We start from the raw sequence: 120296 nt of genomic DNA, 5'->3' as shown, positions 1-120296 counted from the left end.
ATAGGAAAAGCCCTCCTGGATCAGGCCAGTGGCCCAACTAATCCAGCACCCTGTTCTCACAGTGGCTGATCAGATGCCTGTGGGAAGCCCACAATTTAAGAAGGATGTTGACATTCTGGGATGTGTGCAGAGGAGGGCAACCAATACGGTCAAGAGTCTGGAAGCCAAGCCTTATGAGGAATGGGTGAAGGAGCTGTGTATATTTAGCCTGGTAAAGAGGAGACTGAGAGGAGATATGCTAGCCATCTTCAAATATCTTAAGGGCTGTCATGCAGGATGGAGCAAGCTTGTTTTCTCCTGCTCTGGACGCTAACCAATGGCTTCAAGTTACAAGAAAGGAGATTCCGCTGTTCCTCTGGCATCAGGGAATCTGGTCCCCCCCATGGTAGGTGCCAGGAATAGATGAGACAAGGAAAGTTACCAATGTCTTTTATTCAATATTCACAGAGAGAGGCTTAGAAATGCAGCCTCTTGGAGTAATGGTGTTGCTCCGAGTAAATCTCCACGCACACACACACCTTTCTCTCCACTTCCTCAATCATCAACAGCACCACTCATCTTACAGTGGCTGATTAGGGTCATTTGTCTTGGAGCCCTTTGCTCTCCTACTTTCAGTGCCCGCCAGGTTCTGGGAGAAGGGGGGTCTGGAATGCTTTCTAGTGATAACGTGTCAGCCAGCTGCTCCAGTTCTACCACCTCCTCCTCCTCTCCCACTATTTCCCAACTTTGTTCTTCATCTGCCTCTGAGCTACGACCTCCCGCAAACCACTGTTGTAAATCTGTACTGTCTTCCTCTTTTCTGGAAGGTTCAGGCTGCAGAGGCAGCCTCCACCACTCCTCCTCTGTCCAGTCCCTGACAGCCACTGAAAGGCACACACAGAGTAACCTAGTGAGCCATAAAAAGAGCATAAATTGGTGCATATCATTGTTCCACAGTAGTTCAGTATGTTGCAAGAGAAATGTGGTTGCACAGGCCATTGTAAATGGTGAATTGTCATTGGTAGGTGAAAGAAACTATACAGTCATACCTCGGTTTGAAGTAGCTTCAAGTTAAGTATTTTCGGGTTGAGTTCCACAGCGACCCGGAAGTAACAGAGCACATTACTTCCGGGTTTCACCGCTCACGCATGCGCAGACACTCAAAATGATGTCATGAGCATGCACGGAAGCGGCGAAACGTGACCCGCACACGCGCAGTCACGTCTTACATTTACTTCAGGATGTGAACGGGGCTCCGGAACGGATCGCATTCATATCCAGAGGTACCACTGTAGTTGGATAGGGTTAAATAATGACGATTCCCTGGGTAGATGGGCAAGTTGGAAGTGAAGACTTATTTTGTTAGATTGATCATGCAACATCATGCTGAGGGGCAAGCTAACTTCTTTCATTGCAGGAAGTAGATGACTAATAATGACACACCATTCCAAACATAAATTATCAGCTTCTGTATCAAGGCCCAGTGGCAGCACTAGAGAAAAAAAGAACTGAAGGATTGGAGAAGATAGATGGAAATAACAAGTGACGTTTATTAGAGGGCAAGCTCTCTTTTGCATGCATGGTGCTCTGCAGTGTAGGCAAAGGGGAGTAGTGATTTATTTCAGTGGTGCTCACCCACAGTTAGTCCAACACAGTAGCACCTCAGATTGCCTCACTCTCCAACAGGTTTTCTTGGAATCAATCACCACAGTGCAAGAATAGTAAATCAGATAATACTGTTAGTTGTGGATATTCTAAAGACCAAGGCAAGGCATACAGAACATCAGGGATTACTCTGAACAGTTGAGAAAATTGCCTGCTTCATCCAGCAGCTGGGACAACTTCCTCTTAGCATACATAGTGACTTGGAATATTAAGCTCTGCTGTAATTGGCCGTTCTCTATTATCTCCATGCCTCCTTGAGTCATGCCTGATGTTTCCCTGATTCTGTTTTCCTGGAGGTTGCAGGCACCACTCTTGCTTGCTCAGGTGATTACTAATAAATAAGCCTACTGAAATGGTATGCCTATCTGACTTTGGGCCTTAGGAAGAGCTGGGGTTGGGAATTCAACTTTATGCTTCTTTATACACAAGAAACGGTTTTGCAAATCCAGCCACCTTATTCTGCAGGTTGAAGAGCAGAATAGGAGACAAGAGGGCATATTTAGACAATTTATATGCCACTTAATTAAAACTGTCTCTTAAGTGATAGCTCAGCAAATACAATATAGATAAAAATCAGTTAAAAACTTAACTATGCAATCAGAAATAACTTTATAAGTCTGCTGCAATAAAGCAGTCTTCAATAGGCATCAGACATCCAACAGAGTGGGGTGTGATCTCAGCTGGATGGGAGGTCCATGAAATTGGGCCCACAATACGGAACACAGCCCTTGGTGGATGCAAATCTTGCATCCAAGCCATGAGAGGCCACTACAGCAACTTCCCCAAAGACCTCAGTGACTGGGTAGAGATATAAGCCATCAGGCAGTTGCTAAGCTATCCTGGACCCCAAGTTTTTAAGAGCCTTGTAAATTAATACAATAAACCTGAACCTAGACCAGTCGTGTGTGGACAGTCAGTGCAGGCTTTTAAGCACTGGAGTTAATATGCTGGTGATAATCTGTCCCCAGCAGCAAAAGCAGAAACTACTAAACAAAGAGTCTCTAGCTGGATGCTGAAAAGATTAGATCATTTCCACAAACACCATAGACAGGACAGGGGAGTCAGGCAACCACATTAATGATCCTTAAGTAAAAAAAGGTGGTTTTCAAGTCAGGTCGGAGCCTTTTTTTTTTGTACAGACACAGATATCTGTAACTATCTTAGTGCCTGCAGCTTAACATGCACACCAAGCAGCTTGTGAGCATCTGCTGCAGTAACCTTTCATCTCTCTTGTATATTTCAAGATGGATTCAGACATTTCAATAAGCAAGGAAAGGAGAAGATTAAACTGTAACGAGCAATGCAGGGATATCACATACTGGCAAGATGTGTCACCTTTACCAAATATGATAGAGGGATTTTGCCACAAGGACACTTTCCAACAAGTGTTTCCCACCCAACCATGCGTTCCGAAGTAGTTCTCCCTCCTGTGAAAGGACTGCATTATGCACCTGTCAATCTTATAACCACTGAAAAAGCAATAGACAACTTAATGGAAGACTGGACGAAATATCACTAGGCAGCCGCACCTTCTAGTATGGAACAAAAACCTTATTCTCAGGGGTAAATTGTTGGCTGCAACATACAAATGGTAAGAATAGTACCCACCCACCCCCATCTCATACACACAACCACATCCATTTACAGATGCAAGGCTCCTGGTTGGTGTGTGTGTGTGTGTTTGTTGGTAAAGTGATGATTTCAGCAGAGGTCTGTCTCCATGTTCTGATCCAACCCGTGAATTTTAATGTTTGGGCAAGTGGTCCAAAGCAGAGCACAACGGCCAGCTTTTTCTTGACCAAAGCTTTATTAGTAGTTCTTTATTATCTATGTGTTTTATCCGGCTTTCCAAACAAATGTTGTCTCTCAAACTGTCTCACAACAAAGGGGGAAAGGAAGGAGACAGGACCTGCCACCAACATTACAAACTAAAAAGGCAAAGACACTCAAAGTGGGAGAAGCTGCCTTTGACAGTTTTCTGCCCGGCAGAAACTGAACAGGTGCAACTTTCTTCTCGCCATCTCTGCGTCTGCACCTGTTGAACTTCTGCCTGGCACGCAGCTCCTAAAAGACCTCTGGGGCCCGGGGGTGGGGAGGGGAGATGTAAAACCTAAGAGGCCGCCGTCTTATTATACACGTGTCCTCGGGAGTGCGCTCTCCACTGACTCCAGGGAGACCTGCTTTCCAGCAAACGTAGGCGTTGGCTGCACGCCGCAAATCCGACTGGATGCGTGGAGCAGACTCTGCCTCGCGAGGGAGAGAGCGCGCGCGCGCTACCGCCGCCTCCGCTGGCTTCCCGCCTTCTGCAAGAGCAGCGAGCAAGCCCACCTTGCCGGCAGTTGGCTAGTTCCGCGCGGACGAACAAGCAACAGACTCCCTTGGACAACCGGGGGCCGGGGAGGGGGGGGGGACCAGCGGCGAGGCAGCGGGTCCTTGGAGCCCGAGCTCAGCAGCGCGTGGGTGGCGCGCCCAAGAGGTGGGTGAAGCCGCCCCAGCGCTGCTGACAGCCGCCTCTCCAGAGCAGGGGCGCTGCCTGCCTGCCTGCCTGCCAGCCGAGCGGAGGCGTTTCTTCCCCCTTACTCCCCTCTGTTGCTTCAAGCAGCCGCCGCCACTGAAGAACTAAGAAGACCTGAATTCCTGCGCAGAGAGGAGCCCCCGCGCGCTAGAGAAAGCAGCTCTCCCGCTCGGCGTCCCTCAGCTGCCGGCTCCTCGAGCAGGTAAAGCGGGCGGAGGGGAGACTTGGAGAGCGGTGGCTTGACCCCGGGCCGCTTGCCTTCCTACCTGAGGGCAGAACAACTTGCCTCACCCAGCGGTGCCTTGGTGTGGTGGCGCCGCTGCTGCGCGTTTTGGCGAGCGCGCCTGGCGACTCTGCACAGCTACGCCGCCCTGGGCGAATTTTTCCCGCCAGCGACGCGCCCTTCGAGCGTCGGGACGGCCGTGCGCGAGAGTGAGGGGTCTCCCGAGGGCGTGCAAAGGGGCCAGGCAACAGGGAGTAAGGGGTGCAATCCGTGTCCTTGTATATTGCCTGCCGGCTGTTAACCTAGGGTCCTAGGCTCACTTATTTGGAAGCACGACCCATTGACTTCAGTAGTAATGGCTCCTAAGTAGGCACACAGTCTGGAATAGGCTCGCTGCTGGCTTGCAAAAGTGTGCAGTCTTTACTAGCAGTGTTCGGATTCCCAGTTCCGTTTTTGCGACCACGCACCTCCGAAATATTTTTAAAATCGCAAATACTCTGGACTAAAATGAATGGAGTTACTTCAGAGTGCTGCTGGGTTGTTGTTTTTTGCACCGCGCGGTCACGCTGACATGCAGAAGAGCATACAAATTGCAGTGTTCCAATTAGCAGTTAAATTTAACTAAAACGAAATTACTTTTTATTGTTTATGGGATGCAATGGTGAAATGGAGCAGACTGTTGTGTGGTACTGAGCAAGGCTGTTTTGCCAGGTTACAAATTGGGTGGAGAATTAATTTTCTGTAAGAGTGCCTCTGAATTTTTATTTCCTAAGAAAACCTTGTATGGTGCACACAGCTTACTAATGATATGTATTTAATGATAAGGAAGCTCTAGGAAGGCTGCAATATTATGCACATTCACCTGGGAGTAAGCCCCACTTAGATAGGTCCCTTCAGCCGCCCAATAAAATATTAGATGGGGTCACTCACCGTGTGCTGTGTTAATTACGCAGGACAGGGCTTACCTGCCCCCTCCTCAATATTTTATTCATGTTGGCACCACTGTCAGTAAGTATGCATAGATTTGGGCTGTGTATTTGATGGGACTTACTCCCTGGTATCCCCTTCATGGATCACTGCCTTGCCGTGGCGAAGGGGCTTGAATAACTCAGAGAAGCTATGAGCTATATGTATGGAAGTGAGAGCTGGACCATAAAGAAGGTTGATTGCCGAAGAATTGATACTTTTGAATTATGGTGCTGGAGGAGACTCTTGAGAGTCCCATGGACTGCAAGAAGATCAAACCTATCCATTCTTAAGGAAATCAGCCCTGAGTGCTCACTGGAAGGACAGATCGTAAAGCTGAGGCTCCAAAACTTTGGCTACCTCATGAGAAGAGAAGACTCCCTGGAAAAGACCCTGATGTTGGGAAAGATGGAGGGCACAAGGAGAAGGGGACGACAGAGGAAGAGATGGTTGGACAGTGTTCTCAAAGCTACCAGTTTGACCAAACTGTGGGAGGCAGTGGAAGACAGGAGTGCCTGGCGTGCTCTGGTCCATGGGGTCACGAAGAGTCAGACACGACTAAACGACTAAACAATAACAACACTCCCTGGTATGCGTGCCTTAGAGCATACTGGGTATATTTATTTATTACATTTCTGTCCCACCTTTCTTCTGAGGAGCTCAAAGTTCTCCCTCCTCATTTTATCCTCATAACAACCCTGCATGTGGCTTAGGCCAGGCAGAGAGGCAATGACTGACCCAAGGTAACCCAATGAGCTTAGAAAGGGCTGTAGTTCAGTGGCAGAGTACCTGCTTTGCATAACAAAGGCACCAGGTCCAATCTCCAGGAAGGGTTGGAAAAGCTGGAGGGCTGCTGCTAGTCAGTATAGATGCCGAGCTTGATAGACCAATGAGCTGACTTGGTATAAGGTGGTTTCTTATATTCCTATGAACACCCATGGCTGAGTAGTCTCCCAAGTCCTAGTCCAACACTCTAACCACTACTCAGCTTCTCTCAACCTATGCTTTACAGGAGCATGTTCTTCTGGTTTCAGTTGGGCTTAGTCTTAGATAGGACTGAAGCCTCACAAGAGAGTAAGGATGCATCCTAAGCTGGTTTCTAGATGCCAACCAAGAGGTATGAGGTGGTAATTACAATGAGAACCTGTTGTTCAAGCACCTTTGGGTTGTGATGTGTGGTAGCATGGCCCATCACCCCCACTCCCTACTTAAGTGGTCCTCTAGTAAGCAACTTGCTGACCACAAACATACTAGAAACACTCAATGCATCCTCTCTGGGTTTCCTTATTCTTCCATGCCTTCCTGTCAGTTTTAACATAATTCACGAGAGTCATGGAAACAATTATTAGATAAGAAAGCAAACTCTGGGTATGACTCAGGCCAAAGTGGAGTACTAATTTATATATTCATTTTTTTTTAGTATGAGAGCTGGAGTTGCAATGGGAAAGTATCAGGTAGAGAAAGATTTAAGCAACCTCCTTCCTGATATTTCTCCAATCTAAATAACTATACAATATTCCAAAGCTGCTTTTCCTGTCAGAGTTTTGTTAAGTACATATAATGCATTATTTCAGCCTTTAGTGCCAGGTAAACTTGAGGAATACAAGGTATATGCACTGTTTCATGCAGACAGGTGTGTGTGTATTGCAAAATTAGAATGTTCTGTTTAATAGAGGCTCCCAGTTTTTCAGCTTCCTGTTACTAAATGAATATATATATTAGATTCTTAATTATCTTTCCTGTTTGTCTCCAAATTAGGCAACATTTTCAACAGCTGCAGTCTTCAAAAACAGAGAAGATGGAAGAAGTCATAGAGCTTTCACCTGATGGAAACTCTCTGATAAAAGCGGTCTATCAAAGCAGACTTCGTCTCACAAGGCTGTTGTTAGAAGGTGGGGCCTACATTAACGAAAGTAATGACCGTGGTGAAACCCCTTTAATGATTGCTTGTAAGACAAAGCATGTGGACCATCAGAGTGTTAGCAAAGTCAAAATGGTGAAGTACCTCCTGGAGAATAAGGCAGATCCAAACATACAGGACAAAACTGGGAAGACAGCCTTAATGCATGCTTGCTTGCAGAAGGCTGGCCCTGAAGTGGTTTCTTTACTGCTTAAAAGTGGAGCAGACATAAGTCTGCAAGACCATTCTGGCAATTCAGTTCTTGTTTACTCAGTGAATTCAGAGGACAAGGAAACCCTCAAGGTTCTCCTTGATGCTTGCAAAGCAAGGGGGAAAGAAGTCATAATTATTACGAAAGACAGGTCTCCATCTGGGAGGCAAAGAATTAAGCAGTACTTAAATGTTCCTCCTCCTGACACTGATGAAGCTCATTCTTCAAGTTCCTGCACTTCCCCATCAGATGTAGAAATCAAAACATCTCCCTCACCACAGTCAAATTCAAAGGAGACAGAAAAGGGTCTCTTTAACTTTAAAGAACCTAACCATCCTGGAAGAAAGGAAGATGCCCCTGAACCACATTCTCCTTCAAGAAAACCCAACTTGGCACACACAGGACCTCAGATGCAGCACGTATATTCTGAACCTTGGATGAAGCCTTCCTCCTCACTTTTTGATCAGAATCAAATATCCCCTTTACAGGAAGAGCTTCAGGACATAACTCCAGAGGAAGAATTGTGTTTTAAAATCAACAGCCTGGCCCTGTCCAAGAGATTTATCACCAGACACCACAGCATTGATATAAAGGATACTCTTAATTTCTTGAAAAACTTTGAGCAAACTGCCTCAAGAAAAATGTCATATGATGACATAAATTCTCAGTCACTCTTTGGTGAGACTTACCACAATAGGAGCGAAGCTGCAGCAGATCAGAGCGAAGCTCCTGTAGACCAGAATCCAGATTCCACCCAAATGACCTTTGTTTCCACCTTGAAAAACATTGTCCAAAGAAGAAATCTGGGGGCAAATCACTACAGTTCTGATTCACAGCTAACAACTAGCTTAAGCCCTCTTACTGAAGACAGCAAATCGCTTCTAGGGAAGAAAAAGCTGCTCTCCCCGTCTCCATCGTTGTCACTGAGTTCCAGAGAACTGATAGAAAACATGCCTCCCAGTTTCTTGAGCAGGAGAAATCATGCCATTTTAGAGAGGCGAGGTTCAGATCACACTGCCCTGACCAGACCTTGTTTTCTTCCCCCTTTAAATGTGAACCCTCATCCCCCAATCCCTGATATCTGTAAGATTAATACAGTGGTTTCTTGTGGACAAAAAACTCTAATTCCAACAGCACCCATTTACCCCAAAGACTTCAAAAGTAAAACACTCTTGACAAGGAGGCAATCATTACAAACTGAACAGATCAAACAGTTGGTAAATTTTTAGTTGATTACTGGGGAACAGTGGCATACAACTTGTACACACTAACAAGTATTATTTTGGAATGTGAGAGTGGCTGGACTGGACTGTAGCAACACCCCCTCCCCAACTCTTCATTGAACATCAGCCTTCAGGTTGAGCTGCAAAAAATGTTCTGGTTAGTTGCTGAGGAATAATTGCAAAATATTGCTATCTTCATTGTAACTTACTATGGAGAAAACCATGAATATGGTTCTCCATTGTCTGCATAGATAATACAAACCAGAATTTTCTGATAAGGCATTCTAGGATTTGCAAATACTAGGCCCAGTCTCTTATAGCAAGTTTACTAATGCCTTATCTACAGTGTGTGACTATTTTTAAACAGCTGTTACAGAACTAAATCCTATATTGTGCAACAGACAGTTCAGCTATACAATGGGAACAACCCAGTACATAGTGGGAATGTGTTCAAACCCATTGATTTCAATAGGTTTAGTCATGCCTAATTCTGTGCTGGATTATGTCTAGTGTCTATTCTTACATTAATGTATCCTCTCTTGAAAGATTGCAAACATCTAAAGAGAAGTTAATGAATTGAATGAAGGAAAAGTATAAAGTTTTAGCAACAACTAGGGGGGGGGAGGCAGGACACATACGAACAATAGAAAACACAACATTTTAGAAAAGTATTTCATCCAATTTATAACAGATGGTAGAGCTGCTGTAAAATCCAACAAACATCTCCAGTTTTGCAGAGTGAATGTTTTTCTGTTTAAATTTTGGAAGCTTTTGTTGTTTGTTCATCTTGAGTATTTAATACATTTTGGGGCAGAGGAGCAACCATGGAAGTAATGAAGATATACTGGTGTCATTTTACTGCATTGAACTCTAGCTTTTGCTGCTTTTTTGGTTTTTTAATCCACAAACACTTTCTTTCCCTCTGGCCACATTCTTGAATTTATAGGATTCGATGGATTGTGGGAATCTTTTGTGATAGTGCCTAAATAATATAGTCGTTAGGGTGAGGATTCACTATGAGGGGGAAAGTGGGACGAAAGGGAGCTCTACGTGCACCAAACAGTAATTTATTATAATTATTATGTTTCAATTAAAATATTTTTCAGGGTGCTGTAATCAGAAAGTGTTCTCAAAGTGTTATTTGAGAACATAAAGCATTATTGTTTTACTGTATCCCTGACTCAGATTTTAATCAAAACATATTGAGGCTGTTAAATGTATTGTTTTGTGCACTTAGAGATATCTCCTCCACCAGGTCTTGCATTTATTCCTTCCCTTTCTCCCTTAAAGTCTCAAAGGCACTGGGGAAGACAGAGAGAAGCAGCAACGGCGTGAGACAAAGAAGGGAAAGTGAGTCCCCTCCCCATTACTTTTGCTGCTGTCATCTACCTCTTCTGAATTAGCAAGCTGCTCTTTGCAATGACTACTGATTGTATGCAATCAAATCTCATGTGACTTCTCTCCAACTGTGTGTATTTGTGTGTGCATGCATGGATCATTAAAGCAGGATCTTGGCAAAGTTGGGCGTTATCATGGAGTGCCTGGCAGACAAGTTTCTTTAATGTGCACGTTGGCAGGGACTATGTAGTCTGGGATTATGAAAAAGAAGCTGCCACCAAAATGTCAGCTAGGGTAGAGACGAGTCAGAAGGTAACAGAATAAAATGGTGAGAGAGACAGTATTTCTGTTTGGGACTGTGGGAGAGATTCCTCCCATGATCCATTGTTTCTGGGACAGGAAGGGCTGGTCCAAGACATTTTGGCACCTGAGGCAAACTGTAAAATGGCGCTTCCCCTCCCTGCAAGGGAAGAAGAAGGAAGAGAAGGTCAACATCAAGAACAAGTGGGGAATAAAGATCTACATCACTTATGGATCCTACCATCTGAGGTGGTTGCCTCACCTTGCCTCATGGGTGGACTGGCTTTGGGGATGGGAGTGTGTTAAAAAAATTAGTCAAAACACTGGCTATAGACCTCCAGTAGTTATTGTTACAATTCAAGTGTGGTAAAGGCATAATGATCTCACTTTTGTCTCCTTTGAATGCAGTTACACAGCCCACCTGCCCCCAGTTCTGGTTTATGTAGCTTCTGGTGCCTGTAAATAGGGATGTGCATTAAAACACAAATCCAATTCAACATACCTGAAAGAGTGTCTCCACCCCCATCATTCAGCCTGGACACGGAAGTCCAGTTCTGAGGGCCTTCTGGTGGTTCCCTCACTGAAGTAAAGTTACAGGGAAGCAGATAGAGGGTCTTCTCGGTAGTCGCACCTGCTCTGTGAGCACCCTCCCATCAGATGTCAAAGAAATAATTACATGGCTTTCTGAAGACAGCCCTGTATCGGGAAGTTTTTAATGTTTGATGTCTCACTGTGTTTTTATGTTATGTTGGGAGCTGCCCAGCCAAAAGGGTGGGGTATAAGTAATAAAGTATTATTATTATTATTATTATTATTATTATTATTATTTTGCTCATGCAGCATAGATCTTGCTAAATTGGGGCAGGTGTTTTTTTTATCTTTGCTCCAGATCTTTCACATCCTACAGACATTTGCTATGAAAAGCAGCTCTGTTGTTTACTTGCGTTTTATTGGAGTGGGAAAGAGTGCTGATATTGTAAATGTCAGCATTAGTGTTTTGTACTGGAACAGTTCCTGTGAAACATTTATCAGATTTCTGTGTTCGCTGATAACTGGCACTATGTTGTTACTTGAAAATGTTTTGTGGCTTTAATCTTTCAGTAATTTCTGATCTAATCAGAAAGCAAATGTTATTGACTGAAGGCCCTGAATAATTAACAATATTCTGTTCAGGGTGGCTAGTAGTGCTTTGGCTTACTCACTTATACAAAGACAGTAGATCCATAGTAAAGAAGACAGCTATTCTATACTAATTAATATGCAGCTATACAATGTTTCTGTTACAAACAGATTCTCATCAGTATCCAGGTTCTCACTTATAGCCTCTTCACCTGTTACTTCCACCAACTCCAAGGCTGTCTCCAAAACAGTGCTTTACCCAGCATCCCATGCTATCTCATGTTATTGTCTTCCAACCTCACCCCCATTCTGTTTTCTTACCTTCCTGCAGATGAGGAGTTATTGTGGGAATTAATATTCAAAAAAAGTTCAGGTATATATTTTCCCCCCATGTCTGCCATCTCAAAAAGAACAGGGTGATCTGAGGAGGGAAGCCATAAATGAACCTTCACCCCTGGTCTCCATACAACCCATAGCAGAAAACAACAGCGCTATTGAACAAAATGGGGGAGGTTGTAAGGTTAGTGGTGCTTCTTATCCCAGGCAAATCTGCTTCCTTCCTAATAAAGTAGAGTAAAGCATTCCAGATAGTAGTGCTGAATGAATTATAAATGAGCATTTATAATTATGACTCATTTCTCTAATGAGTTTAATAGTTTTTTATTATTGGAAAAGATCTGATATTGCAACGCATTGTGCTATTTATAATATTTTGAGCAGCGTTCTGTGTTTTTTGTTCTTTTCTATTGTACTCCTGAATGATTGGCAATGGCCTTTGGCTTAGCAATAGAGGGGAGCTGAACCATCAAATATCAACTGGTACCACCCAAATGGGAGACAGTAAAAATTGTATTAACTTCCTAAGTACTGATATTGGAAAATGACACCCACAGCCATTAATTTCAGTTAGGCTGACTGTTCTTCCATGGTATGTTCATATTTGTTCACTGACATATGTCCCATTATTCAGCCACAGATGTGAGTCAATCTGCCTTGACTTCCAGCTGTGGGTGTCATGGGCTGAGGCAGTCCTATGACTGCTGATGACACACTTGTATAGCTCAGCTGTTTACATGCTGGGCTTGAGAAGCTACTCACAGCACAAAAACATACAAATAATGCCAGACCTCATAGATACCTGCACTTGCCACCAACATTTATAAGAACACCCTAGTGCATGGCACCCACAGTTGAAAATAAGGAAGTAATAGATAAAAGCGGTAGCTACAATGAGCAGATAGACTAAGAAAGGTACCAGGAAGCTAGTGAAACTTCTGGCATTGGGCAAGAATTTTCCCTAAGGGGTGTACCACCAAACCCGGTGTCCAACCCAAATAAAAGCATTTGGTCTGGGAGGAAAACTCAGTAGTGGCTCATAACCCCTCTTAAAAGTTAGCAACTTAAATAATTTTTACATTCAGCTGGTAAGTTCCATATTACATCTCAGAAAGATGAGTATAGACTTGAGATTGTCTCTGTTGCATCTACTTGCTTTTGGAGTATGCAGCCCAAGCTTTCAAAGAAACATGATTTTGAGAAAATATTGACCAGGCACCCTAAGTCGCCTTGCAAACACAAAACAGTACCCTCCTTGAAATGAAAATCATTGTTATAATCTATATTTTTCATAATCAAGGTAGGAACATATGCACTGGAAATTATTTTTGTTTGGGAAGTTATTTTATATCTGAAGCAGTCTTAAATGCTCCACTTTAGTTTGTTTTCTCTCTCACTAATAGAATAGATCATGTTGATCTAATCACGATAAGTAAATGTTTTCATGTCATGCCAGTTGCCTCATTTGAGGGCTGTTAACCTGCAAGTTCTCCAAATGCACAGTATGTGTAGATATGACAATCTTACCCCTGGCGTCCACATGTTGAGTGGATTGTGGCAAAGGAGACTACCTGATTGGGGTTTCATTTGACCAAGGACCAGACATGTGTACAACTGCAGCACATGGGCTCCTTTTAAAATGGTCTGCTGAATGTGTGGACAACAGGGGGCAACTTTACCTTTCCCCTTCATGCACGTATCATAGAGTGCTTGAAGTAAACATCTCTTTGCCCCCCCCCCATATTGTACAATATTTATATACCTGTATCTGATAAATTTTGTAAAATAACTTCCTTACAAAGACTGAAATGTAGTACCAGTAGCTTTCAGGAAATTTTCTCATGCTTTTATTTATATGTAATTTATTTTTATAAATTCAAAATTGTATATCCTTTTGGGTTGTTTGATGTTTTGGGATAAACCTGTAATTCCACATGTAAATAATATTTGATATGAATTCATACATGGGTTCTCTACTGCCTAACCGCCCCCTCCCAACATTTATGTAGAAGTATGTGCATTTTTAAATGGATAGGCATATTTTTAAGAGAAAAGAGCTTACCTTGACTCATTCCAGTCTGCTCCCTGAACACTGTGTAAACAGATGCAAATGTGGGCAGTTCAATGTCATCCAAGGGTTTGACATTTCAGGTTATAAGAAAAAGGATTAAGGGAATAATGAGTTTTCCAGTATCAAAACCACTGTCATAAAAAGAGATGGGAGAATTGTTCTCTTTGAAAGAAAGATAAATTCACCTTGCAGAGAAGCAAATGTAGGTTGGAAATTGCCATAGAATTTATCAAATGCATTTCAAAATGAAACAGTATGAGTTCCCTTTTCAGGTGTAATTCTAAGCTTCAAAACCCATCCAGAATTTTAAGATGTAATGGAGAATTAGTTTGGCATATTCCTTAATGCTCACACTGTGGATTTCCTTGCATTGTATACAGGCAAGCTGAGCAATATATGGAAGCAATGTGACTATTGAGACATACAAAGATTCAGCACTAGATCTTTTGGAATGGTTTTCCTTGATGATGCTAGATTAGCATGATGCTAATCTGACAAGATTTAGTTCTATACATGTTACAGCTATCATCTATCTGATTTTATCCTCATAGACTCATAGAGTTGATGTCATACCAGTTTAAGCAAAATGTAATGACTTCTCACAGAAGCTGATGTATTGGCAATCCTGCCAATATGGAATCCAAAATGCACTGAATTAATTCATAGGTTGAAAACAAAGCAACAGTGGTGTTGATTCCACTGCAAAGCTATTTCCCAGTGGTACCTCGGTTTAAGAACAGCCCTGTTTACGAACTTTTCGGTTTACGAACCCCGCAAAACTGGAAGTAGTGTCCCGGTTTGCGAACTTTACCTCGGTTTACAAACGGAACCCGAATGGTGGAAGGGCACTGGCGGCGGGAAGCCTCATAAGGGAAAGAGTGCCTCGATTTAAGAACAGTTTTTATTTAAGAACGGACTTCCCGGAACCGATTAAGTTCGTAAACAGAGGTACCACTGTACAACCATTTCTTTGTGCAGTCTGGCAATTTCTCTAAGCTTTTGTTACACTCTTCCTCTATACACTAGGTTGCAACTTTTAACTTTTTATGAGATGATATATTCAACAGACATGAGATACATTTTAGCTTTCTATTTACAGTGGACTGTGACAAAAACAAATTCCTGTTTTCCACCTACCAAAGAGCTGGTGTGCTTTGCCTACTTAATATTTTAAAAATATCTTCCCAAGTTTGGTGGGACCATTGTATGTTCATTCTTCCCAGAAGCCTTTGGGCCAACCTAAAACCTGCATTGCACCTAGCAGAGCCTAATCATAATATCTGCTGCTACCTCCGACCACCACGGCTGTCCAATGGGACCTGGGCCAAATCAGTGTGCGCCCCATCCCATTGCCTTAATCTCCCCACTGTCTCTGCCCACTTTCTCTATGTGGTGGCGCTCCTCCTGCTACCACCACCCTGACTTTCCCCCATTATGCTGCTGCTTTAGTGGTGACAGCTTCTCTCCTTTCTCTCCTCAATGGTTCATTTCTTTCTTTCTTTCTTTTTGTACACCTGCACCCTCCCTGCCAGGCTCCAGGAAAGGATGTGGAGAGCTTTCTGGGGTGGGAATTAGAAGGGCCAGCCAGGAACTGGGCTGCTGACCATCATTGCAGGTGTAGGGTGTGGGGGGACAGGAATGCAGGGCATGAGGTAGTTACCCCTAAGGAAAAACCCCAGCACCGTTCCTTGGGCACAGTTTTGCCTGCATTCTGTCTTGAGTCTGTGACTGGACACAGATTCCATGGCTCCACCACCAGCAAATTTCTCTCAGCCATCTCCATTTGTTTATAACAACCTGAAAAAGAGGTCAGGATAATTTGAAAGTTTGCACACTGTTTGGTGACATTTTGGTTAGCCTAAAAAAAGGTATTGCCCTAATAAGAATTTTGAAAGGTTATTATTTACTTAAAGATCCTTAAATGTTAGTAAATTAGAATCTCCTTCTGATAAAGTGAACTCTTATCCTCCAAAGCTTATGCCATTATTAGTTTACTAGTCTATGATGTGCTATAGAACTCAGCTTGTAAAAGTCTTGTGTTGGGAAGCTTTCTTGCATTTGTCAGCTTATCAAAGTAACAGCCAAACTTTCTAAATCTAACTCCCACAAGTTATTTGTATAATTTTGCTTTAAATGTTAATAAAGTTATTACAGAAATAAGTAGCTGTCTTTTAACAATGTAGGAGAAACTGTATCGAAGACATGCTGGTAATTTCAAAAACAGTTTTATTGAGTCTGAGGAAAGAGATTTCTGCAACATCAAATCATTTTAGAACGATTACAGTTTCATTTATGTATTTTCTAGTGCACACAAATGCTGGTAATATAAAGCAAATAACATGCACCCATAAGGATAACATTCTTCAGTTTCCAAGCACAACAGCTCAGCTTTGTATGGGAGCTCTATGAGATAACATAAAGTAGGTTTATGGAAAGTACAGAAATAAATCTACTCAAACTGTAACCAAAGGCTCTGTGATTACAAATAGGTGGATAATGAAGAAAACACAATAAGCTTAACATCCAGGTAAGAAAAAAAATGACATTTTAAGTGGATGGATATGAATTTGCCTTCTGTAAAAGTTTAAAAAGCATGGGACTTGAGCATTGAAGACTAAAAGGGAATACATGTTTGAGAATTATGTACTGAAGTGGCAGTTGCTTTCAATGAAACATTAATTTGAAGCAGAATCAAACTAAAACCAGATGGTGTTGCTGCTAGTTGGAATTGAGGCTAAGTACTGCTGTTTTATAATGGATGTATAATTTTATTTTGTTTTTAGATTATAGTACTGTTTATACTGTATGTTGTGTTGTAAACCACCCTTTGCTCTAGTGGAAGAGCTGGGTACAAAAATTCTGAAATAAATAATAGAATGAATAAAAATACTTGTTGTAGTTTCATTATAATGCTAAGTATAGTATGATGTTTATCTAATGTTGCAGCCTGGTATGTAAAAGATTAAGTATGCCAACTCTTGATTCAAATGCAGATACACTTGCATTGACACTGGCAGGGTGATTTTTAAAATGTTTCCACATTCAGGTCAAAAAAATATACCTTTTGCTTTTAGGAGTAAGAAATGCTACTGCCCGATCACAGCTACACTAAAATCCTGGATATCTGAATTATTTTTGAGAGGTAGGAATCACTTCTCTGTTTAACTGAATAGATCCACTTTCTTAAATGTTAGTAAATGCTGTAACTGTCCCCTTCGCTGACAGCAGCCAACAGCAAAGTTAGGAATAAAAATGTATCTTTTGGGGGCAAGGGAGACCAGGCAATAATTTCCCACATGTGCTTGATAAACTGAATGACAAATAGACTACCTTATGTGCTTTAGAGGGGCTTTTATGGGCTGAGTAAGAGTTTTATTCATCAGTTAATTTCATTAATCTGATGAAATAGGCTTGCACTATAATAGTTCTACCTGCTCCATCACTCTTTTCAATGCACTAGGTGAGTATTGCAGAATCAAAAGTGCTGGCTGTAAGACCTTCAGGTGTGTTTCCATGACTGAGGCTAAGATGGGTATATTATAGCGCTCCACTTTAGGCAATGGATCATATATACATTGAGTTAACATGGCGGTAAGTATAGCAATCAATGGATTTCCAGTATATTATACTTCGTGTATTCATGGGATAGTGGCACTATGGTATCCAGAACAATAATTTTTTTGCATAGATTAGGTCAGAGATGGGGAGCTTGTGGTCCTCCAAATATTTTGTTTGATTCCCAGTTCCCATCAGCGCTGCAAGCATGACCAGTGGTCAGGGAATATGGGAGTTAAGAGTACAACTACTTCTGGAAAGCCACAGTAAAAGTTCTATTTGATGTCCAGGTGTAACTCTCTCAACTCCCATACCATCCTAAGAATTCCCAACGCCGAGAAGAAGATTGGGTGAGCAAGGAGCATTGCAAAGAGAAGCGGAATATGGAAAAGCCCCGTTCCATAAACATTAACTCTGATCACAGCCAGTTCTCTTTATGCCGCAATTTGCATTCCTATGGCCTTTCTAAACTCAGACTTTTGTGGTTCTAAGATATCATAAAAAACTCTACTTTTATCAAAGCTATCTCTGATGAAGAGCAGATCTTCTACGGAATAGTCATCATGTTTTCCTGTCCAAATTGTCAGAGTGTATCTGGAATGAAAGTCACCAAAACTTTGGTTTAATTTTATAGAAGTCTACATAAAACTTAAGCAAATAACATTAATATTAAAATTTAAGATAGGCAGAATCCATTATTAAAATGATATAAGTGTCTCTGTTAATATTTTCTCAACATCATTGCACAGCTCCTTCCTCTAGCACACCAGCATCATGGTTGACTTGCATTAAGTCCAAGTTCCTTTTTATGTCCAAACTGGGAAATTCCAACAATGTCAGAAACTATATACCTGACACACTGATTTAAAAAATGAATGGGTAGTTAACTAGCATTAATGCTAAGCTATTGGTGTACAGAAGCTTTCCATTCAGTTCTATGAGGGAGAAATGCTCAGTGGACAATGAACATACTGTTACATGCCACCCCAATCTCCCAGTTGGTCTCCAATATCCAAATCACCCCAATTGATGTTAACTATACCTGTTTGACTGCTGTAATAACCACAGTAGTTCAGGTATTGACTGACGGACCAAAGCAGCTCGAACAGGAAATGTTATTGGCTGAGTAAGATCTCTACATATCTTGGCCATCTCTTGCACCATTGCTAAACTATAGCCTAAAAAATTAATAATAACAAAACACATAATTCTTTCAATAACTTATTTTGCCATCTCAGCAGCATGCATGGGTTTTTTAAAGTTACAACCACAAAATATTAATGATCAGAAATAATTTTTCAGGAACTAGGCACCAGGGGAAGAGACAATGAGCACCAAGCTGTGAAATGGGCTCAGAAATCTTAAATCCAGACTCAAATTCCTGTTGGCTTCAGAGCATACAAACCTAGAACAACATTTATTTTCAAATAGCTGGGAAAACAGGTTTCATAATGTGCTGTGTGTACAGGCATATGGAAGATAAGAGTCCTGGATTTTAACATGACCCAGGCACACTCCACACGTTACAGTAATTCACAGTAAGTTACTTTCACTTAATTTAAGCAGGCAGCTCCGCATGCTCATTCTTTTGTACACACAGAGCAGCTTTCCTAATGTTATTTAATGGGGAGAAAGCATAACAGCATCAGAGGTCCCAAACCTGAAAGGAGCAGATAGAAAACTAGGATGACCAAGTACAAGGAAACACAAATTAAAATATAAACTATGTCAATGATAACAGCTTGACATAATTTCCTAGAGTGCATACTGTTAGGTAAATTAACTGCATGATATTGTATCTTGCAAAGTATTAGGTGGATGAATTCTTGTGAAGCATTCCAATATGAATCTTACCTTTATTGCATTTTAGATTAATCCACCCAGTTGTCCATCCTAATGACAAAGTTACATCTGGAAAAAAGGTTATCACAGTGTCTAGAAACCCCTTTGCATCTACTACACAATTACTTCCATTTGGTCCAGGAAGGATGTCTGCATTAATCCAAACCGGTTGCCTGAGTTTTATGTCTCCAAGAAGCTTCATTGATGGATTAACAGCTGCTAGGCTGTAAAGACAGAAAAAGTAATCTGAATACATCTTAGTAAAGGTAAAGGAACTCCTGACAATTAAGTCCAGTCACGAACGACTCTGGGGTTGCAGTGCTCATCTTGTTATACAGGCCGAGGGAGCTGGCGTTTGTCCGCTCCACAGACAGTTTTTCTGGGTCATGTGGTCAGCATGACTAAGCCGCTTCTGGCGCAACGGAACACTGACACCAGAGCAGTGCAAGGAAACACCGTTTACCTTCCCGCCAGAGTGGTACCTATTAATCTACTTGCACTTTTGGCGTGCTTTCGAACTGCTAGGTTGGCAGGAGCTGGGACCGAGCAATGGGAGCTCACCCCGTCATGGGGATTCGAACTGCCAACCTTTTGATCGGCAAGCCCAAGGCTCAGTGGTTTAGACCACAGCGCTACTCGCTTATCTGTAACACTAGGATTGATTCATATAATGCTCTTTATTGTCAGCTTCTAAAGATTCTTACACCATGAAATTCCAGCTCAGTAAATTAACCATGATAAACTGACTGTAAAGTGATTAATACTTTTGTACATGTTAAATTAAACATCATTAAATATAGTGTGATGCTTTATGGTTCGAGCTCTATTCTAATATCTATAACAGCTGCATTGTAACATCATATATTCTATCTGCATGTGACCATTTCTTAACGTCTTGTTGGTCTTGCTTTTATCTGTAATTTTAGTTTTTGTAAGCTGCCTTGTTGTACTGTATTGAATAAGAAGGATAAGGTATAAATTATATTAAGAGAAAATGCAATGGACTAAACCTGAGGTTGCAGATCACATGAAAGTGGGAAAGGGGGGAACTGAGGAATTTTGCAGGGGGAAATGTTTAACCTAAGCAAAATGCTTTCTTTTATTGTATCCTAAAATGCTTTAAAACTTAAGAGATAATAACGGGTTTGCTGTTCGCTATATCTAATGTTATAATTACTGTTAAGACAGAACTGTAGAATTGTAGTTGTGCAATTCTATGCAAGTTTACTGGGAAGACAGTGCCACTAAGCTCAATGGAACTTACTTCTTAGTAAGCATGTGTGCATTTAGGACTGCACCCTTAATCTTACAAACATTTATCTATATATAGATAATATATCTATATATATTCCAAATACCTTTTAAAATCAAGCTTGATGCCCTTGCTAGTGTTTTTAATTTCATTCAGCCATTCCTTTAATGTATTATCACTACTGGTTTCAGGTGGATGAGCCATGATGGGCTCACCACTTCCCTCTTCTTCACAAAGAAGGACATCAGCTTCTATCATGTGAGCTGGACCTGTTTGTTTACAAAAACATGAACAGAAAAAGTAAAACAAGTAGTGTTGTGACATTTAAATTTGTCATGGATAAATTGTATTGCTATCTAACATTTATGTATCACTTAAGAGTCAGTTTAATCCACTTGAAGGAGATCACTAGACACAGACAGTGGAAACATAGATTAATATCTCTGTTCACATAGCTCATCTGGGAGGCTTGGGGAAACCAGGACTATTGCATTCACTTAGATAGACTTGTCAGTGTTATTTTAAATATATTCATAAATACAAATATTTCCTAATCACACTATAGAGCATGGTTGTTTGCTGAAATAGAAGTATCTAGCTGAAAACATTAAGCTTAACAATCTTTGCTTTAAAAAATCAGTTGACAAGTTAATTTGTGAGTGGGCAGTAAATTGAAAGGCACACTAATTGCATTCTTCTTCTCATTTTGTACTCCACAGAAGCTACTTAATTAATTTCTCATGTTTGTGCTTTTTAAGGCAAACAATTTAGGCTCCAATCCTAACCATATCTACAAGTCCCATTGGATTAAATGGGTCCTATTCCCAGGTCAATGGGATTAGGGTTATAGACTTACAGTGCAATTCCAACCCAGGATCTGCCAAAATGAACAAATTTTAATCCGGCAAATATTGAATGCAGCTGGGGCTATGTTGGAGCAAGTCCCTCAAACTTGCTCAACTGGGACTCAGCCAGAACTTAAACTGGTGTAATTTAAAATGGTATGTCCCCACAAAAAGGGAGTTCTGGAGTAGGGCAGGACAAGGAGAGACTTGCACCTATTCCAAATTATAAATTACTTGAATGAAGGTATTTAGGCGATGCTCATCAAATATGCAGATGACACCAAAATGGGAGGGGTAACTAATGTTGCAGGACAGAATCGGGATTCAATATGACGTCAACAGATTGGCCCAAACTAAGGGACAAATACAAGGTTCTACACTTCAGCAGGAAGAGCCAGCTACACAAATATAAGATGGGGGGCACCTGGTCTGCATGTGAAAATGATCTAGGGGTCTTAGTAGGCCCCAGGTTTAACGTGAGTCCACAGTGTGCTGTGCAAAAAAAAAAAAAAGCTATTGCTATTATTGGCTACATCAGCAGAGTTACAGTGTCCTGATCAATGGAAGTAACAGTCCTGCTCTATTCTGCCTTGGTCACACACCTGGAGTACTGTGTCCAGTTATTGGAGCCACAATTTAAGGAGGATATTGACAAGCTGGAACATGTGCAGAGGAGGGCAACCAAGATGTTGAAGTGCCTGGAAACCAAGCATAATGAAAAATGGTTGAGGGCATTTGGTATGTTTAGCCTGGTAAAGAGGGACTTAGAGAAGATATGATAGGCGTTTTCAAATATCTACCGTAATATCCCTGGTTTCTTTCTCACCTTAACTGATTTCCAGTGTGTGTGCTGCTGCATGCTTATCCCAGAGAGCAAAGGCCATCGACTTAAGTGCTGCTTACTTCTGAGTAAAGTGTGCAACCTCCAAGTTAGTGCCTTTCTGCACTAAAAGGGAAGTGAGGCATTCTCAGAAGTTCCTGCCTCTGGCATGCCAGATTTAGGCTGCAGTCCTGTGTACCCACTTTCCTCAGAGTAAGCCCCATTGAACTTGGTGATATGTACTCATGAGTAGACATTTATAGAATTTGCTGTTAAGCCCCCAGTTTAAGTCTTTTGTGATTATTTAATTACATCATGCTTTTTTATGGAGATGGGGCACCAAGGGCGCAAGGGAACCTAGGTATGCCTCTACCTGTAGCCGAGCAGGTAGGATACCTGTGACCCCTCTAAATGTTACTGGACTTCAGCTACCATCAGCCTCCGTTACCATGGCCAATGGGATGACAAGAGGTATACTCTAGCAACATCTTGAAGGACATTGGTTTTCCACCACTGCTGTCACATACCTAGACTGGGGGTTCAAATATTTTACCACCATCACTTCATGCAATCTCTTCTCTGCTGTTTAGGATGGGCTCGTGCCATAAGGTTCTCTGCCTTTTCCACCTTGGAAATTTGCTTAAAGGCTGTTATATAATAAATAATTGCAGCCACAATGGAATGCCTTCAGAAAATGTTGCATAAAGCTTATGATGCACTCATATTTTTCACATATTGTCTCAAAACATAAGGGCTAGAAATGCATTTCTGAAGTGGCATGGCTGCCAGGCAACTGAGTAGCTCTCTGATTTGATGATCACAAAAGAAACAAACTATTCTTCTAACAAACCACATGCAACACTCTGGTAATTCAACTCTGGCCTCAGAAGTGCTTCCATGATACATTGTGAAACTAAAATAAACCACTTTTATCATATTCTCAGTTAACAGTTAGTCTGTTTTCAAATATATTGTCCAGCAAATACTTACTCTGTATCGCCTCTGTCATTTGTAACTTATTATTTGCTCTATGGTACCAGATGATTTCAGCTCCATCTCTTGTTTTAATTTGTTTGGCATTCAGGAAATAATCCAATATATTTTCACTCCAACACCCTATGTTGAGAACATTGGAGGGAATAAATGTCAATGGTAGACAGCTTACAAAAGCTTATTAAGCCGTGTGTGTGTGGGAATAGAGACAACTAATGTGAAACAGAAATAATATCTAGCATCAAAGTAGGAATAAAATAAGCTATTATTGACAATAAAGGACAGATTTGAACATAAAGGCTGATCAGTCAGTCCTTCATTTCATTTGTATGTCACCTTTCCAAACTTAAAACCACACTCAAGGCTGCTTACAACATACAAAAAACCCACACAATTACAAAAAACAGTAGTTGTAAACAATTTAAAAAATAACATCAATAGCAGCAACTATCCCACACCTCAACAAAAGCCCCTAAACACTATGCCAGCTCAAGAATTCAGCAGCTTTTGTAGTCAGTCAGGGCCTCACCCTCCTGGGCCAGGTGGGAAAAGGCCTGCAAGGCAGGGAGCAGGGTCTTCTAGGAATCACAGTCAAGTGGAACCTCTGAAGGGGAAGGGCTACAGCTCAGTGGCACAGCATCTGCTTTGAATGCAGAAGGTCCCAGGTGTAATCCTTGGCATCTCCAGGTAGTGCTGGGAGAGTGCCATGCCTAAAGTATTAGAGAGTTGCTGCCAGTCAGTGTAGATGATACTGAGATTTCCCAATGTGTGGAAATTAACAACAAGAAGTTATTATTTGTACCCCACCCATCTTACTGAGTTGCCCCAGCCACTCTGGGCAGCTTCCAACCTATATAAAAGCATAAGAAAACATCAAACATTAATAAGATTAATATTTATTTATTATTTATACCCCCTCCAGCTGGGGTATAAAAACTTCCCTATACAGGGTTGCCTTCAGATGTCTTTTAAAAGTTGTATAGTTATTTAACTCCTTGAAATCTAATGGGATAGCATCCCATAGGGTGGGCACCACTACCTAGAAGGCCCAATGTAGCACTATGTGAGGTATGTATGCATGGAACAAGAGATCCACCAACCATCCAGATCAGAAGTTGTAAGAGATTAATCTAATCCAGTAAGTGGCAGGTTTTGCTTTTGTCGACAGAGGCATGGGTTTGTCAACAAATGGAACCAGGTTATTCCAGGCAAATTGCTCTTCAGTCATACATGCTCTTCAGTTTTATATCATTAAAAAGCTGTGGGAGCATTAGCAACATAGCCCTCAAAACAAATCAATAACCTTAAGAGGTGGTAATGTGTTTAATTTCTGAAGACACTCCATTTCTTTCTCTGTCTGTGTTTCAATTAAACTATGTGACACAGGGTCTTGTATGTAACATTGCAGCAATTGCTTCTTTGATTAGAAAAACAGCATCCTCTTGATTTATTCCTCTCTAATAATCAAAATAGCTTTTTTAGTCTTCCAGTCAAGTCTCCACAACAGATGTTACACTTACCCACACAAGCTGACCACAGAGGTGAGCAGTGATTTATGTATAGAGAACAAAAGGTTAATATTTGCACCAGCACACCTGCCCTGCTCCTCATTCTAGCAGGTGCACCCAAGAAGCAACCAATCAAGCATGTGCATGCAAAAAAAGAAGAGAAACCACAATGCATGGTGGCTGGAAGGAAATCTTCACTCAAAAACATGTGGAAGTTTCTATTTCAGCCTTTCTCAATCCGTTGCCCTCCAAATATTATTGGACTACAACCCTCAACATCACTTTGGGGAATTGCCATAGCTCAGTGGCAAGTTCCAGGTTCAATCCTGGGAATGTCCTGTCTGAAACCCTAGAGCACCAGTCAGTATAGACAGTACTGGATAGATCAGGTGTCTGACCTTGCCTTTACTGTATTTATATCCCATCTTTCCTCCAAGGAGTTCAAGGCAACATACATACTTCTCCTCCCCATTTTATCCACACATGCCTGTGAGGTTAAGTGAGGCACCAAGGTCGCCCAGTGAACTTCAGTGGCCGAGTCAGAATTTGAACCCTGGTCTCCTGGGTCCTGAACCAGCGCTCTAACCACTATACCACACTGTCTCCCCTATTTTACCACTGGCCACGTTTGCTGGACCTAATGGAAATCGGCGTCCAGAATACCTGCAGGTTAACAAGCAGGAGGAAAGACAGCCCTAGTTTAACCCTGGCAGCGCTTTTTCCATGTTTCAAAATGGACACCACCAGCCGTTGCTTCCCTTCTCTCTCAGTGGCTTCATATTGTTTCTCTTTTTGTAACGGATACCTCACTTTTGCATCAGGGGTGTGCGGAGGTCAGACCTTTGGGAATCTCTTTTGGCTTTCTTTCTACTAGAAACCCCCTCAAAATCCGAAATATTTGCACTTCCCACCGAGGAACTTGAGTTTTTTCTCCATACTGAAAAAACGGTTTCTACAACGCCCCCGCCCCCCGCGCTTTTTTTTTCGAAAATTTCAGCAGTAAAATGGAAGGGAAGGTGATTTTTGTTGTTATTAAATGATTGGGAGCCAGACGGCGGTCTGCCGGCGCTCAACAGGGCGGGACCAACCCGGCTATGAGGAGGGAAGAAGGGGCTGCTAGAGCCTCTCTCTCCCCCCTCAGCTGCAGCGAGCGCGCAAGACTCTCCGCGAGGGGCGGCGCACGGACCTTACCCGGCTCGCGCGCTTCCATGTTCGGCCGTAGCGGGAGGAGGGAAGCTGCCCAGATACTTCCAGGCCTCGAGAGCGCCTACGTCGAGCACGCGCCAAGGCCGCTGCGGCACAGCGCCAACGTATCCTTCCGCCGAGCGGACGGGAGAGAGAGTCCCACCTCGGGATGCCCTCTGCATCTGCCGCTTTGGGATTAAATCTTTCGTGCTCCACTGCCGCCTCGATATTGCCCCTTTTGGTTTTAACAATGCATTGGGACGAAGGTTGTGAGGTCCATATGTGCAGAGGGGGGCACAAAAGGGGAAATGTATTTCTAAGTGGGCAAGCTGTGTCCTACGTTAAGATCTTTGGAACAAATATAACACTATATTCGGAGTCCAAAGCACCCATGGGCGCAGCCAAGGGGGAGCAGGGAGGGGCAGTTGCCCCCCATCAATAAAAATCCAATACCAAACAGGTTCTCCCCCCCCCTAACAAAAGGCCTGACCCCACCCCCACAAAAATCCTGGCTACACCCATGCAACCACCTAGGAGTGTGTCCCACAAATACCTTTGGTGCAGGTATTTAAAAGTATATATCCCATGTTTCACCTTAAAATGCTGCTCATAGAGCTGTATTACTACATGTTTCCTTTAAGTGCCAACCTGCACAAAAACACCCTGCAAAAGCAAGAGCAGTAAGTTTAGTTCTTAAACAAAGTCAGGCAGGAGTGCAGCACACAGCAAGTGACATTACTGTTTGGGAGACAAGAAGTCAAGGGCTGCATTTTGGCCTATTAAACACACAGACGCTCCAAGCAAGTTTTGTCAGGATTCTGAAGGACACAGATAACACTTAGAAGCAGTAGTGCTAGTGTAGTGGATGACTTGCATAGAAGTGAAGGATAGGACTGGCACCTTTAACTGTAGGAGAGCTACCCATCCAATCCCTACACATACAGTGGTACCTTGGTTTTCAAACTTAATCCGTTCTGGGAGTCCATTTGACTCCCGAAACTGTAAAAAAAACAAGGCGTGGCTTTTAAATGGCTCTAGGAGCTTCCTGCACTCAATCAGAAGCCGCATCAGATGTCCGGTTTCTGAAAACGTTCGCAAACCAGAACACTCACTTCTGGGTTTGTGGCGTTCGGGGGCCAAACTGTTCAAGTACCAAGGTACCACTGTACTTGTTTTAGTACAGGGAGGAGGGTTAACAGGCCTGCCAAATCCAGTAAATAAGGCTGTGAGAAGTTATTTGGAAAGGGCAATAAAGATTGATTGGTGCAACCAGTGGCGGAGCTTCATGCTCCAGCATGGGGGGGGGCAGGCAAAGAGCAGGTAGGGGGCGAGGCTGGCACGCACCCCAGGGGCGTGGCACACCGCCTGCAGGGGTGTGGTGTGCGTCCTGGGGGCGTTGTGCACTGCCCACAGGGGCGTGGCATGTGTCCTGGGGGCGTGGCACACCGTCTGTGGGGGCATGGTGCCCAGCATGTGTGGGAGGCAGCTGCGATGGCACCCAACCGGGATCGCGCTGCTGGGGACGGTGTGCTCCCCCCGCACTCCTCTTCCTCTGCCAGTGGGCGCAGCCCTAGCCAAGCAGAAGATGTAGGGAAATGGAAATGTGAGGAGGTAACGAAAAGTATACTCAGGAATAGAAAAGGACCTTAAAGCATAAATAAAGGATCTTCAGCTAATTGCAAGATATGGCCATGAATGAAGGTATTATTATTAACAACATTTCAAAAACACCCTTCATTGGAGGATCACAAGGTGGTTTATAATACAAAAACATGCATTTTTTATTCATTCGCTTGCGGTCTGTCAACACAAACACAAGAATAAGTGTGAGCATAAATTTCACAATGTATCTTATAACATTAAATCATTCTTCAAGGGACATAAATTAAAAGGTAAAGGGACCCCTGACCATTAGGTCCAGTTGTGGCCGACTCTGGGGTTGTGGCGCTCATCTCGCTTTATTGGCCAAGGGAGCCGGCGTACAGCTTCTGGGTCATGTGGCCAGCGTGACTAAGCCGTTTCTGGCGAACCCAAGCAGCGCACGGAAATGCCGTTTACCTTCCCGCCAGAGCGGTACCTATTTATCTACTTGCACATCAATGTGCTTTTGAACTGCTAGGTTGGCAGGAGCAGGGACCAAGCAACATGAGCTCACCCCGTTGCGGGGATTCGAACCACCAACCTTCTGATCGGCAAGGCCTAGGCTCTGTGGTTTAACCCACAGCACCACCCGCGTCTATCAACACAAGCACAACAGGTAAGAACAAGTGTGAGCATAAATTTCACAATGTATCTTATAACATTAAATCATTCTTCAAGGGACATAAATTACTTGCACAAAAATTGCTGGTGTAAAGAGACAACATCTCCTACATGACCATGTTCAAAGGAAGAGGCAGTATAGATTGGGCAACTGCCTGAACTTAAAAATGAGGAAGATGACAGAGTCAGCAAGCCTTGGTACCAAGGGGAAATGGAAGAAAGGGGGAAAGATTTTTTCCAGTACTATGACAGTAATGGTAGTCTAAAAGCTGCTAGTGATTTATAAAGAGATCATTAAAGTTAAATCTGTGCAATAGCATTTGTATTTTACCTTATTAAAGCCAACCCCTTATTAAGGCATTAAACACAAAATATACTTGTTTATTACACCATTTTAATGTGAATTAGCATATTTTGCTCAAATTCTATTTTTTATTGTTTTCCCTTCAGGTCTGTGGCTGGATATTATAATAAAAAGACAAGCAGTTCAACTTAATTGTAGTGAAGTGTCACAACATACATTTTAAAATACTTCTGTGTTTTAGTCTAGAAATATTGTACAGATAACCCTTAAAGACTAACAGGACCAGAAATACTCCAGTTTCCTTCTCAATTGACAATTTGTTCAATATGTGAAACACACATATTTTGACAATATCTGAAGAACTACTTTGTGCATATCCAAGCACCTGGCATTCTCGGTGGTATTTTTACTTGTCTTTTTTCAACCCCCACAATTTGCCTCTAAAGCAACCTGCTATGTAGCGTGAGAATATTGTCTGAGAAACACAAACATAGAATTAGTTAGGCACACATAAGTTATTGAAATCCCAGTCTTTATTTCTCTACTGTGCATTTAAGAACATTGAAAATCAGATTTCTTATAGCAGGTTATTTAGCAAGTTGTACATGGTCTGTAATACTATAAATAAGACCACACACATTTTTTATGGCCAGAATGTACCAAAGTCAATAAGCTTAACATGTTCACTTTTAAAACAGAGGCAGAAATCTTCATGGTTACTCTGAGGAACTTTAAATAGATTTCGGAACCGATAAAGTTCAACTTAAATAAGCAACTGAAAGGGACCTTTAAACAATGTATCACAGCTTTTAAAATGTTGTTGTGTCATTTGTTAAGTACTTGTCAGCTTCATTCATGAAGATTTTAATAATATTTATACATTTTATAAGGCCTAATAATATTGTTCTAAAACAAGTGTTTATAAAATGCTATTTGTTATCTATAAACTGAAAGGATCAATTTCCAAGAGAACATAAAGCTATTATGACAAAATGGGTTACAATTGCTTTTACACAATGTAATGTTGTACAAGCCATGGTTACATATGATGGGTCAATATTTGAAACACTTAGCATTCTTTGCTGCAGCTGTCTTCCTCTGTTCACCGATACAAGAACCTAGATATGGTATTATAATGAATGTTACTGTAAACTTTAGCTTGCCCACAGAAATTTAATTCTGAATAGAAAGGAGTGCATTGGTTCAATGATAATAGTCTAATGGCCAGCAATTTCTCAACGTTTCCAAAATCCTGTGCCACCATAACATAAACTGGCAAACATTTTAGTTTATAAGCTGTATTTTGATACAACATAAATATACCCCAGTGAATGTCAAGAAGGCATCTAGATACAATTAGAATGCAATAAATTCAGTCTAATACTTTAATCAAACAGACACATAGGCACACACAATTTACTTCTGTGCATAACAAACAGGAACATTATGCAGGCATTATAAAAATGTATTTAGAGTTCTCAGGTACTAATATCAATTATCCTCATATATAAATGCTTATTTAATGCAAATACCCCAGTATAAAAATAAGTACTGTATACAGGAAACCGTTCATGAAAATTCACACTTAATACATTGTTCTCCCTGAAAATAAACAGGGATACCAAGAGGTCTCAAAAATCAGAGAATGGCGCACAGGCAGGCTTTATGCCTGATTTACTGCTACAGGATGACTACTTTAAGGGTCATCTGGCTTCTTACTCATTCTTGGAAAAACCAAGAAACTGTACATCTGAGCATAGAAGAAAAAAGATTAGGTATTTAATATAAAGGGTATTCATCTTTATGTTCAATAAATTCATTATAAACATATAACAAAATTAGCCATTCAAAAAAGTAATTCCATGAGAGCTGACAAATTTTGGAAAAGTGCATCATTATACACTTAAAAAACATACCATTAAAAAAAAAATCAGAGTTATAAAATTATTACAATGGTAAGAAACATGCCTTGTTTCTAGGTAATATTGATCTGTTCAAACATATCCCACTTTAGCTTACACTTATCTTTTTTAAAACAAGCAAACAAACAACCCCAAAACTATTTAAGAATAGCCTATCAGACTTGTATCTAATTTAAAAAAACCACCTAAAACATCTGCAAATGATAGATGGATATCCTTCAGTATTTTGCACATACAAGCTAGTTTTAATCCTTTCTTGCCTTTTACTGGGCTGTATTAAGTGTAAACTTTCAGAACATTAGATAATAGTCAGGTTTTTAAAATGATATTCCATGTTGACATTAAGGAGGAACATGCTCACATTTTAAAAAGGTAAAATGTTATTAAAGATGTGTTACTAAATCATTGGCTTTTAAAAAAATAAAACCTGAATATTTCATCCATAGTGTAATCTAACTGCTTTGGTATTGGTCACTGCTAGCAATTCAGTCCACTGCAGTATAACATACATGCCTGTTATATTAAGAGAGATTCAGTGATGAAAAATATTAATTCCATTTCCATTGGTAGATTTGTAGCATTTGATGTCCCACCATGAATCACTGGGATCAAAGCACTATCCAGATCATTTAGGTAATGCTGGGGAAGAAGCTTGCCTCCAGATCCTGCCTGGTATTCCACCTAAAATAAAATAAAAACGTGTTTGATTTACCATAACAAACAATATAGACAGCAACACAATAATTAGATATATATCCTATTCTAAAATCTTCAGGCAGTTTACTACCATAATTTAACATTTAAAAAAGAAGTAACAACAAAGGAATCAACCTTTCCCGAACCATTCCACTAAGTTCTGCAAGGTGTGTTCTGGTTTGCAAACTATTTTTGGAAGCTGAACGTCTGACAGGGCTTCCAATTGGCTGCAGGAGCTTCCTGCAGCCAATCAGAAGCTGCACTTTGGTTTCTGAACGTTTTGGAAGTCGAGCAGCCTTCCGGAACGGATTTTGTTCGACTTCCAAGGTACGACTGTATCAATAACAGTATTAGCTTTATTATCTACTAGCGATCCCCTCAGACTCAAAGTTTGTCATACTTTGTAAAAATGAAGGTCAATTAGGGTTTCTGCTTTGGATCAATATTTTTATGGTGCTGATAAGCACCAGATCTGTTTCTTTTTCATTGTGCAGTCTAATTTTAATTTGATGGTGGTTTTTGGTGGGACTCTTATGTGAAATCATGGAAATTCAAGAGGATCTATTTTAATTCTACCTTATCTAACCTTTACTTCTGAAAGATCAAAAAGTGGGTGTGCTCTCTTTTTCTGTCTCTCTGGTGGAGGGAGTGGGAGGATAAGGACAGAAGGGATGGGGCAGTGCTTTTTTCCTAGAAAAATAGGTGCCAGTATTCACCATGAAGTAGTTACAGTAAGTGTCATACTTTTTAATCAAGAGAGAGAAAGAGAGAGATGCCAGTACTGCATACCCTTGAGTACCTCCTGAAAAAAAAGCACTGGGTAGGGGGATATACCGTATTTTTCGCCCCATAGGACGCACCGGCCCATAGGACGCACCTAGATTTTTTTGGGGGGGGGGAAATAAAGGGAGAAAATTTATTTCCCCCCCCCAGGCTTCGTCATCACTGTGGGAGCTTGCGCGGCTGGGGTCGGGGGAAGCCCGAGCTTCCCCCAACCCCAGCCCCCAGAACGGGAGCCAGAGCCATGCCGAAGCTGAGCTGGGAGCGCAGGCAGCTCTGCGCAACCCTCCGGAGCCCGGCGCGGCTTCACGCTGGGCTCTGGAGAGTTGCGCAGAGCTTCCTGAAGCCTGGAGAGCGAGAGCCTCTCGCTCTTCAGGCTTCAGCGAAAGCCTGTATTCGCCCCATAGGACGCACCCACATTTCCCCTTCATTTTTGGAGGGGGGAAAGTGCATCCTATAGGGCGGAAAATACGGTAAGCAAGCAGAAAGGGGTGGTGCCCACAGCATACTATCAAATTCCAAATGTGTCCGCAGATCCAAAGGGTCAATGACACCTGCTGCAGCTATTTATGGAATCTGCCAAAGTGCTAGCTATAATTTATAATAATAATTTCTTATTTATACCCTGCCCATCTGGCTGGGAAGATGCAAGCTCCCAGTCATTAAAAATACTATGGATTTGGCCCATTTCAGGCTGTCTTTTCACTCACTGATGCAGGTTCCTCATCTCTAAGATGAGGCAACAAGTGCTTTGGTACAGCAAGAACTTGACTGTTTTAAATCTCATCCAAATGAATGCTGGTGAGTTATTTATATAAGAACTGATATTAATTGACATGAATACATTTTTATACCACATTTGTTCCATTTCCCCCCAAGTTCATATAGGGCATATTCCATACAGTGTTCCCAAATGTCTGTATGAGCATCACATATATGGATATATAGCTGCAGCTTTTAAAAAGTTACCCTATCCGTATCCATTGAGACTCTCAGGCCTATCTTGTTCATTCCATGACTTTTCAGGGTTTTGAGATGTTGGCGAAGGGCCATACAAGAAGCCAGTGCAATTTCTTTAGCAAATTGATGAGCATGACTGGATACCTCACTGGCCTTTAAGAGATAGAACACCTGAAATGTAATTAGAGAACAGTTAGCTATAGTGATTTCTTCCCTAAATAGCAGACTTTTTCACGCTAAAATTAAAATGACTACTGCAGCAGCGATAACATTCAATGATAGGTATGTTGGATCAATGGTGTTCACTAGAATTTGCAAAGGGACAAGATAGATGCAGGAATTAATAAAATAAAATAAAACAAAATGTGTGAAATCATCCAACTATTGGAGAAGAAAAATGTATTCAAAATGCAGATTAACATTCTGAAATATGGAAGCAGAAACAAATGCCTTTCCCAAAAGGCCAATTCCAACTGTTAGCTCTAAGCTGTACTTCCTCCCACCCCTAATTCCGAGACTATCTGTCCCATTCCCTAACTCAGACATTTATGCTGCTATTAGCAAGAGTTTGTCTAACAATGGAGTAGATCCAAAGCCAGTATAAACCAAAGTATTGGGCTGAAAGGGAATATAAGTCTAAAAGAATTCAATGTCTGAACCTAAGTGATCCTTATCCTACAAAGATTCTAGAGTGGTGTTTTTAAAAAAAATATCCCAGACCCAACCTCTACTCACTTCTTAAGTACTCAAACCTGAGAATAGATAAGTAAAAATGTCTCTGAAAGAGTAAATGGATAAAATATCCTTCCAACAGCTTTTGTTTTATGGTAGAATCTTTTTTAAAACAAATTTTCTGATTTAAAACCATAAAGAAGAGCAATACAAATAACAGCTGGTCTTTCTTTACATACACCACATACTCTATCATACTGAAGAACCTGCCTGGGAATCCACTTCCATATGAGATAGAGATCACTACAAAATGATCTCTTCGTGCCTGGTAAGACAAGCCTGGGGGATCTGTACAAACTAAATTTTATCGTTCCCTACTAGGGTTACCTACCTGTGTCTCTAACACTGCCGTTAGGCTGGAGGTTGGCCAACTCCCTATTAATGCCAGGATATGGATCCTGAAGATTCATTTCTGGCTAAAACTCATATTTTTCCCAGTGGGAGTGGCTCCATTGACTCTACTAGACCCGTTCCAGTCTAAATGGAGATTGTCGCTCTATGAAAAACTGAGGGGCCTGGGGCTTTCCTCACAAGAACTCATAGCCTCAGGCTTTGAAAAGGCTAAAATGATGGTGAGCCAGCGAATAGGAGATGTAGAGCTTCAGGACCATATGAGCAAGATAGATAAATATCCAGCTATCCAAGATTATGGAAAAGGGTTTAATCTAACCCCATATCTGATGGACCTACAAATCGCAAAATATAGGCGGGCGTTTACCCTTACTAGATTTGATGTATTGCCATCTGCCTTACTAAAGGGCAGATACGAGGGCACACCCTATGCTGAACGAGTTTGCCCATGTGGTCTGAAGGAGGTGGAAACGGCTTCACATGTGCTGTTACACTGCGACCTTTACGGGGATATCAGGTTACTGTTTATCTCCCCTATCGTTCAGAAATTTCCAGGTCGATCTGAATCTCAGCGGCTGAAAATCCTACTAGGAGACAAAAACCCAGAAGTAACATTGAAAGTGGCCAAGTTTTCTGCGGCCGCGATCAAGCGGAGGGCATTAGCTGTAAAAAAGTAAAAGATCTGACCCCTGGATAAGCCCCCCCTTTTTTAAGCCCATACATATACTGTAGTGCATATATGAGTATGTATATGTGTGTGTGTGTGGGTGTGGGTGTATATGTGCATTGTTTTTATGTATAATTTTACAATTTTTAACTGACACCACCATTCCCTTGTAAATTATTGCTGCCTTTTATGTTTTTTTTTTGTTTTTTTTTCCTTTCTTCTGGTCTATGACCGTAATAAATTTATTCATTCATTCAAGCCTGGGGGATCCCTTGCATATGTTCTTCCAGAACGTGAAAAGGCAGGTGTGCTGCCTTTCATCAGTCAAAATACTAGTGGCTGAAAAAAGTTTCAACTTCCATGTCTCATGGCCGAGTAATAATCTGGTGCTTTCCTGAGTAACTGCAAAAACTGCATGTAGTGTGAAGAATTCAGCAATCTTGTATCTCTTTGTCACACAGATACCTTATCAATGTTGCAAAAGCTTCATTTACTATTGTAGCAAATATTTGTTATTTTGAGAACAGCAGCATTTACTTACTTCTGTACACTTTACAAGTTTATTATCCATTTCAAAATATTCTTCTTGGACAATTTTTTCGCTTGGAACTCCTTCCATTGATTTCCCATCTATTGGGCTTGTAACTCTATGAAGCAAGATTAATACTGCATTAATTGCACCAGTCAGACTCTTTCCCTACATAATATGTTACTGGAAGCCAGCCCAAATAGAAATTAATGTAGCATGTCACATTATATAGAATTGTATCTATTACTGTCAACCATCCTGAATTTGAGATTGGATGGACCAAAAATGTAAGTCTGAAATCCAAGCAGCTGCTTAAGCACTAGCTGAGCAGAGTGTTGAATCCAGAAGAGGCTGCTGGTTCAGGCCAAAGGCCCATCTAGTCCAGCACCCTGTTCTCCCAGTGGCCAACCATTTGCAAGAAGGACCCAAAATACACAAGAGCAAAGGCAACTGTCTTTTTTGATTCTTTCAGGCTTTTTACAATTTTTTACGTAGGCCACCTAGAGAACTTCAGTTCTGCGGCAACACAGAAACACATTTAATAAAACTTAATTCAAGTCACCGTTTACCACCAATTCTGAATCCACAGAATGTTGCAAGTGAGAAACATCAATTACTGAATTCACCTTGTTCAAACTGGACTCCTGGACGGTTCCTCTGATCTGCAGCATGTGACCAGTTATGTGTGCATGTTCTAGGGCTGTTGCAATAGTACTGTGCCATCACCCAAATTTCCTACACAGCACTTTTGCTAAACATTCAGTCTCACTGTGCAGCTTAACATTTTCTAGATTTCTCGTCCACCTCCTTATTCATGTTTGCTTCCACATAAAAGGATAAATATCCATAATATCTAAATTCATAAAATATTTAAAATGTTCATAGGGCAGCTCTGAGAGGCTCAATAATCTACAGACCTTCAGATAAATAATTTTTTTAATAAAGCATGGCCAAAAGATGTTAGAAAAAAATTCTGTAGATAGGAGGATTATGCAAATAGTTGTCAATATCAGACCTTTTATTTTTAAAAAAAACTGATGACATTTTGCAGAAAAATATTAACATACATTTTGACTTTTGTAAAAACATCATACCTCACATTTGTTTTTTCTTCATTTTCTACCCAACAAATTTCTACATATTCCCTCAGATCTCCAGAGTCGACTTTGCCACACGTAATTCTAAAGTCCTTTTTCCCCCTTAAAGCTTGACGCAAGCCATCCATAATCTCTGGAGTTATTTGAACCATTATTCCATCTATAAGAAAAACAATTACTTTAATAAAAACAAAGCCAAATTATTTTACTACAGCAATGGGCAAAATCTTGTGCCTGAGATCCATCAGGGTGTAAGATTCAGCTGAAGCCCAGTTTTGATGGTAGGACACCAAATACATATACAATAATGATAAACTTGCAGAACATGTTTCAGCAGAGCCATTCTGCTGGCAAAGGAACACCTGTGGAACAGCTGAAAAAGGAGCAGAGTTGTGAGTGGCACAGGGCACACTTCAGCTGTATCCTACACCAATTCAAGGAGGCTGGACTGCTATAGTAGTGGCTTTTCTGCATCCAAAGGAGGCCTGGACCAGACCTTTGGGAGTACCTTTTAGGATTCTAATTCACTATCATGCCCTCACTGCATCTCTGCTCCAGCATGACACCTGGCACAAACAATTCCCCCACAACTTCAGCAGAAGAGGGGAACCTAAAAAAAAAAGGTGCAGAGGATAGGATATGCAGCACTTGATTCTAGTTTTGTTTTTTGTTTTGGTCATGCGCACTAAACTCACAAGGGCAACTTAAGTGAGAAATACAATGGAGCTACAGAACTTTTGCAAAAAACAACAGCCATACAACACTCTTGGGAACATGAGTACAATGCTGACACATCTCTGCCTCAGGGACTCCTCCTTCACCTCTGGCATGACTGCAAAAAAAACACACCAAAATACAAACAAACACCACGTACCTTCAACAATACTAGATTTAGCAAGGAATCCAGAAGATGTTTTTAGGGCTCCATTGAACACAACAAAGCTTGCACCTGTAACTAAACAAACATCATATATGTCAATTGCTCATACAAACTTAGAAGTATTTTAAACATACGGTAATTTGAGTAGGTATTTACATTCTGTGTTATATTAGAAATGCACACAACTTATGAAGTTCTAGAAAAACAGTGTCCAGCCAATCCGTGACACTCACATACCAGACTAAAAAACTGACCACATGCGCCAATGGACACAATACTGTGGAAGACACTTACTTTTCCTAGGCTGTCCAGTAGCACTGTTTGCTTGTGTCTGATAGGCTCCATCATCATTCTGTATACAGACTAAATGAGAATCTGCTTCAGGACTAAAACTGGCTCCAATGCTAATGACATGCTCATTAGAAGTATTTATGACTTTCATCACCTGTAATTACAGAAATGTCATTAAGAGAGTGTGTGTGTGTGTGCGCGTGTGTGTGTGAGTGAGAGAGAATATGAATCCTTGCTGCTTCTTTTAACTCCAAGGCTTAAGCTATGTCCCTAAGTATAGACACCTATCTAGAAATAAGTCCAGTCGAACACCACAGAACTTACTTATGAGTACACATGGATAGAATCAGGCTGGAAGTGAAATTCTGATAAAATGTTACCGACCTTCACATAACCCTCACCATTCTGCCTCTCTCTCAAATTCAGCACTTCCTCCTTAGCACACTACAGCTGCTTCAGAAGGCCAAAGCTGCCACTTTAATACTTTGTATAATGTCCTACCCACAAGCCCCTTTTCCTACAATTGCTGTGAGTTTGGCTATAAAGCACATAAGTTTAGCCCCACAAAACCTGGGAAAATATTGCTTAGGACCCAGATTACAACACATGTAAATGGAGAAAATTCTATTATAGGGCCTACAAACGTTTCTTATTCAAACAACTAATTCTTACATATTAAGATGTTAATAACTTCGCAGGATGAAACATTTACATGCTTTACTCGATTTTATCCTGCCCTTTCCCTAAAGATAGCAATTCATGATAGTTAGGATTTAATTACTATGCCAAGATCACTCAGCAACCTTCATGGCTGTGGAGATTTGAACCTGGGCCTCTGTAGTCTAAATCCAACATTAGTCATGATGCCACACTGGTACTATGTAGTCTGTATATAAATTTTTCCCAAATTTTTATTGCATCTGCACCAGCCCTTACGACAAATTGTTCTTACCTCATTATATCTCCTCAGAGGTATTTTAATGTAGCTTCTACCCATTTCCATATGAATAAATAAATTATCTATTGTATGCAATGTATATTGATAATTCCGAAGATCCTGCAATGCAATAGAAAGTTGATTAATTTATACATTTAATTTTCAATGGTATGCATGTCTCATGACTACCGACTGTAGAATAAAAAGGAATTACCCAAAATCTAGTACCAAGCTATCGATAAAATATGTATATAAAAAATGTATTAAATGTGAACCGACTCTTCTTTGACTCACTTATTACAATAACCAGTCACCCACAAGGTAAACTGAACCAGTTTGAGAAAACAAAGTTAGAGAACATACTACCTGCTAATTATAGTTAGCTAGCCCATTCCTTTTTTGTATACAAGTTGTGCAGTATAGAAATGATTAAATAATAAGCATGAGAATTAAAACAATAGCATAACTAGGCAGATGCATAAAATTACACTTTTTGTAAAGTTACAGAATAATACTCACATGCCCACCAAGTGTGAATAAAGCCCACCAGATACCTTTCTATGTTATACTTCCAACATTTAATTAACATGTATGTAACTTTCATAGGGCAAAATGACACATTCTGTTTACAGCTCAAGCCAGTAGACCCCAGTTGCACTGAAAACAGTGAAAGGAGGAACAAAACGCAAGGGGTAAGTGATGGACAGGAAATGTGCTTAACAATTGCCTCTGCAATAGTTCCCGATACACATTTGTCATGGGAACATGGACCCAGAACACATTTCCTTTGGTCACCAAATAAATCTATTCAATTCAGCTCCTCACTGTTGTTTTTGTTTACCTAGCAAGCCACCCAAAATATGGTTAGCTGGTATACAAATGGTCCTTATTAACTTTTCTGGTGTTTACTACAACAAGGAACTTGATTGTTTTGCTTAAGGCTAATGACAGACCGCGTTAACTGCTGGGTTTTATTTTCAAAAATGAAAAATCTACCATTGTATGTTTCTTCATCCAAGCATTCCTAGGTGTAACCTGAAACCTGCAAAGTTTAGTAGCCTAGGAGAGTTTAATCTGTTAAAAGCCTGCTACCTCTTTCTAATACTCCATCTTAAGCCAATGAAGACTTTACAATTTTAATAACAATAGTTCTCCCACTTTTGCCCCACTGCTTCACTTAACATTTAGCCTGATGAACTTAGGGAGAATTTTAATTTTCTCATTATTTTGTGACATTTTGGTTGTTCTAAAAAAGGTATCATCCAATTCTAGATTCTGAAATTTATCTTACTGTCAGTTTCTCAACAGATACTTAGGCAGCATTAAAGAGTACAGAGATCTTGATTTCATTTCTGACTATGCAATTTTAGTATCAGCAACAGGGCAAGAATGAAATACAAGCAAAAGCATATACTCACAACAAGTAAATTCATGACTGTGTGTCCTATTTCTCCAAACAATGATTTCCTATGTCTAATACTTGTCAAAGGAGTTGGGTACACTAGCAAGAGAAAAGGGGGGGAAGTAAGAAACATGCAGAACAGAATAATTTCTAAATAACCCAATCACTTTAGAAGTTGATACATTATGGTTATTGGAACCGGTATTTATAATTTATATATAAATATATAATTGCTGGGATCCAAAACACTGCAAAGGTAGTCCAATATACTCATGGGTGTTTTGTCTTTTGTTCTCAAACAGCAGCCTCTAATGTTATACAGCAAACCATTTTGAAATTGAGGATACTTTCAAAACTAGTTTGTAATACAACATGGAGGTGTTCTACCTGGGATTGTTTACAAAACAGATGAAGACGGGTGTGGATGTGACTAGTCCCTCAATGCGGTGGTGGTGATGATCAGTGGAAGTCCCATGTTGCATTTATGAGCAGGGAAAATATGCTATTTAAAAAATAAATGATTCATACATGAGGTTTACAGCTATAACTGTCCCCAGCTGTTCACATGTACTTCCAAACGTAATTGAAGTACAAAATGGTGAGGGGAGAGAATTAGTAAAAGAATTAATAAATAGGGACATATAGATTTGGACTATAAGGCTCACTGTCTTGGCAATGAATTTCTTTAATTTTAGAAAGAGATTGCCTTCAATCTTTCTGGCATGTCTTTTTAAACTCAACCCATGGAAATTGACATCACATAAATCATTTATACTCTTCTCTTAGCGAACTGTACAGGAGGTCCAGAAGCCTCTAAATAAGATCCTGTACTGAATTAGCTGAAGAAATATCCAAAGAGAAAGCTAAGAACATAATAGAATGGCCAGGATAGAAGATGAAGGACATTTACATGTAATATCTCTGTACTAGATTCAATAGTCACTGGGAGGTAGCAAGCAGCACATTCTTGTTATGAAAATGGCAGCACATTCTAAGGGCAGAAATGTATTTTAGATTGTGTTGTATATGTCTGTAGTCTACACAGCAGTCATCGCTAACCAATGCTACAGATTTGTACTACACAGAAACTTTCATACCACACATTTTCAGTGAGTGGAAAACATGTCATTCATTCCAAAAGAGAAAATATTTCATATGTTTTCTTCAGTTGTTCCTCAAATTTCCAGTTTTTCCACTGGAAAATAGTCCTTGCATTTTCCTCTTAATCCCCACCCCCCAGATAGCCTTTACATCTTTACTCATATAATATTGAAATGTGCTACCAAAAAGACCCATAGGAAGACGAATAAATGAAACTGACATTTGCAACCACATTGAGGTCAAAGACTTGATGTCAATACACAATGGATCAGTTTAAAGCACTGGTCTAAGTATATGAAATAATATGTGAATGAAACTCACCTCCATATTCTGCCCCTAATCTCAACATTAAGCGAATTGGAAACACCTTTGCCCATGGCACCTCTTGCTTCTGAATAAGAATACCACATAAAAAAGGATTTTTGGGTAGTATGAGATCATCCAGTTTCTGAAAAGTTGGTGTAACAAATAGGAATCCACCATTCTCCTTGCTTCCAAGAAAGCCTTCAGTGAAAGTAATATTTTCCAAATTTCCTATGAATTTTCCTGGTTAAAAGAATACATATAGTCAAAATCATCATAAAAGCACACTCCTGATGCATACAGCCATGGACATAATCATAGCTTCTAGGGCAAAATAAGACAAATGACTCTGGCCCCAAATATCTGAAAGATCAGATCCTTTCATACAGGTGTTAAAATCAGCAGAAGGGGCACTCTTTGTAGTTCCATCAGCCTCAGAAATCTGGGGTGGTGGTGGCCTGGGAGGGGGAACTCTCAATGGCTGTTCCTCAGTTGAGGAATTCCATTCCCAGAGATGTGCCTGGCATCTTCATTATAGTTTCTGCCATGTGCTGGAGTCACATGTCTTTACCCTAGCCTTTGACACCCGAGATACATATTTTCAGGACTCATCCTGTATTATTTTGACTGTAATTTGTTTTAAACTGTTTTTAAAATTTAATTAATATTATGGTGAAGGGTGGGTAATAATAATATCAATTTTTTATTATAAGGACCATATGCTGAATCCAGATAAGAATGACTGTGCTTGGATTCCTGACACTACTGCCCCCACCACCTATAGCACCATGACATAACACATCCGAACAAGTCACTCATGAGAATTAGGGGACCATCCTGAACAGCTAGCAGGGGCTGAAACAGAAATGGATTATTAATGGAAATAGAGGGGGGGGGGGAGAGACTCCCTAAAATGAGATCAGCAACTAAGGGTGGAAAATTTCCCTGAAATGCCTGTCATTTTTTGAGCAGCCCAGCAAAGAACATTGGGTCAGTTCTTATTATTTGAACAACACCATTAAGATGAATACAGTGGTACCTTGGTAGTCAAATGCCTTAGTTGTCGAACAAATCGGCTTCCGAACGTTGCAAACCCGGAAGTGTTCTAGTTTGTGAACTTTTTTTGGAAGCCAAATGTCCAATGCAGCTTCTGATTGGCTGCAGCAAGCTCCTGCAGCCAATCAGAAGCCATGCTTTGGTTTTCGAACCTTTTCAGGAGTTGAAAGGACTCCTGAAATGGATTAAATTTGAGAACCAAGGTATGACTGTACTGAAAAGGAAGTATTTCATGAAGTCTGATATGTTCAGCTTTCAAATTATAGCAAAGTTTCATACCTTTCATGGCATCCTTATATATATTAATAAATAATTTGAATATTTCCTCAGGAACATCATCTTCATTTGGCAAACAAGGTAACAGTATAATAATTTCTGCCTGCCCCAAACCATGCAGTCCATTGGTTGAGAAGTACCAGCACCTTTCTGAAGAATCTTATTGAGAAAAATAAAATTAAGCAGTAGAATATTTTATTGTTAAATGAAGGATAATATATATATATATATATATAGAGAGAGAGAGAGAGTAACTAAGACATTAACATTAGGAAGTCTTAGGCTATATTCATTGTTAGGGAAGTGTAAACTCACTGAAGTATTTCCATTTATTTCAATGGGTCTTTTCTGAGTATGACAGTTGTATAGCACCATCTGTATTGAACTATTTACTTGAATTTATAAGATTTTTTTAAATTTAAAAGCCCTAGTTTAGAGATGGTTGCTATATTAGCCACAAAGATTCAAAATAGAAAGGTGATACCTTTTATTGATGTGATAATTAAGCATTAAGGCGTTATAGGGAACACTGTAATTCATTATTGTATGTAAAAATATTTACAGCTGACATCATCTGACTTTCTATACACCTACGAATCTTACTTCAGTCTAATGAAGAATTTGAAAGGTAGTATAATCCAACTTCAACCAATATTTGTCACTACCTATTCAATGTATTCCTACCAAAAATCCCTAGAACACTTCAAAATTATACATGACATGCCCCCTGGGCAAGTGTTATTCATTTAAGGTCAATAAAATATGTCCATGGATCATGCCCCAATAAAAAAAAAGGGGGGGAGAATGAGGTTTGTGATACCTATTTCCAAAATAACTTAAAAAGGTAGAAGGCAAGAGTAACGGGGGGAAAGCCTCAAGTAAAACTAAAGATTTAAGCCTACAGGTTGGTTCATATTTCGTAGCAGCAAACAAACACATTTACATGCCATTTTCCTTGTGTACCACTTACAAGGCAGTATCTTGACATTCACAAGAAGATTTGCATTCAGGATGAATGTTAGTGGATTGGGTTCTTCAAGTAGTAAAGTGACTTGCTTATGAGAAGGATGTTCTTCTATTAAGGATTCTAAAGAAAATTTAGAACATTATTAGTTCAACAGAAGGTATTTTCTTACAGTGAACAGGAGGAAAGCAATTTTTCATTGCAAAATACAAGACTTTAATCAGAAAAATGGTCCAGCAGTAGATGTGAGCATATCTGGATTTGATGGCAGTCAGCCCATAATGCCAAGACAGACCATGGCTTATTGTAAACAAGCAGCCATGCAAGCTCCCAGAGAAGAGATTGCAGACTCTCTATTTCTCCCCATTCATCCTGCAGCTGTGTTGTGAGAAGCCATGGTTTGTCTTAGTCTGGGCTTGTGGCTTAGCTTTCTCCAGTAAAACGAGCTGCAGACTAAAGTTTGTCCCATGATTTATAGTTCATGATTTGTCTGGAGAGCTAAGCAACAAGCCCCAGTTCTGATGACATGCTAAGCTAAACCATGATTTAGCTCAGCACAACAGCAGAACAGAGGAGGAGCAAAGCAGCTACAATCTCCTCTCCAGAAAGCCCCACCTTTTCCGCATTCTCACTAAGCCAGATCATTATGTGCCAATAAGGACAATATTATTTCTTTATATTTTAATTTCAATGTTATACATTTACCTTTTAATTGATTTTATTAATATCTTATGATTCTCAATATCATTATACACTTCTAAATTGCAAAATCAATGCAATGTAGCACATTACACTGAGAAACATTCCCATTTTTAGAAAACACACGTTTCCCAGGAAAACTACTTGGGCAGAGGAAACTCACCTTCTCCTTTTTCTCCTCTTGCAAGCAGAAGAGGAGGCAACCCATTATCCTCAGGAATAAGGCTGATCTCCTTGCTAACACAGTTTTCAACACCACAAAGCATCCTGTAATCTAATGGACTAACAGCTACATCACTAGCTTCATTTGTTGTGGCAGGAACAGGCTGCTTTACTGGTTCAGCAATAGTGGGGAATTCAGCAATAGCAGGAATCAGACAGTCAGAATTACATGACAACTCAGGTTGTCCTACGGGGGACAAAATATCTTCTTCTGGAACAAAAGAAGTAGGAGAACTGAAGTTCTCAGTTTGTCCAGCAATATGCATTTCATCCTTTGGTTTGATATCAGTTGCACAAACAGTGTCATTTGTTGAACTTTCAACCTATGAAAAAAGTTATTCAATTAGATCTAACATTCACTTAATTCAAAAGTGTGAAATCTGTACAAGCATTTCAAACAGGAAAAAATGAAAAAAGCATTTTTACATAACCATTTAGCAACAAAACAACTTATGACGTATTTTTAAACACAATAAAAATGTTATCAAACAGAGAATCATCATGAAAATCAGTAAAACAGGAATTCAGTAATAACAGGGTGCATTTTTCTTACAGACATTTGAAGCAATTGACGGATGATGCTTCATATATGGCAGAGGGAAGGGTATTCTAACATGCAGAACCCTGGATGGGAAATGTCCACTTCTTATTTTTAAGAACACATAGGAACAATTTATGATAAATTGTGGCTTACGGGATATGGTTCCTGTGGGGATCTTCTGACTCCAGATGACAATTTTGTTGTGTCAGCTACTTCCCCATTAGGCAAAATACCATCTGCAAACCAAACTCTTTTCTGTTCTTTAGGGCACAACCCTAAAAGGAGGAGGAGAAATAAATGAGGATCCCTTACTTATTTTTTATAAAACAAAACCACCTAACACTTCCAAAAAAGTCCTGCCCTACCCTGCCCACAATAGCAGCCCACTTAGAATCATTACTACAATACATAGCAATCAGTGTCTTCCCTCAATAATGGAATGGAGACTTAATGAAAGTCAATAAACTGAAGCTTTATCCAGGTAAGACTGAGGCACTGTTAGTGGGCAGTTTCCTAGAACAGTTGGATGGGAACTGGCCTGTTCTGGGTAGGGTTACACTCTGAAGGAGGTGTGTAGCTTGTGGGTACTTCTGGATCCATTACTGTCACTTGAGGCAAGGCTCAAGTGGCCTCAGTAGCACAAAGTGCCTTCCATGAGGCAGTCTGAACATATAAAACCAATGCTCCATGACTGCATTGGCTACCAATTAGTTTACGGGCTCAATTCAAGATGCTGGTTTTCACCCAGTATCTCAAGGACTTCCTCTCCCCACACGAAGCAAGCCAGACTCTGCAATTGTCATCTGAAGTCCTTCTCCGTATGTCTACTCCAAGGGAGGCATGGAGTGGAGGAACACAAGTACTGGCTGTTTCAGTAATGGTTTCCCGCTTGTGGAATCATCTCCCCAGAGAGGCATGCCTGGCACCATCTTTATCTACTTTAGCTGTCAAGAAGGAAGGTTTATTTTTACCCAAAATAAAAAATTCCTTCCAGTAGCACCTTAAAGACCAACTAAGTTAGTTCTTGGTATGAGCTTTCGTGTGCATGCACACTTCTTCAGATACAATGAAACAGAAGTTGCCAGATCCTTCTACATAGTGTGAAGGTGGGGAGGGGTATTACTCAGAAGGGTGGTGGGAATGGGAGATTGGCAGATAGCTGAGATGAGCCTGTTGACGACTCTTAACGACTGCAATAGGTCTTACAGGAAAAGGCAAGGGGTGAGAAGGTGAAAAATGGCTTAGTCATGTATAATGAGATAAGAATCCAATGTCTTTGTTCAGACCAGGTCTCTCCATGGTTTTAAGTTTGGTAATGAGTTGCAATTTTTACCCAGGCATTTGACACTTAATTTGGAGGGTATTAGGTATATATGTGGCATCTTCCTTGCTTATTTTTAGTGAGGTGGGTTGAGTGAGATCTTTGTGCCTTCTAGGTTTTCATTTTATTCTGGTGATTATGATTACGATTATGAAGAGGAAGAAAAGATCAGATGAACAGTTGTATATCTCAACACAAATATACCAAGACATGAGGTTTCTGCAGTTAGTAAATGTAACTATTGGTGCACAAAACTATCTAGAAAAAGATGTACACAGGTGTACAAATAAAGAGGCTTGCATAGAAGACTTGTCTCAAGACTAGCCTAGAGGAGCTCTGATCACCTTTTCCAGGTTATGTCTCAAGGCAAAGTCTGGAGACATGGTGTTAAAGATGTGAGATAATCCAACAAGGGGCTTATTGACATTTTTGCCTCAAAATAAAAATTCTCTCCTCTGCAAGTTCAGGTTAAAACATAGCATGGGTCACTCTTTATCAGTCATCACTTTGCTGACATCACTTCAAATTGCAGCAACACTGCTAGCAAGAAATTTCATTTCCTGCTCCCTGTCCCTCACCCCTAAACGTATCATGGTTTGAGTGTTGAGAAAATGAAAACCAAACCCAAACAGAGTATGCATATCCCACACAAGTGAACATCAGCTGCAAGTTTGTTGTGCTATCCTATAATTGTCTAGAGAGGCCCCGATAGTAAATATAGTCCTTCAGGTTACCATCACCATTTGGCTGTTTAAATACAGACGTGGGTAATGAAACAGAAGGAAAATTAGGTGTACCGGTTGTCTGTGCTTCCTGCAGAGGTGAAACAGTTGAATATTCAGAGGTACCAGAATTGGGCACAAGACCCGTTGGGCTCATCATCCTTTCTAGGGCCTGTGCTAACAAACAAAATTTTAAAAGTTTAAATGTCACAAATGTAGGATATTTCTCCTTTCTCCCTTTTTCTCACACACAGGCTTGAGGGGTCCTGAGAGGTACCCCAAGGTGAGTTTAGGATCACACCCAGTTTCATTTTAACTAGGACTGCAAAATTTACTGGATTTGAAAAACACAGTCAGTAGTTCTATACAGGTTATTTCCTCACTACGCATAGGAATTTATCTGTATCATACTACCCTTCTTGATGTTGGTGCCTTATACTAAATATTTGCATAGGGAGGTCTCTATGTGTACAGCCCAACATGTTAAATTGAATAGATCATTCCAACAAGGTCTACAGAGCACAAGAATGAGACCTATGCAGACTAGGCAATACAGTGCAAAACTGCTATAGAAAGCAAAGTCAAGGGCATCAGTATCAGGTAGGTGTAGGATAATTTTCATAACAATCTATGAGGTTGCGGGGGGGGGGGATAGGGAAGCAAAGAAAATGTATACGGACTCATTCTCTCTCCAACTATCAGCAGCCAGGAAAAAGCAACAGAATTTCCTTCTTGGGAAATTCCATAGGACACCTGGTTGGCCATTGTCAGAATACCAAACCAGATAGATAATTGCCTCATCAAGCATAATTATTCTTATGTTCTAAGAGGCAGTATGACAAATATATTCATCACTTAAAAATTATTTCTTTTAAAAGTTTCTAAATATAACATATGAATGGAACTCCTGTTAACTTCATCCTATGCAGTGTTCAGATATATTACAAATGTTTCTGAGCACAATTTATAATAGAAATATTGTTCAAATTGGGAAGACTGTTTCAATACTCAGGAGTTATTCCAGTTACCTTTTCTCTTCCTCCTAATTTTATTAAATCATTTTTACCTTTGTTAATGGACTCATAGCAGCTTATGCAGACTCTTGCTTCTTTATCCAGATACTGAAGTTTGCATTTCCGATTACAACAGGCTGTACAAAAAACCTAGATTAGAACAGCAGCTATATTAGTATGATGAATCTAAAAAATAGTTAAAATAATATATTATTAATTAGACAAGACACAAACAGGTGGGGGAATTAATACTATATGAACAATCTTATTTTGCAGTTTTAGTACCTGTCTTTCCAAAGTGCAGTTTTTGCAACGTAAAGGTCAAGGGACCCCTGACTGTTAGGTCCAGTTGGGGACGACTCTGGGGTTGCGGCGCTCATCTCACTTTACTGGCCGAGGGAACCGGTGTACAGCTTCTGGGTCATGTGGCCAGCATGACTAAGCCGCTTCTGGTGAAACTAGAGCAGCGCACGGAAACGCCGTTTACCTTCCCGCCGGAGCGGTACCTATTTATCTACTTGCACTTTGACGTGCTTTCGAACTGCTAGGTTTCAGGAGCTGGGACAGGAGCTCACCCTGTTGCAGGGTTCCAAACCACCAACCTTCTGATCGGCAAGCCCTAGGCTCTGTGGTTTAACCCGTGTCCCCTATATAGAGCACAATAAATTAACTCTATAGCACAACACTGACATCTAGTGGAGGTTTTTTTAAAAAACCACCACCACAACAAACCTTACATTTGTGTAGAATCTATTTATGCCCAACTCACACAATTAGTAATAAAATTGATTTCAGGGTGTGTGTGTGTGAAAAAATAGGAGGAACAAACAAAAACTGAAGCATGAATTGCCTTACTCTGATCTCTGAACAATTCTGAATCACTGTAGTGCACCAAGATGAATGCTATACTATGAACAAGTTAAGGTAAAGGTAAAGGTAAAGGTACCCCTGCCCGAACGGGCCAGTCTTGACAGACTCTGGGGTTTGTGCGCCCATCTCACATCTATTGGCCGGGGGCCAGCGCTGTCCGGAGACACTTCCGGGTCACGTGGCCAGCGTGACAACGCTGCTCTGGCGAGCCAGAGCCGCACACGGAACGCCGTTTACCTTCCCGCTGGTAAGCGGTACCTATTTATCTACTTGCCCCCGGGGGTGCTTTCGAACTGCTAGGTTGGCAGGCGAGAACAAGTTACCTAGAATCAAATCCCTACCTAACCCATATAGTGAGCCATCCATTATCTGCATCTGACTACAGAGGTGCTGCTGTAAAGGATAAAGTGGAATAGCTTCAAATTTGCCAGTCTCAACCCATGGGGAGGGGAAGGAATGGAAGACACATTTTGGAAAAAAAATCTCTTATGTTCTGGTCTAGGAAAAGAGATCAGATTGTACAGAGCTTATCTTGAGCCAAAACCTGCCTAGATAACTTCCAAAATATGAATTGCCTTGAGCAAGTTCATAGTGCCTAATCATTATAAAATACTACAACGTATTTCATACATCTGTAGTCAGAAGATAGGATTTCTTAACTCTGGGAAAATTTGTCAATGGGCTTGGTCACGCTTCATTTTGAGAGCTCAACTCTATTTTAATCAACTTTCAAAAGCCAGGCCAAGAATGAATGGGGATTACTTTAAAAAAAGGTATATTCTTGTGCTGAGGACACTCATCCTGAAGGGCTGGGGTGAGAAGGATTTTGAATCTGGGTGATGCAATCATTAAGAACATAGTTGAGTGTGTGATGGGCATGCAGACAATAGGGAGAATTGCCTGCCTGAAGCGAAGTGTGTGTAGATGCAATTTGTCATCTAGTCAGCCTGCTATATAGTGCTAGCAAAAAAAAAAAAAAAAAAAAGGACGCCTGCTCCTTAGGAGAAAGGCGATGGCAAACCTAGGCAACATCTTAAAAAGCAGAGACATCACCTTGCCAACAAAGGTCCGTATAGTAAAAGCCATGGTTTTCCCAGTAGTGATGTATAGAAGAGAGAGCTGGACCATAAAGAAGGCTGATCGCCGAAGAATTGATGCTTTTGAATTATGGTGCTGGAGGAGACTCTTGAGAGTCCCATGGACTGCAAGAAGATCAAACGTATCCATTCTTAAGGAAATCAGCCCTGAGTGCTCACTGGAAGGACACATCCTGAAGCTGAGGCTCCAATACTTTGGCCACCTCATGAGAAGAGAAGACTCCCTGGAAAAGACCCTGATGTTGGGAAAGATGGAGGGCACAAGGAGAAGGGGACGACAGAGGATGAGATGGTTAGACAGTGTTCTGGAAGATACAAACATGAGTCTGACCAAACTGCGGGAGGCAGTGGAAGACAGGAGTGCCTGGCGTGCTCTGGTCCATGGGGTCACGAAGAGTCGGACACGACTAAATGACTAAACAACAAATATAGTGCTAGGGAGGGGTCAGCAATAGTGCTGCATGCTAGCACCAACGACATGGGGAAATGTAGTTGGAAGGTCCTGGAAGCAAAATCGAGGTTGCTAGGTAGAATGCTGAAAGCCAGGACCTTCAAAGTAGTTTTATCTGAAATAATACCTGTGCTACACACAGGGGCAGCTAGACAGGCACAGTTGTGTAATCTCAATGCATGAATGAGATGGTATTGTCAGGAGAAGGGATTTAGATTTATTAAACAGTAGGGAACCTTTGGGACAAATCAAACTTGGATGGGCTCTACTTAACCAGGATGCAACCAAGCTGTTAAAATCAAGAACAATTTTCAAACTGATTGTGGGGTGAAACCGACAGGAGCCAAGGAGGGTCGGATTTGGAACAAACCTTCCCCCAGGATGGTGAAAAGGTTTATTATCATTTAAATGGAGGAGTATAGAACTAGGCATCAAGAGTGTAGGGGCACATAACAGCAATTCAGAGAGCACAAAGCAACACAGACTAAAATGCAAGGGCCACAGATAATGCTGAGACTGAAACTGTGTTTTTCTAGTAATGCTCAAGGCCTTGGGGCCAAGATGCGTGAGCTGGAGTGCTTGGTTTGAGAGGACAGATATAGCAGGTATAACAGAAACTTGGTGGAATGAAAACCATTGAGGCACTCATCTATGGATGCAAACTTTATAGGAAGGATATTGAAGGGAGTACTGGAGGTGGTGGTCAAAGATTACATAAGAGACGAAATCCTACAGAATCTTGGATACCAGACCACTGGTTGGCCACTATGAGAACAGTGTGTTGGACCAGATGGGGCATTTGGCCATATCCAGCAGGGACCTTCTTATGTTTCTACCAGTCTACGGTCTCCCCCCGCATTTAGCTTTTAATATATGGCAGGGCAAGGTGTGCCCAGATAACACAGTTTTCTCTCTCCCCAGCACAGGCTGGATTTTCAAGACTGCACTGGGTAGCAAGTACTGGGACATTTATATGCTGCTTTTGATCAACATTTTCCACTTTTACTTGCAAACTAAAGATTGTGTGCAAACCTTAATGATTATCTAGAATACAGATTGTGTCTTTCTTTCCTTCTATATATTATTTGTTCAGTTACCAGGATCTGAAGCCTGTTTGACTGCATTTTCAATTAGTAAAACTTTAGGCTGATAACACTTAATAGTGCCTGTTTCCATCCCAACTAAGCCAGTTTTGGAGGAGGGGAAGGATGGGAATGGTGTTAATAAAAGCAAATGCTAACCTAGAAGGGTAAATACTTATTTCTAACTTCTATGATGAGCAGACATATGGACTAGGATAGATATTTTAAAATGGGTTTAGATTACTTACTTTCCCACAAGCACGGCAATGGTGTCTTCTTTTTGTAAATGTGAACCTGGCTTGACAATTCATGCAGTTTGGTGCTTCTGAATCAGGAACCCAGGATGGCTGCTTGTCCCCTGGGACTACAGCTTGTTCTACTACTTGAGCAGGTTCAGAGGTCACAGGTGAGACACTACCTTTGTTTTCCAAGCTGCTTTGTGTGTCAGCATTATTAAATCTGAAGCTTGACTCAGAACAGGTTTTAGTATCTGAGAGAGAGGTATTTGAGATTGTGGAATTTATCACTTGGGGCTCACTCTCAAGTTTATTTGGACTACTAAGCTCAGAAGAGAGTTTGGATTTTGGTGAAAAGTTTTGCAACTGTTTTGGCCTTGCACCTCCACTGTGCACCATCTGTTGGCTGCTTGCGAGGTCTGAAATTTCACTTGCAGTTTCACTTATGTGATCTGAAGTCTCTTGTTGAACCGGCTGTGTTCCTTTTCCCACCAGAATCCCCAATCTAGGTTCAGAATTGGAAACTATACAATTGTTATTGACAGAAGCTTCCCTCTTCTTAAATTCCGTTTCTACTTGTAAACTATCACTTCTGACATTCAGTTTGTTAACATCTATTAAGTTATCATAAATCACATCAGATTCTGACAGTCCATCATCAGTATCTTCTTCCAGAGGCTTTGAATGGCTCACTTCAGAACAATGCTCAGTTAAGAAGGCATCAAGTTCAGCATCACTAATGAGCATATCACTTCCAATAATGTCTTCTTCGATAGCTAGATCAATTGAAGCTCTATCACCAATGTCAGCGGGCAAAACACTGCTGCATGTTTCAGTAACCAAAGAACTAGAAGTAGCAGCAGAGTCTTGATATTGGAAAAGATGACATTTACTAGTAATGTTGTCAAAACCCACATTCTTGCTATCTGTAAAGGCAGGCTTCTCTAGGCAGCACTGGGTGGGTTTGTTTACATTTCCATCTTGTTCAGAAGCTTCTATTCTGTGAAACAATTCTTCTTTAGAAAGGCCATTGTTATATTTTTCTGTGTGCACAGTTACCTCACTAATGACATCTGCTGCTTCACTCTGATCAGTTTTTCCACTTGTGTCATCAGTTGAAACTAGTGACCCACATATAGAAACAGCAAGTGGAAGACAGGACAATGAAGTCTGTACATCTTCAAAGACCTCTGATGTTGAAACTATATTTGCAGTTGCACTGGTTTTCTCTTCTGCACTAGATATATTTTCCTCAGGGGTGGGTGTTTTATCCAATACCAACATATTATCAATTTGAAGTGGGGAGGCACATAAAGTCTCTTCTTTTGGCAATATTAAGCTGTTGTTATTCAACCCATGTGTCTTTGGCAGGTTAGAGGTTTCAGATTCAATATTATCTTCTTTTGAAATAGTTTGCTTGCCACTTTCTCCATGTATCGTTTCACTTTCTGCACTATTTTCATCTACTAACAACTCACAAGGCAGCTCATCTTTGGAACTTTCTACAGTTGGCTTTAGTTGGGCTATTAAAGCTGATACTCTCTCAAGGCCTGTAGTTTGTTCTACCTGATCAATTACTTCATTGTTATCCAAAGTTCCCGTCTTTTCTTGAGCCCCACCAGATTCCACTACATTTGCTTCAGAAAGGCTGTCTGTCTTTAGCATCACTTGGCTCTGTTTTTCTGTTGTGCCATCTTCCTTATTATACAGTGTTGTATCTTCATCAGTCAGTTGATGTGTGCCAGAATCCGCACTATAATCAACAGACAAGTTACAAGCAGTGGCTGTTACCAATGATAAATCAAAACCAGTAAGAGAGCTTGTATTGGTCTGAAAGTCACCTGGCTGCAACTTTTGAATACACTCCGAATTACTTTTCACATGGCTCAAATTACCTGTGTCACTGATAAGATCACAGACGGGTATGCTACATCGCCCAAGGCAAGAAGATTGATTTTTATCCGAAGAACCACCATCCACCATAGACAAAAGATCTAACCCAGTGACATTTTTCTCATTCTGTTCAGTGTTCAGTTCAAAGTTTGCTACATTTGTAGTTTGACTAGACAATGAGAGCTCAGTTGATGTTGTACATCTACTAATATTTTCTTGCACATTTGGTCCCAGGAATTTTGGCTGCTGGTAATCTAATTCTGAAGAAAGAAAGTGAGATTTGGAATCATGTGGATTTACAATTTTGTTGTTTTCAAGTTCATCTGAAATTAAAATAAAAATTGTTAGAAATTCATTACACCTCTCCCTCTCTCCCTCCCTCTCTCTCTCTCACACACACACTCACTCATCCCTATGGCATCAAAAACAAATATTAATAAAAGGCTATTTTTTGCCCACATTCTTCCTGTTCTTTGTCTCCCCACGCCTCCCCATTGTCTGTTTTAGATTGTAACCTCCTTGGGAGCAGGAACACAGTAATATGGTGAATGAGGCTCTGTAAAGCACCATATACACCAGTGGTGTCCTTCATTATAATCCACTTTAAGCATGCTGTTCTCTCACACAAAATAGAAGCATTAAGTAAAAACTAACCAGTATTCTGCTCAAATTCATCAAGTAGCTTGTCCAAGTCTGAGACTGCTGCTTTGAAGTAACTGTCCATTCTAAGGCTGAATCTGGTAAGAGTTTTCTCCTCTTGCGCCTATGTAGAATACCGTACATTGAATTAAGCAAGGGAAGATCTACTGGTAGATCTTGAACAATTTGTAGTAGATTTTAAGAAATTTCTACCAATTCTTTAAAACAGTAAAGAGGGTTGTATGCTTCTATCAAATTAGGCTGCTGAAAAAGAAGAAGTCAAGGCCTGATTAAACCAATGATTTATTAAACTGTGGCTTAGAGTTGTGTGAGTCCAGCAGCTTAAGTATGTTTTGGTTTGCTTTTACTGCTAGCAAACTATTATCTGAAGCCATAGGTTTTTTTTTGCTTATAAACTTGTTTTAACTATGGCTTGGCATTATAGGTGAACTGAGCACTCTTCCTTAACCATGGTGTATCCGACTAGCCCCATTACAAAACTTGCATAAAGTCACAATCCCAAGCAAAGGTGCTACCTTGTGCCAAAGACTGGGGGTGTGTCATGTGTGCTATGACGATGTCACATGATGTTTCGGGAGGAGCACTCAGCAACCTTCCACAACAGGAAGAGAATGAGCTGGCCAGGGAAGACACACTTGACTTCCTCAACCCCCAAACACTGGGGGAGGGCCAAAAGAGCTCGGCCCCCTGGAGTTGGCATCCCTGATCCAAAGCATTTCAGACTTACATAATCCTTTCACTGTGAATTTTACAACTCCCGTGATGTGGGATTTTCTAAAACAAATTCCATTTTAGAAATGCATAGCTTCGTAAAATAAATTAGTAACATTTTTTTATTTAGATATTTTACGCTGCCTTTCAAAGCACTTTACAGCATAAAGTCATCATAAAATGGGTAATAATTCAAATAAAATAAAATAAAAACAATTCATTACATTAAAAACAGACTGCCATAAAAATAGATGTTAACACCAGGACTATAGATTCTGTTTAAAAACCAGCCTAGGAGGCAGCCAAACGTACTTCCCATGGGGGGAAGTACCACAACAGAACCACGACTGAGCCCCTAGCTTTTGTCCTCCCCTCCCTTTTGTTTTTTTTTTTTATTTTATAATAATTTTTATTACATTTTTTACAGAAATAACAGAACAATCAAAGAATAAAAAGAAAAGACAAGAAGAAAGGAGATAAAAAAGAAAAGAAACACAACCACTTCAATGACTTATTTCAAATTTCCATTGGACTTCCCCCGTCCCCCGCACAATGCATTCTTAACAATAAATTTATCAGCAAATTATACCCTTATTTCGTGTATTTCTTTATATTTTCAATTGCAATTTAGATTTAAATCTCTTGGTCACCATATACTCTAAAAATATACCATAATATCGTTTTTACCCATTTAAATCTTGGTTTTTTCATAAATCTTATCAAATTTCTTAAATATTCAAGTTTCATTACTGGAGCTAAGTTCCCAATCATACGACATCTTATGTTTCATATAACTTATAATACTTTTGCAAATAGTCTTTAAATTTTTTCCAGTCCTCCTCCATTGCTTCTTCTCCCAAGTCCCGGATCCTTGCAGTCATCTCGGCTAGTTCCATGTAGTTCATCAGTTGCGAGTGCCAGTCCTCCAGTGTGGGCAAATCTTGGGTCTTCCAATGCTTGGCGATAAGAATTCTTGCTGCTGTTGTAGCGTACATAAAAAAGGTTCTATCCTTTTTAAGCACCTTCTGGCCGACAATGCCCAGAAGGAAGGCCTCTGGTTTCTTGGGAAAGGTGTACTTAAACACCTTTTTTAACTCATTATAGATCATTTCCCAGAAGGCCTTCAGTCTTGGGCAAGTCCACCAGAGGTGAAAGAATGTCCCCTCAGCTTCCTTGCATTTCCAACATTTGTTATCGGACAAATGGTAAATCTTAGCTAGCTTAACCGGGGTCATGTACCACCTGTATACCATCTTCATAATGTTTTCTTTCAAAGCATTACATGCAGTAAATTTCATACCGGTGGTCCATAACCTTTCCCAGTCTTCAGACATAATATTATAACCAATGTCCTGGGCCCATTTTATCATTGCTGATTTAACTGTCTCATCCTGAGTATTCCATTTAAGCAGCAAGTTATACATTCTCGATAATAACTTGGTCTTTGGTTCAAGCAATTCTGTCTCAAGTTTCGATTTTTCCACCTGGAAACCTGTTTTTTTATCTAACTTAAAAACCTCATTAATTTGGGCATAATGCAGCCAATTTTGCACCTTATCCTTTAGTTTTTCAAAGCTCTGCAGTCTCCAATTACCTCCAATATTTTCTATTATTTCCCAATATTTCGGCCAATATGCCTCCATATTGGTTGTTTTCCGAGCTTTGGCCTCTATTGGTGAAATCCACCTCGGAGTTTTACTCTCCAATAAGTCTTTATATTTTTTCCAGACCATATATATTGCTTTTCTGACAATATGGTTTTTAAACATTCCATATGATTTACCCTTGTCATACCACAAATACGCATGCCAACCTAACGAATTGTTAAAGCCTTCCAGATCTAGGACATCAGTGTTTTCTAGTAAAATCCAATCTTTCATCCAGCAGAAGGCCGCCGCTTCATAATATAACCTTAAGTCCGGCAGGGCAAACCCCCCTCTCTCTTTTGCATCAGTTAATATTTTGAACTTTATTCGGGGCTTTTTGCCCTGCCAGACAAACCTAGAAATATCCTTCTGCCACTTTCCAAAACATTCCACTCTGTCCACAATCTGCAGGGCCTGAAACAAAAACAACATCTTTGGCAAAACGTTCATCTTTATAGCTGCAATTCGGCCTAACAAGGATAATTTCAGTCTTGACCAAATTTCTAAATCTTTTTTAACTTCTAGCCAACATTTCTCATAATTGTCTTTAAATAAATTCAAATTCTTAGAAGACAAGTTCACCCCCAGGTATTTCACTTTTTTAACAATGTTTAGCTCTGTCTCTTTCTGAAACCCTTCTGTTTCCATAGCCGTCAGATTTTTCCCTAACACCTTAGTTTTTTGCTTGTTCAGCTTAAAACCCGCCACCCGACCAAATTTCTGGATCAGATCCAAAACTCTTTTTGTACTGGGTTCTGGCTCCTGTAGTGTTAAAACCAGATCATCTGCAAATGCTTTCAGTTTATATTGTTTCGCTCCGACCCGTATTCCTTGTACCTGCCGATCCTCCCTTATCATGTTCAGCAAAACTTCCAGGACCGAAATAAACAATAAAGGGGATAGGGGGCACCCCTGGCGTGTTCCTTTTTCAATATGAAGTTCTTCTGTCACCACATTGTTCACTATCAACTTAGCTTTTTGTTCAGAATAGATTGCCTCTATTCCATTCTCAAACCCCCTTCCCACTCCCATCCCTTCCAAGTTTTTCTTCATAAATTTCCAAGAAATATTGTCAAAGGCCTTCTCCGCATCAATAAAAATTAACACTGCTTTGGTGTTAATATTTGTTTGTAAAAGTTCCAGAATATCGATAATATTCCTGGTGTTGTCAAACAAATGTCTACCTGGGAGAAAGCCTGCTTGGTCCTTATGGATTACTTCATTTAATACTTTTTTAAATCTGTTAGCCAAAACATCCGCAAATATTTTGTAATCCACGTTTAGGAGTGAGATGGGGCGGTAGTTCTTAAGTTGAGTCTTTTCAGTTTCCACTTTAGGTATCAGTGTGATGAATGCTTCTTTCCACGTATCCGGTGCCTTCCCTCCCCCCATAATCTGGTTACAAACCTCCTCTAGTGGTTGTATCAAATAGTCTTTTAACGTCCTATAATACTTGGAGGTGAGTCCATCCGGTCCTGGAGATTTGCCCAACTGCATATTCTGAATGGCATCCTCAATTTCCTGTTGTGTTATTTTGCAATTCAAGATTGATCTCTTCTCTTGAGATAGTTCTGGAAGGCCATTTTCTTTCAAAAATTGTTCTATCTCGGCTACATCCTCGGATCCTTGTGTGTATAGTTTTTTGAAATATTTCTGGAAGCACTTTCTAATTTCTCCGGGTTTCTGGATGTTCTTTCCTTCAACTTCTAGATTGGTAACATAATTTAATTTTTGTCTCTTTTTCAACTGCCAAGCTAGCAGTTTCCCACATTTATTTGCCGACTCAAATGATCTTTGTTTCATTTGTTTAATTCTCCATTCCACTTCTTGGTTGATCAGTTGCGCATATTGTGACTGGTGGAATTTAATTTCTCTTAGAGTCTCTTTTGATTTTGGATTCAATCTTAATTTTTTCTCACCGTCTCTTATCTTCTCCAATATCTTGTCTTTTTTTCCATTCCAGAGTTTTTTCTTAATCGTATTCTGTTGTATCAGAAACCCTCTCATAACAGCTTTACTCGCGTCCCAGATTGTTCTTTTTTCCACCGAGGTATTTAAGTTGATTTCAAAATAGTCCTTTAAAGCTTTTTGGGCCTTCTTTACAATCTCTTGATCTCTTAGCAGGTTGTCATTCATTTTCCATCTGAAGGAATCGGCAGTAGTAAATCTCATTTCCATTTTCAAAGCGTTATGGTCGGAGCAAGTCTTTGGGCAGATTTCTATTTTTGTAGTCTTAGGTGCCAGCCCTCTAGTTGTCCAAATTTGGTCGATTCTTGTCCATGACAGGTGGGCTTCAGAAAAGAAAGTTCCTTCTTTACCTAGGGGGTTTCTCGTCCTCCATAGATCGATTAAATCCATATTGTCAGTTAGTTCAAAGAAAGTTTTTGGTAGTCTTCCATCTTTAGTCAAGTTCTGATTCTGTGACTTATCCATCAAAGTAGAGACAACCCCATTCATATCTCCCATCATAATGATGTTAGAATAGTCCAGATAGTCCAATAATGTCTCATGCAGCTTCTTATAAAATTCTGATTTCCCCTCATTTGGTGCATAAATTCCCAATATCAAAACTTTTTCTCCTTGGGTCGAAATTTCAATAGCCAGGATTCTTCCTTGTTCATCTTTAAACAAAAATTTTGGTGAAAGATTCTCTTTGGCGTAAATCACCACGCCTCTCTTCTTTACTCTGTCTGATGAGATAAATTCTTGGCCTAATCTTTTATTTGTTAACACCTTCCTGTGTAGCCTGGTCACATGTGTTTCTTGCAAACAAATTATATCCAAATTCTCTTTCTTTAAAATATGGAAGATCCTTTTGCGTTTTTCAGGGGAATTCGCGCCGTTAATGTTCCAACTATACAGCTGCAGAGACATCTTGTGTCAATCTGTTGTTACTCTTGTTGGGTATCTTCTTTTTTGTCCGAATCCGAGGGTGGTAACTCTTTTCCTAACTCTGGTGGTGGCCAAATAGCTGCCGCTCCTTTCTGTAAGTCTTCTCCGTAGTCGTGTAGAAACTTCTGGCTATCCTCTTTCGTTTTGATTTTTATCTTCTTTCCTTTGTATTTAAACGAAAGACCTTGTGGAAACTCCCACCTGTAAGGTATTCCGTTACCTCTCAAAAGTCCAGCTAGATCCGTATAGTTAGCTCTTAGATCCAGTAATTGTTTAGGAATATCCTTGTAAATTTGTGCTCTTCTGTCCTGGATCACAAGTGCTTTGTTGAAGTGTAAATCAAGTAGCTTGTCTCTCTCCTGTTTAGTCCTTAAAATAATCAAACAGTCTCTAGGCCTGTCCTTCCCGGCAACTCTTCCCAATCTAAATGCAGTCGTTATTTTGAAGTCTGTATCTTGATTTATACCCCAGAATTTGGAAAATTCTGCCGTTAAGAAACCAGTCAAATCCTCTTTCTCAATCTCTGGGATAGAGCGTAATCTCAAATTATTTTCCCTGTTTCGCAATTCCACCAAAGACAGGTAGGCCTGCTGGTCCGTAATATGTTTGTGGAGCGGCCTTACCTCTCCTTTCAGTTCCTCCACTCCTTTGGCTGCAGCCTCTGCTTTCCCAATCGCAGCCTCCGCCAATTTTCGATTTTCAGATGTTACGTCGTTTAGATTACCAATATCTTGTGAGTGTTTAGCCACCTGTTCTGAAAGTTTGGTAATTGAGGATGTGGCTAAGTCAATTTTTGCAGTTTGATCATCCACTTTTTTATTCAAAATTGCGAATTGTTGTAGCATTTCCTCTAGCAAAGTGTTAGATCCTCCAGATGCCATATCCTCGCCTGTTAATTGTTCAGCTTCTTCAGCTGGAGTTGTTGGCGAGGGTGCAGTCTGTAAAACAGCAGGGACCGAAGATCTACGTCCCTGAGAAAACAGGGTTGTTTGTGTCAGTTTGCCTTTCCCTGCCTTCGACGCAGCTCTTGTTTTCACTCTGTCACTCATTCCACACCTGTCTTAGGATTCAAGGTCAAACTGTCAAAAGTTTCATGAGAAAGACAGGCCTTGGAGTAAACAACCAAACCGCAGAGAGACAAAGCAAAGTTGGTTCCCAGAAAGTTGTAAATCCCAAACTCCACTAGAGGGAGTGATGTTACAGTTCAGGAAAGAAGAAACAAAGTTTCAGTCGCCATTAAAGTTCCTTCAGTTAAGTAAATTAACAATAATCCTTGGAAAAGACCTTTTCCCTCTGGCAGAGCTCTCACAATGTTGCCACAAGTTTCTTAAAAGGTGCAAAGTACAGTTGTTTAATTGTATCCAACAGTAATGCCTCTAAATATCCATTTCAGGTTGTAAATGTATCCGCAAAGTAGCCTTTTGTCCCGCTGCAAGTCCGGAGACTGGGGGTTTTAAAGTCTTTAAAGTTTTTAAAGGTCTAGCAGAGGAGAAAGTCCCCAAATAAGGTACAGAAAAAAACAAGAAAATAAGAGTAACTTGCCTCCTTCAATTTCCGACTTCTCTGGACGTATGATGTCTCTCACTTTAAAACCTCTCTGTGCTGCTTCCAGCTTGTCAGATCTTTGCCTTTGATCACTAAGCATCGTCGGGAGACGGACTTCCTTTTTCTCGTCTCCCGCTTTCAGCCGAATTCATAAATTTGTAATCCAATTTCGAGTAAGTCTTACTCACGAGTAGTTGATTTGTAATCCAATGTAGAAGGAAGAAAGGTCGGCGCTCATCAGTAACAGCCGCGCGGCTTCACTCCCGCAGAAAGAGCGATGAATCCACAGCACCGCTTCCCCTCCGCGCTTCCGGAACCCCTTACGGGGTCCCTTCTTCGTTTCGGGGGTCGCTCTTGGTGCCCGCCGGATCCCACGGCCACGAGCTCACTCTGCTCGTGGTTTTTCTTAGTGGGTCGTCGCTTTGCCGCAGCGAACGACCCTTTCCTGCGGAGCCCCTCTTCGCAGCGCAAAGAGGACCGCCATTACTTGCTTCGCGCCGCCTCCGGAAGTCACTGTCCTCCCCTCCCTTTTGGAAGGACCTTAGCAGCAGGTCAACATCAAGAGCTGACTGGGCTAATACATGTGCATACAATCCTTAAGATAACTTGGTTCCAAGCCATCTAGTACCTTAAAGGTAACAACTAGTATTTTAAATTGGACCTGGAAGCCCACTTGCAGCCAGTGAAGGTGGTACAGAATCAGTGATATATGCTCAGATTGCATGACCTTTCAGAAGCAATGGGGCAGCTACAAACTGATCAGCTGAACATTCTTCAAATGCAGACCCCATGCAGCACATTACAGTAGTCTAGCCTAGATGCAATCAGAATAATGAATAAGAACAGTACAAGTCAAAATGGGCAACTGGAATGGATATAATGAAATATAATAAAATCAAAGTTAATCAAGTTATTTCAGGTACTCTGTAGGAAGCATATATTTATGATCAAAGCTCTTGTTAAAACTAATGTCCTCCCTTAAAATCTAAATAATATAAAACTAGTAGGCTAATCAGTCATCTTCATTTACAATATTTATAAACAATCCAATAAAAATAATTTCCAAGTAAACCTATGAAGTGGCTTGAATATAACATTTAAGGCACACTAAGTACACTCCTTCACATATTTCAGTTCAACTACTTTTGGTTATTGGAAAAAAACTTTTCAAATATTTATTTAGCATCAACACTGACAAATATAAAATAGCATAAATGTTAAATGCTATAGTCAAACTGCTTTAAGTTACAAAGAATTTACAACTTACTTTAATCATTCTTGGGACAAAAATAGCCTTAGCCTGGTAGACACTGTGACTAGGATGTGTCTCCAAAGCTGGTCAGTGAAGAGTCACTGCTGATGTCACAAGATTCGCCCCTCTCTCTGCCTTGATCAAATATAGAATTTCCTTCCCATTTTACTGAAAGGATTTCCTTTGGACATGGAATTACTGGTATATCACGGTATCATTTTGGGGCAAGCCAGCTTATTTTAAAATCTTAACACTTTATATAGAACTTAAAAACCAATATGATTTCAGGAAATGGAAATTATAATTTAAAACCTGATAGCATAATTAGTCAGTATCTAACCCAAAAAAGTCTTTTAAGATGGTTCATTGAGACATGAAGAGTAATGAAAAACAAGCTGTGGACAAACACTGTCAATTTGATCACTCAAAAATCATGTGACAAACCATGACTTGCAAACCAAGTACTTGGTAAGCACTTTGAAATTCTTGATAAGAAATGTAATCCTAAAGCAACCTATGACAAAACTGTCAAGTATACAGCACAAAGATCATTAACATTCTAAATATTTCTGTCTTGTTGCTGATCTCATGTCAGCTAAAGCATAGGGTAAAAATGCTGCAGCTTGTGTAGACTTAGTTGCAAGAATTCAAGTCATTTTTGAACTGGGAAGAAAACGTTCCTAACTCTTTAAGTGCAGAGACAAGCTAGGGAGACACCCAGGGGCTTCACTTGCCTGTGCTCTGAGAAGGTCCCTGCACACGGAACAGCACAGATTTTGGTGCAACAAACCCACCCTCGCTCGCTATGGTGTCGTCATATCAACTTGACTTCTCACATGATTATCTTCCTTCACATATAGGAGCGGGGAAAGAAAAACACACACAAGCCATCACCTGCGAATTCTCTTGCATTATATTGGCATTTCAACCTTGAGCCAGATTCAACCTCCTGCGCCGGATTGTTTACTACAATGGCTCCACAAACCATAAAAAGCACACCGGGGCGGACAAAAATTCTGGAGATTTATTATAATCGCACGGGATTATTCCAACCAAGACCGGGGAGGGGGGGGGGAGAGAGCATGGGGGGTGTTGTTTGATGTTGAGATTTCCAACCTCTCCAGGCGCCAGAGAAAAAGTGGAGCCTGAAACTCTTTGGAGAGGCGACCAAACGTGAAGATGCCAAGCAAGGAAGGGGGTTGCAGGAGGAGAGAGGAACCCACTCACTCGCCCAGCCAGGGAGGGCAGGGCACCCCGGGGTGCCGATCCTTCCCTTTATAAGACAGTAGAGCAGGCGGGTCTTTCCTACCCGCCGCTTTAGCCCCCCTCGCTCCTGCCCCCAAACGGGGAGAGGGGGACATCTGTGGGGAGCATTGCTTGAAGGGATGCCTCGTCTACACCGCGTCTCTCAATAGAATACCTGAGAGGAATGGAGGCCCACAGGCGCCCCCCCCCACACACATCTGAGGGACAAAAAATAATAATTGGGCGCCGGACCCTCTTCTGAGGCCGATACCCGGAGCAGGCACGCCCCCACACCAGGAAGCACCAACACCCCTACACACACACACCCCGCTCACCTCATGGGCGCCCCCGCCAGCTTAATACGAGCCCCGCGAAGCGCGGCGGGACTTTCGCGCAGACTTTTTTTTTTGTCTTTCCCCGAGAAAGTGGGGAGGGGGGGCGAGGGCTGTTCTCTTTCTTCTTCAGGTCACCGTGCGCATGCGCTGCCCTCGCGCTCTGCCTCTCTCTCTCTCCCCGCCTTCCCTCAGGTCTCTTCTTGCTACCAATCTCCGGGATGGAGTCAAGTGCGCTTGCGCAGTTGCTAGGCTGTTTTTCTTCCCTCCTCCTCTTCCTCCTCCTCCGCGCTTCGGAGGTCAAGTCAAAAGGTTCGGGTGGTTCCCCCTCAGACCCGGGCGGGCGGCGGGTTGGTGCGCCAAAAGTGGTGCATAGGCATCCGGATTGAGGTAGTGGCCGCTTGCATTTCCTCTGCTTGGGAGGTAAAGTTGCACCGAAAAAGGAGAAGGGAAGAGGACGCTTGGTTTTGCAGAACGTTTGAATAGGCTTCTTTTTTATGTAGAGATGCCAAATTTGGGAAAGGTTACTGTAATTAAAGCAGCAGTACAGGACGCCTCCGTCTACTGTCCTCCCTTCAAGGTCCTTGCCTTCCCCTATTGTGATCCTTTTTAATCTTTTAAATGGACTTTGGTATCCGGCGGTGAAACGTCAAGCTCTTAAGAAAAGCAAGAGCGATCAGAAAGTCCGGCTTTGAAGGTCCTTAGGACGCTCGGGATCGCATGGAGCTATTTTAAAGGGGAAAGTGCCTTTGAGAATGTGCAGAGTACACGTAGCTGCTCACTCAGAAGCCACAGCCGTCCCTGCACATTAAGAGTTGGGCTTTTATTTAAGTGGCTGCTGAGCTATAGACACATATTTGTTTTCTAACTACATTTATTAGCTATCATTCAAAATGCATCATTTCCTTGTAACATATAAGCAACATAATCACTATCCTCATATCAGCATAAGCCTGATAGCTAAGGAGTGGAGTTTTTTCCTGAGGCAACCACTAAGCTGAGGAGATACAGTAAGCTTGCAACGTACGTGGGACTTGCCACGCCTACAGCCAAAACCGTGCATAGTCAAAACACATTGGGTTCAATGGTGGGTGGAATTGACAAAGTTATTTTTCTTGGAACCCCACCCCCTTTTTATTTTTTGCTACAGGCATAAAGCTTAATGTGCACAAGTATTCCTGGCGTCTTTGTTGCATAGCTGTCCTCCTATGCTGAAGACACGCCTTATTAATTACCTTGATCACCCAAGTTTAGCTGAATGTTGGAAGATTTAGGACATAGCACTATGGAATTTGCTCCCACAAAAAAAGGATTAGACAAATGCACAGAGAATAAGGTTATCCAGAGCTACTAACCATGATGACTATGTTCTGTGTCCACTTTTGGGGGGAGTATGGCTCAGTAGTAGCAGGTAAGCATCACAAGTGGGCAGAATGGTGTTACACTCAGGTCTTGTTTGTGGGTTTCCCATAGGCATCTGGTTGGTCACTTTGAGAACAGAATGCTGGCCATCGGCCTGATCCAGCAGGCTCTTATGTTCAGTGCTGTGAAACATAATTCTAAATAAATACATTGTGTTCTGAACAAACTGTAGCAAATATTACTTCTTCAACATACCAAAATATTACAGAATATTTTGGCAAACTCTCAGCTTGGGAGTGTAAATATAATTCATTAATATTCAGCTTTAATTCTTTGCATTTCTGTATGACTGAAGTGTTGAAAGGGAGTCATGCCTAATTACTTAATAACTTCTCCCAAAGAATTGTTTTTGTTTACAGCAGCACACCCTAAGCCTTCAGGCTTGATAATCTAATCTAATAGTCAGAATTATGTTAAAGTTTGTGAAAATATTTATTTGCTTTTAATGGCTTTTGGTAAAATAACATCAGACGATGAAGAAACCATCTGTTTGCAGGTTACACTCATGTGCAATACAAAACTTAAATTTGCTTTTAAGATGCACAGTGCAGTATTTCAAGGTCATAATCAGTTTTAATTGCCAGCAAATATATTTTAATAATTTGGATTTATTTATCTAACAAAAAATATAGTTTGATTGTCGTAAAGACAATAAATATTAAAATTATAAATAAAACATGTAAACAATTTAAAACATTTTAAAATAATTAAAATGAACAGTAAACCACATCAACGTTTTGAGAGGCTTGCCTAAATACAAATGTTTTAAGTGGGTACAGTAAAGAGTGCAAATCAACATATACTGATAAACTGAAGGTGTTAGGCTATATGTAGTCTGAAGATTGTATTAAGTACAGGAGCTGAAAATTAGGGGTTTAGATTACTAGAGTGCTTATCTAAGGCTACTGGGACTATGCAGAGCAGGGATTTAAAAAAAATAAATGCAAAATGATTTAGGAGGAAGTGGAATTGCCCCACTTGAGAGTTCAAAGAACTTTGTGACAGTAAGAGCTGTTTAGCAGTGGAAACAGACGCCCAGAAGAGGTGATGGACTCTCCTTCCTTGGAGCTTATTAATAAGATGTTAGATGGCCACCTGTCATTTAGTTGGCATTCCTGCACTGCAAGGGGGACTGGATGATTCCCAGGATCCCTTCCACCTCTACGATTTTCGAATGATAACCAAGTCTGCACTTAAATCCCTTCTGCAAAATACCGTATTTTTCGCACCATAGGACGCACTTTTTCCCTCCTAAAAAGCAAGGGAAAATGTGTGTGCGTCCTATGGAGCGAATGCAGGGGGGGACGCAGACTGGAAAAGCCCCCAAGAGCCGCACACAAGCTCCGTGCGCTCTTGCAGGCTTTTCCACAGGAGGGAGAAGGGACTGACTAGCGGCATCAGTCCCTTCTCCCCCCTCCCAGGAAAGCCAGGAGAAGCCGTGCAGCCCTTTTAAAGTGCGCGCGGCTTCTGCCGGTTTTGCGGGAGGTGGGGGAATTCCCCCACCTCCCAGAAAAGCCAGGAAAGCCCTGCGCAGCGTCTCCCGGCAAGGAGACGCTGCGCGGGGCTAAAGGGGAAGGCAGAACAGCGAGCGGGATCCATCCCGCTCGCTGCCTTGCCTTCTTCCATAGCCCCGTGCAGCCTCTCCTTGCGGAGACGCTGCGCGGGGCTAAAGGGGAAGGCAAAACAGCGAGCGGGATCCATCCCGCTCGCTGCCTTGCCTTCTTCCATAGCCCCGTGCAGCCTCTCCGCAAGGAGACGCTGCGCGGGGCTAAAGGGGAAGGCAAAACAGCGAGCGGGATCCATCCCGCTCGCTGCCTTGCCTTCTCCCATAGCTGCGCGTGACACCTCCTTGCGGAGACGCTGCGCGGGGCTAAAGGGGAAGGCAAAACAGCGAGCGGGATCCATCCCGCTCGCTGCCTTGCCTTCTTCCATAGCCCCGTGCAGCCTCTCCTTGCGGAGACGCTGCGCGGGGCTAAAGGGGAAGGCAAAACAGCGAGCGGGATCCATCCCGCTCGCTGCCTTGCCTTCTTCCATAGCTGCGCGCAGCCCCTCCGCAAGGAGAGGCTGCACGGGGCTATGGCTTCTTTAGCCCTGCGCAGCGTCTCCCGGCAAGGAGAGGCTGCATGGGGCTAAAGGGGAAGCCAAAACTTGGCTTGCTCCATAGCTGCGCGCAACCCCTCCGGCAGGGAGAGGTTGTGCGCACCCTGTACGCTCCTCTTTGGGGCTGGGGGGGGGAAAAAGATTTTTTTCTTGATTTCCCCCCCTAAAAACTGGGTGCGCCCTATGGTCCGGTGCGCCCTATGGTGCGAAAAATACGGTACTAATATTCTGGCAGCATCCTGTGCCACTACAGATGCATATGGCTGACTGTCCCTCCTTAGAAACATTGCAGAACAGTTAAGTAGAAGGGCTATTATGGGCCCCTCCCTCCCCCCAGCCTGAAGTGATTAAGTGGAGGAACAGGTTGCTCCTGTTTGTGAGAACGTGGCCTTTGTTTCTGTTGTTGCACCAGTTTGCAGCAGATGGGCCCTGAAAGGGAGATTATCACCATTCACTTTTCATTATACAACAAGTAATTTATGCAGACACCTGCTTTTTGGGGGGAGAAATCCTCTGTAAGTTTTCACACTCGCCAGCGATAAGAAGAGTATTATTCTGGGTGGGTTCCCCCCTTTGTATCCTCTCAGCACATACAAATAATGAGTGAAGACAAACAAGACATTTTGTTTAGTTCACAACATTTGGCTGCTGCTGTTTGTCACAGTTACAGGGACAAATTGGAACCGGTCCTTGGCTTTAAGATCTACAGCTGCTCTAATTACATCTAAATGTGCTTGTTAGTCCAGATTAAAATGGCAGCAGGAGACCAGAGCTTTAGGCTCCAAAAGAAAACAAATCTAGCTTCAAAATTAAGACTGCTGTGTACAAGGGAGCATGCAGCAGCTTTCATGGTGAAAATTGGCTTCAAAAACCGGATTGGTACAACTGCCAAAAGCTGTGGGTTTACCCACTCTGAAGTGCTAAATGTGTTTTGTTATCTAAATGTGTGGCTGACTTAACATTGTAGCTAATATCTTAAATCAGGGGTCAGCAACCTTTTTCAGCCATGGGCCAGTCCACCATCCCTCAGACCATGTTGGGGGTGGACTATATTTTTTGAGGGGCAAATGAACGAATTCCTATGTCCCACAAATAACCCAGAGAAGCATTTTAAATAAAAGGACACATTCTACTCATGTAAAAACACACTGATTCCCAGACCGTCTGCGGGCCAGATTTAGAAGGCGATTGGGCCGTATCCGGCCCACGGGCCTTAGGTTGCCTACCCCTGTCTTAAATTAAGGCCACTTTAAAGTCCCTAGCATGTAAAAATGTTACCCTTCTCCAATTGGGGGAGGGATTTGTTCACCTTAATACATGTGACTATGTCAAAATAAGGGGTGTATGAGTGCTAAGGATGCTGTTCTGTCAGCACAGGATTTATCCTTGTACAACAAAATCTCCCCCCCTCCCCCCCAATCTGTTCTGAAGGTTTCCCATGCCTCCAGAGTAAATTTGGGGGCAGTGGGATGTACATGAGGGGAATTGTCTCTTTACACTAGTGCTAATCCTTGCATTCGCACTTTTATTTAGTTGAATACTGCCCATAGTTTTGACACACTGTTAAATTATAAATGACATTACTTAATTTTTAAAATAGCAGGGAATCAATTAATTTATGATCGGCAGAGGAAAAAATTGTACCCAACGTGCTAAACCATACATCAGAACTGAACCACTGAAATTAATAGACTTAAAAGTCTACTGATTTTAGTGGATCTAGTCCCTGTGTATGTATGTGGATACACAACCCAGAATCTCTTTATCTTACAGTAAACATTCTCATAGCATAGAAGTTCGTTCATTTGATCATGAAATAGTGCTTTCAAAAATACATCTGCCCCCAATTCCATCATAGCATAAAATACACAGGCATTACGTACAAGCAAACTATTTACAAATACCTACATTAAGTGTATAAAACACATTCAGTTGTTTTTTTGCAATTATTTTAATTGGTGAAAAATGCTTAAAATCACTCTAATAAAAAGGTTCCCTGAATTATGATGACAGAATTACAGCCCAAACCAGGGGCTCTGTTGACACACAAGAACTTCTGCATGTTGACTTCTATGTATCACAGTGATACCTGCAAGTCAATTGAAAGCCCATCCATGCAAGCGCATATGAATCTTAAATCAGTCTTGAGCATTAAAGAGGTGTGTTGCCTCTGTCATCCCCGCCCCCTTCTAGGCTCTACCCTCCCCTGTAGAGCAGTCAGTATTTTCAGTTTTGATCAGCTGCTTCCTCTGTTGAATGCACATAATTTTCTTCAGGTGTTGGGGAACAAGAACGTTTTGACGTACAGTTCAGCATTCTGGTGGGAGATGTGTGGGAAATAGAGCAGGAGCAATCTTGAGCACCGCATGTCTGGCAACTCGAACACACAGGAAGAGCTGACTTTGGGGGCTCTGAATCATCTTTGCACTGATTACTGCTAAGAGCAAGCTCTTCTGAAAATTTGCTTTCCTTATTTTGCTGCAAACTATCTTCTTTCTCTTCCAGGGCACGAGCAAGCATATAACTAACTTTTCTTTGATGGGCCAAAGCTTCCTCCTTATCATTCATCTGTAAAAACCAATAAAAAATATAAATAAACAGTGTATATTTATTTTTACAAAGATAAAAGAACACCATTAATATGCCCTCTATGAAGCCATACAAGTTACCAACCAAGTCTATCAGCATCCTAATGATTTCCTGTGGATTATCCAATTCTTCTATTTTCTTGCTGTCAGCGCCGGAAGCAAGCATGCCCATCAACTTTCGCCCCAAGCTTTTCCTATTCCCTTGAAATGTGAAAGCACCTGAGGGGAAAAAATAACATTCACATTTAAGTCCTGATCTTTGAGACATTCTAAACAACAATCACCTTTTTAAAGTCCAAATAAAATTAAGCCTAAAACTAATATACCACTGGAAAACTGAGGCTGTTACCAAACGAAAATAAATGGCGTACATCTATAATCCAGCTTCCAAAAGTACACATGCTTTTTGGTGGTGACTGCTACACTTTTAATAGACAAAATAATAAGCAGCACACATAGAACAAAAAGAATAGAGCAAAATGTTCTGCAGTTAAAGTGAATAAACAGAGAACAGTGGAGTGCTAGTAATGAAGGCCAAAATATGCTGATCTTAGATAACATGTTTTGAATCCTCATTCTAAATTAGTTATTCATAGTCTGTTACAGGGATAGCCAATGCGGTGCCCTCCAAACGTTGTTGGGCTCGGACTCCCATTAATCCCACTTGGCAAAACCAAAGGCCAGGGATGATTGGCGCTCCAAAGGTTGGCTACTCCTGCTCTACTATTAAGCTCCAATGTCCTATCAGCACCAGAAAGGCAATAATACAGGGGTGAGAAGAGAAGAAATGTATGCAGGTGCTTGAAAGAGAGAGGAGAAATTGCAATAAACTGGGAGAAAATTATATGAACTCCAAAAAGGAAACGAACTGTTTATTACTTTAGTTCACTCACTGGTGGATGTATCCTCTCCCATCATTCAAAATACTCATTTTTCAAAGCAGATTGCAATCATAAGATCACACTTTTATCATATTGAATATCACCACATGCAAATTATACATGTGCCAGAAAAATGCTTCCTATGGTCTTTTAACTTGACATTTATTTTATTGGACATAATCCAGCATATTTAACACCACCACCAGTTTGGAGAGATTACTCCATAATTTTTCATAGCTGTCTCCCTGTAAAGACCTTTTCCCAGATAATGAATAAGTGAGATTCAGAAGGCTTCAAATTAAGATATCCTCAACTTTGGCTGTGATGTTTGAACAAGACCATTGTGTTTTGAGGTGATATATAAAAGTTCTCTCTCTCTCTCTTTTTTCTCTCACTCAAGTTCTCTCTTTGATGATGTTATCTGTGATGGCTCATTGATCTACTGCTCTTCATGAGATGAGCCGTAATCAAGCAATTAACATGCATGAACCAGCCTTAAATTCTCTTGGTAGGGACTGCTTTGCTACTCTGTATGCATGCAGCATGGTTAGCTACTATGAAATTCAGGCCACCAAATGCATGATGTCAAACAGTAGGTTTTAGGTTTATTCGAATGGGTTTTATACAAAACAAAAACTGCAAATTCTGGGCTACTTTCAGTACCACTGAGAATCATGCACATGGAGAAAATTACCATCGTCTTTTATGTTTTTCCAGTTGAATCGTTTCTTGTCTTTTCTGCAGATCTTATTCATCTGTGCGAGTCCCAGCGCCTGGTCCCTCCTCCGCATCAGCTGCTGCTCAAATGCAATTCTGAAGGCATCTGCCATAATATATGCTTCTTCTTTACTCTTCTTCAGAAGCTCAAACTATGTTGTTGTTTTTTAAGATTGAGAGAAGGTTCAGATGACATTCAGAAAAAGAGTGAATGAATCCACATTTTGGAGCTTTTTTAGTCATTCTGTCCCAGTACATTGGTATGGCAACTGCTTCCACAAATGAAGTAGAGCTATACACACACACAGTCACTAGGTGACCAGAAAATTTAATTCTAACAATTGACTGGGAAAACCTCTAGTATACTCTGCCACAGGATTGACATTTAACAACAAAACCCACAATAAAAATGGCTGTCCACACATGGAGGAACTTTGTTCTTTGTTTACCATGGAACTGGGCTACACCTTGTGCTAGGATGCAGAATCAATGGTCAGAGTACTAGAGTTGCTACAAAAATAAGTATCACCCACTGCTGCTCCCTATAAAATCTCCTGCTTAGGCAGCAAACACACCCAGACTTTTTCTCTGTGTGGAACAGCAAACAAGAAAGCAGAGACAGACTTCTAGAAATAATTATTGGCTACCAAACCTCTCCTAGTTGCATGAATGGATTTCATCATTTAGCCTAAAGAGGGCTGCACAAAGATAATGAGATGTGCCTACAAGAAAATGGCATTGATTCAGAACAAACTTCTTCCATTAGAGAATGGGTAGGCAAAGTAAGGCCCACAGGCCAGATCAGGCTAAATTGCCTTCTGGATCCAGCCTGCGGACGGTCCAGGAATCGTCGTGTGGATCGCCAGCCTGCACGTTCTTTCCCTCTCCCTCACATGGCGGCACCTCAGCCTCCTCCCTCCCTCCTCCTGGCTTCTCCCTTCCCTGCCTAGAGGAGGAAGGGGGCTGGGCTTTGCTGATGCCAGCAGCAGCAGCAGCGTTTGAGCAGCCGCCATTTTAAGCAGCCTCTCTCCAGAGCCCTTTCGTGTTCCGCTCATTGTCCTTCTGCCTCTGCCACTGCCGCCAGCCCCTGCCGCTTGCACGACACAGGTAAGCAGCCACTAGGGCTCGTGGTGCTCTTGCATCATTCCCCCCCCCAAAAAAAAATATAGTCCGGCCTCCCACAAGGTCTGAGAGACAGTGGATCAGCCCCCTGCTGAAGAAGTTTGCTGACCCCTTCATTAGAGCAAGAAAGATTCATCTTTGGATCCATCCCATTTTGTTTTCATAGGCTACCCTTGTCTAAATATACTCTTATGCATTGGGCCGCGAATACATATACATATATAATATATAATAATAATAATACAAGTTTTAGATATCTGTCATCATAAAAAGAAAAATGCACTGACATATCAGTGGCCTAAACACTGTATTTTTAAGCTTGCATCATTTTGAACAATTTCACACATGACAAGTGCCTTCTACACATCTTCATTAAAAGGGACAACAATGCTACTTTCAGTCCAAGCATAAATACCTCTTGTTTGAGCTGAAGCAGTTGTTTTCGAGTCGCTGCTGACATTTTCGCACAGGAGCATGGCTCTCCCTCAAGACCACTGCAAGTGCAGGCTCCAAGTACTGCCAGCTTCAAATTCAAATGCACACCATTCCATTATTATTATTATTATTTTACAAAACACAGAATAAGGGTAGACTTCTACATCTTCATACAAGTTATATTACTGGCTTGGATCCAGAGCGGTCCTTTAGAACAGAAGGACTGCTTCCATTTCCAGAAGTTACTACAATCTAATAGAAGCTCCCATTCATGAAAGGTAGAGACGATTTTCTCTGATTCCCCTTCTGCCTCATGCACCTTCTTCCAGAGTATCCTCCAACTCTTATGGGAAGATTTTCAGGTAGTGTGTGTGGTGGGGGGTCAACGAAAAATTACCTCTCACCTATCCCCCACCCAGCCCCAACATTCCATTACTGTAACTAAAATCGGTATCAAACTCATTATGAGCTCTTGGGCTTTTCTATTTTCAATTTCTCCATTTCACAGCTCGAAAAACTTGTAGAAGATCAGCTTGGGGCAGACTGGTCTAGGAAGAAAGAGGGAGCGAGCAATGGTATTTCATGAAGTGGATAAGATCCCAAGTCCAAATGGAGGAGGGAAAATAGTAGCCGAAAGAACTGAAGCCTCTGCACTTCCACTTCATTCTCAAAGTAACTGGTATCAGCAAAAGACTCAAACAAAGCAATTTTAATATACACACCTCAAGTCCTGTTATCTCTGTAAAACCACTCTTGCTAAGGGACATGTTCTCCTGAACAATCTTCCGCTGTTTTGCATCTAGGACAGCGAGAATCTCCAAGTGCTGTTGTTCCAAAACTGTAAAATTAAATATTGAGCAAGGAAACAGTTTGTGAACTTTCCAATCAGCTTCTTTTGCTTCAAATCCTCACTTACGTAATTTTCAAATTTAATAGGGTTTGATTCTTCATTTACTAACTTGTGGGATATACACAAAATAAAGGAGCTTAATTTCTGAACAAAGAGCTCAAGCTCGCCTACAAGTTTATGTTGGAAGCTTCCCTAGTCTCAGATTTTGTGGAATTGGTTGAGGTCACACACTAAGGAGGAAAAGGCTCTTTACAAAGCACTAGTTTTATAATCTCATATACTATGGACTGAAGATTCTGCATTTGAAACAGGTTCGAAGCTGTGGTTTACTATGCTGAAATTATGTGTCAATAAGTGTTGCCAGAGGCAATATTAAACATTGAGGGCCAGTGATGGCGTAGCGGCTTAGAGTGACAGATTAGGACTAGGGAGATTCAGGTTCAAATCCCTTCTCAGCTATGACGCTCAATAGGTGACTTTCAGCCGCTTGCCATCTCACCTAGGCTACCTAGGCTACCTAGGTGAGTACATGACAATGCTAATCTTATTGCTAACTGCATCAACGCAACATGCAAAATCCTAAATTCCAGTATATTCAGTGGGTAAGAATGCATAATTTCAACATTATGCTTCTAAGCGCGACGTGATGTTCAAATCCTTTCAAGAGTAGAAACAAAAGTTTAAGACTAAGACATTATGTCTAAATGATTTGAAGAACTTTACAATTATATGTTTTAACAACTTGCATTTTGGAAAATACATTTGTTTAACTTGCTCTTGGAATATCTTGTTTCTTTTGTGACTTACAATGCAATGGCCTTTGGCTAAAAACAATAAATATTGGACTAATATATTCTGCATCATAGAAAGTTAAACTGAACACAGTACGCTTTTCAAAAAAGATTAGTCTTTGCTTTTTTGCATCTAAGACAAAGGTAAGAAACACAATTTCTTTAAAAGGCAAAGAACTGAAAAAGGTGGAGCATACTTACATTCATTTTCAGACTTTAGTGTTTTAACTTCATCAGTTTTCAATTTCAGTGTTTCCTTAAGTGCAGCATTTTCACAATAAATTCTGTTGACAATGGCAACAAATGAAATGTTTTTAAATCATACCTCAAACGTATGCTTCTATATATTGCAAAACTGAGGTATTACTTTGGTATATATACCTGTCATATTTTTCTGCCCAAACCTCTTCTGTATTTTTGAATTTCTCCTGATTAATTTTTATTTCCCACTGTAGAACATTTATTTCCTATAAACAGTAAAATGTTAATATTAGAAGAAAGCAGGACAATATTCCATAATTTGAACATTCCAAACACCCCTGACTGTGGACTTAGTGCTCTCCTGTTCACTTTTCCTGATGAAATCTAGGATTGCAGTCAATTGTTTGTCTAAAAATACTGAGTCAGCAACTTTAGATAACTACTGATGAAAGACAAAATGTCTAGGAATGTTCTATGTATCCACACATTCATGCAATCAGTCTACTGCATTAATGTGAAAATCGATTTTCTAGTTTTCACTATTGTGGAGAAAAACTTGAAAATCTGTGGGCATAGTGTTCGCTAAAAGAGAAGAATCAAACAGTTCTTCCCATAGAAAAAAACCTCTGTGCTCTGAAATCTCCTAATTATACAGACTCATATTTTCCAATAAGTATTCCAGCAAACTATTACAACTGTACTAAATAAAATATTGTAAATAAAAGACAAATCAACAAAGATGTGCAGTGCAGCGCCATGCATATTTACTGAGAAGTAAATTGCAGTGTTCAGTGGATCTTTTTGCCCAGTAAGGACTGTAGTCTTAAGCATGCTTAGTCCATTGAAATCAAGTATGTTTTGGATTTTTGCTTTAGGGCTGCAATCCCATACACATCTCAGCTATTTTTGCCCCTCTTCAGAGAAAGAATAAGGTATAGTCTTACCTTTTCTAAAGCTCTCTTCTGCTGCTCTGTTTTTTTAAATACTGCTTTAGTATGACAAGTGGCTTTATCCAGCACTGCCTGAGAAATAAAAATTTTAAAAGCTGAACTATTATGTCTCGCATAATATTATGTCTCGCAGATCATGCTAAAAGTGAAAACATATGTATCAATCATTGGCAGACTTTGAGCTCTCAAATTTCAGAGGCTCCCCACTGCCTCTCACACTCTCATACAACGCTATTATGGCGCCCCCTGCAGAGCAGAACCCAGTGCATCTGAACTGGTCGCGCTACCCTAAAACTGCCTCTGCATCAATTAAAGAACCGGTCACCAATGTAAGTAATAAAACCATTAACAGTAAAGAACAGCTGTCTCATTTGCATAACAGTACATGTACAATTTGAAAAATGCTACATTACAAATTTCATGTAAATTCATATATATTAGTAAGTTACCATGCTCTGCAGAATTTTTAGTGCTTGCTCTTTGCCTTCAAGTTGTCTTTGAGATGCTTCCAATTCAACTCTTAAAACTTCTATTTCCTGGGTATGAATAAAGTCACGTTGAGTAAACAAAAATATTGGGCATCATACAGAGACTTTCTGCTATGTGTGGATGGTGCACCCGCTTGTGTCATTGAAAGGATTTATCCCTCAGGCTGCAGCCCCATCTCCAAACCATATCCCACACTGTTCTGGAGGGTTCCCTGGCCAGCAGGAGAGGCTCCTGCTTAAACCATCAACCAAGGCGGCTTCAGTGCCATAACCAGGCCTAAAGCCAGACCAAAATGGATCCAGAAAATCCACTTCCTCCAAATATGGGTGAAGCTGGGCTTCTACTACTCTCTCAACACCTTGCCCCATACTTGCTATTGCTTCTGGGTCTAGGGACACCCTATTAGTGAGAAAAATAAGGTTCCAAATTAAGTCTTACCAAGACAGGCACTTACCTCTTCAGCTTCTTGAAGGTGTTGTATTAATTCTTCATTTGATGCCTCAGAGTTAGTTTCTGTGTGCATTCATAATAAAAAAAGCATCCTGGTTTGAAACTAATAGGATGACATGCTTATTTCTAAGTGCTTATTTAAAACATTAAAAAAAGAACTTGAAAAGCACCAGCTGTTTCTCAAAACTATGTTTGGTAATTTGCCCTCCCCTTGCACTTTTATGCAATAAGCATTTAATACACCACCTCTTAAGTTTCAAGAAATAGCAGCTGATTATTGGAAGGAGAGAAAAAACCCACATTGGGCATCTCTCAATGGCGGAGGGGGGGGGGGAAGGATGCAAAAGAACTTTAGATCAAAAGGTAAAGTTAAATCAACACTAACTTATTTAATGGCTAACCACACATTTGTGTCCAGCACATGAGGTGTGGTAAAGCTCCCGACTCAGGCAATGGAGGCAAAAGAGATGGTTTCCTCCCCAAAATGGACTCTCACTCACGTTACAATCCAGTGAGACGCTACTGTACACTGCGGCCTCAGAGATAAATGGGACTACATTAATCTCTTTCATGCTTGGTATCTACAAGCTGGGCTACATCATTAGAAGCCTAGCACCCAAATGGCTGAGTCAACAAGCAGCCCACACTACTGCTTCCAGAAAACACACACACAACTGGCAAGAGGCAGGTATTCTGGTTTGCAGAGAACGCTTTGCGGAACAGCCTGGCTCCCACCAACTTTGGTGAGAGCTGCGGTGTTCTAGCAGCAGAAGTGGTGAGGGCTGAGCCCATTCAGCAGATGGGGCAGGAGGCGGCAATTCCCGGTTTACCTCAGGTGGCAAAATGGGATGGGCCATCCATGTCTCCATGCATGCGTGGAACTATGTTTCAAGAGATGTATAAACAAAAGAAAAACTTGGGACACATGCACTCTAATGGAAATTCCTTTTTTTAAAAAAAGTAAAACTGAGGTGGGGAGGGGAGTTCACCAAAAGGCAAAGCAAGAAAGTGAAACATCAGAGAGCAGCTGACTTCTTTTGAAAAGGAATGAGGGGGCGGGGGAATGCAATACTCAAAGGACAAATTTCAAAATAACTGCCTGCAACACTTGCACAGTCATAATCCATACAGAACTCCAACTTGCGCTGGAAGCAATAGTTTTCTGGGAGAAGGAAATTGTATTTCCTCAGCAACATCCAGTTATTGTTTTGAATATTTGAAAAATGAGTTTCCTCCCCAAAATGGACTCTCACTCACGTTACAAACCAGTGAGACGCTACTGTACACTGTGGCCTCAGAGATAAATGAGACTACATTAATCTCTTTCATGCTTGGTATCTACAAGCTGGGCTACATCATTAGAAGCCTAGCACCCAAATGGCTGAGTCAACAAATAAGTGCTTAGTGTGCTGACTGATACGCCAGTCCCTGTACAGCACTGTTTACAACTTATATAAAGCCTTAAATAATGCCTCCTCTCCTCTCTTGTGATCCACTGGAATCTCTCATTTTTTACAGGAAAACTCATAAAATAGTATGTCTTAACTGATGCAACGTCTAATATTTTGAATTCAGTTATTATAGCTTCTGTTTAAGTCAACATGCTTAAGCACACACAACTGGGTCAACACTATCCATCATACATATATCTTACATTCCTTATTTTTGTTTTGAACACCTATAGGTGAAACGCTCGGTATAACTGAAAATTTGAAACCAGCATTTTAGGTGGTACAATAAACTGTTTCGCCTGCTGCTCTATATTTGTTGTTCTGTGGTACTTACATGCTTCTGGAGATGTTTATGAATTAAGTATCTTAATAGCAACATTTACGTGCTGTATGAAGAATACTAAATGGTCCAAAAATTTGGATTGAACTAAAACCTTACCAGAGCTGTTTTGGCGGTTGCAGCTACGAAATGCATTGATTCCCATTTTTTTGACCGACGTGTCATTCAAACTGTTACACCTTGAGCAACGAAAAACTGTTGCATCACATTCTTCTCCTTTTTTTGGCAGCATAAACGGACTGAAGCTTTTCCTTGCTGAACCTCTTCTAGGCATACCTGGGTGTACGTTGAAGCTTTCTGGTTCATACATATCACTTTGCCTTCTAATGAGTCCATTTCCCAAATCTCCACATGCCATGTCATCATCTTCACCTTCTGAGGTCATAACCAGTTTGTTCTGCAATGACACTGCTTCACTCATTGGCAACACAAATAGCTTCTTATTTCAAGCTAGCAGTGCCTTTGTTAAAATACAAAAGCTTTGTTTAAACACAAACACGTCAGGGAAAGTTGTGCTGGAAAATAAATTAATAAAAACGAATAATTATGTTATAACAAAACTAAAGATGTCTCGGGTTTTTTTTAACAGAAACAGTCATTTCTAGACAGCAGCAAATAGTTTTTTTACACTGTACTAAGATTTTCCTAAATAACCCATGCTTCTTGTCGAAGAGATTACTAATTACAGGAAGCATTTCCTGCAAATTAAACACATGTATTGTTAGTACTGATTTCAAAGCACGACTGCAAAATAAGATTCCAAGAACTTAAAAGCATATCAGTGTAATCTTATGCCTTGCTGGCAGGACCATAAACACACCCAGCCACTTTGTTTACTTTAAAATGTAATAAAAAAGAAAGCATTGTTTAACTTACAATCCAACAACTGCAAAAGTCACATCAAGACCTATGTGGAATTGAGTTCTTGTATGAAACGTGCATATTACACTATGTTATTGCTTTCCTAATTCTCTTTAATAGAATCCAGCCATTTATAACATCCTCACAAAGGAACTCTGAATACTTGGCTGCTTTTTTTTTTTTTTTAGCAAATAATGTTAAGAGGAAGCATTTATAGAAAACCTTCTCTTCATTAAAAATGTCTTCTTATGCTGTTTTTGCACACGGACATTTAACTTTAGTAAACCATTTTGAATGTGTGCTGCTTGTTTTAAGAAAATAAAATGGAACTTCTGTTCACCTACCCTTTAGAGATTGATTTAGACAAAAATATAGTGATAGGAAGAGCTTGTTTTCTGTACATCCATTGTAAATCTCACAGTATGAACCAAGGTGATGAGTAACATTGTGTATACATTGTCCCATAACGCTTACAATTTAGACACACTTAATTTGGGGTGTCAGGGAAGGAAGCTAGTTCGTTAACATGTAGCCTTAGTTGGTCTCTAAGGTGCTACTGGACAATTTTTAATTTTTTAAAATTTATTTTGCCTGCCTCAGACCAACACAGCTACCTACCTGAATCTAGAAATATAGAATCACAGAATCATAGAATTGTAGAGTTGGAAGGGACCTGGAGGATCATCCACTCCAACCCCCTGCAGTGCAGGAATATGCAGCTGTCCCATACGGGGATCAAACCTGCAACCTTAGGGTTATCAGAACCACACTTGTATCAACAAAAAGCATTAAGCACTGCTCATTTCTCATTAGAATGCCACACAGTTAGTTTTATATTTGAAACAACAAGCATTTTATATTTATCAAGTACACAATGAGCAAAACATATTTATCTGCAGGTATAAACCACAGAGCCTAGGGCTTGCCGATCAGAAGGTCAGCGGTTCGAATCCCCATGACGGGGTGAGCTCCCATTGCGCGTTCCCTGCTCCTACCAACCTAGCAGTTCGAAATCATGCCCAAAAGTGCAAGTAGATAAATAGGTACCACTCCGGTGGGAAGGTAAACGGCGTTTCTGTGCGCTGCTCTGGTTCGCCAGAAGCGGCTTAGTCATGCTAGCCACATGACCCGGAAGCTGTCTATGGACAAACGCCGATTCCCTCGGCCTATAGAGTAAGATGAGCGCCGCAACCCCAGAGTTGTCTGCGACTGGACCTAATGGTCAGGGGTCCCTTTACCTTTACTTATATAGCTAGCAGGTAAGTGGCTGTGGCTCAGTGATAGAGCATCTGCTTTCCATGCAAAAGATCCCAGGCTTCATCCCCAGCACCTCTAGGTAGGGCTGGGAGAGAGGCTTGTTTGAAATCCTGAATTGCTCCCAATCAGTGCATACAATGTTGAGCTAGATGGACCCATTGTCTGACTCACTATAAGGCAGTTTCCCGATGTCTTAACATTCCATGTTGGATCCAATACAGTGGTACCTCGGGTTAAATACTTAATTCGTTCCGGAGGTTCATACTTAACCTGAAACTGTTCTTAACCTGAAGCACCACTTTAGCTAATGGGGCCTCCCGCTGCTGCCATGCCGCTGGATCACAATTTCTGTTCTTATCCTGAAGCAAAGTTCTTAACCTGAGGTAATATTTCTGGGTTAGTGGAGTCTGTAACCTGAAGCGTATGTAATCCGAGGTACCACTGGATTGCAAAACACCCCTTATTGCTGCATAACTACACACAGCAACAGGCATTTTATATTTATAACGTACACAGTTATAAGATTCTTCATATTTATGTACAGTGGTACCTCGGGTTACATACGCTTCAGGTTACAGACTCTGCTATCCCAGAAATATTACCTCAGGTTAAGAACTTTGCTTCAGGATGGAAACAGAAATTGCACTCCGGCGGCGCGGCAGCAGCAGGAGGCCCCATTAGCTAAAGTGGTGCTTCAGGTTAAGAACAGTTTCAGGTTAAGTATGGACCTCCGGAACGAATTAAGTACTTAACCTGAGGTACTACTGTTGTAGCTGGCAGAAAAGCCAAAAATGCATGGACCCAAGATTACAGAACATACCTTATCATACAATGGGGTCCCCTTTACTTATTTTAGGGGCTTCCCAGAATAAAGAACTTATCCTCTAATTATCTCTTTCATGGGTAGCTCTGTTGACTAGAGTGTGATGCTGTCAATGTCAAGGTTGCGTGTTCGATCTTGCCTAAGGGCCAGCTGCATATTCCTGCGTTGCAGGGGGATAGACTACTAGATGATTCTCAGGGTCCCTTCCAACTCTGTGATTCCACCTATCAATTATGACAACACCTTAAGCAGGGCTTTCTCTTCTGTTTCCCCCCGCTTTTCCTTAAAAAATCTGTATGCCCAACCAACATTCAACAGGTGCATCACTGGCGTCTCCACACAGGGCAAAAGTGTGGTCTGCTGAATGTCTCCCTTTGCCACCAATATTAAAAGGTACAGGAAAGAACGGCAAGGAAAGCTACCCGTCCGAGAACGCGGAGCTTTACGAAGAAGTGTGCATGCACACGAAAGCCTATACCCAGAACAAACTTAGTTGGTCTCTAAGGTGCTACTGGACCATTTTTTAGTTTTATTTATTTATTTCACGAAAGAGCGCGTAGCGCGAGCCTCCCGGGCTTCCCTCCGCGCCACATGCACAGAACCCCGACGCCCCACGGCTCGGCCCCCCTTTCCCTCTCCCGAGGGGCCGAGCTTTCCAGAGCTGCGGGCCTCCCTCCGCGCGCAAGCCAAGCCCGCCGCAGACCCACCTGGCCGGCGAGGCGAGCAGGGCTTCCTCCTTCCCTCCAGTCCAGCCGTCGCCCTTCCCGGTCCGTCCCTCTGTTCCTCCCGGCCTCCCTCCGGGGCAGGGCTTCACCTGCCCGCCTACCCCAACTAGCCCTCCCTTCCCCGCAGCTAGAGGAGGAACCTGCAGAGTCAAGAGTGGGCACGGTAATAGGAAAAGCTTGTTGCAAAGATCAATCTAACTGGCCCATTCGTTTTTTAAGGTGCCGCCCACAAACCTCTGTGCCGTTGCAGCAGGAAGAAATGGTACCTGACCCTAAGTTATACCCGTCTGCTGCGAGGCAGTGGGGGTTTTTTTTTGGGGGGGTGTATTTATTTCATTGCATTTTTATACTTTTTTCCTCCAAGGAACTTAAAGGGGCGTACGAGGTTCTCCCCATTTTATCCTCACAATAAACACCCTGTGAAGGCAGCGACTGGCCCAAGGTCAGTCCTAGTGGGCTTCATCGCTGAGTGGGGATTTACCTGGGAGGTCCTCATGAATACCTCCCCAGAGAGGCATATTTGGTGTCTATGTTCCTGTCCAAATACAGTGCCAATCAGGGTCGCATTTAGGTTCGATGAGGCCCTAAGCTACTGAACGTAATGGGGCCCTTTATATGTCCAGCTGTCCTTTGTCAGCAACAAATTGTCGCTGTTTCTTGTGTTGAATATATGCTATATGGTAATTTATGGACCCACAAAACACTGTTGCTGTATGTAGGTTTTGTTTTAGTTTTTTTATCTTATATTTTGGAAACGTAGTACATCCAGGTTTTCCCCCCTTTATTTTGTTTTGGGGAAAGAGAGCGGGGCCCTAAGCTATAGCTTGCTTAGCTTATACGTAAATCTGGCACTGGTGCCAATACAGTGGTACCTCTGGTTACGAACGCTTCAGGTTACAAGCTCTGCTAACCCGGAAGTAGCTGCTCCTGGTTGCAAACTTTGCCCCAGGATGCGAACGGAAATCGTGTGCCAGAGGCGCATGTGCAGCGGGAGGCCCCATTAGCAAAAGCACGTCTCAGGTTAAGAATGGACCTCCAGAACAAATTAAGTTCGTAACCAGAGGTACCACTGTACAGTGCAATCCTGAAATTCTCATCTTCCCTTACAGGAAATGCTAGCTGGGACTGATGGGAGTCAGAGGCTTCAATACCTAGAGGGCACCTCAAGAGCTTTTTATTAGGCATTTTCATCTGTACGTTGTGCGTTGAACGGTGGTTCAGAATAAGCATTTGAAAGGTGCATACAATGCAATCTCATGCAAAAACAAATTAAAGATTATCTAAATTCAGGCAATTAATCATATGAAGCTGCCTTACACCATTAGATCATTAGTCCATCTAGATCAGTATGTAGTGACAACAGCTCAATATTTTATAAATGACCTAGAAGATTGAGCATATTCCTTCAGTTTCAACTGCCAACAAACAAGCTTAACTAGTAAAATTAGAGATCAAGATGAGTTTTTAAAGGAGGACTGGAACATGTTTGCAGCTTATTTAAAAAATTATTGTAAACATGTTAAAACATAAGTAGGTATGGAGTAATAACAGCAGTAAAATACATATAGGAGAATATTATGGAGGAGATAAGGTATAGAATAATTAGAATATGCATCAATATTACAATACTTGGGGAAACTATGGAGTGGTGGAGGGGAAGTAATACTAATTGAATGTTAATTGGAAAATGTACAATTATTTTTATTTTATTTGAAAAAGGATAAATTACGATAGATAGATAGATAAGATAGATGACCTGCCACCATGGAACCTTTTTATTAAACCTCTGGCCTTAAACGAAGTATGAGCTCTACCACTTCATGAAGGGTCTTCTCACATACATAGGTCGTTACTACATGTCAAAATCCTCTATTGCACTATAGGATTATTAAGCTTTGACAAACAGGAAAGGATGAGTAAGATACAGATTTAGCTGCAATGCATGTCTTAAGTTATATGGTTTTCTTAACTGGTCATCAATACAAGCAAATTTATTGAACACAGCAAGAGCTACTACAAAAGTTGAATAGAAACATCGTATTTGAACATTCATTAAAAGAAATTGCTTACAGCATATCATAGAAGGCACTTTAATAGACATACCTGTATATAAATGCAAAGCTAAATGTTTACCATTAAATGCACTCCTTTTTATTAAGAAACTTACAAAACTATAGACCCATTTCTCCATAAATCAAAATTATATTAAGTACAAAGTCATTTCCAATAGTTATTTAGTAAATAATAAAAGTTTCAAGTCATAGTAGCTTAGAAAAATGGCAAACTGGAGGATTTTCACTTTCAAATATACAAAACACAAACATACAATGACGTTATAAGAGGCACAAATCAAATGCTCCATGGATAGGGCAATATCCAACAGTGACAGCCACTTGTGCAATGGGACTTTCCCCCTGACCTGTACACTGATGCCCCTCAAAATCTACTCTGGACAATTGGAGAACCTCCTGGAATAGATTGTGCAAGCGTGAAGAGGAAGAGGAGAAAGGGAAAGTCCTATCATGTTCACTGCCATGACAATGTGTTTCCCCCATAAGTATCAGTCGTACTATATACACTGAATGACTGTGTAATTTACATTATACCATAGAATGTGCAGCTAGGAGTATCTTAAGTACTGATGCTGCATTTAAGTTAGTGTATGCTTAAATTCAGTAGGAGTCTCCTATTCCTAAAGAAGGAGGCTCCTTTTCAAGAATATCTTAAACTTTTTTAGTTCCAGAAAAGAAAACATCAGTGCTTTATATATGCTGAATTACCACAAAACTACCAGGGCAATCAAAGTGGGCCTTTCCCAACTGACAACAGGAAGATGTGCTTCCTATTAAGATACTAATCAGGTGTGTCCTTTGCAATTTTTGTAATTTCATTACTGTATATTCAAAGATCAGATCTCTGGAGCTAAATATTTTAACACAAAGAGGAGACACTAATAAACATACTTACAAACAGACTTAATACTTTATTCATGCATAACCAATTTTCTACCTACCTTTCACTTGGTACTGTGTATTTTGCACACGCGTTGTGGTAGTTAACAGACAAAACATAGATCTGTATTTGACACACATACATGCTATGGGAAGCTGCTATCAAATTGGGCTTCCTATTATGTGGAACTGGCATGTGTGTTCACATCAATAACATGACCTGTGGTTGCACTTCAGGTTGCACTGTGTATAGTCAATGTATTACACTTGCAAAGACAGGTCAATATTCCCATAGCATTAGAAGTAACTCCACCAGGAAAGCTTTTAGATTTGAAAGACTGATAACATTTACTATGAGCTAGTAAATGAAATATATATATATACACACACACAAATATATTAAATGACATTGCATGTTGATAACTTAATAACCTGGAACACTGTCACAATAACCTGGAACATTGTCACAAACCAAGTCCCACCATTAAAAAATAAAAACTTCCACAGAACAATTCAACGTATTACCAAAAAAAGGAAGTTGCACAGCAATTGAGATGCTAACACTTAAACAAGCCAGTGCAGTTTGTTATTAACCTTTTCAACCAAATCTTCAAAAAGAATCGTAAGATGCCCAATTACACAGAATGTCATGTTTTTTAAAGTTTCCAAGTCTGTAACTTATGTCCAGTTTCTGCAGTCATATGAATCCAGCTATAATTAGTGCAGCATAAATCTGCTGAATTTCATTTATCTCCAATTTTATTTTCACAGAAAAGTAACTGTTACTGTTTCCTCAATGACTGAAACAGCAAGTGTAACTGACAAGAACCAGTCAGCCAGTGCTATTGAATTAAGTTATTTCTAAGACTGTTTGGTCTATTAATATTACATATTAAAATGCTAGTTGTTGTCTTTCATCCACTGTTCGATCCACTGTATAATCTGATCTAAGTTGTTCTCCATGTCCTCTGGAATGTTGCTGGGCAACTGATGAACAATGTCTTCCTTATACGATGACATGGCTTCTTCATAAATGATCTGAAAAATTTCACATTGAAGGTTGTCTTGAAGCTTTTTTCCTTTGTATCCTCTAAAAAAATAAAATAAGATAAGACTTGAGATAATTTGGGAGCACATTTTAGGTTAAAAAACAGAGACAAGACTATGTACTAACAAGAGGCTTCATCCTAAACCAAATCTGGTACTGCATCTATTTTGTAGCACTGATTTTACCTGCTTTCCAATCTGTTATACAAGACTGAGTTTTCAGTTCGAAGCACAAATACTATATTAAACCAACGTTCAGGAAAGAAGTCACAGCTGTGATAATCAACTATTACACCGCCATCACTCATCTTCTCTTCCAGTTCATCAACTACCTAAAAGAGAATTCATACAAAATAAACTTATAAATGTATTCTTAGTAACAAAATAAAATCCAAAACTGTGCTAGTTTTTAAATGTAAACGTACCCTGTCTTCATCTAAAATTGGACATCCATATTCCTCATCAAATCCTTCATATAGCTCCCCTGTATAATGAGGAAGAAATGGTAAGAATACAAAAAATGTTTCCAATGGTTTGCTGTCAATTGCTTTTTTAAGATATGTCTCTCAAAAACCTGTGTGCAGCCCAATATTATGGGTTTTTATTCAGAAATAAGTTCCATAAGTCCAATGATGCTTACTCTATGCATTTTAGAAGTATGTTTAAAAGTTTTTTTTTAACAAGCATGTCTATAAACAGAATTTATTCCCTTTAGCATTATAGCTATGGATAGGATTCATCTAGGCATTCTGTCAGCAGAAACTCTGTGCAAGGACTACTGCTTATGTAATGGAGCTTTCTCCCTCTCCTCCCACTGAAGGCCTCCCAGAATTGGTTTGGGCAGGAAGGGGCAGGGAGAGTCAGGAGAGAGGGGTGGGGTTGTTCCATACGATGAGCTGAAATGCTTGCATAGACAGAATGTTCATAATAGCGCAACACTGAACTCTACCACATATATCTAAACTATACCTACTTACCAGTATATAACTTAAATACGAAATCTACATCAACTTTCAAGTGTTAAGTTCTGTAAAATAAAAACTCACCTTCTTTGGCCAAATCACCCACATTAATGTAAGTAAAATCTGTTCTTGCAGCAATCTCTTTGCCTAGGGTAGTTTTCCCAACACCAGGCGTACCTACAAAGCAGCATATGTCATAACAAAACAGTAATCAATAGTAGCAACTAATAACATATACAGTGGTACCTGTACTTAATTCGTTAAGTACTTAAATTGTTCCGGAGGTCCGTTCTTAACCTGAAACTGTTATTAACCTGAAGCACCACTTTAGCTAATGGGGCCTCCTGCTGCTGCCGCGCTGCCAGAGCACGATTTGTGTTCTCATCCTGAAGCAAAGTTCTTAACCTGAGGCACTATTTCTGGGTTAGCAGAGTCTGTAACCTGAAGCGTATGTAACCTGAAGCATATGTAACTCGAGGTACCACTGTACTGTAATCAACTCCACATGAAAACTGCTACTAAAGGCCCAGACAGGCCTAGTTCAAGCAAGATAGCCAAAGACTTTCCATTAAAAAAAAATCCTGCAGGCGTGTGCATCACACTTTGAACGCTTCTCTATATTAAAAATTGTCTACAATCAGCTTGTATGGCATATGGCAAAGAGCAAGTTTTGTATTTGCATGTTATATAAAACAAACAAACACGGAGCAGCATTCAAAACAATGTTATAGCCCATTCGATCACATAGTTTGCCTGCAGGCCCAGGCCTCATATTTGAAGTACAAATAGGAGGGTAAAAGTGACATTTACCGAGGCGCACAATCAGGTAAAACCCATGAAGCTGCCTCGCACCGAGTCGACCCAAACACACAGCTTTCCAGGATAGGATTTCAGACGGGAATCTTTCCCAGCCTTGTTGTTACTGGTTGCCTTCACCCGAGGACACTAGAAACTGGACCCGGGACCTTATGTTTCTAAAGCACTTGCATGAGATACAAACACAACCCGTTTTCCTCTTACCCGTGAGAAGAATATTTGGTCTCCTCATGTTCGCTTGGGGGACGATCCAAGTGCCTAGAAAGGCGTCACGAAGACACGTGTTCATCCTTCGCGGGGACCTTTCCCAACTCTGCCCGAGTCAGCGCATAATAACAACGTCACAGAGGTCCCTTTCTTCCGCCCGTCTCCTGGTAAATAGGAAGGCGACTCTGTGAGGTAAGAATCACGTATGACATACATACATACATACATACATACATACATACATACATACATACATACATACATACATACATACATACATACATACGTACGTACGTTTCGGCGAGCTTTTGGCTTTTCTCTGGGGCCAGAGGGTGACGCCTTAAAGTTTCGTCATCAGTTGGGCGCCCACATGCGCGGAAAGCCCCCAGCCTGAATGGAGGCAGCCTGAGTCCCAGGAGGAGAAAGACGCCTCCGGCGGGTATTAGGGCACCGCGGCAGGTCTCCCTGGTGATGGAGAAGGGCGAGTAAGGCGCTGCCTGGGCTACAGAAGCGGCGGAGAAGGGTCAGCGCAACACAGTCCGGCAGAGCCGCTCCGCAAGTCACTCGGCTGGACATCCCTGAAGGAGCGGCGCAGTCCGAAGCATGTCCGGTCAGAAGTAAGTCCCGCTGAGTTCGGCTGAGCTGCCTTCCCTTCGCCCTGGAAGATCTGCCTCCCTGCCTTGGTGGCCGTTATTTTCCCACCTGGCCTGGGTGGGCGGGTCCCTGACTGACCCCAGCTACAAAAGCTGCTGAACAGACTCTTCGGCTGGGGTAGAGTTTGGAGGTTTCTTTGGTTGCTCGCGCTGTATAAGTTGAATAAATAATAACAATACTGATGCTGATTTTTGTATCGTTATTTCTAGGTCATGTTATGATTCGTGTGGAAATTGTTTTAATTTGGTTGTGTACTTTTTGATGTGTTTTATTTATGACTTCTGTTATGTTTGTAATTATGCAAATCTTGTCATGTCATAAGCCGCCTTGAGTATGGTTTTAACTCAAACACCACCATGTCTGTGTGTGAGAGAGAAAGTGTACTCTTTATATTGCATAGCCTTTGGGGATGGTATGACAACTACTGACATTTGTGACTGGGGATGGTATGACAACTTAAATTTGTGACTGAATAGCCAGTTCTGAAGTTTTTGCCTGCTGTATAGATGAAACCTATAGTTGTCTGTGACAGGTTACTGAAATCTGCCTACTACTGCCTGATGTACTAGTACCACTATATTTAAAAATCATTGCAGGAATATGTTTCACAGTCATGCTGCTAATTAGTTTCTGAGGTTTTTCTCCACAACCATGAGTTGGTAGAAACAATCCCAACCCCTTTTGCACCAGTCTGGGAAGGGGGTGGATAAAGTGGAAGCCTGTAGGATCTCTGCCAGTGAAATCCAGCGGAAAGACCCAAAAGGCCCTGTGTGAAGAAGTGGCCTGGCATTCCATACAGACTGGTTGAGCAGTGGCCAGGGTTAGGAAGGAACCTTTTCTTGGAAAAACAGCACATTTGGAGGAAAATAGCAGCTGGAGTGTGATTTCTCCCTTCCCTGGGGCTACCCCCTCATTTGCAAGGCAGCCGTAGTTGGATGTTTTGCCTAGTTGGACGTTTTAAAATTCTATTTGTGCAAAGTTTGTTTACATAAATATTTTACACTTTTTTAGGTAATTTAATTTAAAGGGCTGTCAGTCATATGCTTTGGATGGAAACTACAAAGGTTGATGATGTCAAAAAAATATTCAAAAAGAAAGATTGCTGCAGTCAATGTGAGTGATTACTTTAAAATATTAAAGATTTTGGATTGTATTATTCTTTAATGCACAGTTGTTATGTAGAGGAGGATTACTTACTTTATTATCACTTTTCATAACATCAGCCAATGGTAGTTTGGAAATCATGGTTAAATGTTCCAGACCAAGTATAATTACTGGAAATAAGAACTGTTGAACACACCAGGGCTAAATGCCTGTGTGTGTGTGTGTGTGTGTGTGTATACATATATATATAAACTTAAGACATACTATTTTCATAATTTCATGCTGATTCCAGACTCCCTTTCTTGTACAGTGGTACTAAGAACTTTGCTTCAGGATGAGAACAGAAATCGGGCTCTGGCGGCGCGGCGGCAGCGGGAGGCCCCATTAGCTAAAGTGGTGCTTCAGGTTAAGAACAGTTTCAGGTTAAGAACGGACCTCCGGAACGAATTAAGTTCTTTACCCGAGGTACCACTGTATTAAAACAAAGTTACTGAATGTTCAATTAGATAGGGCTTAAAAGTTGAAAGGGGGCTTTCCAATAGTATGACAAAGTTGTTGCTGTTATTAAGACCTTGGACTACTGTACTGTAAAATACTAGTTGGTTTAAGAATTAATCATTTCTACCGTGCAATAACTTTTGTTTACTTACATTTTGTTAGGTGACTGATTGGGTGGAGCCATCTTTTAGTGATTTCTGTAAGGATACAATTCTGTCATCTGACATTCTTCATAAGAAGCCATCAACAGATACCAAACACAGTCGGAAGAAAAAAGAGTGTTGCTCTCCGATAGAAAGTTGTAAGACTGAAAGAAAAAAAAGAAAGCCACTTTCTATACATGAGCAATATAAATATAAACTCTCAAAACAAAACCATAGCCAAAATGAATCTTGGGTGGATAAATACAAACCAAAAACTCAGGTAAAGTTTAAAATTCCTTTAAAACAACAAATAGCTATGTGTGTTGCTGAAGTGGTGTGTCCAAAAGGACAAATAGATAGTGTTTCATTAAGTTGATAGAACATAGGTATACTTGGTTAATAGAAAAGTGTAAGATATATATATATTTAAATTGTCAGCAAGTGTTTGGAATATTATGCAATAGCAATGGAATATTTTTTGCACTTGTTATTGAGTAATGATATTGACTATGTCTAGATGATCATCTTTCAGCTTAATAAACAGAGATGTGAGCAAGACTTTTGTCCACTTATGGTCGTTTCTAGAAATATGTTGGATGTCCTTTGAATGCCTTGAAAATTAATGCAGATCTAGTCCCTTGGCTCCGATATGTGGCAATTATGTAAGCACATTCCAGTTCATTAGGACAGAGGTCTTGTGGTAGCTTTCAGACTGTAAATGGACCCTTCCTGCAGATGCCCCTTATCTTAGCTCAGGCTTCCTCAACCTTGGCCCTTCAGATGTTTTTGGCCTACAACTCCCATGATCCCTATCGAGCAGAACCAGTGGTCAGGGATGATGGGAATTGTAGTCTCAAAACATCTGGAGGGCTGAGGTTGAGGAAGCCTGTTTTAGCTAGTTTAGTAGGCTGTGGAACTATTTGCAGTCTGAAGGCTGCTGCTGAATCTCAGGCCCTGAACTCTGCTGTGTGTGATGTAATCTCCACACTTCGGGGCTTGGAGATGGGCACCAGATAGCTGGAACCCTAATGGCCTGAATTCTGGCCAAAATGGATCTCAGTTTGGAAGACAAACTGAGCCAGGCCAGTTACGGAAACACAGTGAAAATAGAACCATTTTTATTTTGCTTACACTAATAATTAACTTGTTACAGGTACCAAGAGGATATGCTACAACAGTGTTCTTTTGCAGTATTTAATTCTACTGTAAAATTATTTGCCTGAACTATATATTATTATTTTTCTCATTAGAATGAGCTTGCCATACACAAGAAGAAAATTGAAGAAGTTGAAGCATGGTTAAAAGAGCACACATTTCAAAGGCCACCCAGACAGGTAGCATATATTTACCTAGTAGCTTTACCTGCCACTAAGTTTGTTTTGAAGGCTTTGTGTAACTTAAGACTCCTACTGGGAAATGTTCAGAAATGAGGTGAAAAAATAACACAAATCCTGCATGATATTTCATTTGGCAGCAGTATTTGTTACAGTATTTCATGCAGTAATCTGCTTTTGAGATTTGGCACAGTAATTTTCTAGAAGTTTGTAGCAGGAAAATAAATTCTTAGGAAAAATAATAATTCAAATGGGTCTGCTCCAAATGAAAACTAGATGCATGTCACTCAGAAAAGTTCTGCATGCATGTTAAGTTTTTCCATATTGCCTGGTGGACTTTGCTGCATTGTGACCTGAGAAATGCTGCGATACTCTGGTATGTACAGAGTATGGTATGTAACAGAGGGGCATACAAGGATGAATTCAAAGGTGCCGACGTTTGCAGTGTTATACTTGGAGCTAAATCATTGCATGAGAGAAGTCTACATATATTCTTCCTCTTGCACAAGTGTTTTCAGAAGAGCATTGCTGGCAAGTTCCCTTACACACAGTTTTTTTTGTGTGTGTGTGTGGCGGATATGGATGGGATCCAAACTGCTATTAGCTTTTTTTTGTCGTCCTAATTCAAATAAAAACTAGTATTAGGGATAATAACAAAATGTGTCAAATATTTTGTTTAGGTAGCATTTTATTGCTGCTTCTTTTTCCAATTCTTTGCAATATATATGATTACCTAATAAGCAATTAATTTTACACTTGTATAAGTGTGGTGAAATATAGAATCATTGGGATTGTAATTTGTAATTTAGCAACAGTAACTGCTAACACAAAGTGTGGGGAGGAGGGGGGAAATTAATAAAAGTCCATTAAATTTTTATCCTGCTCTTTCCTTCTAATATAGCAAGTTGGTTTATTATATGGTGTCTTGTAGGAAGGCTCTATTTTATTATTAACTGGTCCTCCAGGATGTGGCAAGTCTGCAACTGTGGAAATATTAGCAAAAGATCTTGGCATTCAAGTGCAAGAATGGATAAATCCTGTATCACTAGACTTCAAGAAAGACGATGTCATAGATTCTTTGAGCCATGGTAAGCATTTAATTGAAGACTTTGAGTCAAGCAGTTAGAATATATTTTGTAAGTTTGTGTATTTGTCATAATATCACAATCTGATGCCCATCAAATTGTTGTAAGTTTCATTGGAATTAATGAGACTCATTTCTACTTAATAGTGTGATACTTTAGATACATACTCAGATCTTCACTAGTAGACCCTCTTTTCACCCCATGGTTTCAAACATTTTCACATTTCAAAACTGTTAGTTTTGCAGTAATGGGAAGGGAACAGTGGGGCTGGCCTTTCCCCCCTAGTAGATTGGTTCTTAAGCTTGCAGAGCTGCTTTTTCTGGAGAGTATACTGATTTGTACAACAACTGAAGCTCTTAAAATGAAGGTGGATAGGATGTCTTAAGTTAAATCAGATATCTTTATCCGCTGATGTAAAATAGAAACTATGAAGATAATATCCGCACTCTTTTTCTTCAAAGATGTGGTATACTTGTACCACCCATCCAGTTCCCGTAATCTACACCTTTGGTGGATTTTAGCCTGTGCTATTTGGTAGCAGGCAAAAAAATGGCCTGTTGCTCTCAAACACCAATTTCAAAGCAGATGGGTCCTAGGATACTGAATCTTCATGTTCATATTATTGTTCTTTATAAGGTATACACTGTAAAATAAACTCTCCTGTTTAGAGTCTGATTTTCAGATACTTCCTTATCAGAGCCAGACAGCTCTCTTTCAAGAGTTTCTGTTAAGAGCAAACAAATATGCAAGTCTTCAGATGGTTGGACAATCCATGGAAACTGACAGAAGACTTATTCTTGTGGAAGTAAGTAAAAATAGTTGACTAATTCAAGTTAAAATCTTATATTCTTTTTTTCTTACATTTTAAAGGACACTGTTTTATGTAAACTGCTTAGGGATTTTGAATATTAAGCAATATATAAATAAGTAAATAATGCAAGATAGGAGTTACTATAATCATAAGGGGTGATTCACGGGATGATTTGAAAAATTTGTCACTGTAAGCCTACTAAGAGCACAGGAACATTTGGGTTTATCTAAAGTAGCACTTTAATCTAAACGGTTTGTTATTATAAATGTCAAGTAAAATAAGCATATGACTCATATTATAGTCTTAATGGTCACCAACAATATTAATGCTACAGAGATGCTAAAATAGAGATATTGTGAAGAGCTAATATAAGGTAAGGAGAGGATTAGCTGCATTTGTCATGACATAAGACTTCTCTTGACAATTTTCTCAGTTTGAACAGTGTAACTCCAATGATAATGGAAAAAAGCTGGAATAACAGTATTGTATTTGGTTTTTATAGGATATGCCAAACCATTTTTACCGTGACCATAGCTGTTTACATGAAATCTTGAGGTGAGTATAAAGCCATGGTTAGCAGTTTGTTTTATCAAAGGGCCACTTTGAGGAATGCGGCTGGTGTGCTATAAAATTCCACGAACACAAATGGAAACCTTCACATCATTCAATTTATTCTGAATTTTTTGTGTCTGGGGTTGGAATGTAAACATTTTGAGGTGGGAGGCATTCTTGGGCCAGAGGCTTCTAGTTGCTTATTGCTAGTATAGACTCCTACAGATTGATATCTAGATCAACACTTGCCTTTAAACTTGGGACTTTCTCTTTTCATTTTTCATTTTAGAAGGTTTGTTCGGACAAGCAGAAGTCCTCTTGTGTTTATAATATCAGATGCCTTCAGTGGAGCCAGCAACCAAAGGTCTCTATTTCCAAAGGAGATTCAGGAAGAGCTACATATAGCTAATATTAGGTAAAAGGATCATTAAATGCATTGGTCCCAACTGAGGATTCATTATTAAATGTATATTGACCATCTGCCTCATTAATTTTCTCAGTTTTAACCCCGTGGCTCCAACGACGATGATGAAAGTTCTAAATCGAATAGCTGGAGCAGAGTTCAAGACGGTAGGTCAAATTAAAGCAGCACTGGGACAGTTGCAATATGGTCATATTGTAAAGGTTAGCTGAAGGTATCAATTGAGAGAGTTATTTAGTCTGCTCCTTCCAAAAAAATAGAATAACTTTTAACAAGTGGCTTGTGTTTGAGAAGTGGCTGCCAAATGACTGAGGTCTGTCAGCATTTTTCAGACTACCCTACCTCACAGATCTGTAGTGGGCAACCGTATACAGTGTTCTGAACTCCTTTGAGGGAAAGTACAGGTAAAATAAAACAAAAACAAGAAGCTCAGAAATACATGGATGTATACAAATGGCTTCCCCACACATAGCACTTGTAATTTATTTCACTATCAGAGGAGCTGTAGGAGTTTAGTAGTGTATGGATATGTGTTTATGCTCAGTTAATAGGTGACTTAGAAATGTAAATAATAGTATCATATGCAGCATTGTTCCACCATTGAGTAAGGAAACCCGTGAATGTGTTCTGAGTATCACTAATACCAGGTGGTACACTGATTGAGAGAGCAAAGAGGTGAGAACTAATGGAAGTCTAATCTCTTAGGTTACTTGATGCTGCAAACATCAGTTTAATAAAATCATATAAAGCTTATGGCCAATGTTTATCTACAAAGAAGAAGAGTTTGGATTTGATATCCCGCTTTCTCACTACCCAAAGGAGTCTCAAAGCAGCTAACATTCTCCTTTCTCTTCCTCCCCCACAACACACACTCTGTGAGGTGAGTGGGGCTGAGAGACTTCAAAGAAGTGTGACTGGCCCAAGGTCACCCAGCAGCTGCAGGTGGAGGAGCGGAGACGCGAACCCAGTTCCCCAGATTATGAGACTACCGCTCTTAACCACTACACCACACTGGCTCTCACAAACTAACAGTAGTCTTGTTGTGCAGACTAAAGACCTTACAGATGCTTTTGCTTTTCTTTGCAGAATGGAGAAAAAACCGATGTCCCTGACATATCTTCATTAGAGTTGATTTGCAAAGGATGTTCAGGTGATATTAGGAGTGCAATAAATAACCTTCAGTTTTCTTCTTTAAGAGGCAAGTATGGAACTTTTTCTGCTTATATAAGTTTGTGTTTTGTGGAAATCATTTTTATTTTAACACTGTTGGGGTAGCCTTGCAGGAACGCTATCAATGCAAGACAAGAATTGAATGTCTCTTGGTTGTTAAATGGGGCTTTTATACTGTGGTGCTGATCCAAAGATTAACAGAAAAGACAACTCTCCGCTTGTGAAATAATGAGCGCACCTTATTTTTCTATTGAATAAAAAATTCTGGAGTTCATGTTTTACAGTCTACCACTTTGTTCTTTTGTTGCTTTTTGATTACCAGACAGCTCATCAGAGAACAACTTTCTGTCGCAGAAAAAGGGGAATTCCACATTAAAATATGATACATTATCTAAAGTAAAGAAGAAAAAGAAATTTGGTAACCAGGAGTTACAAGCTGTTGGCGCCAAAGATTCCTCCATCTTTCTGTTCCATGCCTTGGGGAAAATACTTTACTGCAAAAGTAAGAACACGTTAACCTATTATTCTTAACTCTATTTGTGTGAGGGGAAGAATTCTCATGTCAATTATTGACAGCTTCTACATTTGCCAACAACTGATTCATTTACTTTTCTGACTCTTAAGACAATATAAAGAATCAGTAGCTATTGTTTTTTCTAACTGGAATCTGTCACATATGAATTGTGAGCAGAGGGCATTGCCCAATTATTGGGAGCAAGCCCTGTCCTATAGATCCATGCCTTGGCATAAACTGAACATGAGTACCAGCTCATGCGCAGGCTTCCATGCAATTAAAACTTGCACACACTACCAGGAGCCTTGGTCACATGGAAGTCTATGTGTGCTATAAGCCATGTGAACCAGTACTAGCCAAGTTTGAGTTGTAGACAATCCCCTCATCTCTGGTCAGTAACCTGTCTCCATATCCAAATACTCTATGCTTCTCATATTCAATGTAAACTTATATGTAGCTGTAGTGTGTGTTATTTTTACAGGAGAACCAGCAACAGACTTGGAGTTTCCTCGGTTACCTGTTCATTTAACAGAATATGAACGAAATCCCTTGCTTGTTCATCCTGAGGTAAATACATTTACTGTTTACTATTAATTGAGTGAAAATTTACTGCTAGTTATCCTATGTAAGTTGTAGATGTAACAGTGATATTCTTAATATGTCATAATGCTAACTCATTTCCTCCTGATGCATAACTTTAATGCTGTATGTTCTCCTTTATTTAGGATGTCGTAGAAAAGTCACACATGCCGGGGGACTTGTTTAATTTATACCTTCATCAAAACTACATAGACTTTTTCTCTGATATAGATGATCTTGTGAGAGCCAGTGAATATTTGAGTACTGCTGACTTCCTTTGCAGTAACTGGGATGTAAGTTTTAAAAAGTAACAATAGGTTAAAGTAACAAAACATAGAAATATGAAGGCTTCAGAATAAATGTCAGAGGGGGGAAATAAACATTTTGAACCAGTGAAAGTGAATGGCTTAACCATTCCCCTGTGGGTGTGGTAAATTTGTAGGTTCTGTATTTATATATTACCATAACTGTTTCTGCTTATTATTACCGTACTTATTATTAATTAAATTTGTATACCGTCCTTCATCTGAAGATCATGGGGCAGTTCACAACATAAAAACGCAAAATGAAAACAAAATGCATAATAAAATAGAGACAAACTAATAACCTCCCTCCCTGCTTAGAATTGTAACAGACCTCAAGATTTACCTAGTCCACTCCCTTAGACTTGTTGTTCTTGTATGACAGTGTGTTTTATGTAACTTTAAAGCTTACTGTTCATGTTTTGCCTTACCAAACAATTGTTCCGAAGAAAGCATGTGCCATTTTCTAGCTACTGTTTCTATAGTCTGGATAAAGTTGTCGTGTCTCAGATACTTTTTTTAATAGATGACACCCAGCTGAACTCCCTTTCGTCATCCCTACAGCCTCTAACGCACATACCAAATCTGCTCTGGAAGATTGGGGGACCCCTAGAGTCTATCTTGGAGTTGTGAGGGGCTATGGGTAGAGGAAAGGAAGCAGGAGTGGATATCCATGACACAATCCAACAGACATCCTTTAAATTTGTTCCCATGTGTTCGAACCAACAGACTACGTGGCATGGAAAAATACCAGCTGTTGCAAGTGTGAGGGGGTGCATTGCTCATTATTCACCATATGAAACTGATAAGTTCAAATCATCAAATGATTCTAACCAATTTAAAATACTTACCTCAAATAAATGCTCAGTTGCAACTAGGTGAAAACTTGACTGCCAGAAATGCTCCCCCTTTCACCTTGATCTTGTTTTTATCATTTCCTATAGGCAAGACCTACACTCCGGGAATATAGTGCATCCATAGCCACAAGGGGCATAATGCATTCAAACAGATCCAGAGCCTCTGCTCAAAGCAAAGGAGGAATGGGCTTTCGACCCCTTCATAAACCACAGTGGTTCTTAATAAACAAAAAGGTGACTATTTTGAAAATGATATTCTTTATTTCAACGTTTATTGTAAAACGTTTTACATTTATTGTAAATCATAACCTAAAATAGAAACAGTAAATTAAGTAGAGCTTTCTTAGTATCATTCTCATCTGATTTGTGGTGTAGGTTAATAATGCTGTAAGATTGCCTTAGCTTGCATGTTTGTGATAAGCATATTCATTACAAGATTAAAGAGTTATTTAATAAGATTAAGGTTTCAGTTTAAGTTTCAATTAAAGGATTGCCTTGTGCCATCTAGCCAAGGAAAATATTTTAGATGAATCATTCCTGCAGTGTAATCTAGGACCAGGTTGACTACACAAACAACCCAAGAAGAAATATATTTAGCGGCTACCACAAAATAGCATTTGGTCTGGGGAAAATACATTTCAGCATACTCTGTAACATGGTTAGGAATAAAGAAGTGTACCTCTTGGATTTTTAGTGTAGCAGCTTCAAGTAAAAATGGACAGGCCAATTTTGGAACCTTCAAATTATGCTATCTCCAGAAAAATTAAATAAGAAAATCAAAATGGAAAGAAATAACTTGATGCTTTAAGCTCCTGCAGCTGTCTAGGCGACGTATCACACCACATCTCAATAGTTATTTCCTGGATAGTGTTGCATGCTTGTTTTAATGTTGGGTTTCTAAGGCATGGAAGTTCTGGCAAAATAACCTCCTAATATTTATAATTGGTAGAGAGTCAGAAGAGAAATTTTGTGGTTTAACTGTAGATAATATATTTTACTATTAGACTTCTTTGTTCTGCCTCCTTATAGTTTCAGGAAAACTGCAATGCTGCAAAATCCCTCTTTTCAAGTTTCTGTTTACCACCACTGTGCCTTCAGACCCAGCTGTTACCTTATCTTGCCATGCTGACAAATCCAATGAGAAACCCAGGTACTTTTGAAAAAACAAACAAACAAACAAACCCTTTTTTCAGAAAATGTATTGGAAGTTCTTAGCCAAACTCTGATGGTAAGCAGTTAGTACTCAAATTAGTACTGATAATTTACTCTTAACCTTGGTTTAACACCACATGGGAGGTGTTGATTGTGCTCTGTAATGTCAGTTCTCTAAGAGTTTGTATCAGCACATCTGCTGCTTTGCCCTATTGCTTCAACATTGTTAGTTTTCTCATTGTGCTGCCTGTAGCTTGTTTGCATACCTGGGCCAAAGGGTTTCTATAGAAGCTCATTTTTTAGGAGCAAGGAGCACTCATTCAATTTTTCCTACAGCAGCATGACAAATGTATTGATTGGGATATGGAGGGTGGCACTTTAGAGCAGAAAAAGCCTTTGGCCATGGAAAATAATGTAATGATTAACCAAACCCTAGATGGTATGTTAATATTATCTATCATCTATCTATCATCTATCTATCTATCTATCTATCTATCTATCTATCTATCATCTATCTATCTATCTATCTATCTATCATCTATCTATCTATCTATCTATCTATCTATCTATCTATCTATCTATCTATCATCTATCTATCTATCTATCTATCTATCTATATCTCTAGTCTAAATCAGGAGTGGAGGAAGTATTGCAAAACAGTCTTAGCTTAAAATGGGACTGTGTACTCTGGATACACAACAAATTCAAGTTCTAACACAATTCTAAGGAATAATTTTTGTATGCTTTCTCAGCTCAGATTACTTTTATTCAGGACATTGGAAGGCTTCCTTTAAAGAAACACTTTGGAAGGTAAATGCCCGCTATGGCTCTTTTGCAAATTGGAATATGTTTGCTGTAAATATCAGTATATACTTTCAGACAGCACTTTGACTACATTGGTTAATTCTCAATCTGTAAGGTGGGAAAAGTAACAATCAACTTGATATGTCACTCTGACCATATCAAGGACTCTATGTGTTTTATTATTTATTCTTTTATTATTTATATCCTGCCTTTCTACATGCAACCCAAACCAGAGTATGTACGGTTCTCAGGCAGTCTCCCATCCATATACTGCCCAGACCTGCTTGCCTTCAGCAAAGTGGAGGCCTCATACGTCTTCAAGACCATGCCCTGGGCTACGTTGGGAGAGGGAATAGTCTGCATATATAAGATATTACTAAGAAGTGTAAAACCTCATGTTGGTTTTAAATTTACAACTATACACTGTGAGATTTGTCCTATAAGGCAATTAACTGTGCTTTCTGTGTTTAAATTCAAAAACTGGGCTAACAGCAACTAGGCATTTGCAATCTCTCCTCCTTTTCAGTAGTTTTTAAGGGGTCACAATCTGTGGTTAAAGTCAACAGGAAGAAAGTGGTACAGCAAATCATGTAATCCGCTGTCAATACACACAGTTTGGAAATCTGGACTGTACGGGTTTTTTAGGTGTATTACAAACTAGGCATACAAAACTATTTTCTTCTCGTGTGTCCACACACCTACCTGTTGCTCACTTTAAGAATGCAGCTTTATAAGCTTAACTTCGAAAGGCAATGAGAGAAAAGGAGAAACAGATGTTAGTTTTTATCTGTTATTTGCATACCTGAATTCCTCAGTAATTCTCTGCAAGAGCATAAAATGTTTCTGAACTTTTATTACTTTCATTCCACAACAGGTTGAAGCTTGAAGCTCTTACTGATAAAGACTCCGCAATACAGGTCCTAGACAGTGATGATGAAGGGGATTTTGCTGAGATGCAGTCCACAAATGTGCTTACTCAAATGGAGAAAAACAAAACCAGTGAGAAAAATGAACCATATGAAAGTCCTCTTCCTTCCAGCCAATCTAGTGGAAATGAACTACCAGCCAGTCAACCTCAGCCTATTGTAGCACAAGCAATCATGGAGGAAGATGAACTAATCATAGAGGAATATGACAGTGACTAGATGGTGTGAAATGGCAACCCCAAAGCTGTGATAGTGTTTAACATAATTTTAAGTTTAATATTTTATAAGCAGTCTTAGCCAACTGTACTGAGAGTGCTACTACTGATAACTTCAACTTATTTTTTTGAGCTATTATTACTTTGCCAGTTTCATGCACCTTCATTTCCAGAGAAACAAATGATACACAAGATATCTGAGTACTGGATTTCCCCAGTACTATTTGACTCTACACTGTAAAGCTTCCGACGGTGTGCACTTCGGTTCAAAATTTTGGTCCCAGTCCGAGAGGTGGTGTGGAAATCAGTATTATGAGACAAATGCACTGGTTTACATGCCTCTTACAGATATTTAGAGGGACACTGTCAATAGTTTTGTTAGAATTTCACAAAAGTAACCCTTACCTGCAGTGATAGAAAACCTGTACAAAGCGTTTAAGTTCTGGGCTGTGTATTATTTAAGATGTAAATAAATTTCTGAATTCCTTGTGTGCTTTGTGATTTTTAGATGTTTATAAAACTGAAGCGGGTACAGCGTGTGTTAGATAAACTTGCCTTTGGGCCACAAGTCATTTCAACTGCATCCAAAAAGTGCAACTGGCCCAAAGGACCTTTAAAAGGCTATCTCCCTGCCCCCACCATACAATGCCTGCTTCTTTGCCCACTTGCATAATCTGCAAGTCTAAACAAAACTGTGGTATTTACTCTCCCATAAATTCGCCCAGCTGGTCAATGAATTGACTTCAACTTTGAACGGGTTAACAGGTTGAGGGTTAACTTGAGTTGAGGGCCCACTCTACACCTTCCGCGCGGTGGGTGGGTGGGGGATACAAAAGATTGGGGGGCGGGGAAGCGCCTCTCGCGTGGAGCAAAATCTTCGTCAAGCGGAAGCAGCAACCCTTTCAGCCGGTGGGGGCAGCCTAGCAGGAGAGCCGCTCTACCTGGAGCGGGCGGGCGGGCAGGCAGGCAGGTAGGCTGCGCCTCACTCGCGACGAGGACATGAGCGCATGACGCGCGGGAGGGGACGGGTCTCTTTGGCGGAGCCGCTGAGGGAAAGAAACCTCGCCGGGAAGGCGGAAGAAGGAACCTCGTCATTCCCGGGATTTTTGCGCATTCCTTCCCCGCCTGAAGCGAGCTTGCAAGTCTCTCCTGGGGCAGGAAAGCTGCGTAGAGAAAGGCTGAGCGCGGTGAGACTGCGCTGCGCCAAAAGAAAAAGGCGCCTTCTTGGTTCCGCTCCCGGTGGTTGTGGGAGCGCAGGGCGCCTGCGAGGTGCGGTTGCGAGCGAGGCGGCGGCGGCAGGAAGGTGCTGTGGTTGTTGGTTGAGCCTTGGGAGAAAAGTGCCCGGGCGAAAAGAGGCACTTGAAGAGTCCGGGAGTTCCCATTTCTGAGAGGCATCCAGCGCGCTCCAATATCTGGCTGCTCAGAAAGAAGTCGCCTTGTTGAAGCCACTGAAACTTACTCCCAGGTAAGTGGGCGTCGAGCTGGAATCGCGGAGGCGTAGCTGGAAGGCTGCGACCCTCATAAATGTAGGTGAGAGACGCGGGGCGTAGTTTTGACTGCACGCAGCAAAGTTTCTGGCGAAGCTGGGCCTCCTTGTGTATAGGGAAAACAAGGGAAAGGGGTGGGGTAATGGTGTAACCGACTAGCTAGCCATTGTTTTCTTAGGTGGCTTGACGCTGATACCCGTTATGTGCGTGACTCCTGCTTCCTGTGCACACATATTTATGATTTTCTGTAAGATGGTGGAACCGTGAGTATAGTTAACGTTTTGCCCTCTGCTCGGGAAGCCTTAACTCTTAATCCTGTGTATAGTGCTAGCATTCTTCATGTAGTCAAAGGTACTCTGTTAATAGATTCACATGCCTTGGTCTTGGTTCAGAAGTCCAGTCAAAAACTGATTAAAAGGCTTGTCTTGTTTTCTTTTGTTTTAAATTATAATGATAGAAGAAAAATATATCAGCTGTTTTCTTTAGAAGATTTAAGGACTTTAGAAGATGTTGGTTTGTTTTTTTGCAGACTCTCAAAGCAGGAATTCAGTTGCTTTTCCTTTTGTCAAGCACAGTATATGTGAAACCAGGAAATGAAAAGGAATTTTTTCATTCTTTTGATTTCTGAAACAGGGGAAAGGACCACAAATGTCTTCAAGGAATGCATCGTCAGAGCGCAGACCAGGACAACACAGTCGGTCAGTCCATTATGATGAAGTGAATGTGGATTATTCTTCAGAAGAAGATGCTGAGAGGGATTTTCAAGATGCTGGACACATACTTAACACAGATCCCTTGCCACCACCTCTTCCACTACAGCCACCCTTTGGCCCTGAATTTTATCCAAGTGACAGCGAAGAAACTGCTGGAGCCTCTGATCTTAAACCAGTGAGAAAATTCATTCCAGACTCGTGGAAAAACTTCTTCAAAGGGAAAAGAGATGGCCCTGAATGGAATAAGCCAGTAGCTGCGATTTCTGGTGGAGCTGAATGCTCTCCACCATCATCTCCAACACTTACCCCGGTGAAGCCAGGCAATACTTCAGTTCCAAGCTCTTACCAGGATCCTTATGGAGGATCTGGGGGAACCTACAATTCACGGAAAGAAGCTGAAGCTATGCTTCCACAAGATCCCTACGGCTCCCTAGACAGGCGCACACAAACTGTTCTAGCATACAGTGAGAAAGTAGAAGCCTTTAATTTGAGATACTCTTACATGAAATCTTGGGCCGGCTTGCTCAGGATCCTGGGAGTTGCCGAACTGCTGTTGGGTGCAGGTGTGTTTGCCTGTGTTACAGCTTACATTCACAAGGACAATGAGTGGTACAACTTGTATGGCTACGCTCAGCCACATGGGGCAAGCAGCATGTATGGATATGGAGGGGGAAGCAGCATGTATGGAGGCTATTACTACAGTGGGCCTAAAACCCCTTTCGTTCTTGTTCTTGCAGCACTTGTTTGGATAGTGACTGTTATAATTCTAGTACTTGGTATGTCCATGTATTACAGGACAATTCTTCTAGATTCCCACTGGTGGCCTTTAACCGAATTTGGAATTAATGTTGCCTTGTTTATTTTGTATATGTCAGCTGCAATAGTCTATGTGAATGATGCTAACAGAGGAGGACTTTGCTACTACCCATTATTTAATACACCAATGAATGCAATGTTTTGCCGTATAGAAGGGGGGCAGACAGCTGCAATTATCTTCTTGTTTGTAACAATGATAATCTATCTTGTTGGCGCAATCGTTTGCCTAAAACTATGGAGGCATGAAAGTGCACGGAGACAGCGAGAGCTTATGCAACAAGAGGTAAGTTCTGTAGAAAACAGTTGTTCCTTCCATAAATTTAGTTTTTTAAAATAGTTACTGTCATGGCCTGGATCAGACATATAAATCTCAATTTACTAAAGCCAAGGTGTCCTAAAACCATGTGCTTGTGTCTTTTGTCCCCTTGCTACCCCCATCCCTCCTTTGTGTAAGTAACCAATTATTCACATCCTTGGTTAATTAACAAAAAAAATCCCATTGCAGTATAAGCAGGAAACTTCAATAACCAGGACTGAAATAAACTGCCTGCTTCTAATCTCAATAATTATTGGAAAGCAAAGGAAACCATAGTTCACTAATCCAGGGATTGTTGAATTATGGCATGCCAAAAAAAGGAGGAAGGAAGGGGCAACATGAAGCAGAGCACCCAGGCACAAGGTTTGTGCAGAATTTGGCTTAATCAGCTAAGATAAATACATCTGAACAAGCCCACTATGTAGATGTTATGTCTCCTTACTGTTGTACTTGCTTCTGTAACAGTTGCATCACTAAACTAAGGACCTGATTTGAGGCCTTTGGGGTTTTATGGATTATCTTAATATTAACTATGTGCAACTTTTTGCATATAATTCTGAAGTGAACATTGTTCATGCAAGGATGAGCCTCACTTGGTAGAACATGAGACCCTTAATCTCAGGGTTGTAGGTTTAAGCCCCACAGGCAAAAAGATTGCAGGGGGTTGGACTAGATGACCCTCCTGGTCCCTTCCAACTCTATAATTCTGTGAGTCTATGAAGAATTTCGCCTAAACAGAATTGAGTTCAAGTAATATATACTTTGTTGAGGTGCTGTGTATGTGACCACATAATGTCAGTATAATAGGTGGAGTTTGCTTGCGTATGCACCTAATCAAAAACAATACTTGTTAGCATACCTTCAGCAGTGTTAACTACACTGATACTACATTGTCTTGTGGAGACATATATCGGTGCTTTTGACCAGAGATTAAACTTTGCTGCCTTGCAGCATTCCAGGATCTGAGAGCACCTCCTCCTCCCAAGTTTCTCTGCTTCCTACTTTCAAAGGAGAGTCAAAATATACCATTGCTGCTTCCAGACGGCCTAGCACCAAAAACAGACAGGGGAATCTTTTGGTCCTTTCCCCTTCCCTAATTCTGTCAGAAGGGGAAAGAAGAGCAGGACAGAGCTTCTTCTCCTTCATTTTTCCTGAAAATCCAGAATAGCTGGGACATTTTCAAAGAAGGATGAAGAGGAACTATATCAGCAGACACTACCAGTGAGGTTCCAAGGAAGGATGGAAACAGTATGCACCTCTTTCCACTGGTTGGATTTAGGGAGAAGCGCAATCTCTTTTTGCTGTTTTTTTTCCGCCCCAGATGTCTCTGTGTTAAGGCTTTTATTGTCTACATTTGCACACTTAATGATGATGTTTTTGGTTTTTTATTAGATGATAACGACGCAATCCTTTGCACCAAAAAGGATGGTAAGAACACCATTTTTTTTCTATATTCAAATGCTGAGTACATGCAGGACCTGGACTACTTTAGTTTCAACAAGAATTCGGATAAAATAGGTAAAGGTTGAAACACACTGACAACAGGAGCCACCAGAGAGGCAACTATCATAATCCACTCCCATCAACCTCGGGGTGAGGTGTATGTGATAGAATTGCACTCTTATTTCTGATCACTCTACTCCATGCTAAATTAGTGCTGTTTAAAGTGGATTTACTGACTGTTATTGACTGTTAATATCCATTTTACATAGTATGAAGACGGCAGTCCCAAAGTAGCAACAAACGCAAAGAACTTCAAGACTGTGGAACTGAAACCTGAACTACTCAATGGCCATATACCTGCAGGACATATTCCTAAACCTATAGTGATGCCAGACTACTTAGCGTGAGTCTCTCTGCAACCTTCCTTTTGAAGCTTTCTCTAGGAGTGATAAATCCCAATGACCGACTACAGATGATCACATCTTGGCTTAATAATATATGAATGAATTGAGATGTGAGCATTTTGCTCCTGCCTTCACAGCGTTAGCAAACAAACCAGGGAGTCTTCAGCTAGTCATAATTTCTCATTTCATCCCAACTAGGGAATTACATTTACTTGTTTTGGAACAAGTCAGGATATTAAACATTGGTTTGAAGTTGGTGTGATAACATGGCTTGTTCTGAAGCCAGTAATCATCATTTTCCAGTTTGGATGAAACAGGAAACCATGAATAATGAGGGGCTTTTTGGTTTAACCATGGCTTAAATTAGGTGACTTTGTGTTTGGTGGAAAAAGGTTTGTTTCTATATTATTGCTGACTTTTAACCACCTAATTATATTTTCATATTAGAACTGTATCAGGAAATCAATGCCTTGCACAGCAGTGGTTCCATTCTGTTCTTGCAGATATTGATTTTGAGTGCATAGTTTTTAGCTATAAAGCATTTCGAATTACATCATGCATTGATTTCTGTTAATTAAAAAAATGTTCTCTTTAAACTTTTGAGTTTGAATTACTTAGTATCAAGTGCCAATAACAATTTTATTGTTGACATATTGCCAAACCCAAACCTCTATTCTAAAGCAGAGTCTGCAATTAGCCAGCCATCCAGGTTATAACCAATGAAATTGTTTGGGAAACAGTCCAGGTGATTTGACTAAATAAACCAAGTTGTACTCTACAGAGGGTGGGAGGTAATCTAAGATTGTTGTAGTCTTTTATAATTTGAGTCACAATTTTCATGTGGCAATACACTTTTACAAGGTTTTTTTTTTCTTTTCAAAAATCCATAATGCATACATTTGAAGCTTACATAGATGGTTGATCCTGTAGGAATAATTATAGTTTCTTACAGGAAATACCCAGCAATTCGTTCAGATGAGGAAAGAGACCGATATAAAGCTGTGTTTAATGATCAGTTTTCTGAATATAAAGAGCTTTCTGCTGAGGTTCATGCGGTCTTAAAGAAATTTGATGAGCTAGATGCGTTGATGCAGAAGCTTCCTCAGCAGCCTGGAAACACTCTTGTAAGTACTTAATTGAGCATGGATTTAAAAATTGCATTTATAAGCAGTTTTGGCTGGAGTCACATGGCAACCTAGACATTGGATCACCACTATCCTTTACATTTAGCAAGCCAAAGACATTGTAGTTTGGTTGCTGCAGAAAATTGTTGCTCGAGGTAGCAGCAAGAAAAGTACTTGGTAGTTTACTGTCATTCGCCTAGCTGTGAAATTATTAGATTACTAGTAACCACCACATGCTCCCTTTTCTCCCATTCCCTTCAGAACCAAGACCACCAGTTTTTGAACTGAAGTAGCAATATTCAGGATTAATATAGCTTACTTGTAATAGGGTTTTGCTGTTGTTCAGCGCCTGCAGTTTCAACCTAGCAAAGCAGCTGACCTCTCTAGGAATGGTACTTTGAACTTGTACTATGCTTACATAAAAAAATATTAGGACAGAAGAAAATTAATATATTATTTGTGGATATAATAGACAGGATATTTTGAAATGCTGTTTTCCCCCCTCTACAGGAACATGACAGAATTGCAAATGTTTTGCAACAGTATAGAAAGAAGAAGAATGTGAGTTATCATATCTACTTATTTATGTAATTACTGATTGTTAAGGTGCATAATGTTTTAACAGGGCAGTAACAAAAATACCCCTGCCCTGAGTTGATTTACATAGTAAATTTTGGCACAAGGAAGGCAAAGGGCAGAGAGGTAGGGAATAAGAATGAAGGGGAGGGCCAACAGGAAGAACATGTGTCCTAGTTGCACGTACTTCAGCTTTGTTTGGGTTGGCGATGAGGACTTTGCTTAAAAGTCTTCACATAAAATTTTGAGAGAGAATTTGAGGAAGGGGCATCAGAAAAAGAGGTGGTATCTCTCAGGTCTGGCAGGCAGTTCCATTAATAAGGCTGAAAGTCATAAGTGGGTTTCCATTCAAATACTAGTTTCCATCCACAATGTGGTTAACATGACCTTCCAGGATAAGAACTTGCCCTAGATTTAAGTTTTCATTATTCTGGCATTGGATTTTTTTTTTTTTGTAATATTCATTGCATGTATTCATTTAAATGTATTGCTTCCCCATCCTAAATGTTAAGGTTTGCTGACAAAATATAAAAAACCCAGCGAAACAAAATAACACTTCATGAGATTTATTGAAATTACCCTTTGTGACTTGATCCACCTACCTCTGCAGGCTTCCACAAAATAAATTACTGATCTGTTTATTCTCTGTATTGCAGGATCCCACATTTCTTGAGAAAAAAGAACGTTGTGAATATCTAAAGAAAAAGCTTTCTCACATAAAACAGAGAATTCAAGATTATGACAAAGTTATGAACTGGAATGCTTAGAGGGACTTTATTTGCAAGGTTTTAGTTCAGTGGTTTTTTTTATATTTATTTATTGCCATAACTGTATAAACATTCTGCTGTGAAATGAATTTTTTAATCTTGTGAAATTGTATTACTGGGCTGACTGGCACATAATGCTAAACCATGGTTTACTGCTATTTGCACAAGCTGGAACAAGATTGAGCAAAGCCTTGGCTTTCTGTGCTTCTCCCCTCCCCTCATGCAGCTGAGGGGACTTTGGTTTCCAGCTAATCTGGGTTTGCCATTCAGAATCGGAGACCGTGGATTAAAACTATGGTAAGTTTTTGAAACAAGCCATCTTCAAACCATTATGAAGCTGGCTTGTTTAACTAACCAGCATTTTAAACAAGTTTTTCATTTGCTATTAACAAGAAGTCTGGGTTAATGGAAATGAAAAGTACATGCTAGCATATAGTCCTTCTTTCAGCCCCATAGGACGAGAAGGGAAGAATGAGTGCTTAAACCCAAGGCTTTAGTCATACTTCGGGTTGCGAATGCTGCGGGTTGTGCGTTTTCAGGTTACGGACGCGCCAAACCCAGAAGTACCGGAACAGGTTACTTCTGTGTTTCGGCGCTCATACAGAACCGCTAAATTGCGCTTTGCGCATGTGCAGAAGCGCCAAATCACGTCATGCGCAGACGCGACACTGCGGGTTGTGTACGCTGCAGGTTGCGAACGTGCCTCCCGCATGGATCACGCTCGCAACCTGAGGTTCCACTGTACTTGGACTCCTTCCTTTTTCCCACATGGTTTAGCATTGTGTGTGAGACAGGCTGTTATCTTGAACAAATTTTAAGGTTTTACTTCATTTATGTAAATTTTGTTCTTTATGTTCCTGCTCCTTGATCATATATAAATGCAATTTAATTTGAGTGTTTCCTTTTGCTGCTTGATTATATTTTGCTTTTAGTTTGGATGTTGGTTTCTTGCAAATGTGAATCTGTTGTGTCTGAAAGTATGATTGTGATAATTAGGTTTATGTAACAGCCTGCCTGCTTGCTGGTGTGTGCACATAACACACACATTCCTAACTGCCCAACAAATTATCAGTACTGTCAGGAAGGCTGATTCCCTTTTTGAAAGACTGAAGAGTCACTCTTACTTCCCAAGTAAGTAATGCTCTTAAGGCTAAGAGTGCTGATTTCCCAGTTCTCTGTGAACATGGTTCCCAGTGAAGTGTTGGGAACTCTTATATTCAGCACCAAGTGCTAAGTAGAGAAATTTTCATTCCTTTGTGTTGAGCACCATTTTTGTACAATGGGATTTGGAAACAGAAACCTGTTGCCCAAAGTTCTGCTTGCCAGGTTCCATGTTTGAGCAGCGCCTCCTCCTTGCCCAGTTCTTTCTGTTGTTGTTGCAATCTTTTGGGTCAGTTTCACAAACCAGTAAATACATTTTTTCCTATTTAAAAACACAGTGGTACTTCAGGTTACAGACGCTTCAGGTTACAGACTCCACTAACCCAGAAATAGTACCTCGGGTTAAGAACTTTGCTTCAGGGTGAGAACAGAAATCGTGCTCTGGCGGCAGCGGGAGGCCCCATTAGCTAAAGTGGTGCTTCAGATTAAGAACAGTTTCAGGTTAAGAATGGACCTACAGATCTAATTAAGTTCTTAACCCAAGGTACCACTGTACTAACTTTTCTGTCTACTACCTTATTCAGAAACTTTCTCTGTAGCTCTTAATCACGGAACTTTTAAATAACTGAAGCAGGCATTCAAGGGCCTACTTTTGCCTTGCAGCAAAATAATCAATTTGTATTAGTAAACGTGATGGATCAAACCCCTGTCTAATTGTGCCACATCCTTCAAAAAATTATGAATGACTGCTGGGATACCTCAGTCGGTAGAGCATGAGATGCTTCATCTCAGGGTCATGGGTTTGAACCCAACATTGGGGAAAAGATTCTTGCATTGCAGAGGATTGGACTAGATGACTTTCGTGGTCCCTTCCAAATCTACAATTTTATAATTTTATAATGTTTAAATTCAGAAAGCACTGTTCTCTGCTATGGGCAGTTCTCAAGTTCTTTCACTCAAGGACAGAAATGAGTTTTATAGTGACTGCCCTTATGGAAGTGATGCAGAATACAGTGGTACCTTGGGTTACATACGCTTCAGGTTACATACGCTTCAGGTTACAGATTCCGCTAACCCAGAAATAGTACTGTACCTCGGGTTAAGAACTTGCCTTCAGGATGAGAACAGAAATCGTGCTCCAGCGACAGCAGGCCCCATTAGCTAAAGTGGTGCTTCAGGTTAAAAACAGTTTCAGGTTAAGAACAGACCTCTGGAACGAATTAAATACTCAACCCGAGGTACCACTGTATATGAAAGGAGAAAGCTGAAGAAGGGCACCTGCATACTGCCTAAAAAGCAGATGAACCTCAAAGGATGCTAAAGAAAATAATTTTATTTGAAAAAACTACAGCAATTGAATGGCATGTCTAATGCATTTTGAGTGTACCATAACCTCTTGTACAGACAATAGTCATTACTTTCCCCCAAAATATTATATTGTTTGCGCTTAATTGTAGAAGAAGGGGATTAGTTTCCTTACCTTTGGGAAAGGAGGTGGCTACAGCCTGATAAAAGGGTTTATAGTCAAACAAGCTAGGTATGACATGAAACTGGAGTGCTACTGCAAGTGAAGCAATGTTTTCATTGGCACCTTTGAGGTTTGTTTTTTGGTTTGAAAATTGGTGCTGATATCTTTTTCTTGGTGAAATGTATCCTTGCCAGATATTTAGCACTGAACTGATAGAACTAATAATCTCAGGTAGAAAGGGAGGTTCATTTCAATCTTTCATTGCCTACACAACAGCTTACTATCCAATGTAACAGCAGATCCATATGTTGGAGATTATGTTCCGTGCATAAATTTCTGCTGCTGGATAAAGGTGACTATTTGTAAACAGAAACATCTGCTCCCACCTGAACAGAAGGGGGGGAATCCTTTGGTAAACATTGTGTGCCTGTCTACACCGCGCCTTGTACGCTATTATCCTGATCTTTAAAGAAAATTTCAGCTGTTGGCAATCAACTTCTAATCTTTTGTACTGATTTTACAAAATATTTTTCTAATAAAAATAAGAGGCACTGAAACAGTTTCCTACTTTGCTGAAAAAATAACCCTGTTCCATGTTTATTCTGAAATATGTTTTTACATCTCATAAAATGTCTATATAGAAACATATTATAATACATATTGCGGAGCTCATTGTGGTGTTAGCAAATTGTTTGACAGAAACTATATTTTTTATAAGTTTTCCTTGTTCATTTTTAAAATCTAGGTTTTAGTTTCTAACATCCAGAAAGAACCATGATGTCATTTGTATCATGTTACTTCTTATTTTATTATATGAACTTTATAAAATGTGAAGTGCCAAAAATTAAGAACAACAAATTGTCATATGATGTATGCTAAATATAGCATTTAAATACTTCTGTCCTTTGGTCTATATCAGGGGTCAGCAAACTTTTTCAGCAGGGAGCCAGTCCACTGTCCCTCAGACCTTGTGGGGGGCCGGATTATATTTTTTTGGAGGGGGGAATGAACGAATTCCTATGCCCCAGAGATGCATTTTAAATAAAATCTACTCCTGCAAAAACACGCTGATTCCCGGACCATCCATGGGCTGGATTTAGAAGGCGACTGGGCTGGATCTGGCCCCCGGGCCTTAGGTTGCCTCCCCATGGTCTATATTAATGATTTCTGCAGCGATAAGCTAATAAGATTGGATGTGGACTTTGGAAAAAAGTTAGAACAAAATTCATTAGTTTATTGAAATACCAACCTTTTGGACTAGTGTACACATTTTGAATTTTAAGTGTGTTCTGGGGGCACTAGTCACAGAATAGGCCATGAGAGGCATGGTATAACACAAAATGCCTGCATGGAGAGTGTGGCATAACACAAAATTAAGAAACAGCCACCATGGTAAGTATGCTTTATCCTGCTGGTGGAAATGACAATATTGATTCCTCTCTCACATACCAATCCTGTTGCTGCCCATGATATACAGACTTATTTAAAGTTACAGGTTCTCCTGCAGTAGTTATGTTTTTCTCACCTGAAACCTTGCTGAGGGGCGCAGATCACTGCAAAAACTTAGGGTTATCAGTTCCCAAGTTTCTCTGCTGCTCCTATCAGTGAAAAATTGTTACTAAATTTCCATACCTCCCTTCATCCGAAGACCAAGGGTCGTTTGCAATATAAAAACACAAAAATATTTAGCATAATAAACAAGCAAAAACAATAACCCACATACACAGTGTAAAAGGCCATAGATTGTATTTTAATTATTTATTACATTTCATATTGTATCTTATGTACAAAACATGAGAATAAATTATAGACAATTTGCTTAGTTCAGTATAAGCCCGTTGTTATCTCAATCCATATACAGCCATAGCTGGCATATACCACACGAAACTAGTAAGAGACATTCCTAGTTGCAGATGTTACTTTGGCCTCAAAAGATACAAGACATCTCCAGGAATAGACCCAAACCATACACAACCTCATTTAGGGGGAGTGCAACCCTGTCCAGAAGAGGCAACTGGCCTATACTGGTCACAGGAACCATCCCACCCACAAAGCCTCCACCTTCCCAGGGTTTAAACTCAGTTTACTGGTCCTTCTCCAGTCCAGCACTGCATTAATAATGCATTGATCCAGGGCCTGTATAGCCTCTCCTGTTATAGATGTTATGGAGAAACACAGCTGTGTGTCATCAGCATACTGATGCCACCATGCTCCAAAATTCCTAATGACAGCTCCCAGCAGGGTGGATTTGATTTAAAGTCAGTAAATCAAGTCAGTAAAACTTGATTTAAATCTTTTTTTACAGAAATACTCATTCTTGCTGGTGTAATCTTAATATATTTACAACCAAATGAAGGTTTCATTTTTAGAATAATAATTTTTCAGAGTAGTTTTTACAGTTATATAAAAAATTACAGATTTTGTTATACTATTAGAAATACATAGACAGATAATTATGAAATTATTGTGAGGTTTAATAATTTAACTGTTTATACTTGGACCACTTTTCTGCTGTACTTTATTGGAAGGAGAAAAATAATCATTTCCTTAATAACAATAACTAAACAATAACATTATAGCATATGTATCCATGTTTGTTAACTGACGTGGTTAAACTTTTTTTAATAAAAAACTTAAACTGAATTTTAGCACACATGAAAAACTTAAAACGAATCCTTATTTCCTGATGAATAGCCTTTGGACTATAATGTAACTTAAATAGAAAACTATCTTTAGAAAGATTTTTCCTCCAAAAGCATTTTATTTTAAAAATCCGATTTAAATAAAAAAACACCCTGATTTAAATAAAAAAACCCTGATTTTTTTTTTTTGTGTGTGTGTGTGTGTATATATATATATATATATATATATATATGCTTTCGTAGATTTTCACGGGTACAGGAATGCAGGTTTTGGTGTCTTCGGGTGTCTTCCCGTGTAAGAGTCGGGGTGTCTGTGCACCCCGTCGCACAGACACCCCGACTCTTACACGGGAAGACACCCGAAGACACCAAAACCTGCATATATATATATATATATATATATATATATATATATATATTTAAAATCATTGATTTTTATCCACCCTGGCTCCCAACAGCTTCACATAGATGTTAAATAACACTGGGGACAAAATTATGCCCTGCCAGAGCACTCCCCAAACGCTACTCTCTGGACTCAACCATACAGGTAGGGACAGAACCATTGTAGTACAGTACCTCTGATACCCAATCTAATCACTTGATCCAGAAGGATACCATGACTATAAGTGGTATCAAAAATTGATGATAAATCAAAGAGGAGTAACAAGGTTGTACTCCTGTCCCTCTCCCGATCATTCATTAGGGTGACCAAGTCCAATTCAGTCCTGAAACCAGGTCTAAACCCAGATTGAAGTGGCTCCAGATATTCAGTGTCATCCAGGAACACTTGCATAAACACCTAAAGTATGAGAAACAGCTTTTGAGCAAGAATAGACACATTCAGAACTGAAGACTATTGCCTGGGACACCTAATCAGCCTTTGTTGTGTTGCGTTACTCAGCAACCTGTTATTGTTTCGGGAGGAATAAATAAATCACAATGTTGAATTGTTCAGTTTCAGCAATACATTATGACCTCTTTTGAAAAGCAAACATTAACTTGACCAGTTTTATGAAGGGTGGAAAATCCCTTGCATGTGTGCTATAGTTTTAAAAAAATAATAAATCCGTGTTAGAATTGTTACAGCAGAGCTAAAGCGTTAAACTGGTCTCCCTCCCATTGTTCTAGAAATATGTTTAACAATGCACTGCCGGAGCCACAGCAGTGTCAAATTGTTTCACGGTAAATGCCTGAATGGAAAGATTTCAAATGCTGTAGTACAATCAACAAAGTTGAAGGATCACATGGTGGTGGTGATAGTATTTTTTAAGAATGCTATTAAGAAAGTCATTCATGGTAGGTTATACAATTCAATGGTAGTTCTTTTAGACAAAATGAAAAGAGTTTGGACATTTAGGAATGATGGTTTTTCTGCCTGCAGAAGAATATTTAAAGCTAATATAAAAAGGTGATCTTAATTATTTTGAAACTAAAGTCTTGCATTAAATGTATAGAAGGAAGAAGTACAAACTTCTAGAAAAGCTGGCTCAGCTTCTTTTTTACAGTGGCAGTAGGGAATTAAATACAGAACATGTTAAAAACGTATGATAGCATTGGTACAAAGTGGAAACTCATATGTTCATTACTATTTGAATGCTGCAAATGTGAAGAGTTGCTAATATGCATATGAATGTACCGTATTTTTATGTGTATAAGACTATATTTTCCCCTAAATTTTTGAAGTTTAAAATAAGAGGCCATCTTATACACAGATAAGTGCATAGTATATTTTCTTAATTTTGAGTGCCCCAAAACAGGGGGTGCCTTATACACGGGGGCGTCTTATACACAGAAAAATATGGTATTTTAAAAAACACAAAAATACTTGCGGCTTAATACTTCAATCATGAAGAATGTTTAGTGTTTCCTTTTGTTTCCGTGCCTTTTTTTTTTGTTCCTGTTGAGATGAAAAAGTGACTACATGCAATAGCTAAGATCTAAAGCTCTCTGAAACTTAACTTTGTACTCCCATGGGAAGTTTGAACCAGTGTTTGTTGGACAGAAGCAATTGCCCTTCATGTCACATGACAAAGGGCTTTTGAACTTGTTAGAAACAGTTTGTGATATGGAATGATAGGTTTTGCTAGACAAAGGAAAACAGCCAAAAATGCCAGTGGGCATGTGAAGCTATTAACAGCTCCTAAAATGGCTCTCTGGATTCTAGCCAATATTGTTATGAACCATGCATTTATAAATTAGAAATTGTTGTTTTATTGTTCTTTAGGAGATTTATTATGTTAGTTGATATATTATTGTTTTAAAATAAGAGAGCACAGCGGGGGCCCTCTTGGTAGTTCCTCTGTCCTCAGAGCTGGCGAGGGGGCAGGGGCAGGGGTGACGGCCTTAAACTGTGGAACTGCCTCTCCACAGAATTACATCTTCAATACATATAGCTTTTGCTATATTGTTTTGACATACAAGGTATATGTTTTTAGGACCCATGTTATTTTTATGGTTGCAATTTGTTTCAATTTGTTGTTAATATTGTGTTTTAATGCTGTAACCCGCCCTTTGACCTTAGGGTATAGGACAGGTAATTATCAGTAATGATAAAACATAATCTGCCCTAGATGAATTTTTATTCAGAAAGGCAGCATATAAATACTTTAAAATAAATATTGGGGCAATGACTTCCTGCTGTTAAGTGTACATTGTGCAAGGAAGTATTTAATGTGTTGCCTTTTATTAGCATGATATATAAACAATATCGGTTTGTTTATCATACTGAACCCAGGCTCTGCTGCTTTGAAAGTCAAGAAGCTGCAGGTGTTTAGAAATGCTTATATTGTAATAATCTCTGCTGAATTAAACATCACTATACATTCCAATCCCACTGTGTGTGGCCCATCCTTGAGTTTTTTTATCCTGGGGCATGTAGCAGCTTTCTCTTTAGAGCCAACATCTGTCAAAACTTAATCTGTATGTTCCCAATTCACTTTAATGCTTGATATCCTCTTTTTCAATATAATTATGTCAGAGAAGGGTGCCAGGGAAATTATTAGGTCACGATTCAAAGCATTATGCAAGAAAGAGGAAATGAAAGCCTAAGGTAAAGGGAAAATATTTAAATAGAACGATGCAACTCTTGTTATAGCTGAACTTATCCATGCTTAATCATTAGGATTTGTCAACCTCTTTAATTACTTGTTTGTGAGCACGTGAATCATGAGATGAACGAAAGAGTTTCCTAATTGCTAAATCTACACAAATACATATGTATTTATCCAAGAAGCCTACTCATTTAGAACCATGTGGAGGAAATTTATTAAACTGTTCCAGCAGGTGCTCAGTTTAGCACACGGCAAGGTATTCCTAGAAATGTTTTATTCAATATTTTGGTACCAGACTCTTCAGCCGAGGGACAGTGTGCCAGTAGAGTTTTCATCAAAAGCAGATGGAATGATTTATTTCCTATTCCAAAATAGAAATAACTAAATTTGTTTTAAACTGGCTTTAATGTTTTATTTTATAGTGCTGTAACACACCCTAGGATGAAGGGCAGGTAATACATAAGTATAATAAATAAATAAATAACCCAGCAATGAAGCAGATTCATTCATTATCCTGCTATGATACATCACTGAAGCAAAGCATTTCAAGTGGAATGTATGCAATCACCTAAACTGCAGAATCATCTCTGGATGCCTTTAGGTGTAACACCAAACCATTGTTTAGCTGCTATGTGAATTACCCATGCCTCCTTCCTGGGCTTGTGTGCTTCCCCCCCTCCTCTCTTTTCACCCACATGGTGGGAGGAGATGGGAGCTTAGGAGCTTTTTGTTTTTATGCTTCTGAAGATAAGAAGAGCCTGTTGAATCAGGCCAATGGCCCGTCTAGTCCAGCATCCTGTTCTCACTGTGGCTCCTCAGGTATTTGTAGGAAACCACAGACAGGACATGAACACAAGAGTACAGTAGTCTCCCGTCTTGTGGTTTCCAGCCACTGGTTTTCAGAAGAATCACCATTTCCAGCAGTGAGGCAGAGCACAGCGGTTATGGTTAGTCGCCACTGATGTCACTCTCATCCATGAATCTATCTAATCCTCTTTTGAAGATCTCAAAGTTTGATGGCCGTCATTGCCCCCTGTGGAAGTGAGTTCCACAGTTTAACTACGCTTGTGTGTAGAAGTTCTTTCTTTTATCTCTCCTGAATCTTCCAAAATTCAGCTTCATGGGATGTCCATGAGAATTGTGGAACCCACAATTCAGGTTGGTTTCAAACAAAGTCACCTTCAGACCATAGATATGGCAATGGCTTGCTGAAACTTGCCTGCTCAGTGACATTTGCAGTGTAGGTTTCAGTCCTGGGAGCTCCCTCTCCTTAGCCCCTGACTAGAGATGTGAAGGCCCATGAAATTTGGAAACTGGGGGGACCACTGGAATATATATATGAGAAATGCTGACTCAACCAACTCAAACTGCGTAGTTTAAAGATTTTTGTGTGAGACAATGCAGAATTCAAATTTCTATGTATATTGTATATGCATAACACACCGATCCAAGATATATTTCTACATTTAAATGTGAACCTCAGCTTTGCTGTCTTCTTAGCACGGGGACAAACAAAAGAGGACGACTTCACCCCAGTATGGCTCCCCTTTCACAGCTCAACAGGACAACAACAGGAACCCACCAACAGTATATGAATCAATATGGCTAAGTTGACCCAACAACCCCCTCACACATTCAAACAAAACTCACTGCAGTCAACTACTGTATAGGCAACTAATCATGCCCTGCCCCCTGCCCCCAATGTCTCTCACTGCCAACAAAAACTAATAAATGAATAGAAATAGAACCTACCCATGTGACACTGACACAAAAACCTTACACATACACTATGTAGAATGAAAGTTCTCCCCCCACCCCGCGCTCTCTCCCCACCCCTTTCTTCTCCTCCAACTTTATACTGTCTAACACCAGTGTCTCACACGGAATATGAATTATCTGTAGAAATAACTCTATGAACTGAAAGCATAGATGCCGTACGTACTTTTGTAACCCAATAAAAATTAACAAAAACATTTTTTTAATTAAAAAAAAAAGCTTTGCCTTCTTCTGGAGACCTTTGATCTAGTTTGGAGACACTCCCTTGAGGCTGACCTTTTCTCCTCTCCCTTCCTGTCTGTTTACTGAACTGGGAATAAACTCTGCTAAACAGAATGCGTTTTATTTCGAAGTACGCTTGCATCAGATTGTTCTGTAATGTTTATAAATATGCAAAACATGATTATACATGCTAATTATGCCATAAAAAATACTGTTTATGCTGTTAAAACTAAAATAAGTTTAGATTTCATGGGGGTAAAGGTTGTATCCAAATCTGTGTGGGTCGTGTTCCACTCATGCAGTGGAACTTCCCTTTCCTCTCCTCACAGGTCTCCAAAATCTGCTCTGGAGGATCGCCCAACTCTCTGGGGCAGATTTTGAGCATGTGCAGAGGGCTGCACAGGAGAAGAGAGTTCCAGTGTGCAAGTGATCAGAATAGCAATGTTGGCTACAACAACACACAATATTGCATATATTTAAATAAATAGATAAATAAAACCACCCTCCTCACGAAAACGCAGAAAAACTGCTTTTCTGAAGATTTTACATCATAGAGACAGGACTTTTTTATGGGCATGCAAAATTCTCCCTGGTGGAGCTCAAACTCCCATTTCCTGATTCCCAACTTCATGGCCATTCAGTGAAACATCAAAAGTTGTTGCTATCAGTATGTGTCTGTGGCTACGCTTGTTGTGTGTCCTGGCTGCTTTGTTTTGGCTGCTTGGCAAAAAGAAAAAAGAAAACAAAAAGTTTTTCACTCTCTGTGTCTGAAGGGAATTGGAGTCCAAAACTTCAGGAGGCTCCAGGATGGGGAAAGGTTATGTAAACAGGATTGAGCTGGATGGCTCTTTGGTCTGTATGAGTGCACAATGGAGCTTCCCATGTTCCTCTCTATACCCCCTGCAGATTTGTACTGAATCTTCTAATTGTGCACATTTCTCTCATTCTGAAGACTTTCTAAACATTTTAGCATGTTGGTTTTGTGGTTGTATGCCAAGGCCTTCCCACCAACTGGTATATGAGTGCTTTTCAATGAGAAAAATAACAC

The 120296-nt window shown here is 40.4% G+C and overlaps 7 protein-coding genes and 1 long non-coding RNA gene across 26 annotated transcripts; 4 read left to right on the top strand and 4 right to left on the bottom strand.

The window, feature by feature from the left end:
• The first annotated feature begins 3673 nt into the window (after positions 1–3673).
• Positions 3674–9507, top strand: ANKRD34B (ankyrin repeat domain 34B). 2 transcript variants are annotated; one of them, XM_082191951.1, is made up of 2 exons: positions 3674–4361; positions 7107–9507. In XM_082191951.1, the coding sequence occupies exon 2, from the start codon at positions 7147–7149 to the stop codon at positions 8686–8688; it is 1542 nt and encodes a 513-aa protein (XP_082048077.1). In that variant the 5' UTR covers positions 3674–4361; positions 7107–7146; the 3' UTR covers positions 8689–9507. The 2 variants fall into 2 exon arrangements, with proteins under 2 accessions (XP_082048077.1, XP_082048076.1); XM_082191950.1 differs by lacking the exon at positions 3674–4361 and adding an exon at positions 5170–5937.
• Positions 8669–26047, bottom strand: FAM151B (family with sequence similarity 151 member B). 10 transcript variants are annotated; one of them, XM_082191988.1, is made up of 10 exons: positions 25325–25604; positions 23151–23276; positions 21943–22038; positions 20602–20764; positions 19256–19467; positions 18444–18579; positions 17913–17995; positions 15529–15643; positions 13838–13867; positions 8669–10480 (listed from the first exon to the last, which is right to left on the bottom strand). In XM_082191988.1, exons 4-10 carry the CDS (start codon positions 20751–20753, stop codon positions 10306–10308), a joined length of 903 nt encoding a protein of 300 aa, XP_082048114.1. In that variant the 5' UTR covers positions 20754–20764; positions 21943–22038; positions 23151–23276; positions 25325–25604; the 3' UTR covers positions 8669–10305. The 10 variants fall into 10 exon arrangements, 8 of the variants coding, with proteins under 8 accessions (XP_082048114.1, XP_082048119.1, XP_082048117.1 ...); XM_082191993.1 differs by lacking the exons at positions 21943–22038; positions 25325–25604 and adding an exon at positions 25848–26047; XM_082191991.1 differs by lacking the exons at positions 21943–22038; positions 25325–25604 and adding an exon at positions 25853–26046.
• Positions 26048–26342: 295 nt separating this feature from the next.
• LOC309514762 lies at positions 26343–29190 on the top strand. Its single transcript, XR_014212182.1, has 2 exons — positions 26343–26386; positions 28204–29190. It is a non-coding gene; the product is annotated as an uncharacterized lncRNA (long non-coding RNA).
• Positions 28928–63961, bottom strand: ZFYVE16 (zinc finger FYVE-type containing 16). 4 transcript variants are annotated; one of them, XM_082191873.1, is made up of 19 exons: positions 63790–63960; positions 63004–63057; positions 54158–54266; positions 51623–53826; positions 47928–48024; positions 46937–47038; positions 44972–45093; positions 44219–44600; positions 43363–43479; positions 42396–42551; positions 41079–41303; positions 39673–39755; positions 38270–38374; positions 37321–37471; positions 37021–37101; positions 36144–36306; positions 35062–35167; positions 32780–32941; positions 28928–31015 (listed from the first exon to the last, which is right to left on the bottom strand). In XM_082191873.1, exons 3-19 carry the CDS (start codon positions 54225–54227, stop codon positions 30851–30853), a joined length of 4491 nt encoding a protein of 1496 aa, XP_082047999.1. In that variant the 5' UTR covers positions 54228–54266; positions 63004–63057; positions 63790–63960; the 3' UTR covers positions 28928–30850. The 4 variants fall into 4 exon arrangements, with proteins under 4 accessions (XP_082047999.1, XP_082048000.1, XP_082047998.1 ...); XM_082191874.1 differs by lacking the exon at positions 63004–63057 and having other exon boundaries at positions 51623–53763; positions 63790–63961; XM_082191872.1 differs by lacking the exon at positions 63004–63057.
• A 3837-nt stretch (positions 63962–67798) lies between these two features.
• Positions 67799–82379, bottom strand: CCDC125 (coiled-coil domain containing 125). 3 transcript variants are annotated; one of them, XM_082191958.1, is made up of 12 exons: positions 82222–82379; positions 78673–79033; positions 76787–76845; positions 76293–76379; positions 75838–75915; positions 75074–75159; positions 74894–74976; positions 73774–73889; positions 73032–73139; positions 71472–71646; positions 69982–70115; positions 67799–69876 (listed from the first exon to the last, which is right to left on the bottom strand). In XM_082191958.1, the coding sequence occupies exons 2-12, from the start codon at positions 78992–78994 to the stop codon at positions 69535–69537; spliced, it is 1590 nt and encodes a 529-aa protein (XP_082048084.1). In that variant the 5' UTR covers positions 78995–79033; positions 82222–82379; the 3' UTR covers positions 67799–69534. The 3 variants fall into 3 exon arrangements, with proteins under 3 accessions (XP_082048084.1, XP_082048083.1, XP_082048085.1); XM_082191957.1 differs by having other exon boundaries at positions 78673–79088; positions 82222–82378; XM_082191959.1 differs by having other exon boundaries at positions 78673–78970; positions 82222–82378.
• A 1833-nt stretch (positions 82380–84212) lies between these two features.
• On the bottom strand, positions 84213–88355 carry AK6 (adenylate kinase 6). Its single transcript, XM_082192039.1, has 5 exons — positions 88220–88355; positions 87284–87376; positions 86663–86721; positions 86424–86569; positions 84213–86280 (listed from the first exon to the last, which is right to left on the bottom strand). The coding sequence occupies exons 1-5, from the start codon at positions 88302–88304 to the stop codon at positions 86091–86093; spliced, it is 573 nt and encodes a 190-aa protein (XP_082048165.1). The 5' UTR covers positions 88305–88355; the 3' UTR covers positions 84213–86090.
• Positions 88343–101833, top strand: RAD17 (RAD17 checkpoint clamp loader component). Of its 3 annotated transcripts, none has more exons than XM_082191921.1 (17): positions 88343–88414; positions 89888–89989; positions 90641–90901; positions 91872–91955; positions 92887–93043; positions 93709–93845; positions 94354–94406; positions 94693–94818; positions 94904–94973; positions 95911–96026; positions 96321–96496; positions 96990–97075; positions 97234–97380; positions 98334–98480; positions 99276–99396; positions 100151–100208; positions 101077–101833. In XM_082191921.1, the coding sequence occupies exons 2-17, from the start codon at positions 89945–89947 to the stop codon at positions 101345–101347; spliced, it is 2055 nt and encodes a 684-aa protein (XP_082048047.1). In that variant the 5' UTR covers positions 88343–88414; positions 89888–89944; the 3' UTR covers positions 101348–101833. The 3 variants fall into 3 exon arrangements, with proteins under 3 accessions (XP_082048047.1, XP_082048045.1, XP_082048046.1); XM_082191919.1 differs by lacking the exon at positions 88343–88414 and adding an exon at positions 88710–88839; XM_082191920.1 differs by lacking the exon at positions 88343–88414 and adding an exon at positions 88853–88993.
• A 342-nt stretch (positions 101834–102175) lies between these two features.
• Positions 102176–109883, top strand: MARVELD2 (MARVEL domain containing 2). 2 transcript variants are annotated; one of them, XM_082191956.1, is made up of 8 exons: positions 102176–102808; positions 103009–103093; positions 103464–104642; positions 106068–106103; positions 106388–106521; positions 107475–107646; positions 108157–108207; positions 108879–109883. In XM_082191956.1, exons 3-8 carry the CDS (start codon positions 103479–103481, stop codon positions 108987–108989), a joined length of 1668 nt encoding a protein of 555 aa, XP_082048082.1. In that variant the 5' UTR covers positions 102176–102808; positions 103009–103093; positions 103464–103478; the 3' UTR covers positions 108990–109883. The 2 variants fall into 2 exon arrangements, with proteins under 2 accessions (XP_082048082.1, XP_082048081.1); XM_082191955.1 differs by lacking the exon at positions 103009–103093 and having other exon boundaries at positions 102177–102808.
• The last annotated feature ends 10413 nt before the right edge of the window (positions 109884–120296 follow it).

Source organism: Podarcis vaucheri, assembly GCF_965113315.1.
Source record: "Podarcis vaucheri genome assembly, chromosome: 11".
NCBI lineage: Eukaryota > Metazoa > Chordata > Lepidosauria > Squamata > Lacertidae > Podarcis > Podarcis vaucheri.
Note: the sequence above shows the minus strand (reverse complement) of the source record. Positions and strands in the feature narration are given on the sequence as shown.

What these genes read in the sequence shown, in the direction of transcription:
- ANKRD34B (XM_082191950.1), top strand. Translation starts at nt 5,795, where the DNA reads ATGGTTGGACAGTGTTCTCAAAGCTACCAGTTTGACCAAACTGTGGGA. An exon ending in AACAATAACAACACTCCCTG is followed by an intron (nt 5,938 to 7,106) that starts GTATGCGTGCCT and finishes TCTCCAAATTAG; the next exon opens with GCAACATTTTCAACAGCTGC.
- FAM151B (XM_082191987.1), bottom strand. Translation starts at nt 24,869, where the DNA reads ATGTTTTTGAGTGAAGATTTCCTTCCAGCCACCATGCATTGTGGTTTC. An exon ending in ATCAAGCTTGATTTTAAAAG is followed by an intron (nt 19,468 to 20,601) that starts GTATTTGGAATA and finishes CTGTCTTTACAG; the next exon opens with CCTAGCAGCTGTTAATCCAT. An exon ending in TAATCTAAAATGCAATAAAG is followed by an intron (nt 18,580 to 19,255) that starts GTAAGATTCATA and finishes TTAATTTTTTAG; the next exon opens with GCTATAGTTTAGCAATGGTG.
- ZFYVE16 (XM_082191873.1), bottom strand. Translation starts at nt 54,227, where the DNA reads ATGGACAGTTACTTCAAAGCAGCAGTCTCAGACTTGGACAAGCTACTT. An exon ending in CAGTCATGAATTTACTTGTT is followed by an intron (nt 38,375 to 39,672) that starts GTGAGTATATGC and finishes ATTGCATTGCAG; the next exon opens with GATCTTCGGAATTATCAATA. An exon ending in GAAGAAAAAACAAATGTGAG is followed by an intron (nt 35,168 to 36,143) that starts GTATGATGTTTT and finishes CTTGCTTCATAG; the next exon opens with AGTTACAAGCCCAATAGATG.
- CCDC125 (XM_082191958.1), bottom strand. Translation starts at nt 78,994, where the DNA reads ATGAGTGAAGCAGTGTCATTGCAGAACAAACTGGTTATGACCTCAGAA. An exon ending in TAAAAATTCTGCAGAGCATG is followed by an intron (nt 75,916 to 76,292) that starts GTAACTTACTAA and finishes TTTATTTCTCAG; the next exon opens with GCAGTGCTGGATAAAGCCAC. An exon ending in CAGAGATAACAGGACTTGAG is followed by an intron (nt 73,140 to 73,773) that starts GTGTGTATATTA and finishes TTGAATTTGAAG; the next exon opens with CTGGCAGTACTTGGAGCCTG.
- AK6 (XM_082192039.1), bottom strand. Translation starts at nt 88,304, where the DNA reads ATGAACACGTGTCTTCGTGACGCCTTTCTAGGCACTTGGATCGTCCCC. An exon ending in GGGTGATTTGGCCAAAGAAG is followed by an intron (nt 86,722 to 87,283) that starts GTGAGTTTTTAT and finishes CTCATTATACAG; the next exon opens with GGGAGCTATATGAAGGATTT. An exon ending in CAATTTTAGATGAAGACAGG is followed by an intron (nt 86,570 to 86,662) that starts GTACGTTTACAT and finishes ATTCTCTTTTAG; the next exon opens with GTAGTTGATGAACTGGAAGA.
- RAD17 (XM_082191921.1), top strand. Translation starts at nt 89,945, where the DNA reads ATGATGTCAAAAAAATATTCAAAAAGAAAGATTGCTGCAGTCAAT. An exon ending in TTTTCTTCTTTAAGAGGCAA is followed by an intron (nt 96,027 to 96,320) that starts GTATGGAACTTT and finishes ATTACCAGACAG; the next exon opens with CTCATCAGAGAACAACTTTC. An exon ending in GAAAATACTTTACTGCAAAA is followed by an intron (nt 96,497 to 96,989) that starts GTAAGAACACGT and finishes TTATTTTTACAG; the next exon opens with GAGAACCAGCAACAGACTTG.
- MARVELD2 (XM_082191956.1), top strand. Translation starts at nt 103,479, where the DNA reads ATGTCTTCAAGGAATGCATCGTCAGAGCGCAGACCAGGACAACACAGT. An exon ending in CCTTTGCACCAAAAAGGATG is followed by an intron (nt 106,104 to 106,387) that starts GTAAGAACACCA and finishes CATTTTACATAG; the next exon opens with TATGAAGACGGCAGTCCCAA. An exon ending in AGCAGCCTGGAAACACTCTT is followed by an intron (nt 107,647 to 108,156) that starts GTAAGTACTTAA and finishes CCCCCTCTACAG; the next exon opens with GAACATGACAGAATTGCAAA.